The sequence below is a fragment of the Chlorocebus sabaeus genome, chromosome 20 (assembly GCF_047675955.1).
Source record: "Chlorocebus sabaeus isolate Y175 chromosome 20, mChlSab1.0.hap1, whole genome shotgun sequence".
Taxonomy (NCBI): Eukaryota; Metazoa; Chordata; class Mammalia; order Primates; family Cercopithecidae; genus Chlorocebus; species Chlorocebus sabaeus.
The window spans coordinates 78646425-78790603 of NC_132923.1; the positions used below are offsets into that span (position 1 = coordinate 78646425).

General features: G+C 41.9%; 1 protein-coding gene across 1 annotated transcript; it reads left to right on the plus strand.

Moving 5' to 3' along the window:
• Positions 1–40594: 40594 nt before the first annotated feature.
• On the plus strand, positions 40595–111311 carry LOC140709307 (heterogeneous nuclear ribonucleoprotein A1-like). Its single transcript, XM_073007913.1, is given in 5 exon segments — positions 40595–40668; positions 47742–47892; positions 71273–71328; positions 109187–109788; positions 109791–111311. Coding segments are annotated over 5 exon segments (1464 nt in total). The 3' UTR covers positions 110372–111311.
• Positions 111312–144179: the final 32868 nt, after the last annotated feature.

The following is a 144179-nucleotide window of genomic DNA, read 5'->3' on the forward strand; positions in this document are numbered from 1 at the left end:
TGATTTTGCTAATTTTGTTCCGCTTTATAGATGTTGTGGAGAGAGAGGATTTGTCCATCTCTTCACTTGGCTATTCTCAGAACTTGTAATAGACTTTGTTTCGCTTCACGCACTCCTGGCTACTGAGTCTTTCTCTCAAATGTCATTCCTATGTCTACGGTCATGTCATTGCTTGCTCTGAGAACCGGACCTGCAATGTTTGTGCCAGTTACTAAGTTATTGGCACTTAGCTACAACCCTATCCTTTTGTTCTTAACTTTGCGATGAAGCTTTTATTTCTGCTTTGTCCACTGACTCTTTCTTAGGCCCTGCCAATAGCGGGTGCTAGAGGGAGACTCCATGGCTGGATGGGGTCAGGCAGGACTTGCTCCTGGTTTGCTTCCTGTTTTTCACAGTGTTAACTTAGAATAGGTTTCTCAACTTTGACATTGTGGACTGAGTCATTCCTTGTTGGGAGATGGTGTCTCGTGTGTTGTAGGATGTTTAGCAGCACCCTGTCTCTACCTACTAAATTGTAGTACCAATCCCCTAGTTGTGACAATTAAGACTGTCTTCAGACAATGCCAAATGTTCCCTGGGGGGCAAAACCACCCTGGGTTTAGAATTACTGACCTAAAGTCTACGTATAGACATACTTCTTCACTTTGGCAGCTGCAGTTCCTTCCCTTGGCAGTAGCTGAATCCATTTTTGTAATAGACTATAATGTATACAGGCAATGTATACATATTCCTTACTATAATGTATACATACAATGTATACCATGTAGCCACTAAATAAGATGACTTAGATCCATATTCATTGACTTTAAAAGATTTCTGTAATAGAATAATTGAAAAATAAAACAGGTTTCCAAAATAAAAAAGTAGAGTTTCAGTGTGAGTGTTTGTGAGTATGTGTTCGTGTATGCTGTGCAATTATGAATGCCTGGAAAGACTTTCACTAAGGTGTCCACGGAGGTGGGATTTTAGGAAACTTCTATTCTCTTTGTGTTTTTCTGAATTACTTGAATTTTCTATATGTGCACAGGTTATTTTACAATGAAAAGCAATATAATTATATTTATTTAAAAGAAAAAGAAAGGCAGAAAGGAAGGTGGAAGGAAGAGAGTAACAGAAAGAAAAAAAATAATAAAGAAAAAAAACCCACGTTGCTGTGGGCTGACAGAGACTTAAGAATAGCTATTATTTGGATCAGCCTTCTGAATTCATACACCTGGGTGCAGAGGTTTGACAGGACCATTGTCAGTCTCGTACAGCACTGTCCTTTGGCATGGTAAGAATATCCTCTTTTCCCATTACTTTAAGGGCAAGATCTGCCTGTCAAGGCTGATTCTGCACTTTGAAGAATCATCCTTTATACCTCCCTCTCTCTCATGCCCTACATCCTATCTGTCAGCAAACATTGTTACCTCTTCCCCCTAAATAACCTGCCTCAGTCCCTCTGTACCTATTGTTACCTCCTCCCTTCTCTTCTCTGGACCATTGCAAAGCCTCCTAATTGGTTATCATGTTGTTGGTTTTGTACCCCTCAAATCCCATTCTTTATATTGCAGCCAGCCTAATCTTTCTGAAATGTAAATCTGACTATGTCATTCCCTAGCTTAAAAGCCTTAAATGGATCTCCATTGACAAGTAATAAAGTCAATAGTCTTGAACCAGGCTCTTGGTGACCATGCAGTAGTTAAGGAACAAATTCTGTAGTTCATAGCCAAGTTTTACTACTTGCTAACTGAATGACCTTGAACAAGTTAGTGAACCTCAGTTTTCTCTTCTGTGAAATGGGGATGATGTCAGTATTAACTTGTATGATTACTGAGAAATTATATATATGTATACATATATATCTTTAAAACATGTATCTATAATATATCTTTTAAGTGTATACATATACATGTATGTTTAATCACAGAACAGTGTTTGGCACTCAGTAAGCACTCAATAAATGTTACCTTGTATTATTGCCTGTCTTCCACTACTCTCAATTACTTACCCGGTGCTTCAGCTACAGTATAGTTTTGTAAAACACCTTGTTCTTCCAAACCTTTGTGATTCCAAATAATCCTGTTCCTGTTGCCTAAAATGCAAAGCCCGAGCTCTTTTCTTCTTCATCTTAAGGCATTCCCAAGTCCTAGAAATAAAAATCCTTTTATTCCACTTCCCAGGCTACTCTGTAGATGTGTTCATGAATATGCATTGGGAATGTCTGTTTATAAGGTTTTCCTCTCAATTGAACTTGAGCTCTCTAAGGCAAGGATCTTGGCTTGTTTATCACAGTGCCCATTAAATGCCAGGCATTCAGTAAATGTCATTAACTAAGTGAACAAAGGGGAAGACTCCATTCTTTGAGACTCCTTGTGTGTTATGGTTCTACCTTTGCTGGTGAGAGTTGTTTCTACTTGTGTCTCATCTTCCTCCCTAGGTTATAACATCTTTTGTAGATAGGCAACAGACCCTTATGTATTCCTTACATTGCATCAGCTCAGACCTGTAATACAGTACAACTACAGCACTTCCTACCTTCTACTGTGGTTTGTTGTCCATGTGACTAGACAACCTACTAGACTGCATTTTTTTCAAGGCAGGAGCTGCCTTGTTAATTTGCCTCCCAGTCTCCCAACATATACATTAGTGACATAACAGAAGAAGCATTGGATTGGCATTAGTAGGAGTCTTGGGGCCTGGTATTCCAAGCATATGCTTTATTGTAAAGAGGTTTTCTCCTTTAGTCTGGTAACTGTACCCAAAATTATTTAAAGCCTATAGGACCTATGCTATAACAAAGTGATATAACTTTTTTAATAGCCTATTGATTTCAATTTAGGAGCAAATACTGTGCTTGGATTGTAAGAGCATGATTTATTTTCAATGATCTAGTTTGAGGTTGTTGGAGGAAAACTTGTTCTGGGGAGGCCCAGCCCATGTATATCTGGTTGTTCCCCATAAGAATTGCAACTCAGCCCAAGTTCATGCTGTGAAAGGTTGCCTTTTGAATATCAGTTTCATGAAGAGGCTTTCCCTAATTGCCCTCTTACAGGATTTGCATTTTTGAGGGGTACTACTCTATCCTCAGCTCCTTTAACTGTGCCAGGTACATGGTAGGAGACCACCAAATATTTGTTTCCTTATCTACAGCAGCCTGCTGTAACAGGGAATTACTCTGCTCTGCTCTTAAACCTGCTGAAACTCTCTGATAGAACCGAGTCCGTTCCCTTCCAAGAGAAGCTCCCAGAGCCATTCAGAGACAGACTGGGTGACAGCTGTTACCACCCCTCCTCACCCCCTGGCCTTTACGTGCAACTGCACCTGCCTAGGGTAGTGGGAACAGTGACCCCGATTCTACCTCAAATCAGACCCTCTTGTTTCTACCTGCCATTGGGTCTCACAGAGGCTGCAGGTGGCAATATAGCTTACTTTTGTTCATTTGTATTTGAAATGCCTTTTTCTCTGTGGAAGAACTCTTTAAGAAAAAAAAGGTATCTCCTTTTATTTCCTCCTTCAGGACTAGGGAATTTGTCTCTAATAGATGGAAGGGAATTCTGTAAACAGATTGAAATATGGTGGAGCATGAAGACTTGCCTTCTGTCCTTAACTCTATCTTCACCAACTGTGTTCACGGACAAGTGACCCTGGTACCCTGAATCTTAGTGTCCTCAGGTGAGCAACGGGGATATGCTTGCCTTTTCTGCTAAACTCACAGTGAGTTAACCTGAGTCCTGCTGGAAAGAATCAGGGTTCTAATAATCAACCTTTACATATAATGTCTTGCAGAAAGCATCAGCTACCACATACCCCAGGTGCAACCCAGTTCTCACTTCCTGCAGCTGCTGTCACAGATGGTGATGACCAATGAGGAGACTGATGATCCATAGGCTCTGTTACATTGCAGTAATGTTTAGTGTACAGCATAGATAGATTTTACATATGCATGCACTCATATAACCACCATATCAGCATATAGAATAGCTCCAGCACCCAAGAAATTTCACTCATGCCCCTCTCAGTTTGTACTTCCAGAGACATCCACAATTCTGACCATTAGTTTGTTTTGCCTGTTCTTGGGCCTCATATATAAGAATAACATAGTATGTTCTTTTTGCCTCTGGCTTCTATCAGTCTGTGGAAATGGATAAACTCGATGGGATTCATTCTATGTTGAACCTGGATTGCAGTTCCTTCTTATCTGTTGACTTGAATGAGTCTTTAGAGGGAGCCAGACATTGTCCTACATCCTGTACATGTATTATCTCACTTAATTCTCAACACTAAGGTAGGGAACTTTTCCTTTCTTATATAAGGCTCAGAGAAGTTAAGTAATTTGCCTCAAGTCACAGAGCTATTAAATGTTGAAGACAGAATTCTTGTTCAGTTCGGGTACCAGAGCTTGAGCTCACTAGCAAGGGCAGGAACTTGACATGCTTTCAGAATTAGATTAAATCAGATTTGTCTCTAGTTCTATTTTGAAGGTCATATGATTATTGTGTGGTTATTCACAAAGGGGTCTCTATGGGAACTCGCCTTTCATTTGAATATTCTATTAAAATATTTTCTCTCCCCTGCTTAATCATTAGGGTTTCTCACCTGTGCGTGTTTGTGTGCACGTGTATGTGTGTAGATTCGACTCACCTTGCCTTGCCTGTGCCTGCATTTGCTTTGGGATCCAGACCTGCTTCTTTCTGGCCTCTGCAGGAGGCTGCTTTCTCCAGGCCTTGCCTGAAAGATTAAGCTGCTTAACGATGTCTTCCTCCTCCTTCCGGGGTGTGATCTTTGATGAAGGAATCAGATAGAGCTCTGTCTGACTGTGTGGCTACTTTCCCATTCTCAGCTTGTGGGAGTTTCTAAGGAAACGCCAGCTGCAGTAGATTTTTCTCTCCAGTGTGTGCAGTCTGACTTGCTGTCCTCCCACCTTCGAGTCTCACCTTTTTCCCCTGGTGATGGATGACCCCTTGTCTGGGGTGTGAGCTTGGAGGTAGAGCAGCCTTTGGTAGAGTGTGGGGGACCATCCTGGATGTAGACTGAGATTTTAGCTTTGAACAAGCCAGGACTGATACCTGAGCTGTTTCCCAAAAACTCACCCCGACTTTTCTCTTTTATAAAATCATCCTTTGAATTTATCTCTGTTCTGTATAGCTTTCCTTCTAAACACAGTATTCATGCCTTTCTCCCCTGGGCTCTGAACTAATCCATTACGTTTGGATAAGACATAGACAATAGGTAAATGCCCCCTTGCAGGCTGGAGAATTAAATAGATAATCTGAGCTCTGTTTGGGTCTGTGGCTCAGTGCATAAGGTAATTTGTAAGAGGCTTTGGTCTTCCTTTCTCCATGCAAATGAAGAGAATAAGTAAAGGAAAAAAGGGAAGGTGGGTGAACCTCTTTGAATACTGGCATTAGAGTCACTAGGACAGGCAGAATGTAGCTTTTCATTTAACCCCTTGTGGGCTATTTTCCCTAAGTAACTTTCCTTAATCAGGAACGACCAGCATTTGCAGTAATTGCACAATTGATTCCTACCCAGTGTGTTAAGTCCCATGTACTATAAATTTGTTCCTTGTTCATCACTGTATTCCCAGTGCCCATAAGTGTTAGCTCATAATAGGCATTTAATAAATATTCTCAAATGTTTGTAGAGTTGTTCATTAGCAGTATAAAAGTTATTTGAGTAGAGAATTGTTGCAATGTAGTAGAAAGATCATGGACTAAAAAGATGATACAGATCATCTCCCCTGGTGATTTCTAAGGCCCTGTCAGATTTGGTTCTGGATTCCAGCAACTCAGTGTTTAGCTGGTCCAGATAATTAAGCTCTGAGTCGATCACTGCCTTCCACCACAAGTCATTCTCTATGCCTAGAACACCCTCATTTTCAAGTTGTCTCCTTCTCTACAAAGCACTTAAACAAGGCATCATGGTGCCTGTGCCCATGCCTCTTGGGGCCAGCCACCCAAATCCAGTGACTGGAACTCAGTAAACTCACAGACGAGGAAGCCACAGATCTTCACAAAGAAGCCTGAGCCTGCTGTCAATTACCATTTCCTCACGCTGGCCTCAGCATGGCCTCTGAGAGCACAATGTACACAAAATTATAATGTTATCACACAGGCTGGTGCCCACAATGAGGGCAGCTGCTTAGGAAGGCGCACACCAGGGGCAGGAAGGCACAAAGGCCATTCTGAGGCTACAGTCACATGCATTCATATATTCAGCAGAGGGGGGCTAAAATACAATTTCAATGAAGATTGCATTATGGATTATTGCTTGAAAAAGCTTTGGCAAAGGACTAAGGAGAGTCTTTCTTTTCCAGAGGGGGCTTTTTCCTCCACAGGGGTTGAGGGAAATGGGAGGAAAGGGAAGGCTTTTGCTTCTATTTTCTGCAGATGACGTGGGATGCTTTAGTGATAATGTGTGACAACTTCCTAAGCAAATCACCATGTGACTCTGTGTGTGTGTATTTTATTTGAATAACTCAGACCCTGTTCGGTAGGCAGAGCAGATGCTGTTACTACCATTTTACACATGTGGAGGCTGAAACTCAAAGAAGATAAATGGTTGTGCTCTTGTAATTAGCTAGTACCATTATAAAGTTGAAATTCCCTCACTTAGTTTGCAACCCCTTGTTGTTCTGATTCCTACTTATCATTCAGTCTCCTCCTGTAGCATGATTTTCCTCTCAGTCTAAACTCCTTCCACAATCACCCTGTGGACCTTTGATGCATTGTGTTCTTCCTTTCCTCCACACTTTGCACATGGTTTTCCCCTTCTGTGCAGTCTGCCTCCTCCTTCACCTACTTCTTCCCTGTCTTTCAGATCTTGCCTTATACAAAAAAGCTTCCCTGACCTCTCAGGACTGGGTACCCAGCCCTGTCTATATGATACCATGCACCCAGAGTCCACTCTGTTCTTAGCACTTTGTATTGAAATTGTGCATTAACTCTTCTGTCTTTCTCACTGGACTATGGTTCTTTGGGGAACAAAAAACACCCTGAATTGCTCCGTTGATTCTACAAGTGAGTGGGAATAGAGGATGTAGGAGGAAAAAGTTAAGGGCTTAGCACACCATAAGAAACTAGCTACACTTGAAACATGCCCAGGTTGGAAAGGGCTAAGATACACAGCAACGTCAGCCACCTCAAAGCAACTGAGAAGCTACTTTTTTTGCTACCTCTGAGGGGTCTAGTTTCACTTCTTCACCTAAGGTGCTGCTTGGGACCCAATCACCTCATCTTATTTGAGCCTCCATTTTCTCATTCAAAAATGGAGAAGAAAGTGCTAGATAAAGTGAGATAAGAGTGGGAAAGTATATTGTAAGGCATAAATAGCACTAAATAAATCTTTGTTAGTATTTTGCAAAAATCTCCAAGACACTGTTGATGAGTGAAATAGTGATGTGATCTCATTTGCGTAAAGAATAATTATGAAACAAAAAAAGACTTGCATTTTTGACAAAGTCTGAAAACTGGAGTTCAGAAAGTACTCTCTTCCTCATAAGACAGCGGGCAGGCAGAAAGCAAAATGCCACATTCATGAACAGAAGAGATTTCACTATTGGGAGGCATTGTGTTCATTCTCAAATTGAAGAATTTTAAATACCACCAGGAGTGTTAGTTTGGAAGCAGTACTGCTTGGAAATCTTTCATCATGAAGTCATTTATTGAACACATGCCTGCCAAATTTCGCTTTCTGCTGATCACCTGCAACATGCCAGGCATTGCTTCATGCACTCCTGGCTACTGAATCTTTCTCTCAAATGTCATTCCTATATCTACGGTCATGTCATTGCTTGCTCTGAGAACCGGACCTGCAATGTTTGTGCCAGTTACTAAGTTATTGGCACTTAGCTACAACCCTATCCTTTTGTTCTTAACTTTGTGATGAAATTTTTATTTCTACTTTGTCCACTGGCTCTTTCTTAGGTTCTGCCAATAGGGGGTGCTAGAGGGAGATTCCATGGCTGGATGGGGGTCAGGCAGGGCTTGCTCCTGGTTTGCTTCCTGTTTTTCGCAGTGTTAACTTAGAAAGGGTTTCTCAACTTTGGCATTTTGGACTGAGTCATTCCTTGTTGGGAGATGGTGTCTTGTGTGTTGTAGGATGTTTAGCAGCACCCTGTCCTCTACCTGCTAAATTGTAGTACCAATCCCCTAGTTGTGACAATTAAGACTGTCTTCAGACAATGCCAAATGTTCCTTGGGGGGCAAAATCACCCTGGGTTTGGAACCACTGACCTAGAGTCTAGCTATAGACATACTTCTTCACTTTGGCAGCTGCAGTTCCTTCCCTTGGCAGCAGCTGAATCCTGGCTGAACTTTTCCAACACCTGCAGACAGCTTTGTCACACCTCAATTAGGTAACATTAGTACCTGCTGACCTCCTCAGAGGTCTGGGCCAGCTCTGAGGCCCTCTTCTGAGCTGAGACACCAGCCCTGGCTGAATAGTGCCCTTTTGTGGGGATCTAATTTTAACACCACCACCTGCCAATGGATTTTCTCCTCTAAGTCTCTAGGTTTTTTCCTTTGTCCGTTCCCCATAGGAGTAGTAGCTGTTTCTTGCAATTGCTACTTTCATGATGCCTTAGAGTTCCTTTAAATCTCTCAGTTACTTAGCTAATAATTTTATACCTTCTTACCACTTTTGTCCATTAAAGTCTGTATTCCAAAATAACTGGGATATTTTCTCTGACATCTGACTGATACAATGTTCTTTCTCCCCACCAATCCTTTCCTTCTCTCTCCTCTCCTTCCATTCCCTTTTCTTCTTCTCTACCTGGTAAACTCCTACTGTCTTTTAGAGCTCTGACAATTAATCCCCTTTTCTGGAGCATTCTGGACTCTACTAGGCAGAGCGGTCACTCTCCTTTAGTCTTCTGGTACTTGGTACAGGTGCTTCTTACCCGTGGCAGAGCCCTGTATATATATCTCTGTTTTTCCTGCCAGGTTATAAAGCCTTGAGAGCAGAAACCACATCACATTCTTTTCTGTATTCCTAGCACATTGTGAATGAATGAATGAATGAATGAATGAATGAATGAATGAATGAAGAACTGCATGACACAGAACTCCTGTCTGTTTGAAGCCTGGTGATCTGGTGGTGCATTTTTCTGCTCCTCACCTTCTGCCTAGATTGTAGTCTCAGTTGAGGGTTGGGATGGACTCTACTGTACTCCCTTCAGTGGCCAACCCAAAACCATGACAGCCATTGTGTTGGGTTTTTCTAACAGAGTCTCTTTTGCTCAATAGATATTAAGCTCCTCCAGATAGAGGTTTTGGGTACAAAGGAATTTCTTACTGAATATTTGTTGAATGACTTGCTGAAGGTAACCAAAGGAGGTTTCAAGGGAAAGCCCTTGAAGGATGGGGAGGGTTTTTAAAAATGAAGGCTTCATCCTTGGTGATGGATCAGGGATAACACGAGGAAACACAAATAAGTTGTTTAGGGAATCACTGACCATTTTAGTATGGTAGAAGGCAGGGCACATAGGAAATTTGAAAGATGAGATTTCCAAGGTAGATAGGATATAGATTTTGGACACCCTGAAGAAGAAGGATAAACACAAGGTACAGTAGTTTTGGGGGGAGTCCTGATGTAAGGGAGTGTTATTATCAGGCTTCACTTTTTGGAATAGGCCCTCAGCTAGATGAGAAACTGGGTGGAGGCCATTCAGGAGAAGCTGTGTGCTGTTAAACATGACAGGAAGGGTTAACACAGAGAACAAGGCTCCCACAATCCTGGCAGCTCTATTCTGTAGGAAGCAGATTCTTTTTGTGGAAGAAGATGAATACTCCATCCTATAGACAATGGAGACCAAAAGGAGGTGAGAAAAAGAAAGAATAGGAATGTAACAATCACCCCACATTACAGTTACAGGTTGAATGGTTCAGCTTCGGGTTTTCTTTGGTCTAATTATCACAGAGTTTTTCAGATTTTGATGTATTTCATAAGATATGAAAGATAATAATAAAACAGTGTCTGTATTGGCTTTCAAGCAGACTTGTGTGGCAGGGCCAACAGCAGTGTGTAGAATTCAGCTGGGATCTATTTCAGGAGGGAGTAAGAATCCATTATAATTCTTAAAAGAAAGAAAACAACAGCAGCCTGGGTATGACCTGCTCATCATCATCTGTGCAATGTGGATAATGATATCAGCTTTCCTTTATGTTCCAGGGCTTTTTGGAAAATCAAATAAGATGAAAGATATGGAAGTAAGTGCCTATAAAATCCATCCACTCATTCAGCAAACATGCTAAAGTTGTCCTGTATGATAGAAATATTGTCAGGCACTCGGAGGTACTGGCATGAATGAGACATGGTCTCTGTCTTTGGAATCTCTAGATGGACAGGTAGGTTTTGACAGATACTTGCCATGCCATAAAAGAAGGTTCACACATTTTATAAGAAATTGTCACTAATATTACACTTAGTAAGATGAGCTTGGTGGCTAGAGGCTGCCAATTTAATATTTTTGTTTTCTTTCTAGAAGAGTACTCAGAAGCAATGTCATATGGTCCAGATTTGGCACTTTGAAGCCAAAGGATAAAGTTTCAAGTTCATTTTCTGTCATTTAATGACTGTGTGAATTTGGACAGGCCACTTGTTTCCCCACCTGTACATAGCTCTTTCTATCTAACCAGAAGGTTACTGAGATAACTATATTGGCTAACAGATGTTGAAGTGCTTTCAAAACTGGAACTTACTACTCGTATGTTGTGAATGATTTGTTTTGTTTTGTTTATATATATATGTTTTTTTATTTTTTATTTTTTAAATATTTTTTATTTTTTATTATTATACTTTGAGTTCTAGGGTACATGTGCATAACGTGCAGGTTTGTTACATATGTATACTTGTGCCATGATGGTGTGCTGCAGCCATCAACTCGTCAGCACCCATCAACTCGTCATTTACATCAGGTATAACTCCCAGTGCAATCCCTCCCCCCTCCCCCCTCCCCATGATAGGCCCCGGTGTGTGATGTTCCCCTTCCCAAGTCCAAGTGATCTCACTGTTCAGTTCCCACCTATGAGTGAGAACATGCGGTGTTTGGTTTTCTGTTCTTGTGATAGTTTGCTAATGATGGTTTCCAGCTGCATCCATGTCCCTACAAAGGACACAAACTCATCCTTTTTTATGGCTGCATAGTATTCCATGGTGTATATGTGCCACATTTTCTTAATCCAGTCTGTCACTGATGGACATTTGGGTTGATTCCAAGTCTTTGCTATTGTGAATAGTGCCGCAATAAACATCCGTGTGCATGTGTCTTTATAGCAGCATGATTTATAATCCTTTGGGTATATCCCCAGTAATGGGATGGCTGGGTCATATGGTACATCTAGTTCTAGATCCTTGAGGAATCGCCATACTGTTTTCCATAATGGTTGAACTAGTTTACAATCCCACCAACAGTGTAAAAGTGTTCCTATTTCTCCACATCCTCTCCAGCACCTGTTGTTTCCTGACTTTTGAATGATCGCCATTCTAACTGGTGTGAGATGGTATCTCATTGTGGTTTTGATTTGCATTTCTCTGATGGCCAGTGATGATGAGCATTTTTTCATGTGTCTGTTGGCTGTATGAATGTTTTCTTTTGAGAAATGTCTGTTCATATCCTTTGCCCACTTTTTGATGGGGTTGTTTGTTTTTTTCTTGTAAATTTGTTTGAGTTCTTTGTAGGTTCTGGATATTAGCCCTTTGTCAGATGAGTAGATTGCAAAAATTTTCTCCCATTCTGTAGGTTGCCTGTTCACTCTGATGGTAGTTTCTTTTGCTGTGCAGAAGCTCTTTAGTTTAATTAGATCCCATTTGTCAATTTTGGCTTTTGCTACCGTTGCTTTTGGTGTTTTAGACATGAAGTCTTTGCCCATGCCTATGTCCTGAATGGTACTACCTAGGTTTTCCTCTAGGATTTTTATGGTATTAGGTCTAACATTTAAGTCTCTAATCCATCTTGAATTAATTTTCGTATAAGGAGTAAGGAAAGGATCCAGTTTCAGCTTTCTACTTATGGCTAGCCAATTTTCCTAGCACCATTTATTAAATAGGGAATCCTTTCCCCATTTCTTGTTTCTCTCAGGTTTGTCAAAGATCAGATGGCTGTAGATGTGTGGTATTATTTCTGAGGACTCTGTTCTGTTTCATGGGTCTATATCTCTGTTTTGGTACCAGTACCATGCTGTTTTGGTTACGGTAGCCTTGTAGTATAGTTTGAAGTCAGGTAGCGTGATGCCTCCAGCTTTGTTCTTTTGACTTAGGATTGTCTTGGAGATGCGGGGTCTTTTTTGGTTCCATATGAACTTTAAAGCAGTTTTTTCCAATTCTGTGAAGAAACTCATTGGTAGCTTGATGGGAATGGCATTGAATCTATAAATAACCTTGGGCAGTATGGCCATTTTCATGATATTGATTCTTCCTATCCATGAGCATGGTATGTTCTTCCATTTGTTTGTATCCTCTTTTATTTCACTGAGCAGTGGTTTGTAGTTCTCCTTGAAGAGGTCCTTTACATCCCTTGTAAGTGGGATTCCTAGGTATTTTATTCTCTTTGAAGCAATTGTGAATGGAAGTTCATTCCTGATTTGGCTCTCTGTTTGTCTGTTACTGGTGTATAAGAATGCTTGTGATTTTTGCACATTAATTTTGTATCCTGAGACTTTGCTGAAGTTGCTTATCAGCTCAAGGAGATTTTGGGCTGAGACAATGGGGTTTTCTAAATATACAATCATGTCATCTGCAAACAGGAACAATTTGACTTCTTCTTTTCCTAACTGAATCCCTTTGATTTCTTTCTCTTGCCTGATTGCCCTAGCCAGAACTTCCAACACTATGTTGAATAGGAGTGGTGAGAGAGGGCATCCCTGTCTTGTGCCAGTTTTCAAAGGGAATTTTTCCAGTTTTTGCCCATTCAGTATGATATTGGCTGTGGGTTTGTCATAAATAGCTCTTATTATTTTGAGGTACGTTACATCAATACCGAATTTATTGAGCGTTTTTAGCATGAAGGGCTGTTGAATTTTGTCAAAAGCCTTTTCTGCATCTATTGAGATAATCATGTGGTTCTTGTTTGGTTCTGTGTATATGCTGGATTATGTTTATTGATTTGCGAATGTTGAACCAGCCTTGCATCCCAGGGATGAAGCCCACTTGATCATGGTGGATAAGCTTTTTGATGTGTTGCTGAATCCGGTTTGCCAGTATTTTATTGAGGATTTTTGCATCGATGTTCATCAGGGATATTGGTCTAAAATTCTCTGTTTTTGTTGTGTCTCTGCCAGGCTTTGGTATCAGGATGATGTTGGCCTCATAAAATGAGTTAGGGAAGATTCCCTCTTTTTCTATTGTTTGGAATAGTTTCAGAAGGAATGGTACCAGCTCCTCCTTGTACCTCTGGTAGAATTCGGCTGTGAATCCATCTGGTCCTGGACTTTTTTTGGTTGGTAGGCTATTAATTATTGCCTCAATTTCAGAACCTGCTATTGGTCTATTCAGGGATTCAACTTCTTCCTGGTTTAGTCTTGGAAGAGTATAAGTGTCCAGGAAATTATCCATTTCTTCTAGATTTTCCAGTTTATTTGCATAGAGGTGTTTATAGTATTCTCTGATGGTAGTTTTTATTTCTGTGGGGTCGGTGGTGATATCCCCTTTATCATTTTTTATTGCGTCAATTTGATTCTTCTCTCTTTTCTTCTTTATTAGTCTTGCTAGCGGTCTATCAATTTTGTTGATCTTTTCAAAAAACCAACTCCTGGATTCATTGATTTTTTGGAGGGTTTTTTTGTGTTTCTATCTCCTTCAGTTCTGCTCTGATCCTAGTTATTTCTTGCCTTCTTCTAGCTTTCGAATGTGTTTGCTCTTGCTTCTCTAGTTCTTTTAACTGCGATGTTAGAGTGTCAATTTTAGATCTTTCCTGCTTTCTCTTGTGGGCAATTAGTGCTATAAATTTCCCTCTACACACTGCTTTAAATGTGTCCCAGAGATTCTGGTATGTTGTATCTTTGTTCTCATTGGTTTCAAAGAACATCTTTATTTCTGCCTTCATTTCGTTATGTACCCAGTAGTCATTCAGGAGCAGGTTGTTCCGTTTCCATGTAGTTGAGCGGTTTTGATTGAGTTTCTTAGTCCTGAGTTCTAGTTTGATTGCACTGTGGTCTGAGAGACAGTTTGTTATAATTTCTGTTCTTGTACATTTGCTGAGGAGTGCTTTACTTCCAATAATGTGGTCAATTTTGGAATAAGTGCGATGTGGTGCTGAGAAGAATGTATATTCTGTTGATTTGGGGTGGAGAGTTCTATAGATGTCTATTAGGTCTGCTTGGTGCAGAGCTGAGTTCATTCCTGGATATCCTTGTTAACTTTCTGTCTCGTTGATCTGTCTAATGTTGACAGTGGAGTGTTGAAGTCTCCCATTATTATTGTATGGGAGTCAAGTCTCTTTGTAAGTCTCTAAGGACTTGTTTTATGAATCTGGGTGCTCCTGTATTGGGTGCATATATATTTAGGATAGTTAGCTCTTCCTGTTGAATTGATCCCTTTACCATTATGTAATGGCCTTCTTTGTCTCTTTTGATCTTTGATGGTTTAAAGTCTGTTTTATCAGAGACTAGTATTGCTACCCCTGCTTTTTTTTGTTCTCCATTTGCTTGGTAAATCTTCCTCCATCCCTTTATTTTGAGCCTATATATGTCTCTGCATGTGAGATGGGTCTCCTGAATACAGCAGACTGATGGGTCTTCACTCTTTATCCAGTTTGCCAGTCTGTGTCTTTTAATTGGACCATTTAGTCCATTTACATTTAAGGTTACTATTGTTATGTGTGAACTTGATCCTGCCATTATGATATAACTGGTTATTTTGCTCGTTAGTTGATGCAGTTTTTTCCTAGCCTTAATGGTCTTTACATTTTGGCATGTTTTTGCAATGGCTGGTACCAGTTGTTCCTTTCCATGTTTAGTGCTTCCTTCAGGGTCTCTTGTAAGGCAGGCCTAGTGGTGACAAAATCTCTAAGCATTTGCTTATCTGTAAAGGATTTTATTTCTCCTTCACTTATGAAACTTAGTTTGGCTGGATATGAAATTCTGGGTTTAAAATTCTTTTCTTTAAGAATGTTGAATATTGGCCCCCACTCTCTTCTGGCTTGGAGAGTTTCTGCCAAGAGATCTGCTGTTAGTCTGATGGGCTTCCCTTTGTGGGTAACCCGACCTTTCTCTCTGGCTGCCCTTAAGATTTTTTCCTTCATTTCAACTTTGGTGAATCTGGCAATTATGTGTCTTGGAGTTGCTCTTCTCGAGGAGTATCTTTGTGGCGTTCTCTGTATTTCCTGGATTTGAATGTTGGCCTGCCCTACTAGGTTGGGGAAGTTCTCCTGGATGATATCCTGAAGAGTGTTTTCCAACTTGGTTCCATTTTCCCCCTCACTTTCAGGCACCCCAATCAGACGTAGATTTGGTCTTTTTACATAATCCCATACTTCTTGCAGGCTTTGTTCATTTCTTTTTCTTCTTTTTTCTTTTGGTTTCTCTTCTCGCTTCATTTCATTCATTTGATCCTCAATTGCTGATACTCTTTCTTCCAGTTGATCGAGTCGGTTACTGAAGCTTGTGCATTTGTCACGTATTTCTCGTGTCATGGTTTTCATCTCTTTCATTTCGTTTATGACCTTCTCTGCATTAATTACTCTAGCCATCAATTCTTCCACTTTTTTTTCAAGATTTTTAGTTTCTTTGCGCTGGGTACATAATTCCTCCTTTAGCTCTGAGAAGTTTGATGGACTGAAGCCTTCTTCTCTCATCTCGTCAAAGTCATTCTCCGTCCAGCTTTGATCCGTTGCTGGCGATGAGCTGCGCTCCTTTGCCGGGGGAGATGCGCTCTTATTTTTTGAATTTCCAGCTTTTCTGCCCTGCTTTTTCCCCATCTTTGTGGTTTTATCTGCCTCTGGTCTTTGATGATGGTGACGTACTGATGGGGTTTTGGTGCAGGTGTCCTTCCTGTTTGATAGTTTTCCTTCTAACAGTCAGGACCCTCAGCTGTAGGTCTGTTGGAGATTGCTTGAGGTCCACTCCAGACCCTGTTTGCCTGGGTATCAGCAGCAGAGGCTGCAGAAGATAGAATATTGCTGAACAGCAAGTGTACCTGTCTGATTCTTGCTTTGGAAGCTTCCTCTCAGTTTCTTTGGAAACTCCACCCTGTGAGGTGTGTGGTGTCAGACTGCCCCTAGTGGGAGATGTCTCCCAGTTAGGCTACTCAGGGGTCAGGGACCCACTTGAACAGGCAGTCTGTCCCTTCTCAGATCTCAACCTCTGTGTTGGGAGATCCACTGCTCTCTTCAAAGCTGTCAGACAGAGTCGTTTGCGTCTGCAGAGGTTTCTGCTGCTTTTTGTTGTTGTTTACTGTGCCCTGTCCCCAGAGGTGGAGTCTACAGAGACAGGCAGGTTTCCTTGAGCTGCTGTGAGCTCCACCCAGTTCGAGCTTCCCAGCGGCTTTGTTTACCTACTTAAGCCTCAGCAATGGCGGGCGCCCCTCCCCCAGCCTCACTGTTGCCTTGCTGGTAGATCACAGACTGCTGTGCTAGCAATGAGGGATGCTCTGTGGGCATGGGACCCTCCCGGCCAGGTGTGGGATATAATCTCCTGGTGTGCCCGATTCCTTAAAGCGCAGTATTGGGGTGGGAGTTACCTGATTTTCCAGGTGTTGTGTGTCTCAGTTCCCCTGGCTAGGAAAAGGGATTCCCTTCCCCCTTGCGCTTCCCAGGTGAAGCGATGCCTCGCCCTGCTTCAGCTCTTGCTGGTCGGGCTGCAGCAGCTGATTAGCACCAATTGTCCGGCACTCCCTAGTGAGATGAACCCAGTACCTCAGTTGAAAATGCAGAAATCACCGGTCTTCTGTGTAGCTTGCGCTGGGAGTTGGAGACTGGAGCTGTTCCTATTCGGCCATACCAATGGGTATGATTTGTTGAGAATAATAGAAAAACTGGTAATATTGTCTTTCATGGTCATTGCTATGAATGGCTCTTTAATTAAGGATAAGAGAATGGGCACTAAATGTGTAGTAAGAAAATCGTATATCTGTGATGTTGCGATATGGATTAACATGATAGAGCTCGTGTAATCCTAATGATAACCTTGTGTGACAGGCACCATTCTCCCCATTTTGCAGAGAAGACTGAGAGGCAGAGATTTGCATGCATATTGCTAAGGTGCACAATTTGAAGGGCGAGTAGCTGCCCAGGAGGAAGGCTTGTGCCTGATGTGCCAATGGGCAATGTCATTCTTCAAACTTCCCTTTACCCCTTCCTTTACTGCTTCTGATGGCTTTGTTTTGGGATACAGATTCACTGTGGCATTTCTCTTTACCTTCTCTCTGATGAGGCAGTGGTGGAGTGGAGTAGGGATCTTATTAGGCAGATACTTGCCCAAGAATCAGCCCTTCATATACATGGACAAGCATCCAGGGATAATGAAATTCCACCTTGTGGAATGGGGGGTATAGTATGTCTCTCTGTGGCTTATGAGTATTTCTCTTTCCGTGTGTATCCTCTTCAGGGCATCACTGAGTAACATGGAAATGAGTCGAAAAATACTGATTGTATCATATATTTGCCTGATGTATCTGATCTTCTTTCTCCACCCCAACTCAAGACCCTTTAATATTTTTACTCATTTTCACCCTGTAATCAACCTTGTTCCTGATTTTTGTGCTTTTTCATATCTTGTTCTCTCTGCCTGGGATATTCTTCTGTTACTTAAATCTCTGATAAAGACCTACTTGTTCTTCGGAACCTGGCTCAAGAAGCTTCTTCCCCACAGAGTTGGTTGTTTCCTTCTTTGCTTCAACTGTTCTTCCCATGGATAGACTTTATTTACTCGTCTCTCTTCCTGACTGGAACCAACTCTCCAGGGAAAGGGGCTACAAACTATTTCCTTCTTTATCTTCAGTATCTAGCAGGTACTTTGCATATAGTATGCATTCAGGAACCATTTGCTGAATGAATGCACAAAAGAATGAATGAGCCTGTAAGGCAGCATTCTGGCCAGGGTATGCAGAACACAGGACACCCACCATTAAGATAGCCTTCTATGCAATTTCATTTTCTGGCTTACAAGTTTTCAGGATAATTGGCACTTCTTGGTTGACTTAGAGAGGAATACTTAACAAAAACTGTGGTCTTATTAAAACTTGGTGGAACTTACCTTGAGTATGTTTGGTACAGCAAAGTGAGTCTCCCACCCTGCTCCCAATTTTTTTTTTTAACTTCCAAGTTTTCGTATTTTATCTAAACGCAAATTCACTGCCTTGGAGAGTGTGAGTCCAAGAGGAAATCCCTTGGGGCAAGTTGCCACATTTTATCTATGCTCCTTTTTTCATTTTAGCCTGTCTTCCAGTTATTTTTAGTAAAGTGCTTATCAGATGGGGATAAGCTTGACTGTGAAGAGGGGATAGAAAAGAGCTATGAAATGCCTAGCTCAGATAAAGGAGATGCTTATTTAAACTGCTGCGTTATTTAATTTGTCTGCTGCTTCTGGGTTTTGTAGGCACATAGAACCTGTGAGTCTAAGACTTTGACCCTTAGAGATTTGGGAGTAGAGGCATAGTAGAGACTATGTGAGTGCCTTGGGGCCAGGCATACCTGGGTTCAAATCTTGGCTCTGCAACTTCCTGGCTATTAAGTATTAGTAAGTTTATTAGCCTCTCTGAGGTTTTCTTCCTTTATCTGTACAATGAAAATGCTAACACTTACTTTGCAGTGATTTGTAAGTCTTAGAGATGATACATTTAAAACACTTGGTACATAGAAGGCTTTCAATGAATGGAAACTAATGTAGTCATTGGCTCTCTCCCTCCTACTTTTTGAGTAACGTAAAAATTTACCCTGAAGAGTATTTAAACCTTTCTTTGTGACTGAAAGCATCACCAGTAAGCAACTGACTTGTATCATTATAAAAGAAGGGTTTTTTTTTTTTCCTATTTCTGTTATCCTTTATGTTAGCTACCTTGATTTCAAGATGAAAATGTGGTGTTTTAAGATTGAACTCATATTTATCAGTAAAAGGCTGCAAAAAATAATAGTGTGATTGGGGTGGGTAGTGGATCAGAGAAGAAGGCTTTGTGAAAACTCCCCCTTTGGTAAAAATTATCTCCTACCTTGTAGCAAGGTGTGTGTGCATATGTGCAGCTGTTGGTTTCAACACTTGGTTGTCGATTTAAGGTTCCAAAGGTGCTGTTTTGCCCTGGGGAACTGTTTGAGTTGTGTCAGGTTGATGGTTCAGGGCCCAAGTATAACTCTTGTCAAATTTGGGATCCGAAGCCCTGTATGAACCCAGTTTAGTATTCAGAAAATGTATCCATAGCAGCTGCTGTCAGGGTAACTATCACCAAGGGTAGACAGTTGATGGCTTCCTTCCTGCTATATGCCTGCCCTAAAGTCTTAAAAATAGTGCCCCACATCACCACCCACTTGCAAGATAGAATAAAGTCTTTCCTTCTTTCCATAGATAGTAGCCCTCCTACCTCCCTTAGTTATAATTATGTGATAATAATCAACACTTATGTTCTTCCTCCTTCTTAGAGGCCATCCCTGTTAGAATCTCTTGTTCACTAGGACAAGAGAATCTTTTGTTCATGTCTATTCATAAAACTGACACCTCTTTGTTCTTACTATCTGCTGATCAGAGAGAGACAGAAAATTAATAAGTAGACAAGAAACTTTTAACAACAAGTACAAGGAAGAAAATAAAAGAGATAGTGGAATGCAGAGAAAGGGGTAGAAATTACCACTGTTGTAGGGTGACCAGGGCAGAACTGTTTGTGGATGTGATATTTAAGCTGAGGCCTTAAAAGCAAGAAGAATCACATGAATTCACATTAAGAACTTGGAGTAAAGACCATTCCAGGCAGTGGAACAACTCACACGACAGCCCTGAGACAGGGGAGATCATGGTCTATTTGATGATTGATATGGTGTGGCTGTATCCCCACCCAAATATCATCTTGAACTGTAGCTCCCATAATCCCCATCTGTCATTGGAGGGACCTGGTGGGAAGTAATTGAATCACGGAGGGGCGGGTTTTCCTGTGCTACTCTCATGATAGTGAAAAAGTCTCAAGAGTTCTGATGGTTTTATAAAGGGCAGCTCCCCTGCACATGCTGTCTTGCCTGCCACCATGTAAGACATGCCTTTGCTCCTCCTTTGCCTTCTGCCATGAATGTGAGGCCTCCCCAGCCATGTGGAACTGTGAGTCCATTAAACCTTTTTTTCTTTGTAAATTAGGTAGTTGGCAAAGTCAAGAGGCAGACAGAGGCCAAGCCATATAGCATCTTTCAGATCACAATAAAGAGTTCAGAATATATTCTAGGACAGTGGGTAGCTGTTGGCAGTTTCAAGCTGGGGAAATAGTATGATGTGGTGTGTGTTTTGAAAATATCAATCTGGCTGCCATGTAGAAAATACTCTGTAGGGGTGAGACAGTGGAAGACAGGCCAGTTAAGAGATAAGCACAATAGTCCTGGTGGTAGCTAATTGCCAGTTGGACTAAGGCATGTGTGGCTAGTGGTGGTGATGGGGTTGCAGATGGTAGGTCAGGCTACAGAGAAAGCTTGGCCTTAAAAACAGAAGTCTTACCATGTTGGCGAGAAGATTTTGTTGATTTGATGACTCCTCAGTCAGGCCATAAGGTAGTTCTATATATTTTTTTTTTACAAAGCCTCTATATTTTTTTACATAATGGCTGTACTATTTTTTTTTTTTTTTTTTTTTTTTTTTTGGAGATAGAGTCTTGCACTGTTGCCCAGGCTGGAGTGCAGTGGCACGATCTCAGCTCAGTGCAACCTCCGCCTCCCGGGCTCAAGTGATTCTCCTGCCTCAGCCTCCTGAGTAGTTGGGATTACAGGTGCCTGCCACCATGCCCAGCTAATTTTTGTATTTTTAGTAGAGATGGAGTTTCATCGTGTTGGCCAGGTTTGTCTTAAACTCCTGACCTCAAGTGATCTGCCTGCCTTAGCCTCCCAAAGTGCTGGGATTATAGATGTGAACCACTGCACCCAGGGAATGGCTATAGTATTTACATTCCCATCAACAGCATACAAGGGTTCCCTTTTCTCCACATCCTTGCCAACACTTATTATTCCTTGTCTTTTTGATAATAGCTATCCTAACAGGTTTGAGGTGATATCATATTCACTGCAGCATTATATAAGAGCCAAGATATGGAAACAACCTAAGTATCCATTGATGGATGGATGGGTGGATGGATAAAGGAATTATGGTATATGTTATATATTTCATATATATATTATATATAACATTTAATATATGGTATAGAACATTTAATATATGTTATGTGTTACATTTATAATAGAATATTCTGGTATATATTATAAATGGAATACTAGTCAGCCTTAAAAAAGGATATACTGCCATTTGTGCCAACACAGATGAACTTGGAAGACATTATGCTAAGTGCAATAGAGCCAGGCAGAGACAGACAAATATCACATGATCTCAATTATATGTGGAATGTAAACAACATAGATTACATAGAAACAGAGAATAGAACTGTGGTTACCATGAGTGGGAAGGGGAGGAAATGGAGAGATGTAGATCAAAGGGTATATATAAACTTGCAGTAATACAGGATGAATAACTAGAAATCTGATGTACAGCTTGAAGACTAGTTAATTATATTATATTATATATTAGAAATTTACTATGAGTACATTTTGGGTGCTCCTCACACACACATACACACACACAAGGTAACTATTTGAGGTGATGAATAGATGGATATGTTAATTTGCTACTTCACTATGTATATGTACAGTAGACCCTTAAACAACATGAGGGTTAGAAAAGCCAACCCCCTATGAAGTCAAAATCTGAGTTTAGTTTTGACTCCCCAAAAACATGATTACTAATAACCTACTGTTGACCAGAAGCCTTACCAGTAACCTAAACAATTAACACGTATTTAGTATGTTACATGGATTATGTACCATATTTTTACAATAAAGTAAGCTAGATAAAAGAAAATGTTATTAAGAAAATTACAAGGAAGAGAAAATATGTTTACTGTTCTTTAGGTAGAAGTGGATCATCATAAAGGTCTTCATGCTGTTTTGATGTTAAGTAGGCTGAGGCTGAGGAGGAGGAGGAGGGGTTAGTCTTGCTATCTCATGGGTGGCAGAGGTAGAAGAAAATCTATGTACATGTGGACCTATGCAGTTCAAACCCATATTGTGTGTCCTTTCCAGACTGAGAGCAGCAGTCAGATATTCCTGCTTAAATTCTTCCCTTTAAGTCAGTGAAGCGCATGTCCGTGGAAACAATCACTGGACCAGTAGACGGAGTAGCTAGAGTTGGCTTTGTATTTTTGTCCTTGATAAAAGCTGAGTAACTGCTCTTTTATCTCCCTGATAAAAGCTGAGTGACTGCTGAGATAAGCTCTTTCCCTCTATGGGCCTCAACTTCCCCATCTGTAAAATGAGGAATTTGGACTGGATGATTTCAATAATTGTGGGCCAGATGATGTGCTATAATATGCCTTATTTTCATCATTGTATTTAATATTTAGGACATCCACGTGAAGGGAGTACTAATATTGTTCCCATTTTACAGAAAAGAAACCGAGCCAGAGATGCATCATGTCTTGCGGATAATGGCCACCAGTTCAATTCAACAAAACTCTCTGGGAGTTCCAAATGTGCCAGGCACATTGCAGGGCACTGCACTTGCAGGTATAGGCGTTGCCCCCGAAAAGTCCCATCAGGGACCTGTGCTACCATCTCATCATTCCCGCATCCTCCTGCAGGGTGGCACCTCACTGTGAAAAGAATGTCTGCAGTGGAATTCCTTGGCTTGTGGTGCTGGTTTGGACTGGTTCTTTCATGAAGTACAATGTAGCCTTTCTGAATATTTAGCAAGTACGAAAGGTTTCCATCTCTTTTTTGTGTTCTCACACAGCCCCATTGGCAGCCCCATCCCCTGACTGCCTATGTTTTGCCTCATCTGATGTTCTTTTTCAGTAGCACTTATTTGTTATTCTTCTTTCTCTTCTCTGTTTTGCTGTTTGTTAGCTGTAGAAGGAAGATTAAACTAGGTACAAGGAGTTCTGTCTGCCTAGGAGACAGACTAGAATAGCAACAAGGGCCTTAGTCTTTTGTGGGCCTGTGTGTGGACATGGTATGCCCAGGCTGCATGGCACAACTCTGACCTGGGAATCAGGACATTTGTGTTCTCATTCAGGCTCTGCTGCCTGCTGCTGGGTGACCCCAGGTGTATCACCAAACCTGACTGAGCCTGAAATTCTTTCCTATAAAATGCTTCTACTCATTCTGGTAGAGTCAGAGCTTGGGTTTACATCTTAGATTGACAGCTTACCAACTGTGCGAGCTAGTGTAAGTCACTTAACTTCAGTTTTCATTTATGTAAAATGAGGACATACCCGAGGGTTGTTATGAAGATTAAGTTACATAATCCCTGTAAGGTGCTTGGCACAATGCCTGGTGAATTGTAAGCTCTATGTAAATCTTAGCTATTAGTAATGACCATACTGATTAATGGACTTGATGGATGTAAAAAGCATTTTCTAAACTGTAAAGCACTGTACAAATGTTAGTCATTATTTTGGTGATAATTGTTATTTTGAAGTAAGAAAGAAAGGACTGTTGATAATCTTGACTTGCCAAGTCACTTTTTAAAATAAAATTGGGTTTTATATTTATCTCCCTCAATAGCATGCTATTAATATTATATGAACTCCTCCTAAGGCATTATTGTTTCAGGATCTGGGCCATCAAAGGCCATCCCATGCCTTTATATACACAGAAATGGGAAATCAGCCAAAAAGCTGTGTAATTTCATTTTACCCTTTGCTTTTCTCATTGAACTGGGTAGTTCCATCTAAATGAACTGAGTGGTTGAGCTTTGAATTCTTCTATCAATAGCTCTAGCAAGCCAGTATACATTGTGATTAAAATGTACTGACCCTCCTTAAAGAAATAAAATGCAACTAAACGGAAGGAAGGAATTAAATGGAGGAAAAAGGCAGTAAGGATAAAATAAATGCTCTGACAAGACATCATCCTGTTTGTGCAGTCAGATACATGGTACTGTCAGGGGGAGAAAAACGCAGTAGAAAGGATCTGGATGAGGGGACTGTAATCTTTTGTTTTGAAACTAGGAGTCTTTCTTGAGTAAGGTAAGTAAAGTGATTATTATGCTGTTATTGGGGGAAAATAATAACAGCTTAGAGGACAGTTGTGTTATTTCAGGCTTTTATTCTAGGTAGTTTTTGTGTTCCAAGGTACAGGATTTTGACCTGCTTCATATTGAATCCATACAATAATAAGCACCATTATTGCCTGCCTCTACTGCCAGGGCTCCCAAACGTGGTAGCCTCCATACACAAAATCTGTGAAACAGCTTTGGATGCAAACAGAGATCTCAGAACTGTCCAACCACACCATTCTTAATAATGAAGAACTTCTGGTGGTATCTGAAGAATGTCTCAGAAACAAAGCAGTTATCAGCTGATTTGGACTGAATACCTGCTGTTATGTAGCATAATCTTTTGCAATTTTTTATATTGGTTTAAGACGCACTCCTGGGTGGCTAGCTGGCTGGTTGTGTATATATCCCTCATCTCCATTATTGAGTGGGTGCTTCTTTAGGCATCTTTTCCACTATAGATTATTATTACCAGCATGTTAGGGACTGTATGATGTAAACACTTCCATTCAATAAAGCATTTATTGAGGACTTACTATGTGTATACATTTGGTGAGGGGTATTTTCTCAGACTAATAGTTCTCAGATTGCTGGGTTTCACCACCAGAGTTTCTAATCAGTAGGTCTGGTTGAAGAGTGGCACTCCAGAAGGAACACTGAGAATTTCCATTTCCAATAAGTGCCCAGGTGAAGCTGATGCTATAGGTCTAGGGACAACTTTGAGAGCCATTGCCTTAGAGAACTCATGGCACAAATGGTGAGAAGTGCAGGCAACTGATTCTTATAAATATCAGATTGAGAGGCATTAAGATGGAGGCATAAAGAAAAGGCTCTGGCTGCAGAGAGAAGGGGCAATTAATGCACAGTGTGGTGACCAGGAAAGATGGAGAGAGGTAGGGGCATCTGAGCAAGGCCTTGAAGCATGAGAATGAATTAGGCAGGCGATAAAACCTGCAGAAAGGAGTTTCTGTGAAATATAGAAAGTTAGGGGAACAGAAAAAGATATTCAAAGGTTACCTTCTCTTCCTTTTCTTCCCTGGCCCAGGGCAGTGAAAGGGAGCAAAAGCTTAGATCCAAGGAAATCTCCTTTCCCTTTGTATTTAAAAGCTCTGATTTAGGCTCTTATGGGGGCCTGGAATGAGACTGCAATTTTAATGGCAGTGCCCATCTCCCCTAGATCAAGGATGAAGAGACTCCATTTCCTGCAGAAAGAAAAACACCATCACTTAGTCCCCCCAGGGAACCTAAAATAAATTAAAAATGGAATTAACAGTTCATCTGGAAACCCTCTTTTTAAAAAGCATATGCTTAGCTCATTGTTCCATGAAAACCGTTTTTGTAACACCAGCTTAATGCTGGTGGCATCATATTCCTGTTCCATCCTTGTCTGACTGAGAGACCAAGGCAGCCGAGTGGCAGGGGATAAATGAGGTGTGGCAGGAACTTGGCAGGAGAGACTGCGAAAGGGAGAGCGTGCCCTGCCCTCTGTGGAGGAGCCAGTAGTGTGAAGGAGTGTCCATGCCTCTTGGTCAGGGATGGAGCCCACAGAGAAGGCCCGTGAAGCAAGGGAAGCAGCACTGGCTCATGAAGGTTGTTTAAAATTTAGGCAGGCAGAGAGGGGCAGGAGAACCAACATGCACAAAGATATGGTGACTGACCAGGGCCTGCTGTTTTGAGAACTGAATAAAGTTGTGTCTAACTGGAGTTGTGTGGAATCAAGCAAGTAAGTTGGTCAGGGAAAGGCGGTGGAAGGTAGTTTGTCTAGGTCAAAAGAAGTACTTGTAATTCTCTGAATGTGCCATGTTGTATCACACATGCCCTTTGTACAAGCTGTTCCCTCTACCCAGAATGCCCTTCCATTACCACTTCCTTTGGGAAGTGACATAGTTTGGATACTTGTCCCCACGCAAATCTCATGTTGATATGTAATCCCCGATGTTGGAGGTGGGGCCTGGTGGGCGGTGATTGGATCATGGGTGCAGATCCCTCATGAATGGGTTGGGACATTCCCTTGGTGATAGTGAGCTCTGGCTCTGAGTTCACATGAGATCTGGCCATTTAAAAGTATGTGACACCTCTGATGTGATTTGGCTATGTCCCTACCCAAATCTCATCTTAAATTGTAGCCTCTATAATCTTCACATATCATGGGAGGGACCTGGTGGGAGGTAATTGAATCATGGGGGCAGGCTTTTCTCATGCTGTTCTTGTGATAGTGAATAAATCTCAGGAGATCTGATGGTTTTATAAAGGCCAGTTCCCCTATACACACTCTCTTCCCTGCCACCATGTAAGAGGTGACTTCATGCCTCTTTGCTTTCTCCCATGATTGTGAGGCCCCCCCAGCCATGTGGAACTGTGAGTCAACAAAACCTCTTTCCTTTATAAATTACCCAGTCTCGGGTATGTCTTTATTAGTAGTGTGAGAGCAGACTAATACAACTACCTCCCCAACTCTCTCTCGCTCTTGCTCTGGCCATGTGATATGCCTGCTCCTGCTTCACCTTCCTCTATGAGTAAAAGCTCCCTGAAGCCCCACTAGGAGCCAAGCAGATGCTAGCTCCATGCTTCCTGTACAGCCTGCAGAACTATGAGCCAATTAAACCTCTTTTCTTTATAAAACACCCATTCAGATATTTCTTTATAGCAATGGACTAGTACAGGAAGCTTTCCTGGTTCTTTTAGATTGAGTTTCCTCATCCTCTGCTGGTTCCTATTATACCTCATATTTCCTGCAAGAGTTGTACTTAATACCTTGTATTGGAACTATCTATTTACTTATTTACTCCTTCACTAATCACTTTTTCGTTTATTCCATCAGTGATTTATTCATTCATTTAACAAATACATCCTGAGGACTGTGTGCCAGAAATTGTGCTAGACCTTAGGGATACAGAACAAACAAAATGAACACAGTCTGTACTACCTTCATGGACTCGTAGAGCAGTGGGGGAGCTAGGCATTAAACAGGGAAGGGCAAAATGGGTATATAATTAGGGATTTTTTTTTTAGTTCTCCTGTGAACTCCTAAAGGGTGTCAGTGGAGACTCTGGAGAAGTGGCATCTGGTCAGAGGGAAGATTATGAGCAAAGGGAAGCAATTTCACTTGGTCTATGATGCCTTTATATTTCCATGCTTTAAAGGATTTTTTATCCTTTTCAGTATCATAATGTTGTTCAACACGATGGAGGGAGACAAAGGCTGAAAATGCCAGCCCTTGCCAAGCAGATGGGTACCTGATTATAGCACTGCCTCTTGCAAGTTCTGCTAAATGTAGCACTTTCCCTTTGATGTCAGTGCCAAGGAGAGAGTTGTGATGCCTGAACCATATTCCATGCCACGTGTTGAAGCTAGAAAGTATAATTCTTCTATTGAGCCTCAAGTAGCATCTTAACCAAACAATGAGAATTGCCTTGGTAGAGAAAGACCTGGAAGATAAGAGGGATGGAGCATTGTTAAATGTTGAAGAAAAAAGGACACTCAATTTGTGGATTTGTGATAAAGGGTAGTATGGTAGGGGTGGGAGGATGGCTAATCTTTCAGATGCACAAAGTATGCCATTGCAGGAGTCTCTGTTTAAAGAAAGCCAGATACCCAGTGATCCTTGAGAGAATGAAGATGTTAAAAAGAGTCCTTATATAAGGATTGGAAGATCTTATTTAATGATGTAGTTTTGACTTACTGAGCACCTCCTGTGGCCTGGGCACTTTATGTATTAACTAATTTAGTCCCCAAAGCATCCCTAAAAAAGAAAGTGTTACACCATTTTATAGGTAAGTTTGAATGCAATTAAGTCATTTTCCCAAGGCCACACATCTAGGAAATGGTCTGACCAGGTTCAAATCAAATTACATCTTTTAGCAAGGCTTAAGCTTTTCACAGACTTTGTGTCATACGTTTAGTACCATGTTCAGTAAATGATATGGTTTGGCTGTGTCCCCACCCAACCCAAATCTCATCTTAAATTGTAGTTCCCATAATCCTCTCTTGTCGTGGGAGGAAGCTGGTGGGAGGTAATTGAATCAGAGGGACAGTTACCCCTCATGTTGTTCTCGTAATAGTGATTTCTCACAAGATCTGATGGTTTTATAAGGGGCTTTTCCGCCTTTGCTCGGCACTTCTTCTTGCTAATGCCATGTGAAGAAGGACGTGTTTGCCCTCCTTTTATAATGATTGTAATTTTCCTGAGGCCTCCCCTGCCCCGCAGAACTGCGAGTCAGCTAAACCTCTTTCCTTTGTATATTACTCAGTCTCCGGTATTTCTTCATAGTAGCATGAGAATGGACTAATACAGTAAACATCATGGGTGGCAGAACCAATAATGTATTTTGATCACATTAACCATGGGGAGTCCCTGAAGTATCTTGGGGTAGGGGAAATGATGAAATGGTGGTTTTGACGGAAGAATCTGACGGTGTTGTGCAGGGTGGAACAGTGAGAGGTTTTAGTGCTCTGGTCTCTCTACCTAGAGATGAAATGAAGTAGCAACTGCCAGGTCTGTAATACTGGCTGAGATCTCATGAAGGAAAAAACCCCACATTACACACCCTGATGGTGGAGTTTCAGCTAAGGGAAATATATTTCTCTGGAGAAGGACCAGCCCAAGCACAAGTAACCATCCCTTCATCTATCAACCCACCCACCTATTCACTCATTCATTCATTTGTCCATCCATTCACCTAACCACGCACTCATGCACTGATCCAAAGTCTTCGACATCATTCACTTTCTTCTCTTCCTTTTTCTTTCTCCCCTTTACCACCCTGCCTAACTTCTCATTCCCTCTTTTCTACCCCTTAAACATTACCCTCTTAAATGGTCTTCTTCCTTAAAGTCTTCATATTTTTCACCCCCAGATTTCATATTTTGAAATTATAGACTTTATTGCATTGTTTTTCTACTTAGAAACCCATAGTGGCTCCTCATTGCTCGTAAGACTGAAGTCAGATGCCGTAACAATCCCCCAACCCACTTCTTTCAAGCCCAGCACACCATCATCAGAGCCCAGTGCACAAACATCAAACTCATTGTTTCCTGGGTCTGGCCCATGCTTCCCTGTTTGTGTGCTTTTTCTCAAGTTGTTTGTATTCCTGAGGATGTCCTTCTTGGCCCTCTCTACCTCTGGAACCCTACTTTCTCTGGTTGAAATTCTATTCTCTGAGAACTTCTGTAAGCCCCGTAACAAGGAGCTATTTCTTCCACTTTTGGAATGCCAACTGGTTAGGGAGTCAGCTTATTCTAGTGTTAATTTGAAGTCCAAGAGTCCTGGGTTAAAATCTTGGCTCTGCTACTTACTACCATATATGACTAAGGGCAAGTTATATACTTCTCTGAGCTTAGTTTCTGTGCCCATGAAGTGAGGTTATAGAAGATATTGATGTCTACCTTAAAAACTTACTGTGAGCATTAAATGAAAAACATGAAAATGCATAGCTGGTGCTCAACAAATACTTGTGAGTGGATAAATATAATCAGGTAAAATTTTTGCCAACATTCATCATTGTATTTTTAAATAATATCATAATATTATGTTTATGAGAAAAATATTTTTTCCAGCCAAAATCTAAGCTGTGAGTACAAGTCTTGACCAACCCTCAAATGTCAGACCTTCCCATAATCCCTGGTTCAAATGCAAGCATGTGCCATAAACTCAGCACCAGATGCCTTTAGAAGCACTTCCAGCTGAAACCTGTGACAACCTCAAGCCCTGGGGACTCTTCCTCTCACCTGTATATTATTCTCTATTTATGACACTTGAATATGTAGTCTGATACCATGGAGCAGAAGTCTGGCCCAGATTCACTATTACATTGTGTCTAGAGGTGAAAACATGCTGCTGTAACAGGCAGAAAGCTTAGAGTCTTCAGGATCTGGCTTGGGATTTGGTTTGGAGTAGGCACTTGGCTGGAGTTGACTATAAGGAAGGATGAATCAATGGTTGAATGAATGGGGGATGGATGGATGATTGGACAGATAGTTGGATGCATAGAGGGTGATAGAGGTAGATACATGGATACACCAATGGATGAATGGGGGTGGTTGGATGGAAGATGGATAGATGAGGGGTAGATAGATGGAGGGCAAATGGATAAATAGATGGATAGATGGATAGATGAATGGATGGATGGTGATGGATGGATATGAATGGGATACTCATTCTCTTGGATTCAGTTAAAAGGCTGAGAAGTGGTGTAATGGGATGTGCAGTAGACTAAGAAGCAGGGACACAGGTTCCAGGCCAACTTTTGTGATTACTTTACTGTGTGCCCTGGGACAAGTTATTTAAGTTGTCTGACGATCCCTTTTCGTATGTGTAAAACAACAGACTTAGATAAGATGATTTATATGATATCCTGTAAGATTTTAGTCTTGTAGTTCTATGAACCCATGGAGTAGAAAGTAGAGCAATATATGTATTTCTAACTTATCTTTACAAATAGATATAGGTATATGTACATTTAGTTTTTTTTTTTTCTAGAGACAAAAGCAGACAAACACACAGTTCCTGACTCAGTTCTGTCCCCTTCCTGCATTCAGCCCCATCTGCCCTATGTCACTTCTCCATACCCACATCAGTTCCTGGGGGCAACAATGATTCCTTATTTGTCTCTACACCTGGTAAGACAACTTGAAGACATTAAAATTAGACAGATCTAGTATAAAATTTTGGATTCTCCCACCTACTCGTGATATTCAGTAAGTTACATTTTAGGCCCCTTTACCCATCACGTGGTGTCACCGAATACCTCACAATGAGGATTAAAGAGAATATCTATGTCAGGAAGGAAATGATAGGTCTTATAACTTAGATAAATGAACATCCCCCCACCTTACCTTGGGCTCTGTGCAGAGATGCTATCAGTTCAGGAAACACCTGTTGAGTCAATTAGGTTTGAATGCCATCCAGCCTCTGGGTTTTACTTGCCTTGTAGCTAATGCTTTCAATCTATCACCAACAAAGTAGGAAATGCAAATGTGAAGCTTTGGAAACGACTTTTACATGTTATAAATTTGGCATTTCAAGAGGCTGGCTGTGAATAGTGAGCTCAGCTTTCTCACTGTGTGGTCCAAAATTAATGCAGCCTTTGGTATTTTGAGACCACTGGACACTGACCCCCTGGGTTCTGATAGGCTGTGGACATGGGGCTGGAGGACACAGGGGGTGGGGGATGTATGAAAATACTTAGGCAGCATAGGAAGAGGCTTCAGTCCTAGAATAAGTGGTGGCTAAGTTTCATGTCCCACTTGAAGCATTAGAAAATATGGGTGGTGGGTGGAGAGGGCCCCTCCACTACCAGCAATATTCTTGCATACAGCTAGCTGCTTATTTACCTCAGTTTCTACTGTCTGGAACACTATTACCAGAGGACCTTTAGTTTCAGATGACCTGCTCCTGAATTGATTATTGGAGACCTGGGCACTGCTATGTTTTACTGCAACATTAAATATGTATGCTGCCTTGTTCTTCCTTTTCTTTCCCCTCAGCAAACACTTTGTTGCAGTGATCCGAGTGAATGTGACTGGTCTCTGGTGGTCTTGATGTTCCTGCATCTAGCCCTGCATTTTACACATGAGTACACTGCACCTTGGAGAGGGTAACTGAATGGCCCAGGGCTACAGAAGGAGTTGGTGGCGACCTAGGATTGCAACCCAGGATTCCTGACTAAAAAGTCACAATCCCCTCAACATTCCACTGCTTATGACTGTATTCCCAAAGGGTCAGTAGGAACTGAAGCATGCTGAAAGCACCTCTTAACTCCCCCAAGATATCTTCCCAAAGTCCCTTAACAGTGTCCAAAATTTCTAGATTACATCTTTCCTTTGGTTGAAAGCAGCATTTCCTGAAGCATGCTTATTTGATGCTCTCTACAGCAAAATGCACCTATAGCAAAAGGGATTAAGAAACCTTAAATGTACCCCAGACCTCAGTACCACACAATATACCCAGGTAACAAACTTGCACATGTACCCCTACATCTAAAATAAAAGTTAAAATTATCTTTTAAAATAAAAGTAAAATAAAATGAGTCAGCAATGAAACGTAATTATAAATTTCAGAAAAATAAAATAAAATGTTCCTGTTTGTAGATTGTCAGTACATGGTAGCTAGTCAAGGCCTTCCTCAGTAAAGAAACCTCCCCATTTACCTTTGTTATTCCATGTTTCTCAAACTGATTGACTATAATAACCTCATTCTTCCTTCTCCATCATCCATTAATCTCTATGGACACCTCTCAGAAGGAGGTTCCTGGAATGCACCTTGATAAACGGTGGTTTAGGACATGGAGAGACCTTACTGGTATGTCTGGATTGCTTTAGAGAGATCATAATGACTGACAAGCTTCTAAGGTTTTAGAGCTGTCTCACATCCATGATCCCTTTTGATTTACAACAGCCCCTTCAGGAAGATAATGTATTTTCCTCAAATACATTAAAAACAAAAAATCAGAGACTTAGAGGCCAGTAGGATTGAAGAAAGGATATGAGATTGGAATAGGGTTTCTATCCCAATCTCCCAAACCCGCTCTTCCAGTGGGCATGTCCCACACCCACTCTTCCAGACCTCATCTCCACATGAAGCCAGCTTCTTAGTCTACCTCTACAGGCCAGATGCTGCCTCCTGGGCTTTGATTCAATGACAGACTGTCATTTTTTATCCTATCTGCTGTGGTTTGAATGTATGTGTCCCTCCTAGATTCATGATATGGTTTGGCTCTGTGTCCCCAACCAAATCTCATGTTGAATTGTAATCCCCAGTGTTGGAGGTGGGGCCTGGTGGGAGGTGGTTGGATCACGGGGGTGGTTTCTAAAGGTTTAGCACCATCCCACTAGTGCTTTCTCGTGGTAGAGTTCTCACAATATCTGGTTGTTTAAAAAGTGTATATCACCTTCCCCTTCACTGTCTGTCTCCTGCTGTGAAGGATGTGATCTCTGCATGTGAAGATGTGCCTGCTTCTCCTTCACCTTCTGCCATGATTGTAAGTTTCCTGAGGCCTCCCCAGAAGAAGACGCCTGTACAGCCTGCAGAACCATGAGCTGATTAAACTTCTTATTTTTTTTTAAATAAATTACCCAGTCTCAAGTATGTCTTTATAGCAGTGTGAGAATGGACTAATACAATTCGTATGTTGGAACTTAAACCCCAAGGTAATGGTAACAAGAGGGGGGGCCTTTGAAATGTGATTAGGTGACAAAGGATCTTTCCTCATGTATGGGATTGTTGCCTTATAAAAGAAGCTTCAAATAGCTACCTGGCCCTTTCATTTCTCCCAGCATGTGAAGATACAAGGCTTTTTTTTCTCCGTGTGAGGATGCAGCAAGAGGCACTATCTTGGAAGCAGAGAGCAAGCCTTCACCAGATGCCAAATCTGCTGGTGCTTTGATCTTGGACTTCCCAACATTCAGAACTGTGAGAAATACATGTCTATTATTTATAAATTACCCATCTAAAATATTATAACACTACAAATGGACTAAGAAAATACTTTATTTGATAACTAAAGAAAACGAGGCTCAAACAGGGAAAATGGTGTGCCGAGGGTCACACAGCTAATTAGTTAGTCATGGAGCTATAATCAGAGCTCCAAGGTTCTGAGAAGACCATTGAGGACATAGGTCCTGTGTGCCTTGGGGGTGGGAAAGTAAGCCTGAAAAGAAGAGCAGAGCATGAAGAAAGGAGGAATTGATAGGCCCTAAATATTAAATCGGCAATGTTGCTCATTACAAGCCCTGTGAAGGAAAATTGCATTCACTGATGCCACTAAGCTGGCCGTCCTTCTGCAATACCTGGCTGCCAAGTGCAAATGATCAAAGAACACTTGGAAACTTCACAGAGTGGACCTATGCTTACTTGGAGGTTTCTCATTTGTCTGGTGACTTCATCTATTCAAAAAACAAGTGAGAGCCTTAAAATAGGATAAAAGGTCTGAGCAACTAAAAGAGATCAATCAACTTATTGATCAATTACTAAATAAATGAATCAGTGAAAGAAACATTTAGTATACTCAGGCCCTGGAAATCTGTTGGCAGGTAGAGAGACAAGACAGGGTCCCCATCTTCAAGGAGCTTAGAGATGAAGATAGGATTCAGACAGTTAAGCAAATGGCTATGAGACCCTATGACAGAGGTTATGAAAGATAACCCAGAGAGCAGGATCTCCAAGGAGGGGCATCCAAACCAGACAGATCAGATCAGGCATTAGCTAGGGAGTCCCAGAGAGGGCGATTCCTGAGTGACGTTTTGAGGGATGAACAGGAGTTAGCCAGGTGAAGAAGATAGTAAGTAAAGGAAATGGAGCCTCTGCCATAAAATGGCACAGTGTTAACTAGACAGGGGTATAAGATGCATGGTGGGGAAAAAGCACGTGTTGAGACTAAAAATGTCATTGTGCAACCAGAACAGAAAGCCCTTGTGTGCCAAACTAGGCCACTTCCAGAACCATAGCAGCTTTGATGTTGGATCAGAAATGGAGGAAGGGGACAGAGAAACATTCAGTTTTTAAGAAATAACTGATAATGATCTGTCAACTTTTTCTATGTAAATACAGATATGCCCAAGAGAGTATAAACTCGTGGGAATGTACAAAAGAAATCTCAGAATTTTGAATTGAGGGTCACACAATTGAGCTAACACTATTAAAGAGTTATTAAAGTCAGAGCTGATATCTGGGTTATGTTAATTCACTTCAATTGTGCTGTTATCCAGGATGCAACCTGCTACTTCAGTCTCCTTTTAGGCTACAGACCAGCCAGGACAGTTTACCTAGAAGTCTACATGGGAGCCTCATCCAGACAGCATACTGGCGAGGCTGGATCTCTCCCACATGTAGAAGGGGGATTCTCAGAGGAGCACAGAATCCTGTATGTGTTACCCTGTCAACTAGGCCCTGCTAGGGAGAAAACAAGAAGCGAGATACTCCTTCAGGGGTGGCAGTTAATAGATCGAGATGTTTCATCTCACGCAGACTAAAGGCGGATCCTCAGAGATCCCTGGCTGTATGAGCAAGGCAATCTACTTTTAAGACCAACATTTTGAAAAAAACTGGCGCCTTCTGAATGAGGAGTCATGGAACTGCTATGTGTTTCTTTCTCAGTGTTCCGGAAGGCTCATGGGTTCAAGCTGAGCCTCAAAGGGTTTCCCCCTACCCCGGGCTGCTGAGAGCCCTGGGGGAACTGGCTTCCCGGGGAGGCTGAGAAGTATTGAGGGGCTGGTGTGTTCCCTTCTTCCTTTCCTGTTACCCCGACAGGAATCTTGGCTCTGGTTAAGCAAAGGGGTAGAGCAGGGCAACCATGCCAAATGGGTTCTTTGAGGCCTTTTCTTTTTGGATAGCACATTCTGTGAGAAAAGGTCAGACTGACTTTATTCTAGGACCAAATAAGTTTGATGCTTGAAAGCTCTTTTTCATAGAGACAGAATGTTAGAGGATGGAAGGGGTCTTAGATAATGGAGTCCAGTGTTTAGTGAAATCCCCTGCCTGCTCCCTTCCTCTGGTTCCTCCGTGGTAACAGCCTGTCCCCTTCTCCTTCCTCCTGGGGCCAGTCATAGAGCTTTTAGGTTGTTTATTGACCCCCTCCACCCCAAAGCATGAGTGGAGTGATATTGTCATAACCAGTCGTGCCTCTCTGTCTTTCTTTATCTTTCTGGTATTCCTATCCATAAAATGAGCTGATTGTACCTGATAGTGATCAGCAGAAGAGAATGCCTTTAAATGTCCCATAAAAAGGGTAACGTGAGGCTGGGCATGGTGGCTCATGCCTGTAATCCCAACACATTGGAAGGCTGAGACAGGAGGATTGTTTGAGCCTAGGAGTTCAAGACCAGCCTGGGCAACATAGTGGCACCTTGTCTCCACAAAACATTTTTAAAAAAAGTATCCAAGCATGGTGGCATGCTCCTGTAGTCCCAGCTACTTGGGAGGCTGAGGTGAGAAGATCACTTGAGACTGGGAGGTCGAGGCTGCAATGAGCTGTGTTTGCAACACTGCACTCCAGCATGAGTGACACAGTGAGATCCTGTCTCAAAAAAAAAAAAGTGTAAAGTGATATATAAATATTATGACTATTGTTATCAATAGTATTAGCACTATTATTGTACTGACGGATTTCTTAAATGAATGAAAGGAACTTATATTAACTAAAAATTGGACTAAACTAAGATAAAATTTGCTGAATTTTAAATGCAACTGAACCAAAATTTATGTTTTTTACATTGTACACATAAAGAAACAAATTAGTAAAGCCATCCCACACAATGAACTCATGCCTAATCCTACTGAACCTCTGTGCTATGTTTCAAGACCATTGAATTTTCTTTTAAATGCTTCTTCAGTGAATTAATATTTCACGCAACCCAAGCTCCTAGTAAAATGCTTCATTTTATTTTAATTTATAATTTCTATCTGTTGTCACCACATACATATCCCAGAAAAGTTAGAAAATCAGACCTTGAATGCCCCTTGGTCAAATATAATAATAACAATGACAACAACAATAATCATAATAGACAACGACAAACAGAGTCTAGAACCAGATCTCTTACCGCCATGTTGTTTGCTTCATACTATAGCAGTTACCATGCTCTTTCTAACTACTTAGCATGTACTGGGGACATTGCTAATTGTTTTATGTATGTGATCTCACTTAACCTTCAGAATGCTCTCCTATGAGGAATGTGACATTATAATTCTTGTTTTATATATAAGGAAAATAAGGCTCAGAAATGCAAAGACACTTGCCTAAGGACACACAGCTAACAGATGACAGCTCTCACTGACTCCACAGTCCGCATTCTTAAACTGCTATGCTAGACTCCTTTCCTTGTATAAAATATGAGGAGACTCTAAGAGAAATCATGCATCCTAGTATTTAATCATTTCTCTGGTGGCCTTCGTATCTAGCTCATTACCTATAATTCATCACAAATATGCAAATAAAAAAGCAGATATCAAAATATTATTATATATAAAATAATTTAGGTAGATCAGTGTCCTGGCAAAGCACAGTCATGCAGACACAGGCAGCTCATTTTTCCCCTGACACATACAGCCCATAAATCATTACTGAATACAGCCCAGGGTAGCCCCCAATATTGAAAATGATGACTTGACTTTGTACACCATATTTAAGGAAACAGGGCTGAAAATAACATATTGTAAAAGAGCATTATTTTCTAATAATAACTATTTAAAGTGCTAGTGCTTAAATCTGTAATTGACCATCTTTGTTTGAGTTCATGAGTCTGGGTAAATAAGGTCTTGGGAGATATATATATATAAAATCTAAGATGATATATATAATCTGATAGCAACTATTTTATTCCACGTGCATCCCAAACCTACTGCTATAGGATGATACCAGATAAACATACACACACGCATACTCAAACATTTATATACATGTGTATATTCACAGTAACTGAGATGCTGAGATGACAAGTTACTATGAAAACCTATATGTTTACACTACATGATTTTAAAATAGTCTATGTCATTTCTACAATTCATATGATTCTTATGACACTGACTGTTTTGCACCAAGTTGTATGTGTGTGTGTGTATTTGTACATGGCTTCATGCAGTACAGTGGGAAGAGAAAAGAGCTTGGCAGACATGAGTACTGACCCTGGCCCTGCCTCTTACTGACTGAGTCACCTTGGGTAGTTTGACCTCACTGAGCTGCTGTAAATGTGGTTAATCATAGTTTTGGAGGGCTGCTTATTTTGTATGAAGGGCCACATTCTCATAGAAGGAGAATCTTCCATTCCTTCCCCGGGAAAGGAAAAGTAGGAGCAAAAAACTCCTTCTCTCTCTCTTCACTTGCTCCTGCATACCTCTCAAAGGACTGGGGAGGGCCTTACCTGCTTACTGAGTTTGAGTGAAGGAACCATCCCAGTGTTCAGCCCTGGGAGATCTATCTTGCATCTGTTTGATTTCAGGACACATGCATTATTTACTTGCCTTTATGAAGATGGTCCCTTTTCAAGGTAGTAATAGGAGGGGAAAGCTTGATTCTGGTTGCAAGCTAGCATTTTCTCCAACTTAGGTTTTATTACTAATTAAGCTGAGAGTCTGATCTCTATCTGTCTGACTTTTGTATTCATCTTTCAACTGGTTCTGGACTTGGATGTATAAAAGCAGGTGGTTATCAACCCCACATACTCCCACACTTCACAGGGCCAATGTGATGTTTAAAATGAGACCACGGATGTTAAGAATCTAGCACATCTGTTATACATGTAGATATTTGGTGTCTGCCAAACCTCTGTCTTCCTCTCATATACATAACTGCAAAGCCTGGGTCTTATAAGTGATTCTTTCCCTTTGCCCAGTACTGGGCACAGAGTCTCAGACATGAATTGAATAAGACTTTATTTATGAACAGAGCCAGAAGAGACATAACAAATTGATCAGTCAAATTTCTTCATTTACCAGATGGGAAATTTGGGGATCAGACATGCTAAAGGCCTGGAGATTGGACAGCTAGTAAGGGCATACTGGGGCCCTAAGCAAGTCTTGTTACTCAGCACTGTGTGATTTCACAGAACAAAGGGGAACTGTATCTTCTATAGAAGGTAAATTACGAGGCTGCCTAAAATTTGGGAGCTTCATCAAGGTAAACTGTTTTCATTTTGATAAAAGAAGAAGAGAGCTCCCAAAATAGTTTTCTTTTGACCTACTTAGCTATTATTCATCTCCCTCCAACCCCTGTCCCCATCACCAATTGGAAAATTCTGCTATATAGTTTATCATTCTATCTGCAGCTCTGGATTTAAAGATGCTTTCAGATGGAACAAGGACTTAGGAAAATGTTCCCCAGGAAGACTCTGACAGACAGTGAGACCACAGGGCTTCTGTACCCTATCTTTCTCAATGTTTTGACACATCCTAATCCACTTTGGGAAACACAGCTGGGGACAGTGGCAAGAATGATAGGAACAGTCCCATCCTATGGAGTCTTTCCTCTCCCCATGGGCCTAAATGCTGTCATGGCGATTACTTGCCCTTGTAGTCACCAATCAGGGCCCAGCTCTAGGGAGGGGTGAATTGTGTAACAAAGACTGGATCTCATTCATTTTCAGAATATCTCAGAAAAATGGAAGAAAGGAAGACATTTCTATTCCTATTTTATTTATAGGGAAGCAGAATGAAGATAAATTAGATTTCAGGACTTTCTCACTTCTGCCACTTACTGTTCTTTTTTTCCTGATATATTCTTCTCCTGCCTTCTCTTCCTAGGAAGCTGGTACTCATTCTCTAAACCCAGCTCATGGATGAAACTTGTTTCTTCCTTAGTGCAATAACTGGTACAATATTTAAACGGTTGGGCTGTGATTTATCTTGTATATGTCTCTATCCTTCAGAAATGTGTTAATTTTTAATAATAATCACAAAAGCCCTGTCACCACCCTTTCCTACACAAAGACATGAAGCTCAGAGAGGTTATGTGACTTTTTCAAGATCACCTAGTGAGGAAGTGATGGGGCCAATTCTTGGACACAAGGTGGTCAGCCTCCAAAACCTATTCTCTTTACTGTGGTGTGAAAATTCCTTTTTTTTTTTTTTTTTTTTTTTTTTACAACAAAGAACCCAGTTGTGAGGATGCACTTTACCCTTGGCTAACTCCTAATACCAATAACTACTAACTCCCATTGCTATAAGGCTTTGTGATTTACAAAGCCCTTTTCCATATACATCATCTCATTTGATCCATGTAACAAAGCTGCAAGGTGGGAGTTGCTCTATGTTTTAAACTTTATTGCTTTAAAGTTGAGGAAAAGGAGGCTCAAAGAAAGGACTTACCCAAAGTCATTCTGCTATTTTGAGACAGCAAATTTGCAGGAAATTAGACCCACATCTACTAACTCCAAATCCCTTTGCCATGTTGCAACAATTGATTAGGGTCTACAGTCAGTTTAACATGCAATGTTAATGCAATGGTGGCAGTATCTCCAAATAAACAAACTGTGCATAGTGCTTAAGATACTAAGACATTCTCTTTGGTTCCAAATGTTGCCAGACCTTTTCTGTTTTGTCCATGGTATGGTACAATGAACAGTGCTGCACGTTAAAGTCAAGTGAAAGGATCCCAGGCTTCAGAGCATGATCAAGAACGGTCCCATTTGTCTTCCATGTATTTATCATATTGTTACATGACTTGACTTGGTGCTATAGAGAGGAACTTGTCAACCCTTTAATTTTTCTCTCTCTATATATATTTATTTCTATATATGTACATTTCAAAATATACATGTACATTCCATGCTTGGCATCTTAGAGGTAACAAGTGCTTCTGACACATCTTGGAACTGACTGGGACACCCCGGTGTAGTGTGTTGCACTAACAGAACAGAAAGTTAACAATGGTAGGGCTCACAGTTGGGTAGGTCAGGCAGACATGAAGTATCGGCCAGCATTCATGACAGGATATCCCAGTGCAGATGATCCTCATGCTGGCAGTACTAAGAATGAGTGAGGGGTGTGTTCTGATTGGGAAAATCAAGCAAATTTTGAGAGAGAACTGAATCTTTGACTTGAACCTACAGGGAGAAATGATATTTTCGTAGGTGATAGGGGAAATGGAGAAAGAAGATGGGAATATCATGAACATCGTAAGATTTTCTCTTGGGCCTGGGGGAAGAATGTTAAGCAGCCCTGTTACAGTCAGAATAGACATTTTGGAAGAAGGAGGTAGGAAATAAGGTCTGAAAAGTAGGTAGTACTTGCACACCATGCTACTGTATATGGACAGTGAGAAACCATTAAAGATTTGGCATAAGGCATGACATGATCCAGCTCATATTTTGGAAGGTTACTCTGGCAGCTCCGATCCTCTGGTATCTTGATGATCATAACCTGAAAAAGAATGTTGTGGCTTTAAGTGGAGAAATAGAAGTGCTAGTTGATGAGCTGGGGAAAAAAAATCAAAGATCCCATTTTCCTACTTGTGTCAAGTCAAATAAATGTAGCCAGATAAATGTGGGAAAAAATCAAGATAGTAGCAAAATTGCCTGGAAGCAGAATGTTTTTCAAAGTCCCTAATGAGGTGTCAGTGAACCTAACGAGATGAAACTCCCTATCCTACACCTAGTTTTTCATGCTGTCCTTTTCATCCAGTCATAATTAAGTTGTGAAATTGGAATTATATCCTATCATTAAAGACAGAGCCCAACTTTGCCTGACTCCTGCTTCTCCAAAGAAGGTAACTGCAAAGTACCCTCTTCCATTGCTGCTTCTCTCACTTATGCTTTGATGTGGCCGCAGGCAAGGGCTACCTCATTTTAGATTTTGATTAAAAAGGGACACATGGTTCTTCTTCATTGATTTTGGTATTGAATTCTGTCATTCTTAGTTAGGAATTATTAGGCAGCTAAGGTTGGAAGGAAAATGCCATAGTCTTTTAGTGCCATTGCCTCATTAGAAGAAGGGAAGGGTGGGCAAGGGAAGGAAGCATCTTCCGTGGGCCAGACATCGTGCAGGGTTCTCTAGGTATGTTGGTATCCCTTTGGTTTCTTAAGGGTTTTGGCATAAGAGGTAAGCATTATTCCCATGTACAGATGTGGAAACTGAGGTTCACAGGGGTAATAAGCTTGATATAAGGTCCTCTAACTGAGAATAGAATCCAGGCCAGGCTTACTCCAAACTCATGCTTTCTCTTCGTTGTTGTAATGAAAGATGATGACTCTACATTTGTACAGAAACAGGGAGCACTGCGAGGGGGCTTAGATCTATCAACTACCCCTCACTGGGTGTCTTCCAGTGTCCCGTGCTTTTCCAGGGCACTTTGAGGTCATTATTTATTCCTCCCAAAACCCTTTGAAGGGATATTGCTTGCTACTCTTTAGGAGTGAGCAAATCGTGACTCAGAGAGTCTAAGTGATTTACCCCAACCACACAGGAAGTCCAGATTCCACCTCACTGCATTACCTTTCAAGTTGATATCTCTACAGGACAAAATGCCTGATCACAAAAGACAAGGCCAGTAAAGGACATTTCAGGCCCTGGGACCATCAATCAGGATGGAGAGAACTATTTGGAAGGCAGATCCACTTTTCCAAATTTTGGAATGTGGGGGTAGGGTGAGAAGGAAGGTGAGAGGGAGCAGAGCCTGGATCTGCACAGGGGAGCAGCTAGTTGTGTGTAGCATCAGTCTAGAGTCCCACAAGTACATCTACGATAATGAACTTACTAAATAAATAGGAGCATCATGTCCCTTTCCCTGCAGGACTATTTAAATAAACTTATTGAATAGATTCATAAAGCAATGATTGGAAACGTGGCTGCCCCAGGAAGACAGCTATTGTGGATGCTCTGTTGTCCTATTGTCAGGCCTCTCTGCGCCCGACCTGGGGCAGCTCTGGCTATTTCTCCGCTCCAGCTTGCCTGGAGAAGGCCTGCTTTCCTCTCCAACAGCAATGAGTGGGGACTCAGGTTTCCAGGTCAGGCCCTGTTTTCTCTGCTCTGTCCATCATAGCTAGCCTGGTATAAAAATGTAAATGCAGGTCCATGATTCCCTATTTGAAACCTTAGGGGCTAGATGTGTTTCAGAAATGTAGAATGATTCAGCTCTGAGAAAGACAACAGGATACATATATTACTTATTACATAACACCCCCTGCTGGGCTTGGGGCAGCACCCACAATTAAATAAATTAATATCTCTGCTGTAAAACATCCAATAAATAATGTAGGATGCGTAACACTATAAGTAGCATTCTGTCAGTTCATGTCAGTGTGTGCCACCAAATTACTTCAGGCCAGCTTACATTTTGTTGCCAAATTGAGTTAAGCATACACACACACATACACACACACACACACACAATTTGATTTCCAGAGCTCTTTGGATTTTATATTCAGATACGAGATTGCAGATAAATATTTGTTCAATGCTTACTACTATTACAATAGTAGTTCACACAGATTGAGTGCCTATTAAATGCCAGGTACTGTGCTGAGCAGTTTGCAAACATCTACTGCACAAGCTTTCTTATAAAAGCTTATAAGAAATTTAGTTTTTTGATGGTACTATCAAGAGTTTGATAGCTGTGTATGGCTAATGGCTAGTATTGGACTAGTCACATGTGCCTAGTGGTTAGCTTATTGGATGGAACATTTCCATGAGAGCAGAAAGTTCGAATGGACAGCACTGGTGTACAGGCTATATCATGTAGTGGTTATGGGCATGGGTTCTGGAGCTGTACTGCCCAGCATGGCTATTTCCTAGGTATGTGGTCTTTGTCCATTTTTCTTTACCTCTCGGTGCCTCAGTTTTCTCGTCGGTAAAAAGAGGATAAAAATAGTTCCTACTTCATTTGTGGTTATGAGGATTAAATGAGGTTATAAGGAGATATATATATACACACACACACACACACTTATATATGTATTGCTACAGGAGCTTTAGGCATGGAGATATATATATAGAGAGAGAGCGCCTATATATGTGTGTATGTGTATACATATATATGTATAGGCTATATATATGTTTCTGTATGACCTAGACTAGCACCTGGCATCATGTAGTTATCACCTGTAAGTATTATCTAGTATGACTATTATTAAAGATGAGGAAGTCAAAGCATAGAGAGATGATTTTAACTCCACCTCCCAAGTCTTTGCTCTCAAGCTGAATGCACTATAGCCTATTCTGACAAATGTCTGGGTCATCTCTACTCCTGTGTTGCTGAATGAGTGAGTGAGTGAATGAGGAAGTCTGAGAACATTGACCTAGAAGATAAGAACAAGGCCTGACCGGGTACAGCGGCTCACTCCTGTAATTCCAGCACTTTGGAAGGCTAAGGCAAGAGGATTGCTTGAGTCCAGGAGTTCAAGACCAGCCTGGGCAATGTAAGGAGACATTGTCTCTACAAAACGTTAAAAAAATAGTAAGTTAGCCCAGCATGGTGGCACATGTGTGTGATCCCAGCTACTCAGGAGGCTGAGGTAGGAGATCACTTGAGCCTGGGAAGTCGAGGCTATAGTGAGCCATGATTGGACCACTGCAGCCCTCCAGCCTGGGTGACAGAGTGAGATCTTGCCCCCCACAGAAAGAACAATGCCTGTGGCCAGGCGCGGTGGCTCATGCCTGTAGTCCCAGCACTTTGGGAGGCCGAGACAGGCGGATCAGGAGGTCAGGAGATCAAGATCATGCTGGCTAACATGGTGAAACCCCGTCTCTACTAAATATACAAAAAAAAAAAAAAAAAAAAGAAGAAGAAGAAGGAGAAGGAGAAGAAGAAGAAGAACGCCTGTACTCCCACCCAGTCCAGAAAAAAAATAACAAGGCCTGGTATCTGGTCTTTAGGGTCAGCCTCAGATGTTGAAGCACACAGTGAAGCATGGCTATCCTTTATTGATTCCGCAAAACGAGACTCAATTCATATCTTTTACTTGTTTCATTTTCCTGTTTCTAATCTTAATTTTTAAAAATCAGCCATAACAAGGCTATTATAAGGCATCAAACTTGCCTTCAGGACTATATATTTGAGATAATATGTCGGTGCTTCATTGATTCTGTGTGTCAGCGGCAGAAACAGAAAGAAAGTGGAGTGGAGCGGCTGGTTTGAAGCCACGCAATGAATACGTCCCTGACAGAAGTGCCAGGATTTGGACATAAGCAATACCTGGTGTGGAAAGAGGTGGTAGTGTTTGCTGCAGGAGCTTCAGGCATGGAGCCAGATGGAATTAGGTCATCCCTGAACTTGATATGGGCCACCATATCTTATCACTTAAGCTTTTTGAGCCTGTTTATCATTTGCAACATGGAATAATTATTCTCATTCTGCCTCTCACATATTGTCCTGAAGACCAAATGCAAAGCAGAGTAAGACACTTTGTTAATTATAAAGTACTGGGCATATATAAGTAACTTACTAGTACAGGCAGCACGTTTCTTTTGGTAGGAAGGGAAGCCTCTGAGCTTTGGGAGAGGCAAATTGAAATATCTGGTGTGTATTAATTACTGAGATTGCTTAGTAAATGATACTCATCATATTTGTGTGAGTGGAAAAAACAACACTGTAACATATGAGCTATTAATATTCACCAATAGATGAACAGACCATTTTTGAGGAGCAAATGAGTATGCCGGCATTGACTCTGCTCTTTTTAAGCTTTCTGAAAAGAAGGCTTAGAAGTCCACTCGCAAAGACAATACCTGTTAGGTTGTCCTTTATCTTCTTTATAAAGTCATTTAGGATTTTGTGCCAATGAGAACTATCCCTTGTGTAACTTGTATTTTTTAATCAAAAAATGAGTTATGTCATCATTATTTTCTTCTTTGCCCTGGCAGCTAGCAAGCTCATAGTATATTTTAGTGCTCGCTTGCAGCTGTTATGTTATTCTTTCTGTATGCTGTTTCAGAATTAACCGAATTATAGAATGAAAAACTAGGAAGAAAGAATAGAGATTGAAGTCTAGCTTCTTTATTTTACAGAGGAAGAAATGGAAAATCTAGAGAGTGCAAGAGGGATGCTCAGGGACAAAGAGCCCGTCAGTGGCAGAACCAGGACTAGAATTTCTATCTCCGACCCACAGCACACTCATCAGGTGACTTCTATTTAAAAGATACATGGTAAACATTGAAGAAGATCAAGGAAGTATATTGGAAGCACTTGATGAGGCCATGCACTATATGGATGGATTTGCTAGTGGAGCCCAGAATACCTAAGGCCCTTGGCTACTGTATCAGTTAGGAATGTGTGTAGCAACAAATCATAAACTCCCAATTTATAGTGGCTTAAACAAATAGTGCTTTTCTTTTCCTCACCTAAGAAGAAGTCCAGATATAGGTAGTTGTTAGCATTGGTTTAATTGTTCAAAGATGCTTCCAGGAACATAGGCTCTTTCTATCATTATACTTCTTATTCCCAAAGTGGCTGCCTCAGTGCCAGGCATTGTATTACTTTCTAGGAAGGAAGAAGGAGAAAAAGCTAAAGCTAAAGCTTTCTTAGAATTTTTTCAGCAAACTTCTACTTCCATTTAAAACTGTGTCACCTGGTTACAGTTAACTTCAAGGCAGGTTAACAAACTGAGTAATTTAACTTTCTAGCTTCTATCATTGGGGTGATTTTTTTTTTAACAAATGGTGGGGGGGCACAGACATAATCCAATCACAAGGGATGCCAACCATGAGCAACTGGCACATTTGTAACAGTACACACTGATTAAATATCAGCCTTGCCTACTGTAGGGGATGACCAGGGAGAAGAGGATTAAGAACAGGTGTTGGCAAAGTCTTCGCCGTGGCTGCTGCTGTAAAATGTTCTACATCAGGGTCAGCAAAGGGTCAATAGTATATATTTTACACTTTGTGGCTTTATAGTGTCCGTTGCAATTACTCTACTCTGCCATTGTTTTGTATAAGCAGCCATAGACACTACATAAAAAAAATGGGCATAATTGTAGTCCAATAAAACTTTACAGGAAGCCAGATTTGGCCTGTGGGCCATAGTTTGATGACCCCTGTTGTACATAATCTCCACATTAGGGATGTCCTGGCAATGAGACTGGAATGCCAGGGTTGGTTATCTCTAGCTGTCTCTCTTGGTGTTATCCAAAGGATAATTGCCAACATTTTTTTGTTCTGGATTAGATAATCCTTCCTGCGTATGGATGGGAATGGATAGGAAGCCATTTCTTTCTCTTTCAGGAGGCTCTACATATGGTTACCTACCATTAATGATGAGGTGGAAATTAATTTTTTTTCTTTTTTTTTTTTTTTTTGAGATGGAGTCTCGCTCTGTCACCCAGGCTGGAGTGCAGTGGCTTGATCTCAGCTCCCTGCAGCCTCTATCGCCTCCTAGGTTCAACTGATTCTTCTGCCTCAGCCTCCTGAGTAGCTGGGATTACAGGTGTGTGCCACCACACCCAGCTAATTTTTTTTTTTTTTTTTGTACTTGAGTAGTTACAGGGTTTCACTATGTTGGCCAGGCTTGTCTCGAACTCCTGACCTCAAGTGATCCGCCCACCAGGACTTCCCAAAGTGCTGGGATTATAGGTGTGAGCCACTGCGCCTGGCCAGAAATTAACTTTTAAGAGAGCAATCTTATGTCTCTCAATTTGGCGGGTGGGGGGGGTCACCTTCTTATATTATTCAAATACTTTCATCAAGAACAGTTATAATGCTTAGGTGATTAAATAAAATCATGACTGTGAAAGTGCTTTGTGAGCTCCAAAGCTGTACACAAAACTCCTACTGAAAACAACCTTCCTCTCTGCAGATGCTCCCTGTACTTCAAGGACCTTCTATACTTTCCAAACACTGCACAAATTTCCTGGCATCAAATCTGCCCCTATCTGAGTTCAGCTTATCTTTCCTGCAGCAGCACAGTCCGCTTAGGGAGTGTGTTAATTACCACAATAGGGTCATTGAAGTTAGCTCTTCATTTACAAACACCCTCTAGGGATTCCAGTACACAAACACATGCCCACACTCATACACACACTCTCATTACATAGAAGTTTTTTTTTTGTTTTTTTTTGTTTTTTTTTTTTGTTTTTTTTTGGTTTTTTTGCCATTTGTGCCTCAACTTTTGACAACAGATACTTTTATGATGGAAGAGTGGAAGATGCAGCTGAAAAGCTGGAACTTGGAGGAATCCGAAGTTTGCTAATGGCAAATGATGCAGGCCTGTGTCAGCCAGTGGAGGAATTTGGGAATCACACCATTCACCTGGGCATCATGAGCCACCAGGTTGCCCAAACCAGAATCCTTGGTGCCATCTTTAACATGTCCCTCTCCCACGCACCCTCCAACCAATCAACAGCTTGGTCCTATCTGGCCAGAATCCTGCCAATCATCTCATCTCCTTGCAAAACCCTCCTCATTCTCCCCTCAGTGTGGGCGTCATGTCTTCCAGGAAGCATTTCCTGACTTCTTATGCCTGTTTCTGGCACCCTCCTCTGTGCCACCATCCCTTTGCAGGCCTCACCCTACTGCTCTAAATTGCTTGTTTGTCTGTTTCTCCCACTGTGCTGCAGGATCTGTAAGGACAGAAAACCTGTGTGTCTTACTCATCTTGTATGCCCAACATGGTGACTGCCACTTAGCAAGAATTCAATCAACGTTCCTTCCATTCATCTTCTCACAGGAAGCATTGTGTCTCAGGGCTGTGGCTTTTCTTTATCTTTAAAATCTTCAGGGAAGAGTGTCCCCACAACCTTCCAGAGGCTTCCATTTTCTGTTTGGGGCATCGTATTTACATCACACCACCCACTTGTCATGATCAAGGCAGACTTTGGGAGCATGTAGGTGATGCTTCATAAATATGCCCTGCTGAAGGATTTTTAGAAAATGATTCATAATATTTTCATTCATAATTCACTTAGGAAACAATTATTGAGTGCCTACTGTGTACTGAGCACTGAATTAGGAACTCTGGATTCCATGGAGAATGACACAGAAATCAAACTGTCATCCATGTGCTTTATATGCCAGGCATTTTTTGCTAGGAACGTATTGAAAGTTTCATTTAATCTTTGATATGCATCTGTGAGGTGCCTTTCATTATCTCCATTGTACAGGAGAGAAAATAGTCTCAGAAAGGTTTGGGATTACACAGCTGGGAGTTGAAAGAGTATAAAACATAGTCTGTGCTTTCAAAGAACTAATAGTTTAATTGGGGAAACATCTATTCATGCAGTTATTAATTTAAAAAGATATTTATTGAATGCCTATTTTATACTTGGCACTGTTATAGATTCTTTGGATATGGCCCTGAACAAGGCAGACAATGTCGTTGCTCTTAAGGAACTTTCATTCTTCAGGACAGGAGGGAGGCAATAAATAAGTTAACACATATGTGAGAAAATACTTTCCAACTGGAATGAGTGAAAGGGTGAGTGGGGGTTGGAGGGGCTCCTCTAGTTGGAGTGGTCAGGGACAGGCTTCTTAAGGTGATAATGCCTGAGCGGAGACCTGCATGGTGACAGTGACATGAGGGCCTGAGGATGGAGAATGCTGGACAGAGCAAATAGTAGGTGCCAAGGCATTGCCACTGGGGGATAGGGAGAAAGGGTGCAAGTGACATAACAGAGTCGGAGGGATAGTGTGGGTCAAGGTTTGTGTAAGGCCTTGCAGGTCATTATAAGGCTTTTGGATTCAATCTAAGTGCAGTAGATCATTACTGTAGCATCTTAAGCCATCAAGGAACTGGTACAACTTTCTAAAAACTAAACTTCTGGCTACTTTGTGGAGAAAGGATTGTAGTAAGAGCAAGAAGGGGACCATGCAGGGCAGTTCGCAGCTGAGAGAGAGAGAGAATGATGTTGATAGTTGTGGTTTGGATTAGGGTGGCCACAGAGGAAGTGGAGACAAGTGGATAGATCTAGGATGGAACAAAAGGGATAAAAGTCAGATAAGAGCAGCAGGCACAGTGATGTGAGAAGAGGACTTACTGTGGTACAAAGAAAAAGAACAAAGAAAGACATTTCATCATTCTCCGATTCAACATTTCCCAAAATGTGTTCCAAGTAAGCACCATGTGCTGTGGAATGCTAAAAGTTGCTCTTGGAAAAAAGCTCAAATCTCTTTATTAAAAAATAATAATCTGGACAATACTGCATTCTGTATTGCAGAGGGATCATGAGCAAATAGCATATTCAAGTCTCTAGAAAACTCAGTAATGAAATCAATTTAGCTTTAATGTGGCTTTTCTCAAGTTTACTTGAGTCCCAAAATCCTTTTTCACAGAACATCTTGTGCTGCTTTAGCATTTCATGGAGAAGATTCAATGGGACAGAATGATCTAGAACAACATTCTTATTTGATTTGTGGCCAGATGTGCCCCAGAGAGGAGAAGTAACTTGCCCAAGATTACACAGCTATGTGGAAGCAGAGTCTGGAAGAAATTCTAGCTTCTCTTGACTTCAGACACACTGTTTCTCCTATGCTAGGGTGCCATCTGAATTTGCAGAGAAGACTTGGGCTATTGTATTGATATCGTCTTGACTACAAATAACATGCACCCCCACCCACTGCACAAAGAAAGCATTCTGCCACACACACCACCCTCCCAGAAGGGCCCTAACTCAGAAATAGTGATGCACAGTTCCCTGGCCAAGGTGTCAGGCTTATAAATTCTTACCCTAATGAACAAAAGAGAGTTGTAAAAATTGCACACTGTGAGAAATGCAACAGTCTGGTGGCCTGAGGAGTTGAGGTACTATTGAAATATGTTTGCAAACTTAACTTCCCAGCAACTTCCTAAATAATAATGGGCTATAATGAAGTGATAACTAACATCAGGTCTAGATTCAGCAAAATCAAACCAGAAAGATTTTATATTCTAAGTTAGCAGGGATGCAACTTGATTGTAGTAATTGATAAGCCTATGGGGGAACTGTCCATTGTTGCAAAGGATAGAGTGCCTCTCTCCTTTTTGGCTGCAGGACAAATAATGTGTTCTAGGATCTGATTTGAATCTAGGTTTTGCCACCACCTAGCTGGGCAATAATGTGTGAGTGTTTTAACTTCTCTTGCCTCAATTTCTTCTTGTGAGATAGAGGTAAAGATGTCCTTGCAGGGCTGACACAAAAATTAAATCAAATAATGTATGTCAGATACCTAGCCTGGTTGACTCAAGCTAGGTGCTCAGTAAATAAAAGCTGTTAGAATTATCCAGGTAGTTTCTCCTGAACATCATATAATTCTGATAGCATTTGCTACACATGACCTTGATGTTCAGCTTAGTGTTCACTTATTATTGGTGAAGACACTTTCAGTTGAAAATGACAGAATCCCACTTTGAACTAAGGGTAAAAAAAAAAGTATTGTGTTTTGCTTGCTTGTCTTTTGAAAATATTAGATTGCCTTATGCCATAGTGACAAGGGCCACTGTGTGTAGTTTGGCTTCAGGGACAATTAGAATCAAGGGCTCAAATAAAGCCACAATTCTCCCTGTCTCCTGACTCTGTGTCTTAATTCTCCATCGTCAGCTTCCTGAATGTGGAGAAGAATGGCTACCAAGAATCCTTAAAGACACAGCTGTAAGTTTTAAAATTCCAGAGAGAGTCCCTGATTGGCCCAGAATGGGCCATCCCTGGACCAGGACCAATCAACCATGACCAGAATGGGTAAACCTACAAGAACGTATGAGCGTCTATCCATATCACAACATAGGAGAGAAGGATTACTAGGGAGAAGACTTCAGACACGGAGTGGGGGCACTGGTGGACAGATCAAAAAACATGTATCTCCAAAACCTCCCCTTCTCTGCAGGAGATGTAGTAGGCAGCTGTTCTTTTCGCTTATTCAGCTTCCATTCCACCTTATTTTGTTTACTATACCCCCTTTGCCATTGGAGAAGTACCCCACTTCTTGCCATGTGCTTTGGCTGGGAGTGTAACTCATCCTTCCTTGCCGTCAGCCCATCTATAGCCTTACGCCCTTGGCCCAGGTAAGCATGATGCAAGCTGGGCAAATCAGACTCTAGCTTTTTTAGGCTACTAAAAATACAAAGAGTGTTTGGTTTTTGAGAAGAATGACGCCTGGGCTAGAGCAAAGTCATTCTGCTGACAGGCATATGGAGTTGATCCATGAGTTCTCCTCACCAAGATCCCTAGAGCCTCATGGCTCTTTCCTGCCGGAAGTCTGATTATTCAATTCTCTGATCCATCCTAGAGCTACCCTGAGTGATCTAGCAAATCCTGCTACTTGTTTAAGTCTGTTGGTGCTGGTTTCTGCTACTTGCACCCAAAGATTCTTAACAGATGCAGGCAGAGGCCCAACCCTATTCACGTTAGTTCTTCCATTGCCTCACGCTGAGCCCACCTGGTATACACATGCTCACAAAACGTGTGTTAGACCTGGTGACTGCCTATGTTCCTTTCATTTATTTCTCTCCAAATCTCCTGTCCCCTTTCTTCAAAGAGAATTCTAGATCAAACCCCATATGTAAAACTGTTAAAAGGTTGAATTACTTGGTGAGGAAAGCCCCAACACTAAAAGTTTAGGTTCCACCTTGTTTTTAAATAACATTTAAGGAAGCTTGGTGGTCTCTGGAACACAGTTTGAAAATCTTCAGACTTGAAGGTATTTCAGGTACCTCCCAATGCCTGGGTTGTCTTTGAATCTTGAGTGTGTCGTCTTCCTTCAACCAGACTGTTCTCTGCATCTCAAGACTATTCCATTTGAGGCCCCAAAAGACACCTTTCTCTAAAGTAGTATCTCTACTTAAGAGGCCTGTCAGTCTCACTCTCAGCTAAGTGTTTTATATGTACTTGTCACTGGGGTATTCCTTACTATTTGGGGCATCTATATGTCATTAAGCATAAGGCAGCACAGGTTAATTGAAATTGTTATTTTTGGAATTAAATTTTTTTTAATTAATTGAAGCCATTCCCCAGCATAAAAATGTCACTTGCTTTGGAGTTCATACCAGTGGCGATAAAAACTTAGTGCACATTGAGAGCACTGCATCTCGAATGCATATTCCCGGGCATCATCTCTGAAGATATGGGTTTAGTAAGGTTCCAATGGGTCTTAGGAATCTGCATTTGTGAAATAAAAAAAAAAAAAACTGTGCCACCATCATCAAATTGTTTTCCTTTTTAAATATGACAGTATATTTAAGTTCTTAGTCGAGTACCTGGCTTCATCAGAAGGACTTGCTAAGTAATATTGTTAGTTTTGTTCATGATATGGTTTCCAGTAGGCTCATTCAGTACTGATCCAAGCACTCACTGAAAGTAACAACCAGCCCTAAGAGTGGTATCTCTCAATTCTGTCTATCCCCACCTCTACTACATTAGTTCAAGTTCACCCTCATCTCACACCTGTGACATTACCACAGCCCTCCCTACAACTCCAGTCTTCTTTGTTTGGGCTCACTCTCAAAAGAGTAGTGAGAATTATTTTACTAAAGCTCAAATCTGAGAGTTTTACCTTCTGCTGAAAATCCCTCCAGGACTCCCCCTTGCTCTCAGAATGAAGTCTCAATTTCTCACCAGTGCTCTGTGCAGCTGGACTCATGAGTTCCTCTCTCACAGCAACTTTCTCTCTACTTCTCTAGCTGTCCATTGTCCAGTCCCCTGGACAAACTGTGGGTCCTTCAGATTTTCCCATTCACTTTCCTCCCAGGCTTTGCCCATTTTCTTCCCCGTACTTAAAACATGCTAGCTTGGCCAGGTGCGGTGGCTCATGCCTGTAATTTCAGCACTTTGGGAGGCCAAGGTGGGTGGATCACCTGAGGTCAGGAGTTCGAGATCAGCCTAACCAACATGGAGAAACTCCGGCTGTACTAAAAATATAAAAATTAGCTGGGCATGGTGGCAGGCACCTGTTATCCCAGCTACTCGGGAGGCTGAGGCAGGAGAATCACTTGAACCCGGGAGGCAGAGGTTGCAGTGAGCTGAGATTTCACCACTGCACTCTAGCCTCAGTGACAAGAGCAAAACTCCATCTGGGAAAAAACAAAACAAACAAACAAACAAACAAAAAAACAACAAAAAATAAACATGCTAGCTTCCTTTTGGCCTGGTCAAAGGCTCTTCAGGTTTCTTTCTGGCTGTTCTGTGAAACCTTCCTTGGCTCCCTGAATGCTAGATTAGATTACTTTTTACAGATTTTTTTTTTTTTTTTTTTGAGATGGAGTCTTGCTCTGTCACCCAGGCTGGAGTGCAGTGGCATGACTAATTTTTGTTTTGTATTTTTGGTCTCGAGCTCCTGACCTCGTGATCCACCCGCCTTAGCCTCCCAAAGTGCTGGGATAACAGACGTGAGCCACCGCACCTGGCCCTTTTTATAGACTTTTACTGCATCCTATATCTCTATGTCCTAGCACTTATCACACTATATTGAAATTATCTGGGTACTTTTCTGGGCCTTTTACTAGCTATTAAGATCCAGGAGGCTGGGACTATGTCATTAACACCCTTTAATCTTCAGGGCCCAGCATAATGCCCAGCACATAGTAGATGCAGATGCTCAATAAATGCTTTAGAAGGAGAGAAAGAACGAAAAAATAAAGGAAACAAGGAAGGAAGGAAGGAAGGAAGGAAGGAAGGAAGGAAGGAAGGAAGGAAGGAAGGAAGGAAGGGAGGGAAGGCAGGGAGGGAGGGAGGGAGGGAGGGAGGAAGGAAGGAAAGAAAGGGAGGGAGGAAGGAAAGAAAGGGAGGGAGGAAGGAAGGAGGGAGAGAGGAAGGAAGGTGGGAGAGAGGAAGGGAAGGAGAAAGGGAAGGAGGAAGGAGGGAGGGAGTGAGGAAGGAGGGAGGGAAGGAAGGCAATTTATTTCAGCTGTGCCCTAAACAGTGCTGTAAGGTACAGAGTATAGATCCAGCTCTATAGAGAAAAGAATTCATAAGAGTTAGGTGGAGTTGTGGTCTCATTAAGACGGCTTACTTCAAGGCTGGCCTGTCTCCTGGAAGACATCTACAACATATGAGAAGGAGCACAGGATTTGAGTCATAAAGCCACAGTTTCAGTGTTGCAACCCTGTCACTAAAAGCTCCCTGGGGTTGGCAAGTCACTGCATTTTTCTGGGTCTTCAGTGTCTGATTTTAAAAATGGAGCTAATCATATCTACTCTAAATACATGTGCTGGGATTAAAGAGGAAACCATTGGCCAGGCACAATGGCTCATGCCTGTAATTCCAACACTTTGGAAGGCTGAGGCAGGAGGATCCCTTGAGCCCAAGGGTTCAAGACCAGCCTAGACAACATAATGAGACCCTGTCTCTACCAAAATTTTGTTTTAAATTAGCTGGATGTGGTGGTGTATGTGCACGTAGTCTTAGATACTTTGGAGACTGAGGCAGAAGACTACCTGAACCCAGGAACTTGTGTCTGCAGTGAGCTGTGATCCCGCCACTGCACTCCAGCCTGGGCAACAGAGCAAGACTCAGTTTCTAAAAAAAAAAAGGAAGAAGAAAGAAAAGAAACTATATTTTTTAAAATGTTGGAAAATTCTTTGCAAAGATATGTTCTTTGCCAGAACATCAGTTCCTTGAGGGATTTAATGTGAGTCATCTCTGTATTCCCAGTGCCAGGCCCATCATAAATGCTAAATGAAGTTTTGTTGAATAAATGAATGAATAAATAAGAGGATGACTGAATGGAGAGGAAAAGTGCTGGTTAGGTGGCCTAAGCAAATGCCAGAGAGGCTCAGACTTTCCTTTTTGGAGTGAATTGCTTATACATGTTTCTCTTTCCTCCTGCATGGATAGTTTCTTGACGTGGGGGGACTTTTTCTTACTTTCCTCATCATTCCTAAGTGCCTTGGACAGTCTTAGTCAGCATTTGATGAAACATTTAGGAATTTGAAGTGAATTTGTGCAACACTTTATAGTTCTCCAATGGGTTGAAGTAGGTATATATAATCATCCCCATTTTATAAATGAGGAACCTGAAGTGCAGAGATGTTTTGATGAACTCCTCATGTTTGCATTGATACTAAGGGGCCAGTTCAAGACTAGAATCCAAGTCTTCTCAGTCTTAATCCAGTGCTTTTTCCCACCAGCCTCTTTGTTTGCTGGCTTCTCTTGTCAGCAGTGTTTCTGATATGAAATGATGCATGCACGCACCCAGCACATGGGGGCCCTAAAGCAATGGCAGCCCTTGTATTTATGGGCAGTAAAGAGCTCCAGCCAGGAAGGTCCTTCTAATGGGTGCTGATGAATGTTTACAGATGAGGTCTTGCTTTTAACTGAACAAGACCTAATTTTAAAATGCATTCAATTATTCTTAAGCCCAGAAGGCATTTAGAAATGACTGTTGTTAACCACCAAAATGAGGAAATGTTCTGTGACCTTTAGACTCTGCCTTCTTCAGCAGCCATCTTTTGCAGGGCTTGATCTCACACGGGAGTGCCAAAGCACAAAATTTATGGAGTCCTCAGAGTTTTTGTGGTCGCAAATCACAAGACTTTATCAAACAGAAAGGGAAGTTTGCCTTAGAGGGTGAGAACATACTTTTCAGACATAGCGATGGGAATACAAACAGGCCAATTCAATTTCTTGTGGGGTCATGGTTTGTAGCTTTATTGAATGTGCGGCATTCCCTTTTGAAGGTCCATAGGATGTTTTCACTTCAGAGAATAATTTCCACATCCCATTCGACACCAAGAAATGGGTAATTATTATATCACTTGGTGATTATTTATCACAGTTTGAATGGAAATAAATTGCTTCAAAGTGAAATCACGTTACATGGTTAGCTGTCTGCCCTATTAATTTTTCATTTAATTTTCTTTATTTTAATGTGCATACAAATGTTTGTGAGCTGTCTCATCTGTCTCCCTCATAATTCCCTCCAATGGATTTAAATATGTTAAGAGAAATTGAATAAATAGGTCAAAGGAAGGCTCGGGATTTGGGAAATGGGGGTTTAGCTGAGAGTGGTCATTTGTTTCTGAATTGGCTCTTTCACTTCCTATGGAACAGAAGCATACTGGAAAATTTAAAAAAATTGGGGAAAACACATGTATATTCCTACCATAGACCAGTTAGTTAGAGTACAAGTGTTGACTACTCTATTTTCTGGATCCAGCACTATCCACAGTGCCCACACTGGCAGTTTTCCCCAGTGATTTCATTTCCACTAACAAAATCCACAAAACAGCACTGCTTTTCTCTCACCCTAAGAGTATGAAATCAGTCTTCCCTGAGCCTCCCCATTTCCACCTTAATCCTCCAAACTCTGAAAATCTAGTTGAAAGGACTTGTCCAATTCAGTTTGATAAATAAATACTAATTGAGGGTCCACTGTGTGCTAGAGGGTGGGATTTGGAAGTCCTTTCCCCCAGGGCTTCATCACCTGGTGGGGAGGCTTCTCTGGTGCATTTCCTTCTCTGTGCCTGGCACACTGCTATATGTATGTGATGAAACAGGGACAGTTTTCTTAGCAGCTGTTGGAGAATCCTTCTTAGAAAGAGGTCCTCTTTATTGGGAATATCTTCTAGAAAAAGACTTCTTGGAGCAGAAGCTGATCCTTCAAAGGATCTGAAGGTGAGAACTGCTGACATGGGGTGTGAGGAGGGGTTTGTTGTTGCTCTTGAGTAGGAGGAAAAGTGAAAGGGCGAAGGAGTCAAGACATGACCTCCACTAAGAAAATGTACAACTAAGTTACTAGGACTCAATTTGACGAGGAATGGAGCCATTGGGAGAATGGACAAAAAGACTGGCCTAAGGAAGAACAGAGACAGGGTGGAGGTTTGGGAGCATAAGGCAGGGCCCAAACTTGCAATGCAAGTGAGGCACTAACTCCAGGGCAAAACTTAAGGGGATACTAACACTCAGTCATTAAGGTAAGTTAATACTCAATGCAATATTGTAAAAAATCAAAATTAAAGTCAGCAGTTTCAGAATGAACACATTATCAAAAATGGAAATGGTGACAAGATCAGTAACAGTGTTGTATGGAGCCACATTGGAGCCTGAAGAAAAGAAAATAAATCAGTCATACTGGTTCCTGTCTTTATTTAAACATTTAAACATTTAAATTTTGTTGTCAGTAGACTTCACTGAACCACAGCCATGCCCATCCATTTTATTAATATGGGTATGGGTAGCCTTTGTGCTACAAAGGCAAAGGTTGAGTAGTTGCAACAGAGAGTATATGGCCCACAAAACCTAGAATGTTTACACCCAGGCCCTTTACAGAGAAAGTTTTCCACCCTCTGGACTCGATAATCACTGGTGTCCTCTCTGGTTTTGATACTTGCAAATTGTGTTTTCAGTTCTTTTATAGTGAGTTACTTTTGATGCAAGATGGGCTCTAGCCTTTGAGGGTATTTTATTTTATGCTTTGTAAACATTTCGTTTTACATTAAAGTACATAAACTCTAATAAAGTTGCATTACCATGTATCAGGTGCCACAGGAAGTCTTGGATGATAGCTTGGTACGTGCATCCCTGTCTCTCCTCTCCCCTCCTGGACTGTGAGTTGGCATATAGTAGACAGGGGTCCGGAATGGTGGACACCCCATAACATGCAAACAGTGAACTACCCACCCCCAAATGGCAGTAGAGTCTCTTGGCAAAACACAGACAGACCCTCTGTTCCTGAAGGTAAGCCCTGTCCTTTGCCTTCATCTACTGCCAATTTTTGCATTTTTCTGAGGTTACTATAAAATTCTACTCTGCATAATGTTGTACCACTTTAATGGAAATACTGGCTTCAGATAATATAAAAATGACTGATTGAGAGGCTTTGAATGATACCAAGCTTTTCAGTACATTTTTTAAAATCAAATAGCATACATTCTAATTCATTGAATTCATTAAAAGAAAAAGGTGGGTGAGAATATGGGCCGCTTTCTATTCCTATTGTTATTTACAGAGCAGGTTTTTATTGTTCCAGTAAGAAAAAATATTTTGGCAAGTTGACATCTCTCCTTTCTCTGGAAAAGTCCTCTTAAGGAATGCTGTCATCTAAGATCTTGATATAAGAATAGCATTTGACCATCTCTGGATTAGAAAATGTGGATTCAGGAGAATCCACCTCAGAGTTGGTTCCAGGACCATGGGGTAAGCAGCAGGTTGGCTCTTGGTGTCTCCATTCCAGCAACCAGGTTCACTCTGCAGCTGCTTCCCCTCTAGAGAACTAAGTGCTCTCCGGGGTACAGTTTGATCACACTCCCTTTCTCCCACTTTATCTTCTCATTTCTCTTTTTTCCTCTCCCCATCAGACTAGCATTTCCTGGGTCCTATTGAACAGGACAGGAATGCATACTGTGCACCCATTGAGGGAGGTGGGACAGAGTTGTGGGTCAAAAGCGAGGGCCTTGGAGTCCAATAACTAGGTTTGATTCCAGGCTCTAAACCTGACTATCTGTGTAGCCTTGGAGAAGTGTCTTAACCTTTCTGTGCCCCAATATTCTCATCTCTGAATTGGGCATTGAATAAGTTAATACGTGAAAAGCACTCAGAATAGCATCTGTCAAATGGTAAGCACCGAGTTAATACCTGCTACTGCTGTGTCGAAGGGCCTGTAGCAAGCATGATGGGGATGCATGATGTCAGAGCTAGAATGAACCTCAGGAATCCGATGGCCCAGGACCTGCAAACCTAGATCCTGGAATCAACTGTCAGTCACTGTGGTGTGAAGAGGGAGGACTGCTGGTGGGGACTTAGGTCTTCAACTCCCCTTTCAGATGCACTTTGTGTTTCCTCTTCTGTTTGGGATCTGTTAGGGAGAAAAGCTTTTACAGTTTAAACCAAAGTTTAGTTAATTGACCTATCTATATCCACTATATTTACAGATAAAGAAAGTTGCATAGAAGAAAAGTGATTTGCCTTAAGTCATATGTCAAATTAGTGATAGATTGGAATTAGAAATCAATCAATTAAAAATATTTGTTAATGCTTAATATGTGCCAGGCACTGTCTTGGGCCATAAGTTCAAAGCATTGTTTAGGGACTTCCATGGTTTCTTACATTGTGCCGGCTCCCTCATCCACTATTCAGGTAGCTCCGTTTTAATGTCCCCTTACCCACCAGGTACTCCTAGGTTGTTCTCACTCTCTGGCCTGAACTGTTCACCTCATTTGTTCCTGAGTGCCTTGTCCCATACAATTACTGATCCCCCTAGCAACTGACCCCCGTGACTGGCTTTTTTTTTTTTTTTTTTTTTGAGACGGAGTCTCACTCTGTTGCCCAGGCCGGAGTGCAGGAGTACAGTGGCATGATCTTGGCTCACTGCAAGCTCCACCTCCCAGGTTCACACCATTCTCCTGCCTCAGCCTCCCGAGTAGCTGGGACTACAGGTGCCCGCCACCATGCCTGGCTAATTTTTTGTATTTTTTAGTAGAGACAGGGTTTCACTGTGTTAGCCAGGATGGTCTCGATCTCCTGACCTCATGATCTACCCGCCTCGGCCTCCCAGAGTGCTGGGATTACAGGCGTGAGCCACTGTGCCCGGCCATGACTGGCTTTTCTATTTGCAGCCTTACTGTGTTGGGTCTGCATTAGGCTGCAAAGAGGAAAGCATCCCTTCCTCTAATCTCTCATTTCCCTCCTTGACTTCAGTTTTCCCTCTGTAGTTGATGTTTTGGACCTTACCCGACTCTTTTGGACCCTAGTACCCTTGACCTCAAGAACAGGATCCACATCAAATACATTCATTCATTCAACAAATGTTTATTGTGTACCTACTTTGTCCCAGACACGTTCTAGGTATGGAAACTGCAATGAATCAGAGAAAAATCCCTGTCTCCATTGGGGCTTACAGCCCAGTGGGTGGTGATATTCACTAATCAAAATAAATGAATAAAACATGTAGTATGATATGTGCTTATTAGTGATACAGAGATAGAAAACAGTTTTGTGGGATCTCAAAAAGTTAAACATATAATTACCATAATCCAGCAATTTGACTTCTGGGTGTATACCCAAAAGAATTGAAAGCAAGGACTTGAAGAAATGTGTGTACACACATGTTCACAGAAGCATTATGCGCAATAGTCTAAAAGCTGAAATATCCCAAATAACCATCAATGAGATGAATGAATAAACAAAATGTTGTACAGGTATATATATGTGTGTGTGTGTGTGTGTGTGTGTGTGTGTGTGTATAGTGAAATATTAATCACCCCTTAAAGAGGAATAAAGTTCTGACACAGACTGCAATATGCATGAATCTTGAAGACGTTAGGTAAGTGAAATGTTAGACACAAAGGAACAAGTATTATATAATTCTACTTATGTGGGATATTTGAAATAGGCCAATTCATAGACATAGAAAGTAGAATTGTGGTTTCCAGGGGTGATGAGGCAGGAACAGAAAGTTGTTTTCTAATAAGTACAGAGTTTCTGTTTGGGATGATGGAAAAGTTCTGGATATGAATGGTGGTGACAGGTTTTCAACATTCTGAATATACTTAATGCCACTGAATTTTATACTTAAAATTTGTTAAAATGGTGAATTTTATGTTGTGTGTCTTTTACCATGATAAAAAAAAATGCTATAAGCAAAAATAAAGCTTGACAGAAAGAAATGTCAGGGTGGTGATGCGCAGGTTATGTTTAAATGGAAGGAATTGCTGAGCAGATGACACTTGAGCAAAGACCAGAAGAAGCAAGCCATATAGCTGTCTGGAAGAAAAGTGTACAAGGAAAGGGACATCACATGCAAGGGCAGCATGATAAGACAACAGCGTGGTGTTCAAAACTGAGCCCATCCTGGACGTGAGTCTCAGTTCCACACTTATTTTCTGTGTGACCTTGCACAATGAACTTTTTTACTGTGCAAGTTGTTTATTTGTATATAAGAGGGATATTAATACCTACCTCAATTGGCATTATTAGGAGTCAGTGAAATAATGCATGAGAGATCCTTCAGCACAGAGCATGGCACCAGACTGACTTTTAGCCAGTGGTGCCAGCCTAGCCATCCCTGGGTCTATGGCTGGTGTCTGCTCTGATATGTCCTTCTTGGTGTCTGTACCATGCTGTTTAAGTATTTTGCCCCACACCTGCCTAGCACATAGTAAATGGTGAATAAATGGCCAATAATTATTCTTTCCCGACTCCTTGATTTTGATTCAGGCAGTGTTAAAGTACATGAAAGCACTGAACTCAGTACATAGATGGTCATCAATAAATGTTACTTTTCTTCATCCATTCTCTCACTCATTCTTTCATTTGTCAGAAATAAAGGAGAGGCAGTCCCTGTTGTCAAGATGCTTGTTATCTTATAGCCAGGCAGTCTAGTAAAATGTGCAGGATAAGCTCCTAACCATCTCTGGGCACTCAGGGAGAGAGATGTGGCCAGAAGTACACAGAAAGGTCTGTCAGAACTGGGGCTCCCAACCTGGGTGAGACTGGGGTTTGTGGCCAGGGAAAAGAGTCAGCATGGGAACTATGGTGGGGACATGGGTCATGGCTGGAAAGGGAGAGCACAGCTGTGGACAAGAATCATTCAACTGAAATATTTCCAGTCTTATTGATACTGCTCTAGGACATCTTGAAACATCCATTTCTGAGGCGCCTGGGTAGAGTTGCTCTGGATCTTTTCTATTTGCCTCTCCACGGCCTCTATCTCTTCTTCTCCACCTGGCTCTGTGCCACTGGAGGTTTCCTGGACTTCTGCATTATTTTGCTTGGCTGCCATAACAAAACACCACCAACTGGGTGGCTTAAACAACAGATATTTATTTTCTCACAGTTTTGAGGACTAGAAGTCTGAAATGAAAATGTTGGTGTAGCTGGCTTCTTCTGAGGCCTCTCCTTCCTTGACTTATAGATTGCCGCTTTCTCCGGGGCTTCACGTTGCCTTCCTTCTGTACATGTCTGCGTCTGAATTACCTCTTTTTTGAGGACACTAGTCAAATCAGATGAGGGCCTACCCTATTTACTGCATTTTAACATAATTACCTCTTTCCAGACCCTATTGTTGTATACAGACACATTCTAGCGTACTGGAGGTTAGGACTTCAACATATGAATTTTGGGGAACACAATTTATCCTGTAATAGTTCATGACTCCTGGTTCAGTGTGGCCAACAGGGAGCATCAGCAGAGGGTTGGAGGGTGGGAGAGAGTGAGTTGGGGTATTGATCCCCTCATTACTGGCCTATGGTGTCACTGAGGATTAAACATCACGGCTTCTGTCAGGCAGCCCTCTCTATGTCAGGCAATATGACCTCCTGTCAGGCAATCCACACCACCCTTCTCTAGGATCCAGAACCACTGTCTCCCCTTCCTCTTTCAGAGCTACGATGATGATGGAGCTCAGTATTACTATTCCTGTTTCCCCTTTACTTGCCCTATACCTTTGTAAATAGGCCCTCTGTTAAACTCCCTTCGTGTTACCCAATTTGAGTGTGCCATCCGTTTCCTGCTGAGATCCTGAATGCTGGGGGAGGGGTGGAAGATGCAAGGAGAAATTATTTCACTTTAATGCTTATGTGAACTTTGCAGGCAAAAGACATGGCCTGTATGTACTTTCTTAAACATGTTTTCTTGGGGCTTGTTGTGGCATCCTCTACTGTCTGCTTTGTTCACTAACACTGGAGTAAATGGTCAATAAATGTTTCACTTTCTTTCCTAAATACAAAAGAGTCCCTGATATAACTATTTTGGAACTGCCTGTGGGAATCCTGAGAGGAAACAGCAAGGAAAGACAGCCAGGGTCTTGTGCCAGGGACCTGGGTGGGTCACAAACAGGCCCTGGGCTTGGTGGCTTTCAAGCCGCTTTTCTATTTTCCACTCTGTGTGCCAATCAGCAAAATAGAGACAGTGGCAGCAGCTTGTCCCCCTCCCACCACAGCAGTTGAGCTGAGACAGTGGAGGTGCAGACCTGGTCACTTCTTTAACTCCATCAGGTACCAACACCCCCCACCTTGGAACTCTACCATACTGGCTTCTTATGGTTCCCTGAACACTTCCTGCTGTTATTTGCCTTAAGGTCTCATCATCTTTTTTTCCATCTGGGAGACTCATCTCTCAATTTACCTGATGAACTCCTGCTCATCCTTTGGAGTTCCATGCCAACTTTCTTTCCCCCTCAAGGTAAAAAAAGCCTTCCTGAACATCCCTCCTGTTCCCAGTGAGGATCAAGTAACCCAGCACCTGTTTTCAACCTGCCTGGAACTTCTCCTTCACATCATTAAAACTGTGATTAAACCATCATCTTAAAATGAATGGTTTACCTTTTGTATTTCCCATTAGATGGAAGCTCCATGAGGGCAGGGATTGTGTCTTTCTTGTAACAGTCAGTACAGTAAGAGCAGATGGCCGGGGTGTGAATTCTGCTCCATCACTTGCCAGCTGTGTGACCTTGGGCGTATGACTCAGTCTCTGTGCCTCAGTTTCCACATTTGTGAAGTGGAGGTAAAAATAGGACCTATTTTCTAGGACCATTGTGAAGATTCAGTATGTTGATAAGTGTAAAGCATGTATGACAGGGCCAAGCACACAAATGTTGGCAATTACTAATGAATTCTCATTTGGCCCTCAACAAATAACTGTGGAATGAAAAAGGGTTAAGGGTAATTTGCTGGACAGAGCTAAGAAAAGGCCTGCCCACTTCAGTGTGGTCTCTCTGTGGTTTGACAGATTCACATGAGAGGGGAGGCTCCATGGCAACACTTACTATACCAGGGAACATGCCCTTGAAAGTTGTACAAACACAATGCAGTCTTCACAGTGAGAAGGCTGGCCAGTCAGCCAGTGCTGGGATCGCTGGGTCTGTGGAGAGGGGTGCAGTTAACACATGTCAGTCCAGCCTCAGAGCCCTCCAGGTATGGTCCATGGCAGCCTTGAAGAGAAAGTAGCAGAGATGTATTGGCTGTTTGCCCTCAAGGCATTGGTAACTTGGGGAATGTTTGGAAACCACACTTTCTTAGTTTCCTTATCTGCCTTCACATTATAACTAGAAATAAGACTTTTCTGGGCATATGTTCTGGGGCAAGTGTTGAACCATCTCAATTTGTGGTTTCCTCATTCGTTAAATAGAGACAATAGCAAAGTATCATTGTCTTAATGACTGCTTTTATCCAATATCTAATGACCTCATTAACAGATATGTAAATAAGCATGCACACACATACACACATACAAGTGATCTCACACCATGGCTGAAACAGCTATCACAAAGCATATGCATTGAATAGCATCCTCATTAGCTAGGTAAGTCTGTAAGGCCATCACTTATGATCAATTTATACCTACTTTACAGTGATTATAATCCTGATTGTCTGGTTTCTTGGTTTGAAACACATTAGAAATTATTATAGTAGGATAGTGAACCAAAAAGAGGCCATGGAAAAGGGATAATACTGCCAGAGGCAGAGACACCAACCACACAAAGTGACATTTATTTTTAAATCTTAGTAGTTTGGGGTCATTCCTTTAAGGACAAAGCTCTTCAAAATCTCTTTAATAATATCATTTCTTTTTAAAGTCATAATATTTTGACACTAGAAGAACCCAAGCAATGCTCTTGTCCAAGGCCCTTGTTTTCTGATGAGAGAAGGGTTAAGGTCGCAGATACACCCAATCACCCCACAGCTGAATCTGGGTAGAGCCCTCACCACCTGGAAGTCCATGTATGTTCTTCTAACTTTCTCGCTTTGCCTCCTCCTTTTATTGGTCAACACATACTTGGTAAACATCATTCAATCCCCAGGCCTTCACTGGGCACATACTTTCTACCAGCAGGGACTTACATGGTGTCAGGAATCTTTCCCTTCATAAATTTAACTGCTGAATCATTAATACATTTTTAGGCATTTTTAGATATGATAATTGGTAGCTTCAGGTTCAACTTCTGTGTAAAAGCTGAGGACACAGAGATCTTCATTCAGCACATTTTCCTTGTGACCCAGACCCACAGCAACACATGTCCAGGGTAGGATACTTAACAATATCCGTCAGGAAGAATTCCTTGGTAAGTGCTTGCCATGTGCTCAACATATTGTTATGGGGTCCGAGAGTGATAGGGAAAGAACAGACCAATGTAACTCTAGCCCTCTAGGAAATTATAATCTGAGAGATTAACAGAAACAAATGGTGAGAAGGAGCCTCCAAGGCAAGTGGGTTGCTGAGTGGGAGACAAGGACAGTGAAGCCTGCTCTGTCCTCTACTGTGGCTCTTCTGTAACCTATGGGTATTCAGCTAACCTCTGTGTGCCTTATCTGTAGAATGGGGATAGTACTCATACCGATCCCTTGCAGTGGTTGTGAGCATTGAAGAAAATAACACCCAGTACATAGGATATTTCCTGGAACATTGTCAACACTCAAAAAACACTAAAATTGGAGTTTCCAATTCTACGGTAGAGACTAAGTACATGCGAAGAGTTAGTTTAGTCATATATCAAACATTTATTGATCTTCTGTGAGCCAGGCCCTGTGCTGGGGGATGAGAACAAGGAGGTTAATAAAACAGACCATGTCCTGAGACAACTTACAGTCTAGAGCAGGGGTCAGTGAACTCTAGCCCTGGGCCCAAATTCCACCCAGTGTCTGTTTTTCCAAATCAAGTGTCATTGGCAGAGTTGAGTGGTTGCAATAAAGACTGTAAGGTCCCCCAAACCTAAAATGCTTCTCTAAGACCCTTTACAGAAAAAGTTTGCCAACCTTAGTTTAAGGATTTGCAACTTTAAGTGTGGCCTTTGGATCACAGTGTCAGCATCAGCTGAGAGGAGTAATAGAAATACAACATCTCAGGCCTACACCCCAGACTGACTGAATCCGAGTCTGCATTTTAATGCTGCCATAGAGTCCTTTAGATGCACCTTAAAGTTTAATAAGCACTGCTCTAGCAGATGCCAAAGACTTAAATAAATCTCTCACTGAGATACAATGAAGAGGTGCTATGATAGAGAGTTGGGTAAAGGACCATTTCTTGAACATTTACTTTGTGCCAGAGGCTGGCTTAAATGTTTTATATACAGTACTTTATTCAGTCTTAACAGTGGTTAAGAAGAGGGCACTACTTTTAACTTCACTTGAAGAAACCAGAACTTAAAGGGGCTGGGTGATTTTGACCAAGGCTGTCAGTAAATGAATGGCAGAGCTGGAGTTTGAATCCCGGTGAGCAACTGCAAACCATTTTCTCTTCATCATCATGTTTTTCTGCTTCCTAAAAGCAAAGCAAACAAGGGAGTAAGGAAGGATTTCACAGAGAAATCTTACAAACTTGGCTCAGTGCCTACCTGTATCAGGGTCCAATCAGGAAAACAGAAACCATTCAAAGAATGTAGAACAAAGGAAATTTAATTTGGAGAGTTGATTACACAGTGATGACAGAGCTGCAAAGCTACAAAGCCATCAGGAGATTGTGAGGCACCCAGGGATTAATGACAGCAGGAAGGTGCTGCCGCCCTTAGGTGGAGGGACAAAGCGGTGAGGTGGTGTCACTGGAGCCCAGCAGCCAGAGTGACCTTGGGGAGCTGCACCCCAGTGGGCCTACCCAGTAGAGGGTCTAGTCACGGAACACAGAGCTGCTGGTGGTGCTGTCCAATGTAGAGACTGGGGAGTAATGAGATTCTGCCAATCAGGACCGTCTTTCACTGGTGTTTCCCCACTAGCTAGAAACCAGCTAATAATGCAGGAGCTTGGAACACATAGCCTGCAGGGATCAGGCTTCTGCAGTACAGAGCAGAGCAAGCAAAGGGCAAGCAATGAAGCAAAGAGCAAGCAGGCCAGGGGAGGGCTCCCCAGTGCTCTGTAGTCTTCTCCCTGTGCCAGGAGCTCATCCTAGGCTTCTGTTTCCAGTCTCAAGCAGTATTTCAAAACTGTTTTCATGCCCCATATTGGTGTCCTTAGGTTGCTGTTCTTAGACTTTGTCTCTAGTTTTCTTTTTTTTCTTTCCGTTTGAACCCTTGGTTGCACCTTTTACACTGGTGGTCCCCAAACTTTTTGGCACCAGGGACCAGTTTAATGGAAGACAATTTTTCCATGGACCAGGCAGGGTGGGCAGGGATGGTGTCATGATGCAACTGTTCCACCTCAAACCATCAGGCATTAGATTCTCATAAGGAGCATGCCAACTAGATCCCTCACATGCGAAGTTCACAATAGGGTTCATGAGCCTCTGAGAATCTAACACCACAGATCTGACAGAAGGCACAGATCAAGCGGTAAGGCTCACTTGTCCTCTGCTTACCTCCTGGTTGTGTGGCCCAGTTCCTAACAGACCACAGACCAATACTAATCCGTGGCCCTGGGATTAGGGACCCCTGCTTTAAACTGTCAGGTTCCTGAATTACCTTCTGCCCCGAGTCACTGTCTATCAGCTTTCCTGATTGCATACTCAGCTGCCTCTGGATCAAATTCACTATACCCCCATTGCCAGCTCTCAGATTCAGTGTTTTGGGCCTCCACTGGTACAGGAGATTGAACAGATATTGCTGAGTGGGGTTTTGAGTAACGAGTATAGTTCATCAGTTGAAAAAGGGTAGTCTAGCGCTCCCAGCAAGATGGGATAGCATAAAATGGGAGGCAGCTAAAGCTCAGGGCTAGGGGAAGTTTGTGTGGCACTCTAAAAGTGTTTGGGCTTTATTCCAATACAGAGTCATTACAATATTTATATAGAGACAATATATAATTGTATTTGTATTATGTAAACATTACTCTGGCTACAGAGTGATTGTTAGAAGAAACCAAATTGGGAATAGAGTGCAGTTAGAAACTTCATCTAGGTGAGGGTAACAGTTGACTTGACTGAGGAATGGCAGTGTGGATGGCCATGAGAGATGGTAGCAGACACTGTTGGCCACTATCCAAACCATTACCCTCCCCACCTTTTTTTGCTGACAGAGACCTGATTTTATTTGAGTGCCTACTCTCTACTTAGACATACATTCAAGCAAGGGGCCCTCCCCAGATCATGGAGTGATTTGTTTATTTTAGTTATGGCCACTCTCTTTCCTTTGCCAGTGTTTTGATTAAGAAAGCCATGTGATACAATGCTGGCCCATGAAAGGACCTGGAAGTCTGATGGGGAGTAGGGGGTGAACTTTAGGGAAGGTGTTTTCTGACTCTTAAAAAGAGATGGGCAAGGAGAAACTCACGTTTTTAGCCTCCAGTTGTCCTTGAGGGAAGAAACCAGCCCAGGAATGTGGTGGTCATCTCAGATTTATGAGGGGATCCGCTGAAGAGGAGAAGCAAAGCCCTTGGGCATGGAAAGAACTTACCTTGAAAGTGGCATTGAATTTTTTTTTTTTTTTTTTTTTTTGAGACGGAGTCTTGCTCTGTCACCCAGTGATGTGATCTCTACTCACTACAACCCCCGCCTCCTGGGTTCAAGCAATTCTCTGCCTCAGTCTCCCAAGTAGCTGGGATTACAGGCACCCACCACCATGTCTGGCTACCTTTTTGTATTTTTAGTAGAGATGGCATTTCATCATCTTGGCCAGGCTGGTCTTGAACTCCTGACCTTGTGATCCACCCGCCCTCGGCCTCCCACAGTGCTGGGATTACAGGCATGAGCCACCACTCCCGGCAGAAAGTGGCATTGAATTTTTAATTACCCAAACTTGGAAACTTGAGATGTGAGACAATAAACTACTTAAAGCTACTTAAGCTACTTTAGTTTTTGTTGTCGTTGTCATTGTTGTTGTTGTTTTTAAAATAACTTGCAGCCCAAAGCATCCTAACTGATAAGGAAAAAAAAAATCAAGAGTTCATAGGACTTGATGGCTTGACTGCTTGTCAGTGGTGAGGAGAGGGATGACTGTAAGAGAAGTCATTGGTTTTGAGCTCGGGTCAATAGGTAGAAAATTGTGCTAGTTACTAAGGTGAAAATCCCAGACAGAGATATTGGTTTTAGTAGAATGGTGTAAGTAAGAACAGACATATTTGGAAGTAGCTAAAATGCAGCTGGTGTGCAGGATGTGAGAGAAGGATTATGGGCAGCTGAGGCTGGAAGGGAGGGTTGGCATGTAATGCCTGGTAATGATGTCACATTGATGGATCTCAGGTCTGTTATTTGCCATCTCTGTGATCTTGTGGATATTGCTTAACTTTTCTGAGCTTCAGTTTCTTAATCAACAAAATGAGGCTAATACTGCCTAGTTCACAGGGTTATCATTGTAAAGACAAAATGCAATCAGTGAATAAGTTAAACATGTTATTAATTATTTAATGGGACACGTGGGGAGCTCTGGCTGGTGATGTGCTGAGCGCTGCACTAGGTTTCAGCTGGGAGGGCTGTGCCATGGGTTAGACAGAGGAGCAAAGGCTCTGCTAAGTCCTGCTAAGATCTAAACCTGTAATTAACAAACATTTTATAGGCTCTGAATCTTTTGTTGTAAAGAAAGTGTATCCAAAATGTTAAAAAATCAAACTAGCAAAACAGAGTGCTTTATTGGAAGAGGAAGGAAAGTGGAGCTAACAACAACCTCCTCTCCCACTCCTAATTTAGAAACTCCTGCGGGGGAGTGGGAGGGGGATAAGGAGTCTGTAGATCTCTGTTGGAAACAGTTTGGAAATTGCTAATGCAAACAGGAGGTACTGAGGACCATGGCTGTGGAGAGGGTGTAACAGAGTGTGAGATGTGGAGGAGGAGCACTTTTGGGAGAAGCAGGGTGTTAATTAATGTGTGTAACACTGAACCAACTTATTCAACTAAACTGTATAAGTCTCCTTCATAGAGAAGTCATACTCATCCTTCAGAATGTAGCTCAAGTGTCACCTCTGCCAGGAAGGCTTCCTTGACATGTACCAAATTATCCTTTCCCTGTGCTTGCTCTGACAGAGAAATTGCTTCCTTGTTAGTCTGCCTGCCCATCTGACTCTGTTCTGGGCTATGTCTGATTGGTTGGTGTGCCCAGCCAGGGACTTTGCACTTGTCTGAATTGTCCCTCCCTAAATGAGTAGTGGGTGGCCTAATGGAAGTATAGTCTGAGGGTTCAGATTTAGGAAATGAGGCCTAACAGATGAAGGCAGGACTGGATGTCCACCCCAAGAAAGTCACAGAGTTGTGATGAACGGCAAGAGAGAAGGAGATAGGGAAAAGTTAGAACCCAAATCTCAAAGACTAAATGTAAACCACAGCAGATGGGAGCCAATCAGTAAGCAAAAGGGAATAGGCCTGATAGGCCTGGAGGTGAAAAATAAGACGCAAAAAGTTTAAACAGTAGTACCAAAAGTGGTCTTGCAGCCAAGACTCTGACTCTGTCACACACAGACCTTCTCACCCACACTCCTCCCTTTTCCCTCCAATGACCAGCACAGCAAGGGCGTGCCACTGCCTCCCCAAAGACTTGTTGATAGAGTGATTAAATGAAACCATGCTGTCTTAATTCTTTTCCCAGTTTTCAGCTGTTTGTTTAAATGGAGTTTTCCTGACCCTACTTGGCATTTCAACCACGCAAACTCAGTGGTCTGTATGTTGTTACACATCAATACAAGCACCTCCTCTCCTCCCCTGGCTCTCCCACACTGGTTCTTGGTGTCCCAGATCAAAGAGAAATATTGTTCAAACTGCAGATGAAGAAACAAGGCTAGCTGCCTTTGATGTCAGGCAGCAGCAGTGTAATCTGTGCCCCCGACTTGCTTTTACTGCCGATGCAATTTGCAGCTGCGATGTTGAGTCTAGGTAATTGTTTCTCCAGCCCAAACGCCACTAGTATTTTTTATTTAAGTGCAAATTTTCATTTGGCTAAATAAACGGTTCTTGTCTGCCCCCAGCGGACGGTGGCCCTGAAACACTGGGTGCTGGCGGTTTACACGAAAACAGTGCCCAGGTAATCAGAAAGGCCTAACAAGAGGCCATTATGTAGAGTGCACCCTTCTTTAACTTTCCCTTTTATTGGAATGGTGTAATTTCAGTTTCATAAATACTAAGAGGTTTACCGCTGGGCACCGGAGCTATCCATCTCATTCACCTCGGAAATTAAGGCTGCCGCCTTTCCCTGCAATGTTTCTCTTTGTCTCTAATTTCACTTTAGCTGCCTTTAGGAACCAAGCCAGGATGTAAAGAATTCAGATCATTTTATTTTTTACAAGGTCAGATTGCTCATGATTTCTAATAGAGAACATTGAAAACCTTTTTATTGAGGGGCAATCCTTCTTCTAATATATCTCTCCTTCTAGACACAGTTGCAATCAAAGACATTAACATAAAACCTTAATCTTTGTTCAAGATTATAACAGTAGTAGTAATAATAACAACAGTGACAGAAAATGCCACATACTCATGAGCGCATAGCAGATACAGTTCTAGGCGCTGCATGCGCGTTATCTCATTTAACCCTTGCAACAATGCTGCAGGGCAACTGTGATAGCTCTATGTAGCAGAAGAAGATGCTAAGACTCAGAGAAATTAACATCTTCCCCCCAAAATTACACAGTAAGAGAGAGGCAAAGCCAAAACTGGAACTCCAGATTCTCTATTAAACTTTGAGACAGTGTTTTTCCTTAGATATGGTGGGAAAGATGGGGTGGATTTTCACAAATCCGTGAGTTATGTTCAAGTCAAAAATGACATTGGTGCTAAGTAGTGAGGCAGAGGGCCCATGCCCCATTTTGCTGAGTTGTGGCTTATAAAACACCAGAATGCCGAGGTATCACAATGCCTTTTCTCTCTGTCCAAACGTCTTCCCCACTGTGCTGCCTTCCCTCTCTTGCCCCGTGTTCCTTCACAGGGAAGTCCTCCCTGATCTCATCAGCAGCCCCTCCCATGTGCTGCTGTGGCTTCTTTCCCTGACTTTTTTCATGGTGTTATCACATGGTGTTGTAGCCTTGATGTCTGACTGTCACCTGCACCAGGCTCCAAGCTCCTTGAGGACGAGATTGTGTCTTATTTGACACCCTTTCCTAATGCCTGGCAATGTGCTTGGATGGTATGCAGGAAACATTTGTTGATTGAATAGAGTGAATATACAGATAGGTAAACATCCTACTGCCTTCCCACTGAGAAAGTTAGTTAACATGATTTCCCTTCATTCCTAGTATAATTCTAGAATCATACTTATTTTTTTCTGAATGGGTTCCTGGCTTTCCTATTTTCCAAACCAAGATGGGGTCAAGCATGTGCTAAACATTTCTTCCTGGTGGCTATTTCCCAAAAATTAAAGAATATATGAGTAGTGCTCCCAAAAGATTTCATATATTAGAGTTCATTAGAAGATAAATTTTAAATGGATGGGCAAATTGCCACAACACCTAACACATAGCAGATGCCAAGTAAATGTGGATCTTCCTCTACCACTTGAGATTCCTTTCAGTAAAATGTCCCTAACCCATGTTTCATTTTTTCAATGTCTTTCAAAATATACTCTATAAAAGTCTTAAGGCAAAGCTCTTGTTCAAGCAATACCCTAACCTTCGGAGGTGAGAGAAGAGCTCTAAACTAAGAACCTCCACTTGGGGAGAAACTGGAATCCTCAATTTTGACTTCTGTTATGTTCCCTATTTTAAACTCTGGTTTAAGTATAGGCAGAACCCAGCCTTCTCTCTGGATCTCCTTAGCATAGTAGTGCCAGGCTGACATTTATGGAAAGAACTTTACTACACATGCTGGGAGAACCATAGAGGAAATGGTTGAGAGAAACAAAACAAACAGTAAAAATAGCCGTAAGTTGCCTTCCCCAGCAGAGTGTGAACACCAGGAAGTCAGGAACTAAACTTAATTCATATTTATGTTCTATCCCCTCATCTGGAATATGTTCAATAAAGACTTGAATGAATGATGAATGTGGAAAGGAATGAATAAACCAAATATCAAAGAGCTTGGGAAGACCCTAAATGTCTGTAGATGTCATTATGTAGGCCTTGATGATTTTGCACAAATTTCTCTTTCTTCTTTGCTTGATATTTCATTCTTTTCCCATCTAACTTTTTATTTTCAGGTAAATGCTGTTCTGCTTCCTAAGAGAGCAAATTTCCCATTCTGCCATGGATAGAAATACTAGTCTCAGATCCACTGGTCCTCAAGCTCCTCCCACTCAGTTCCAGTTTTCTATGGGATGGGGGTTTGGGGTCATGCATAATTCACTGCTGATTGATTCAGCAGATGTGAGTGGCACTCAGTGAGTCCCTGTATCAGATCAAGCTCCTCCAATACTAGGTCTTCCCACCTTTGGAGCCTTATTTAAAAGGCCCGTGTTTGGCTGACTGACCTAGTAGGCATATAATGAGAATTAATATGGAGGCATTAATAAAATGGCAATAATCCTTTATTTTTAGCTTCTGATGGATTCATGGTAAGTTTTTCTTCTTAAAATGCTTCTCCTTTAAAAGTTAATTGACTTTCAGAGGGCACACCTAGAGAGGAATAAACCTCAGAGCATAGTTATTGAGTTCTCATTACAGAGCTCAGGATGCAATAATAGCTGCTATCTACTGATACCTGCTCTCTCCTAAGCACCTTACATATGCTATAACTTTTAGTTCTCACTCCAGACATGCTATACAGGGGTTATTATTGTCTCCAGGCAATTGTTTTCATTATATATTAGAGGAAATGTAGACTAAGGAAACTTACACATTTTGCCTAATACCACGTGGCTGGGAGGTGAGTGAGCCAGAATTTGAACCAATAATTGTCATATTCCACAGCTCATGCTCTTTGCACTCTAGCTTGCAGTTATTCCATAAGGACCTCACAACATATGATGGAGGTATCTGCTGGAAAGTGCTATGGGAGAGCTAATGCCATGTGTTGTTGGAACATCAGGAGGAAGGAGAAGAAGAACAAGTAGTTTTGAAAGGAGAGGACATCTTATTGGGCTTTGAAGAGTGAATATGGGTTTGCTGACCAGAGAACAAAAGGGAAGAAATTCCAAGCAGAAGGACAACAGGGGCAGAAGTACAGAGGCATGAGAATTTATGCTTGCCATGTTCAGGAGTGGTGAATGATTCCCTGGTGTGGGAAAACATGGTAGTATAGGATGGCTGAGACAGTAGGGTAGAGATGGGGCATGATGGCCAGAGGGAGGACTGGAGAGGTGAGTTAAAACCTTAAAAGCTGAAAACTTTGTGCTGTGGTTAATGAGGTACCATCAAAGACTTCCAAACATCAAATCAAGTGACTGCATGATGTCCATCTCCCCAGGACCTTACACTAACACTGGGACAGCACACTCAGTAATAGACAGGAGTCAGGATATGAGCTGGGAAAATCTCAGTAGGGTGCTTTAAATCACTTCAGCTATGTCTACAGGGAGGAGACTTTAAGAAATATTCTTTAAACAACAATGTGTGTATATCATGACAAACTGCCTTTAAATGTGTTAGGTGTTGAGCTGGGAATTTGATTCTGGGTGGTGGTGTTATCAAGAGAGATCAGCCCACAGCATTCAGGCTCTGCTAATGAATTCCTTTCCCAGACCCCCTGTTTGAAGTGGAGCATAATGAGAGTGATGATTCTACCCCATGCAGGGCAGACTTGGAAACTGTCTAATTAAATACACTACATTGAAATACTTTATTGGAAATATATAACAACACCCCAATAGGAAAAGTGGGTGAGGGTTGGAGCCTGTAGGGGGAAATTATTTCATTTCACTGAGAGGTTTTAATACTTTTTTTTTTTTTTAAAGAGACTGGTTGTATTTAAAAAATAAGGTGGTTGGGAGCAGTGGCTCATACCTGTAACCCTAACACTTTGGGAGGCTGAGGTGGGGGGATTGCCTGAGTCCAGGAGTTGAAGACCAGCCTGTTCAACATAGTGAGGCTATGTCTCTACGCAAAAATTTTTGAAATTAGCCAGGCATGGTGGTACACACCTGTGGTCCCAGCTACTCAGGAGGCTGAGTCAGGATGATTGCTTGAGCCCAGAAGGTTGAGGCTGCAATGAGCTATGATCATGCCACTGCACACCAGCCTGAGTGACAGAGGGAGACCTCATCTCAAAAAATAAATAAATAAATAAATAAATAAATAAATAAATAAATAAATAAAGTTATACATAATGTTTTAAATTAAGAGAAATAAAAATATCAAGATTATCTGGAGCCACTGGTTTACTCACCTATACTAAGGACAGCAGCGTCAGAGTATTTGCCTTACTTTATAAAGAGCTTCTAAACTAAAGGATCCTAGGACAAGATCCCGCAAGGGCATTGGGTATGTATCCCATTGCTCCATCTGTCCTGTCTGCATTAGGTCCCACCACTCCTGAGTAAGAGACAATGTCACAAGCCAGCATCACCTATAAAAAAGGGATTCATTTTTTACTCCTGATAAAATAACCATTCTTTCATTTCACTGGCCCTCATTAAATGCCTAACATAAAATCCCAAAGGTATCCTACCCATCTGCTTTCAAAGGCAATTTCACAGTCATGTAACAAAATGCACCTATGCTATTAACCCGTTTGTGTGATGCTAGCCTTTAAATGTATGTGATTTTCCAAACATGTTTCTCCAGAAGTAACCATTATCACTTCTTCCACATTTCTTGTAACAAGCACATGTTTATCCAATTTGTGTGTGTGTGTATATATACATCTATATATAAAATTATAATTATATATATATTTTATATATATAATTTTCCCCCTCTGAAATAGGTATTTCTCCATCTTATAGAGGGAGGAACTGAGGCTCAGAGAGACAGGAGAGACTGACCCAGGGATCTGCTGACCAGTCACTGGTGAACCTCAGTCTTTGTCTCAGGTCTCTGGCAACCCAAGCCTGGGGTTTTCCACTGTCCCTTACCACCACACATACTCAGTGAGAGAATGGTTCCAGTTCCCAGCTTCTGCTTAGAGATTGGGACTACACAGCTCCTGCTGCAGAGTAATGTGCAGCATTTCTTTGTGCATGGGCATGACTTATCAGAACTTTGAAAACAGGATTATTTCTGAACAATCCTAGGGAAGTCCCCTTTCCTCCCTGTAGCAAAAGGAAGACAGAGCCACAGAAAGGAGATGACAGTGCCCCGTTACACCCACAGGCCTAGCAGAAGAGAAAGGCAGAGGAAGGAAACCCCGAGCATCATTTAAGCCTCTCAACCCAAATGCTAAAGCAAACAGACGGTAACAACAATAATAATACTGCCATTTACTGATGTTTTCCTTGTATCAGAAGCATCTCATTTGATCCTCACAGCAATGCTATGAGGGACAAGCAATTATTCTCATTTTAATGATGAGGAAATCAAGGTTTAAAAAGCTCAAGATTTTAAAAAACTATGTAAGGCTTTACATGTATACATTCTTTAAAGAGACAGTTTGAAAGTGCCACTCCTGGTCCCTGGATATCTCTGACCTCATTTTCTTCTCTGCTTCCCTTCTCTGGCACAGTGAACATTTTGCTGTTGTAACAACACAGCAAGCAAGTAACCTTCTCCATGGCTTTCACTTGCTGTTCACTCTCCCTAGAATGTTCTTCTTAAACATTTTTTCATGGCTTGCTTCCTGACTTCATGCTGGTCTCTGCTCAAATGCCACCTCCTCAAATAGAGTTTCTCCAGACACCATTGACTACTCTCTAATCCTTTGATGTTGCTTAATGTTTTCATCAGCGTAATTTTCCTACCTATCATTGTATTTTGTACTTGTGTGTCTGTTTGCTTATTGTTTGGCTTCCTCTCTAGAGCATAAATGTCATAATCAGGGACTTTGTCTATTTTATTCACTGATGCCTAGAGCAGTGCCTAGCACAGAATAAGCAACCCCATATTGTTGAATGTATGATTTGTTAAGTGCACAATTAAATGTTATCATAGGTTCATCTCACTGTAAGAATGTTCACACAACTAAATTCATATATAGTTAAACAGACTCTGTCCTGGGTTTGCAGCATTCATTCATTCATTCGTCCTTTGTCCTTTCCATTATTCAGCACTTACTAAGCTCCCCCGCATACTGGGCATTGTGAGGCATAGATGATGAAACCAGCTTTGGCCTTCATACTACTAGAGTGCCTTGGAGAAGAAGAGTAAGTAGAGAGACTGAAATGCTGTGGTATGCAGGAGCACATGGTAATGGGGGACTCCCAAGGAAAAAAATTTGCTTCTGTCCTCAGGGTCTCATATTGAGTAAATGAAATCTGCTGTTTGTCCCTTAGGGTGAGCTTGCTTTTTCCATAATTGGGGTTGTGGGGAGGGTGGAAGAAATGAAAAAATAAGAAAGGATCAGCCGTAGTGCCTTTATTTCTTCACCATAAATACCTCTCACACCCAGCCTGGAAGGGAAAAGATGTAAAGAAATGTTTGCGCCTTCACTCAGAGCTGAGGAGAAAGAGGCAGGGTTTTATGCTATTTTATTGACATTCAAGAATACCGCTTATCAAAAATCACAAGTTAGAGCTTTCTTGAAGTGGATTCATTTTCTCCTCCAAGCCACTTGACTGGATTTTGCCAGAGAAGAGTAAATTTCAAACCCCTTGAAAGTCGGTCTCCCCACAGTCTACAGACTTGCCACAACAATAGCAATAATCCCACTCCTCCCAGCTTTCAGACGATGGATCTCCGAACTCCTGGTAGCCACCCTCCCCGCCACCTCTCTGCTGTGTCCTGTCCCCTCTGCACAGATGCCGGCTATAGCAACCCTCTGCATGAGATGCACTGTTTTCTGTCTCCAGTTATTTACCTTCTCCTGCCTGAAATGCCTTTCTCCTCTTCTTCCCTTGATTATCTCCCCACTCCACCCTATCGTCCTCCAAGGGGAAACTTCCTCCAGAAATCTTCCTGTGATGCTGCTCTCCACCACCTTTTCTTCTACCCCCATCCTCACATTGGCTCCCATTGCACCCTTGGAGTCCCTCTCACTTAGCTACCTTTATGCTACAATTTCTACTCATGTCTTCTCCTTCACTAGACAGGAAGCTCTTTGAGGACAAAAGTTTTGTTTACTTTTGCCTTTTCTTTCCTTAAGTTTTGGCTTTCCTAGAATCTTTCTCCAACACTCTGTAATAAGTCATTTAATGCTTATTGAATTAGGCCTTTGCAGACTCGTTAAAGACTAGGTATAGATGATCTTTCATTTTTCCTTGCTTGATTACTGAGGAATGTTTTATGTGTCCAGTGAGATCACTGACTCAAAGAACTTAAAGGAAAAGCAGATGAGCCACTCTGGGTTCACTATAAATGTTCCACATCAGAATGCAAAATCATAATAAAGGAATCTATAGTTTCATGTTACTGGGAGTCAGGAGGCCTGGACTCTGGTTGCAGCCCTGACACCTTCTTGCTGTCTGGCTGTGGGCAAGTCATGGCCCTTTTCTGGGCTTCTCTTCCTTTCTCTGAAAAAATAAGCACATGGACTGAGGACTGCCAAGATCTCTTGTAGATCTAAAATCCCAGAATTCTATAATCTTTTTCACATATTAAACACTTTTTTCATGGGCTCAGAGTTGGCTTTACCATTTCAATGTCTTGTGATAGTATTAGCTAGGAAATGCAAGTATCTGACCTCAGCAGAAACACTACAGGTCCCCTCCAATCAAATTTCTCAGAAGAAAGTACATTCAAGGGGGGGGGAGGGAAGAGATAGGGAGTTATTCATTTACTACTCTCTAAGGCACAAAAATGTAGAGATTACTATACTGCATCTTCCTACTTTTTTTTTTTTTTTTTTTTTTTACTTAATCTTACTGGCAGCCCTTTGAAGTAGCCCAGGTGAGCAACTGGATAGCCATTAAATATGCCATTCACCAAATGGTTCAACTCTTCATTCTTCTAAGAGAATAGTAGGAGCATGATTTCCGGCCTACAGTGGTTGGGGATACTATGTAACCGTTCTTTCTAAGAAGTTGTGAAATAATTGTCAACTTCAAGCTGAGCATTTAAGTGCAGGCATGAGGCCATCTCATTTTCTCAGTTTCTCTGTTTCCTCCACAAGGGTGGCCCAGAAGTGTTTCAATCAATAGCTGCTCCATTGGCATAGGTTCTGGAGTGAGGCTAGTGTGGAGAAGAAGCCCCAGATGACAGATGACCTGAGAGGTGCACATAGCATCAGCAAAAAACAAAACAAAGAAAATCTTCATTGTTTTAAATCACTGGCATTCTGGTGCTATTTGTTGCTGCATCACAATTTAGCCTACCTTGAGTGACATAGGCATTATTCCTAGTTTTCATATGAGGAAAACTGAAGCTCAGTAAAGTAAAATAAACAGACTTTTTTAGGGTCATACAAACCTTGTAAGTGTCCAAGCCTGATATTTAAATAGCATATCAGTGCTGTTTTCTCTGCTCCATACTGTTCTCTTAATTAGCATTAGGTATTAAACTTGATTTAATTTGAGCCCAGCCTGTGGGTACCAGCTTTCTTGGTCACCTTTTGGAAGATAAGAAAGGATAATGATAAGAGCACAGGCTTCGGAGCTAAGCAGGTATGAGCTTGAGTCCAGGCTCTGCCACTCATTAGCTCAATATCCTTGCCATGTTGCTGGTGTTTGGTCTCCTAGTTCTTCTGAATTAGCCAGGACTGCAGATAGTGGGAATTCTTAATAGCAGGGGAGACTTACTGCTAATTGTATGATAGCAAACATCATTTGCAGAATGGATAGATATTTAGGGGTTATGTCTGCCTTCCAAACATTCCTCAAATCAGAGAAGCTAACTGACTTATCTGTATTCATGCAATAAATGGCAGAGCCTTGATTCCAACACAGGCCTCTCTTATTCCTTCCAGTGTGTCTCAGCCTGCAAGACAAAACTAGCTCTGCTAAAATTCTACAACAGTGAGGAATGAGAGACACAACCCCAATTTAACGATTAACTTCGACCTGGAGACCTTTCTATTTTTGTTCTTGTTTGATTTGGAGCTTCAAGTTGATTTACTCCTTGCATATACTTTTTTCTCTTACTGTGGCTTAGCATTGAGAATGGCAGACATTGCCTTGGCAAGGTTACAGGATAAACCTGCTGTTTTTAGGACATCTGTATCCAGCAAAATCTTTATTTTCTGTCCCTTGGGCATAATCTTAGAAAAACACATCTGTTATCCCGGGTGCTTACCTGGCTGGGCTTATTTTTCCTCCCTTGGATGGAGAAAAATGTGCTATCAACAGATGAGGAAGAGTTTTCACACCCTCTGAAGTCACGGACCCTTTGTGTATTAAAAAAACAAACTCTTAGAATCTTGATTAAGTCATAAAGTTTTATTGAAAAAATGAGACAACAGTCTTTCAGCTCCAAGATATCAAAGTCACTGAACATGAATTTGGGGTCTCTACTGACTAAATCACTGAAGTGTGGACAATGGTTGGGGGTTGAGCACACCTTAACAGATGGACTCTACATTTCCCAAATACCTGTCCCAGGACACATATCCCCTTCCTTTCCCGTCGGCTAAGCCACATTTACATGCAACTGCCTCCAAACTCATCCTCTGTGGTGAACTTTCTAGGACCTAAAAAAGAGAAACAAAGGCTGAGATAAGACTTAAATGCTTTAATCTACCTTATTCATTCATTTTAAAACACTTATGAAGCATCTATGTGCCAAGTTCTGTAGCAGACACTTAAAATTCAATTCCTGATCTTATAGGGGTTTTAGATAGTGGAAAATGTGAAAATCAAGGCAATTAAAAGATAATATGCTCAGCCGGGTGCGGTGGCTCATGCCTGTTATCCCAGCACTTTGGGAGGCTGAGGTGGGTGGATCATGAGAGCAGGAGTTCAAGACCAACCTGGCCAAGATAGTGAAACCCTGTCTCTACTAAAAATACAAAAATTAACCAGGCGTGGTGGTGGGTGCCTGTAATCCCAGCTACTCGGGAGGCTGAGACAGAGAATTGCTTGAACCCAGGAGGTGGAGGTTGCAGTGAGCCGAGATCTCCACCATTGCACTCCAGCTTGGGCGACAGAGTGAGATTCTGTCTCAAAAAAAAATAAAAGGATGATATGCTCATTCATTTAACAATATTGAGTGCTAATCCTATGCCAACCACTGTTTTAAGTCCTGGAAATATTATAGTGAACAAACTGCCCTGCCCCACGAAGCTTAGCTGTTCATGATGGGCAGATAATAGATAAGTACATGATGCAGTGGTAAGTGGTAATAATGAGCACTCCAAATGAAGATGGGCACAGTAAGTGGAGAGGGTGCAGTGGAGGATGTTGTTTCTGCCAGGATGGTCTGCGAAGGGTTCCCTGATGACGTGATGTCCGAGGGAAGCCCTAGGTGATAGTGGGCCATGAGACCCGCAGTGTCCTGTGGGGGCACTTCAGTGGGTCATCTAACCCACGTCTACTTTATGACTTTGGTCAAGCCACCTGACTTCTCTAAGCCTTTGTTCCCTTTTTGGACCTTGAGGAGATTTGATGCCCTACCTGCCCACATCGTCTGATGATGAAAATAAAGAAAATCCATCCCTGAATGAGGTGCCTGCTCTTCCGTCTTGATCTTGTGAGTTATTCACATTAGCCTGCTCTTCAGATGGCCTTGGCCAGTAACAATCTCATACTTTCTATGGTGCTGATGTAAAGTCAATGTCTCACTTTGAATCTAGGCACCAAAAACCAAGTCTCCCAAATTCCCTGAGCTCAACTCCACAACAGATATGATGAAAAGAATCTGTTTTTTCATATTATTGTCAGGGATAGTAATCTCATGTATTTAATGCCCTCTAAGCCTCAAGCATGTGTCTGGCATACAAGTAATACTCAGCAAATATTATTTATCTTTTTTTTTTTTTTTTTCGTTTTCTTTCTCATCCTATTTCTAGAGATTCTTACCCTCTGGTTTTGTTTTGTTTTGCTTTGTTTTTTTTTTTTTGAGCAGAGGCTGCAAGGAGCTAACATCATAGGACTTTAGGCTCAAGGGAGAGAACAAGATAAAGAAACTCTTTAACTTCCTTCTTGGAAACTTACATCGCACATTTACTGAATGCCAAGCTATGTTCTAATCAATTTACAAATATGTTAACCTATTTGATCCTCACTTTGACACTATGAGGACCATACATCAACTATCCCCATTTTCTCGATACAGAAACTCAGGTATAGTGATATCAAGGAACTTCTTCAAGGTCACTGGGCTAATTAATCAAAGATTTCTCTAGGCCAAACCCCCAGAACAAGAAAGAATTTAGGGGGTCAGGGCAGAAGTTCTTTAAGGGCAAAAGTTCTTTAAGGAGTTAAGATAAAAAATGGCGGAAGACTTTTTACAGTATCTCTCCAAATCCTGAAAGAAGCAGATGAGATGCAGGGAATGCTTGGGCCCCAATGGGGAGGCACCCTCTGCTGGAAGGCAGCGGGTGGAGTGGTGTTTCCTGTTGTCTGAGTTCTGCTTACCTTCTTGGATTCTCCTCTCTTCTTCCCTGGGGCTGGCAGGCATGCCCAAGGGTAGTTGTAAATTGCTAATCTCAGCTGCAGAAAGACAAAGTGAATTATTAAAGAGAAAAAATGAATCCACATGCGTTTGAACTCAGACTCGAGCACAGCTTGGCTCAGAGCCCGGCACTGCTTGTCTCAGAACTTCAGGGTCAGTAATTGCCAACTCCTTGCACCCTGCCCTCTGAGACTTGAGGTCGTCCTTGGGCACTGAAAGACCAAGTGTGGATTCCCAGGTACAGATGCAGCACAAGGGAAACGTGCTCCCCAGCCTTTGGAAGCTGTCTATCTGTCCTTTCTCCTGTCTCCTGGAAAAGCATTTGGGTTTGAGGAGTAGTGGGGTACTTTGCCAGTTAGGCTGCTGGGACATCCATTGATCTTTGGAGAGGTAAGGTCAGAACAAGTACCCAGCCTGTAATCCTTCTCCACATTTTTCTTCTCCAGACCTGTTGGAATTACATAAGATTGTCAATGCAAGCTTTGTTCTGCTGGTGTTTCTCTCCCTTCTGTTATTTTTCTCTTCTTATCCATCATTGTCTCCACCTTCTTCTTCATTCTCGTTATTTTCCAGACTCTACCTCTTTCCTCTTTCCTCTTCATCTAGGGGGTGATGAGCCCCTTTGGTCAATTTCAAGGTCGTTTCTCAGTTTGCTATGGATCATCTGTCCACTGATGTGAAACTGCCATGCAGGGGAAAGCTTTAGGCATCAGATAAATGTGAATTGAAATTTTGGTGTTTTACCTATTTGCTATGCGACCTTGGACAAATCACATAGCCTTTCCTCTTCTTTAAATAAGGATTGGATTAGCATATGAGTATACTTGTGACTGGTCAGTGGCAAGTGACCCGCTGATGGTATTATCATTATCGTTGTTACTTTTTATTATAATCATTCCCTATAGAGAAGGGGTGTGGGTAAAGTCAGCCCCTGCCTGCCTCAACCCCACCAGAGCTCAGCAACAATAACAAGCATTGCTCCTGAAAGCTTTGCTTGCACAGGGCCTGAGCCAATAAGACACAGTCTGATGTTAGGAGCACCATCCTTAGAAAAATGGTCTAGAAAAGTCAGATGTGCAGTTACCTAGATGAAGATGACCCAGGAAGACTCCCTCCCAGCTTCATCCCATTAACATCACTAGGCTGCAGCTTGGCCATCTGACCTCTCCCTGAAGCTTCTTAGCTTCATCAGTGCAGCTACGAGAAAGGAGCTTCTGTCACTGCCTTCAGAGCCCTTGGTGTCACTGCCTTTTGAGGGCAGTGAGGAGGCGGGGAAATAGATTTGTTCGAGTTTGTTTATGATTCTTGACATCAGGACAAAAACCCTGGTGCAGTAGAACTGGAAAGACTGCTAGGTTTAGAATGAGAAGACTTGGATCTGAGCCATGGCTCTATCGTTTACTAATCATGAAACCTTGGGCAAGTCGTTTAACTCTGAGGACATCTCCTGCCATTAAGTGACAATGATCCTTTAGTGGATTCATCTAGAACGGCACTCAGTACATGCTGGTTCCTTCCTTTTAACACTCTAATAGGAAGGATATTAGACATGGATTTCCACTCTGCAGGAACCTAGAGTTGACCGGGAAAAACAAAGTGCTTATAGTAGATGCTGATGATTATATAAGAGGCAGCATGGCCTTGGGTGAAGTGCAAGAACTCTTGTATGAGACTTCCCGGGTGCACATCTCTGATCTCCTGCTTATCACCTGTGACTTTGGGCAAATTAAATAATCTCTACATGTCTCCATTTTCTCATCTATAAAATGGAGCTTGTGATATTAGTATATATATATATAGTTGTTCTGAAGATTAAGAGAGTGAACAGACAGAAACCATCACCATCACAGAAGAATCTTTATCTCAGTGCTCGTTACTATTATTATATATCAAGTTACAATAACCTTCCTTAAATGCCCACCTCACTATTTCCTTTTCTTTCATCCCTTGGCCACATTTGATTGGACTAAGGGTGGGGACCTCAACTGAATTTAAGTTGGGCTGATCAGAGTCCCTTCTCTAGAGATTTGGAAATGAAACCGAGTATTGTGTTTGTGTGTGTGTGCCTGAGAGAGAGAGAGAGAGAGAGAGAGAGAGAAAGACTTGTAACAGATATTCTCAAGGGCTTTGGTGTAAACATCTTCCCTCTACTTCCCACCTGGGTGGACTGGAGGAGCAGGAAGAAAAACAGAGAAATTCACAAAGAGGGACAGAGATAGAGCCAGAGAAAGGCAGCAGAGATGGAGGGAGGACACACAGAGGGGAGTACAGGAGAGAGAGAGAGAGAGAGAGAGAGAGAGAGAGAGAGAGAGAGAGAGAGAGAGGGTCAGACAGCTCTCTAGACCTTGGTTCTAGTACATTCTTGAAGCCCAGCTGCATTTGTGACCTTGAATTCTGAGGACACTTCTATGTCATTTTTGACAAATCCTTTTGAATCAATCAGGGCAGCCTAGTTTATACTGCAGTAACAAACATTCCATACACAAATCAAGATGGTTTAATACTACACAGGTTTTGCTCATTCTATGGGCTAACATATACAATCACCAGGGAGCTCTGCCTTATCATCCTCACTCAAGGATAGAGGCTTTATCTTGACACAGGCCTCCACAGTAACTTTAGTAAGGAAGGGAATGTAGCAAACTGTGCACTGGCTCTAAACCTTCCACTTGGAAGTGACGCAGATTGCTTCTGCTCACAACTTCATTAGCCAAAAAAGTCACATGACCACACTTATCTTTCAGGGGGAAGAGAAGTACAATCTCACCATGTGTAAATAAGGAATCCCAGAGTATTTTTGAACAGCCTTTACTAACTACTAACTAACTACCTTTACTAACTTTTCTCCTCAATCCACCTTTAAATGCTTTCTATTAAAAAAAAGATTAAACAATAATTCCTAAAGAACAGAGATGAACAGAAAAGAAATCCTCAGTTTCCTAGGTGGTTGCAGTTTAATTGGCTGGGACAAGCTTTTAGAATCCAGAGACAAGCTTTTAGAATTCAGAGAAGGAACAGACCAAAGAGCAGATAAAGTTGTGCAAGCTGGGTGGAAGAGGTAGTATTTGAGCTGGGCTCTGTTGGTGGAAGTATTTGCCTGGCACCTTCGCAATTCAGCTTTAGAAACTTTGTTTGCTCATAACATGGGTGTACTTTGAAGCCATGAAGGCTGGAGTCTGCATCCCTGCTCCTTGGGGACAGACTGAGCTGATAGATGACAGGCACGTAGCATATTACATGATACTGACTAGAGGTTCAGGAAATGTTCACTGCCTTTCCTTATCTCCCTACACCACAGTCTTCTCTTTCTAGTTACTGCTGTGGCAAAGTTTCTTATTTTCGCCTGGGGAATCTAAACACTTTATACTGGCAGTATCACTGGAGGCCACGTGATTGAGGGGTTTGCCATTTTCCTGGGAAGACGAGTTTACTTGTTGGCATAAAGTTCATTGCCTTGCTGTTACAAGCCAACAGACTTGAGGCTCTGAGATACCATCTGTTTCTCAGATATATATATATATATATATTAGAATATTCCCTGAGAATGTCATTTTCCACTTCAGAGATCCTTGTTTTTTTTTTTTTTTTTTTTACCAACTAGTAGAAATCCTGGATACTTACAATTATTATTTTTGTGTGATTATTAACCTGTAAAATGAAAGAGAAAAAATATGTAGATACAGAATAGCAGTTGAAGCCCAGTGCAACAGAATTATATTTCTAAGCCATAGCTCCAAGAGTAGCTCTCCTCTGCCAGTAGGTACCCAATGACCATGGAACAAATTTTAAGTACAATTCTAGTAACATCTCTCATGATATTAATATTCCTTCATGTGGTACCCTTCCTCCTATCGGCAACCTTTGAAGTCAGCTAAACAGCAACATATTTATAATGTGTTTGGTTGCAAGTAATAGAAAACCCAACTCAAAGAGACTTAAATAGTAGTGGAATTTACCAGCTCATGTATTTGAGAAGTCCAGAATAACAGAAGAACTCAAGGTTGGTTTGAGCCTATGTTTCATCAATATCACATGGATAGGTTCTTTCTGTCTTTTTTATCTACTTTTCATGGAGTCATTTTTATCTCTTTGAGGCCTTAAGATAGCTGAGGATGTCCCCAGGGGTTCTGGGCCTTCTTCTTCCCTTAGAGTGTGATCAGTGTTTCCATTCATTCACCTTCTGAACTGATTTCCCACCTTCCTCTGATTATACCTTTGTAAGTCAGTTGCCCACACTGGATTACTCTGAAGCCATGCAGGCTTGGATAGTGGAATGGATTGTGCTGAAGGCTTAACAAATCACAGAGACACATTGACTTAGGCCAGTCAGCTGCCCCATCCCCATTCCAAATTCTACCTGAATTTCCCACTTTAAAATTCCCTTGTTAGAATTTCAAAATCTGTAAGAAAAGACCCAGAAAGTATACATGGTAGGGCTGCAGCCATTAATGCATCCAATACGGTCAACACTCAATCTGTCTATATCTCAGCAAATATTTGTGAAGGACTTACTATGTTTCAGAAAACTGTATTCTACCAGATCCAGTCTTAGGCTTAAAGGAAGTCACAGTCTAGTGTAGGGGCACTGGGGAGAACAAGTACAGAATGTTTTGATTATCTACTCAGGTGCTATGATAAAAGTTGGCACAGGGTGCTCTGTGAGCCCAGAGAAGAGGAAAGGGCATCCACAGTGGAAATTGAGGTTGAGTAGAGTCAGAGAGGACTTTCCAGGGGAGATAATGCTGAGGAGAAAATGAGATTTAATCAATTGGGAAGGTAGAAAGAGGAGAGAGGAAAGAACAGTATTCCAGACAGACAGCACAGTATGTGTGAAGCAGAGCCATGGACAAAGCATGGTTATTTGGTTAATGCAGCTAGTTCAGTATAGCATAGGTGTCAAGAATGTGAACGCTTGACATCGGAATGCCCGGAATCATGTGCCAGTTCTATCACTTAGAACTGTGTGATGGGTAAGTTGCTTGACTTCTCTGAGTTTCTGTTTCCCCATTATAAAATGGCTATAATAATACAAATAATAGTAACTACCTCATTAAGGTTGATGAGGATTAAATGAGTTATGTATAACTACTTACATTATGCTGCACTATAGAAGCACTATAAAAGTATTAGCAATTATTATCATGGCCAGCGTTGTGTGTATATATGGACACACACACTTATCTATTTGGAAGCACCAAATCTGGAAAGTGAATAGGAAACCTGGAAAAATTTGATCTTGTATATGATACAGCCTTGCTTTCCCCTTGGTTACAGCTATATCATGAATTCAAGGCTTGCGAACTGTAAAGTATTTTATTGTTCTTGTCTAAATTGATTGCTTAAGCTGCTGAGTTTGAGAGATTCTGCATGATCATATCAATGTTGTAATCTTATCATTACTGTAATCACTGCTGCTCAACAATTTCCTCATCTCAAAAAATGACTCAGGATAGTTTGTGCTTGAAGGATTGTTCTTTGGAATCAGACAGATCTATCTGACTTGACTCCTACTCTGTCATACATATAATTCTCACAGTAACTCCGTGAGTGAGGTCTTGTTACTCCCATCTTACATATTAGGAAACTGAGGATTGGAAAAGTTAAGCAATCCACCTACTGTCATAGAGATGGTAGGTGGCAAGACTGCACTTTGAGTCCAGGATGAAAACTAGGTTTTTTGGCTTCTGCTTTGTTGTTTTAATTTTGTAAAATGGGATAATGACAGTAACTACTTCCATATTGGTGTGAAGATAATGTGAGATAGTGGTTGTGAACCAGTCAACATTATGAATGGCCCAAAATAAATATTTAATAACTTTGCTCTGGTGATGACAATATTCGTCTTTCTCAAGTTTTTAACAAGCATCAAATTAACTAATGGGTGTGAAAAAAATGTAAGGAGGGAAGATCATTCATTGAGATATCATAAAAAGAGTTCATGATGATTAATTTATTTAAAATTGCAAAACCTTCCCTACTACCCCCCCACTCCACCCCACCAACAACGTTTGCTATCCCCTATCCTGCTTTATTTTTCTCTGGAGGACTCCTCACCATCTAACATGGCATATTTTAAGTATTTACATTTTAAGTTTTGCATGTTCCTTACTAGAATGTAAGCTTCATGAGGGTGGGAATTCTAGTTGGTTTTGTTCTTTGTTGAATCCCCCAGGCCCAGAATAGTGCTTGGAAATAATAAATGCTCTATAAATATTTGTAGAGTGAATGATGAATTCACAAGTTAATTAATCAACTATCCATTAGAAAAATGAGAATTCAGGTCCCTTCCATCCCTGAGATCCTGTGATTCTGTGTGTTTATATGCATTTTTTGACCATTCCTACTTTTGAAGGATACAGGAGAGTGGAGAGTCATCTGTCTCAGTTATCGTGATGGCAAAATCATAGCTTCGGCATGAACCTCAAGCCTTGTGTAAAACTTACCTCGTCATGAGCATAATTTCCGCGTGTTCATTCTTCAGACTTGGGTTAGTGCTTTAAGGCAACCTCCATGTTTGGTTTGGCATCCCCTGGTGAACCAAACATCAGTGCCATATCAAAAAGCAATGACACCATGCCTTTCTCACCACAGACCCCTGGAGGAGCCACGGCACAGTCCTTGCTCACCCTTCTCTTCGCAGCCCAGCAGCGGGAACTCCAGTCTTCCCCCACCTATACACACACACACACATACACACACACCATTCTCCTTTGATGGAGATAGAATTCCTATTTCTTCTTCACATGGATTCTGGATCTTCCCCATCCATACTGTGTGTTCTCCCAGGATAGTACAGATCACATCAGAGAATTCTTCCTCAGCTGGATTACCAACACCTTTCATTTCTTCAAGAATACAACACATGAAAGCACTTCATTCTTTAAAAGCAAATGTAGATTTTCCTCATTTCCTCCTGCCCATCTGGCCATTCTTGCTAAGCCCCTGAAAAGGCCCTTCTTGGTGTCCCCAGAGCTCTGTTCTACTCCCCACTACCACATCACACTACACATCCTCTTATAGCTGTTCCCTCCACATCCCTGGCTGCAACAACCAAGGCCATGCTGGCAGCTTCCCTGTGGTCCAGGCTCTCTCCTGAGCTCCAGACCCTGACTTCTACTTGTGAACTGGGTGTCTCCACCTAGATTGCTATCAGGCACCTGACACTCAACATTTCCACATTTAATTCAACATCTGTGCCCTTGAGCCTTCCTTCCTACACCAGCAAACGGCCACTCCATTCATCTGGTCACACAGGCCAGGGACCCGTGTTCCAGTCTGACTGTGACCTTCCATCCTCCTCACTCGTGTCCCACTTCTGGGCCTCCATTGGCCTTCTAGAGATGTGAATTTAGCATCCTGATGAGTCCCGAGTCTAGCCACTCATCGCATGCCTATCCTAGCCACAGGCCTGCATCCCATCTCACACAATATACTTCATCCTCCTGTCTGCCTTCATCCTTCAGTCTGCCTTCTCAAATGAATTCACTTCATTGCTGCAGAGAACTATTTCTAGAACACAGTTCCAACTAAATCATGCTCCTGGTTAAAGCCATTCTGTGACTTCTGCAGAAGTAAGACTGAGATTCTTGCCCCACTCCTGCCCCAGGTGTCTGGCTCATCCACTACTACTATCCTTAGCTTCCTCACCTACAAATTGCAAATATATATCCCTCTTTCATGAAGGTGTTGTGATGACCAAACCAGCAAATCTGTGTACTGTGTGACATCTTTGCCAGCATGATGTCTGGCACACAGTAGGTGTTCCACAACTGCCCAATTCCCTTCCATCCGTCTTTCTGAACCAACATTTGGGATTGATCATAGACTTTGGTGGAGATTTATCTTCTGTAAACTGAAACTGAAGCATTTTTAGCTGCCTTTCCTTTGCCCAGGCAAAAGCAGAATGCCATTCCCGCATCCCAATTCTATCTCTGTGATGACAGATCATCAAGTAATTAGGGCAGCAAGCATCTGAAATTGTGTCAGCTCCCTGATGGTTGGGTCCCCAAGTGCCTGGCCTAGTACTGAGCAAGGCATGAGCTTCTTTCCATGCTGCTTCTCCAAAATCTCTGGGCTGGGATGGCTGGAAGGAAGAGAAAGAGAATGCCTGGGGCACTGACTGTGTAGGCAAGGGCAGCAGCTTTCCATGTCTCTGCAAGAGGCATTATAGGTGGATATTTGGCAGGGAGGGTTAATGAAAAAAGCATGAGTGTTGGAATAAGAAAATGTGGGTTTGAAGCCTGACTCGAGCCCTCCACGTATCTAGTACATGTTGACAACTTTTTGAGCCTCAGTTTCCTCAGCTCTGAAATGGGGATAATGCCTTTGATCTCACTGGGTTTGTGGCGAGATCAAATTAAATAATGGATGTGTTACATAAGATATCATTTCAATATGGAGACACTAATTATTGATATTAGGTGTGTTGTGCTGAACCTGCATTGAGGGACAGACAGTGACAGTCTCAGAGCAAGCTCCCCTGTCCACTCGCTGTTTGGGTGAACTGGGGCTTGTTAATTAACCTCTCTGGGCCTTAGCATGTTTATTTTTAAAATAGGGACAATTGCCCACCACACTGCATAGGATGGATTATGTATGTATTCTTGGTAAGCCGTAAAGTACTAATGATAGTTATAATTCTTGTTATTTATGCTAATCATGGTAGACAAAATTAATTATTCATCTTTGTTATTAAATCAGGACAGTAAGTACTATTGTTTTGGAGGACAGTGCCTCGGTTGGAAGCCTTGGACAAACTTAATCTCTGTGTCTGTTTCTTCAAGTATGAGGTTAAGAGTGCAAGTTTGGGGAGCACCTAAAACAGCGCCTGGTATACAGTAAGCAGTCAATAGATGTAAATGCTCAACAAACACATGTTGGATAATTTAATGAGTGAATGAAAAGTTATGTCATGGAATTATTTTGAAGTCTACATGGAATGAGACTCTGTATTATGTACTGTGGAGTGATGCACATAAGAGCATATTACTCTTTGACAAAGCCATCATATAGCATGTCCAAGCCTACCAGAATAACCTTCAACATGTCTTTGTGTGCTCTTCTAATGCAACAAGAATGGACTCTGCACACCCAGCCCTCCAGGGTCAGGGCCCGAAAGCCTTGTGAAGCCCAAGGAGACTGTGGTGTTGTGTGTCACACCAAGCATAAGTGACAGTAGTGAACACATTAGAGGTGCAGTTTGCCTTTCTTCATTCCCACTCATTCTCATACTGTCTAATTTGGAAGAGCATTGGACCCAAGAGTCAGAGATAATGGTGCTTTTCTTCTTTTTGTTTGTTTGTTTGTTTGTTTGTTTGTTTATTACGGAGTCTTGCTCTGTCGCCCAGGCTGGAGTGCAGTGGCACAATCTCAGCTCACTGCAAGCTCCTCCTCCCTGGTTCACACCATTATCCTACCTCAGTCTCCCGAGTAGCTGGGACTACAGGCACTTGCCACCGTGCCCAGCTAATTTTTTTTGTATTTTTAGTGGAGACAGGGTTTCATCGTGTTAGGCAGGATGGTCTCGATCTCCTGACCTTGTGATCCGCCTGCGTTGGCCTCCCAAAGTGCTGGGATTACAGGCATGAGCCACCGTGCCTGGCCAATCATGGTGCTTTTAACCTATAATCTTTCTTTTGAGGTTCTGAAGTGTTCCAGAAATCCAAACAGACATCTTTTTGAGTTTTGCTATGTTCCTGACAAATAGTGAATGAATGCATCCTTTTCCCCGCTGTATGTAGGTGAATTAAAGAAAGAAAACACTACTGCATGGAATTGGAAAGCATTATAGAAGCCTCCTACCTCAGAACCGTAGAGATGCAAGGACCCTTAAAGGTTTCTCCTGCAACCTTCCACCGAGTTTCCTCCACTTCACCCCTGGCTGGCAGCCTCTATGTGCCAGGATACTTCCTGTTTTGTCTGGTGTCTCATCTGCACTAGTGCTCTTCATGGACCCAATGTGAGCCTTCCCTAAATTTTACCTTCCTTGGAGTCTCACAGTAGAAAACTTGTCCCTCTGCTCAGCATCTCCACTTCAAATGTTTGAGAACTGTATTCCCGTCTTCTCATCTTCTTCCCTTCTGGCTAAGACTGTCTTTAAATTCTCCATACTATCTTATTGTTTGTGATAATAGTATATAAAATTTGTTGAGATAAAGATTATTGTGTGCCAGGCACTGTCCTCAATGCTTTATTTATTTATTTTAATACAGCAGCTTATGTGTATGGAACACTCATTATCCCCAATACAACAGCTGTGTGTGTATGGAACACTCATTACCCCCCACTCGTTGTACATATGAACTGGTTGAGGCCTAAAAGGAGATGGCAATAAACCCAGCTAGTATACGTATGGCTAGGATTTGATTCTAGAGTGTTGGCTACAGAGATTTCACTCTTAACTCATAGACTGTATCTCCCTTACTTTTTAAAAAATGCTCCTACCAAAATAATATAGATAGATTGATTATAGATGGACAGGTGGAAAGGTGGAAAATGGACAGGTGAAAAATAAGTGATTCCAGTGTCTCATGGTATCTGAGGAGCAAGACTCCTGCCCCTTGAGCTGGACTCTGCCTCTATTAATATAGCCAGGGATTTGCACCCGGGGCAACAGCACAGTGCAATAGTCAAAGGTGCCACCCAAGAGCCCAGATGCCTGAATTTGAGGCCTGGCTCTACTTCTTACTCATTATGTAACCTTGGCCTTTTTCATCACTTGGTCTTCTCCATCTTATTTAGGATTCAGCTCAGTTGTCACTGCCTCAGAGATTCCTCTACCATCACCCTTGTGGTGGACACTGTGAGGTGTCATCCAGAAATTCCTTAAAGATGGGACTTGTTGGTCCAGCTTCTGAGAGTGCAGTGGGCAGACAGCTTGCACTTGCTAGCCTTCTCTGGGATTGCCTCGGCTACAGGGAGCTGCCTTGCCCAAGGTCATATCTTTCCTCTGATAGACCTCATCCAATAACTTGTTGATGTGGAGGTATCAGGTCAGGACAAGTCTGCATGACTGTTCAACCTCCAGGACTCCCTCAGGGTTGGCCAAGACTGTCCCTGGCCTGCAGTGCAGCTCGACATCGCCCTCTGCTGACCCCTGCCTCCTGTTCCCTCTCCACAGATTCCAAGAGCACTGCACATCCTAATACACATCCTGCATACTACTCTGTCTTGGTGTCTGCTTCAGGGGAGCCCTCCAACTTGACCATGGCCACTGCGCCTTCTCCGCTGGGAGGGACCATCTTGTTCCATTCTCACCCTTTGTATCGACTCACGAAGTACATTTTCTTTTCAGTACAAATCAGAGTCGTTATGAACTGAATTTGTTTATTGCTTGTTTCCCCTCACACCCAGTTCCCTTTACTAAAATATAAGAGTCTTTTATTTTAGACTCTTTTAAAAAAAAATCCAGTTTTATTAAGGTATACTTGTATGGCATGGTGACTGTAGTCAATAATACTGTATTGTATACTTGAAATTTGCTAAAATATAAGATTCTTATCTTCCTCAAAGGCATTCAATAAGTATCAGCTGAATTAATACACTATAATATAATGGTTAAATTCACCCTGCATTTGAAGCTAAACATCCTGGGTTCAAATCCTGATTGTGACACTTCCTAACCAGTGATCTTGCCCAAGCTTTTAAATCCTGGGAACTACCAGTACTTGGCCTAGGGCATGCATAGCACAGGGTAAGTGCTCAATAAATTTTAGCAATTAATAGTCAATTCATTCATGGGGTTGTTGTGAGGATAAAACGAGATAATATATGCAATTGGCATAGGTACCATAGTACCTAACTCAGAATAAGCCCTCAGCAAATTTATCGATTGTCATTACCACCTGTCCAAGTTAAATGCCTGGAAAGCAAGTCGGTGGCCTCAGCTTTGGAGTCCCCTGCAGTGCCAGGCACTGCACTGAGTAGACTGGAGGCACAAATCAAGGCTGGTGGGTTGACGAACAATCCTTCCTCCTTCATCCTCTAGGGCAAGGAGTGGGCTGCCTTTATTCTGAGCACTCCACAGTGCCTAACCCACTGCCAGCCACACAGCAAGCACTTCACATGGGCACTTTGAAAAGCTGGTTTGAACTGAATTTCAGTGTCATTAGGATGCTAAAATGTGGTCTCCATGGTGACTCCCAGCCCAGCAGTCTGGGAAGGTGCTTCCAGATCTGGTGGCTGGCACACTGCGGCCTCTAAACACATGCCATATTTTTTTGCATTTCTCAGACAGATTGTGGGTTGTGTGTTCATTAATTAAGATGAGAGTAATTGGTCCCAGCAAATAGTTTGTACATCAGCTTGCAAATTGTGTGCACTACGAGGCCCTGTGGTTCTTTCTTCCCTATCTCATATCTCTATAGCTGGTTCCTTGGCTCCTGAGTGTTTCCCAAAATCCCTAGCCCCTCATTTTACTATAACAGTTGAGGAATAAAGGGAGAGTAGGATTTAACATGAAATTTCTTTGGCTTATTGTAAGTCTATTCATGCCCACGGAGGGAAGAAATAATAAACCCCCTCATCTGTATGCAATACTTTGTGATTTTTAACAAATGCTTTTACACATGACATTTCATATATTCCTCACTTTCTCACTGGGAATCAGTTATTATTATTGTTAAAGCTGTTAAGGGTTCAGTGCTATAGAGCACCAGTTTTATCTTCTCCACTTAGCCGCTGTAGAAATGGCAGCTTGCGTGGGCTGTCCACCTGCGGCTTTCCCATTGTGAAATATGGTGATAACCTAGGACCTACTTCACGGGGTTGAACTGGGGACTCGGCGAGATAATGCAGAGAAAGGACAGACACCACATAGAGGGCTCTCTGTGTATTTTGTTGTGAATATGCCCATTTTACAGATAAAAACTCAGGGCTCTGAGATACCCAGTTGCTTGGCCAAGATCTCTAGCTTGCAAGGGGCTTGATAGATGCCAGACTTCAAGCTCTCTGATTTCTAAATAGACACTCTTTCTACTCCATGACCTTAATTCTGGCTACCACAGGCTGAGTCTGTGCCTAGTGTGGGGTCCGGGCTATACACTGGACTTTAGGTTCTAGTGCTTCTGGTCTACAGAGTCCTCTCTGAAAGGTTGTTATGTGCAAGGATCCTTGCTCCTATGAAACATTTCCTCGATTTTTTCCTATAGCAAGGCTAATTTGCAGCTGTTGTAAAGATGTCATTTTTTTTTCTTGCATCACGAAATGACTCACACCCCTCTTCAGTTATTGTACCCCAAGGCCATTATAACATTCTGTTATTTACAGCACTGTGACCCCGAAGCAGCCAAAAGGCTCTGCTGCTTGCCTTGTTTTCTGTAATTATTTTGTTCTTTTCTATCCCTAAAACAAGCCTTTTGGTGCCAATGGAATGGGCCTTTTCGGACAGTCTGTGGTGAAGGACCAGAGAGCCCCAGGTAGTGAGGACCGTGTTGTCTTCTTTATTCCTGGGCAGTACCTAGTAGAGTGCTTTGCACATGGTAATCCCTCAATCAGTATTTGTTGCATGAATGAATGAATAAATCAGTTGGTTGATAAATCAGAGTTATGAGTTCATATGCTGAGTTTGGCCCTGGCCTTCTCTGACTTTTCAGCTCTATCAGTCAACCCCGTGTTCACATGCAGTTGTCTCATTGTGTGCTTTCCTGACATTTCTTGCAAATGACTCACCCAGATCCCGGTGCATGTTTCTTCAGACACACCTGTGTGAGGGAGAGCATGGTGTGTAGTATCTACTCATCTCAGGGCTGAGAAACTTTCTCAAAGCAGAAAGTCATCTGGGTGACCAGGTAGGCCCTCCATCAAATGCCTCACCTGATGGAGCATCAGGGCTGGAATTCCTGGCACCATAGTGAGTGTTCTCACCCTGCACCAGGAAAAGAACCTGGGGAGCTTGCCATGTCTCCCTATGCCTTGCTCTGTGACTGTGGATTCTGTGGAGCAGCAGAGCAGCAAGACGAAAGATGGATGTTTCAAAGAGGAAGCAAGGATAGTTGTATGGAAGGTCTTGGAAGCCGGAACAGCGGAGGCAGGTGGCCAGGGCCTTCCCAAGAAGCCCTCCTTGCATGGGATTCTACCATTTGAAGGTAACTAAGACACACATATAAAACCATGCAATAGAGGAGAAAGCCCTGGCAAAGCTATAGTGAGACTTGCACTCTAATTCTTGTCTTGCTACTTATGAGGTCTGTGACCTCTACCAAGCCCTGTAGCTTTCTGAGCCTCCGTTTTCTCATCTGTCTAGTGCCATAAGTTATCCCTGCCTGTTGCTATTGTGTAGAACAACCTGAACAAGGTGATGGCTATGGGGAGGGTTTGAGAAAGACCGCTTATGCTACATAAGACAAACTGCAAGTGTTATTGTAGGGCAGTGAGGAGCTATATATAGGATATTTTAATACAGAGAATGTTCCCCGGATTAAATGGCTTCTTATTCCAAGGAGAAAAATTAGTTCTAGCCCAAGGCTAGTCATTAAATCAGCAAAATGATTTTTGGGGGCCTCAGTTTCCTTACTATTTGAGATGGAGGTTAGGTTAAATGACCTTTAAATTCCTACTAGGGGCACATTAGGGTAGATACTAAGCTCAGTTAATTTGTGGATAGCAGATTAACTACATGGAAAAGAAGTCTCTCTCCATCTTGGGGAAAGGAAATCACATTTACTGATACCTGCTCTTTGTCAGGTAGTTACATTCCCTACCTCATTTAACTGTCACACAGCCCTACGAGGTGCAATAAGCCCTGTGGGGATACTAAAGCTTTATCAGCCTTTATTACCCTCACTCTAGTGAGAAGAGAACAGCCTTAGAGAATGTTATGGGTAGAGCTGTACCCCTCCTCTCACCCCAAATGTATATGTTGAAGTCCTAACATTCGGTACCTTAGAATGTGACTTTGTTTGGGAATAGGGTCATTGCAGATAGAGTTAGTTAGGAGATGCCATTATGAGGGACCGGGGAGGGGTTGTAATCCAGTATAACTGATTTCCCTATAAAAAGCAAAAATTTGGACAGACGGATAGACGCAGTGCCATGTGAAGACGAAGGCAGAGATCAGTATGACTCTTCCAAAAGCCAAGCAATGCCAAAGGTCACCAGAAAACTTCCAGAAGCTAGAGGAGAAGCCTGGAATGGATTCATCTCACAGCCATCAGAAGGAAATAGCCTTGCCAACACCTGGATCTGGGACTCCTAGCTCCTCAACTGTGAGACAGTAAATGCTGTTGTTGACGTCACCTGGTTTGTGGCACTTTGTTTCAGCGACCCTAGAATACTAAAACAGAGAGGTTAAGTGACTTGCTCAGGGTTGCAAAGCTAGAACTCACTCCTGGGTCTTTTTCATTCAAAAGCCTATGGATTTGTCACTGCCTATTGTCTGATACCCTGAGGTGTTGAGCCCATGTGTGTGAAAGAATGGGGTCAGTGAGGATGTTTCTGAGCCCATGTCAGATCTGAGCATCCTCTGCCCTGGCCACGACTGTTCCTCTCCCCTGCCAAAGGGAGGGATGGAGGCCCTGAGGACCCGGGGCTCTTCCTTCTTCATCCTTCTTGCTGTCAGCACTGGAGGAAGCAGCAGGGAGGCAGGCAGCCTCTGGCTTGGCTGGCTTCCCCAAACAGTGTCCTCCCACAGTTAGATGTGGCATTATCCTGCCAAGGAACCAGATGTTCCACGTTGTAATGTGATGTCACAGCAGGAAAAGGTGTGTGAGCAAAGGTAATCATGGAAGACACTGCTCGGGCTAATGTTGCCTCTTGCTTAACAGCCCATGGCTGCTGGCCCAGGCAGCTGAGAATTGGCAGTACCCTGGGACTTCTGCACACTCACTTATAACACTTGAGACATGCTTGTCTGTTCGCAGGCCAGGACTTTATGGGACCTTGGGCAGGAGACCCCAAAAACCCCACAGAAGGTGCAGAAAGGGCAGCAACAGAGGAACTGTCAAAATAAATAAATAAATAAAGATCTCCTGGGCACCCGCATTTTCTCAATTTACTCTTCCACTTACCTACCCTGTGAGGCGGCTTTCACCAGTTGCTCTTTACTCTGGGGAGCAAATGAGCTCAGAAATGTGAGGCAAGTTTTCCAAAGTCATACAGTAAGAAGAAGGAAATCGAGGGTGAAAAACTGGTCTATCTACAAGAATCTCTATGCTCTTTTATCCACAGCACAGACCATAATACACATAACTGTGGGCGTGATTCTGGCTGTCTTCTGTACCTCCTCCTTACCTTAGAGAACCAGCAGAGAAGTCTGTTGGAGAGAGTTGGCTTTTGATTTTCTTCTTAAATTGCAGATCCAACCACATCATTCAGCAGGTGAGCCCCTACTGCCTATGAGAGATGTGTGGACTCCTTGGCCTGGACTCGCCTGACCTTTGGCTCCTTTGCCGCCCTTCCCCCTCACCCTGCTGCTCTCCCCACACAGAGGCCAGCCTCTGGAATCCCCAGACTGCCCCTTTCCCGAATGTGTGCTCTCCCCACTTTGCTCAGCCTGCTCCTCCAGGCTTGGTGTGCCTTCCTCTGCACTACATGAAAAGTCCTGCTCATTAGTCAGAAATCAGTCCTCTTTGTGGTGCCTTTCCGGGAGCTCCCAGGAAGTTCCAGCACAGTTGTCAGTGCCGTGATCGTTGCCTAGCATAGGGACCCTGAGTGTCGCCTCTGGAGTCAGACTGCCTGTTGTTACATCCTTTCTCTGACATTTCCTAGCTGTGTAAGCCTGGAGAAATTGCTTAGCCTCTCTGTGACTTCTTGTGAAATGAAGATGACGATAATGAGTGCTTACTCCATGAGATTATTGGGCAGACTGAAAATGGCAAGCATATAAAGCACCCCATGTAGTGCATTGGGCTATTTTTAATAGTCTTGCTTGTTTATGCCATTAGACTGTGTGCTCCTTGAAGTTGAGGACTGCATCTTATTTCTCCTTTGTAGCCCCCATAGTTCCTAAATGGAGCTTTGTGGCCAGTTGATAAACCTTTGCTAAACAAAAGAAAAATATGTGTGTAAATAAAAAGAGATGACAAGATTTATAGTAGCATGTGTGTATCCAGTATCAACCAGGTGATAATAATACTAACAACAGAATTACCCAGTATGTTTATTGAGTGATTACTGTGTGTCAGACACCATCTTAAACACTTTGCCTGTTACCTCATTCAATTGTCTCAACAACCTTCTTAAATAGTGACTGTCATTTGTGTTGCCATTTTATGGATGAAGAAACTGGGGTACGTGGGTTGCAGTGACTTCCCTATGGTTAAACAGCTAGAGTATAGCAGAGATGGATTCAACTCAGGCTGCCTGGCTGAGAGCCCATGCTCATGGCCACCCCATTTTGCTGCTTCCAAGGAAGGTGTAATGGCAGTGATCAGCCCAGGGAGGCAAAAGGAGGATCTTAAAATAGCAACCCATGCTAAGAGGCAGGACACAGTGAGGGAGACAGGCAGGGGCCGGCTATGTGCAGAGCAAGAAGGTGGGGCTGAGACCTTCACTGCAAATGGCCCTGGTACAGTCCTCACTTTTCTCTGTGAGTCAGTCCAGTTGTCTTAAAGGAACTGAGATAGAGCAGATGGCCACAGATGTACAGGTGTGTTCCTACCTGAAGGCAGGAAGATGGGTACCATGGAGCCTTCCTTTTATTTTGTGTTGTGTTCCTGGCAACTAGCAGAAAGTCTGGCACTTAGTACATATTTAATATACAAGATAGTTCAATGAATGTGTGAGGATTCAGGAACTCCAGGATTTCATAGCATGAACAGATATGCAATTTCCATTTATTTTACTTTAAACCTCTTCTCATCTGTCTGTCAGAAAGCCCAAGTTAGGGGAGAGGATGCACATCTTTCCGTGATGAGATTTTGCTTATCCAAGAAGCCTGCATCTCTCATCATCAGCTCATGCATAGCCTTCGAGAGCCCTGCACTTCTGTAGCTCCAGCGGGTGGCATTGCTATGAGTGATGAAGCCCCCGGATGGTCTCAGTGGTGAGCAAATATTAACACTTTGAATCAATTGCACCTTCTTGATGACTGGGAAAACTGTTCGGAGGCTGGCAGAGAGTTATTGCACGATGCAACAGTCGAGCGTGGCTGATATAGTGGGAGCGAATGGCATAAATGAGTTTAAGGCTAAGATGGATTTGCACTTGGAAACTGAAATCATGCAATGGGGTTTGCTGGTGGAATTGCAAAGTGCACCTGGAAGAATGCCAAGAATAATGCAGATGTCTCAGCCCGTGCTTTTCATTGTAGCCAACTACAGAATGGGAAAATTAATTGTACCTGCCTCATAAGGTAGCAAGTTGATGTACATGAGTTAATGTAAATAACTTAGAATGGTACTGAGTATGTAGTAAGCAATTAATGAGTGCCACTCAGCATTAACACATACTAGGCACTCATAATACAACTAAGAATAGACGGATTGGATTGTAAGATGGAGAGGGTTGTCCTCACAAATCCTACAGTGCAATAAATGGTGTTACAACCAGTCACGTAACAGTGTTGCAACTGTTGTGCAATGTGATAGGTGTTGTGATGGCAAAAAGACAGAGTGTAGTGCAACTCAGAAGAGAGGCTACCCTAAGTTAGACCTGGATGGTCAGGGAAGGTCTCAGGATAAGGCACAATGTGAGGAATAGCAAGCAGGAGGTGGTCAGGTGGAAAACAGGTGAGAGGATGCTCCTAGGCAGCTTATGCAAGGACCTGAAGGTGAGAAAGACCGTGTTCATTGTGGGCACTCAATGTGGAGTTGGTGGGTATATGTATTCCCTAAAGCTGCCATGACAAAATACCACAAACTGGGGTAGCTTAAGACAACAGAAATTTATTCTCTTGCAGTTTCTAGAGGCTAGAAGTCCAAAACCAAGGTGTCGGCAAAGCTATACTCTCTCTGAAGATTCTGGGGAAGAATCCTTCCTTGCCTCTCTCTATCTTCTAGCAGTTGCTAGCAGTCCTCAGCATTCCTTGGCTTGCAGCTGTAGTGCTCCAGTTTCTGCCCCTGTCTTTACGTGGCTGTTCTACTTATGTGCGTGTCTTGGTTTTCTCTTCTTATAAAGACAACAGTTATTGGATTAGGGTGGTTTCTAATTTGTCCTATTGGACTTGATCCTATTGGTCTAATTCAATAGGATTAGACTCACCCTAATCCAGTTTGACCTCATTTTAACTAAATACATTTGCAAGAATCCTACTTCCAAATAAGGTTATATTTTGAGTTTCTGGGTAGACATGAATTTTGAGGGGATGCTATTCAACCCAGTACAATGGGGGTGGCCAAGGGGAGTAGAAATGATTAAAGGTGGAAAGAAGACAGGAATCAGATTATGAAGGGATTCATAATAAAAAAAAAAAAATAAACATTCATGGCACTTACAATATATTAAGCACTGTGGTAGGCACTTTACACATGTAATATGCACACTCCCATTGAAAGAGGGAGAATCAGGTTGACTGAGGCCAGAGGGGAAAATCAGAGTTTACAAAGTGTGTCATCAGTTAGGGTCCTAGTAGAAAATAGAAGGTACACTGGATTAGAGTAATTCAAAGAGGGTTTAATAAAGGGATTGTTTAAGTGAGCAGAGTATAGGGAAAACATAGGAGATAGAGCAATGTGCAGGGCTGCTACCACTCCTGGAAATGGATGGTGTGGGTGAGGGAGCAGGTACTGGAACTAAGACCAGGAAGTCCTGCGAAGAAGCCATCTTGAGCAGAGCAGTGACTTTTGGTTGAGAAAGGAAGCCATCCCAAGGTGAGGACACAGGGAGGAAGCCAACGGAGTGAATACACTAACTTGGTCTCTTGTCAAGACCCTGTTGGCCTACCTCAACCAGAGGACAAAAGAGAACAAGAGAGCCCATGGTGTAGTTCACACAGATAGCATCCTGGGGCTCTGGGCTGAGTGGAGAAGCCTGGAGCATGGATCTGGAGGATCAGACAGAAGACATCTTGCACTGGGGCATTGTTGAGAAGGCAGAGCCTGAGAGCCAGAAAATGGGGAAGTTAGGTTGTGATGAGCAAGGTGACATAACCCAACATTAAGAATGCACATGAGGTCAGGCACGGCAGCTCACACATGGAATTTTAGCACTGTGTGAGGCCAAGGGAGGCAGATTGCTTGAGCTGAGGAGTTTGAGACCAGCCTGAGCAACATAGGGAGACCCTGTCTATACAAAAAAATACAAATAGTAATAATAATTACTGGGTATGATGGCACATGCCTGTGTTTCCAATTACTTGAGAGGCTGAGGCAGGAGGATCACTTGAGCCCAGAAGACAGAGGTTGCAGTGAGCCAAGATGATGCCACTGCTCTTCAGCCTGGGTGACAGAGTGAGACCCTTTCTTGAAGCCCTGTGATCACTCACCCTCATTCCCTATAGTACTAATATAGATTTATGCATACATTAATCTATTCAACATGTATTTGCTGAGCATCTAGCATATGTCCATCACTGGTCAAACATATAGTGGTAAACAAAGCAGACAAAATTCTCTGCCCTCAAGGAGCTTACATTCTGATGGGAAAAGTAGATAGTAAACAAATAAAGACAATATACTGACTGTCAGAAGATGATTAAGTGCTATGGATAAAAACAAAGCAGAAAAGGGAAAGAGGGAGTATCGGGGTGGGGTTGCAAATGGAAATAGAGTAGAATGAAGGTGATATGTGAGCACAGATCTAAATGGAGTTGAGGGAGGACACCATTCTGATACCTGGGGGATGAGGATTCCAGGTAGAAGGAAGGTCATGTACGAAGGCTATAAACCAGAGCATGCCTGGAGCATCTGAGAAGAAGCAAGGATGTGCATGCTGGGAACTGACTGGGATGAGATCAGAGAGGTAACAGGAGCCAGATCTGCATATCCTGTGGTCTTTGAAGGTCTGCGTTCTGCATGATACAACAGCATATTCTGAAATCCTGGCTGTCCTATGTGAACATTGCTCTCCCATCTGTAAAATGGGGATACGAGTCCTCATTTTGCTTATCTCCAGTGGTGTTTGTAAGGGTCCAGTGAAAAGATGGGTTATGGTATAGTTTTGAAAATCATTAAGTATGAGGCAAGATAATGTTTGTATTGCTTAGTAATTTTGCCTCAGGCCACCTGCTGCTGAGTAGAAAGGCTGCCCATGCCTTCATGAATGTGGCTGTGCTGGACCATTGCTTGACAGCGGGTTGTCATCTTTTCACACAGAAACTCATCTTCCTCCTCTCCTGGGCCTCCAACTCCCAGGCCTCATTTTTAAAACAGCAATTTCTCCCCACTGTGTTTCATGCCCCAAACCTCCTAAGTGGAATTACAGACCAGTAACTCACAGTAGCCTGTTATTTATCCTATATGCAATAAAGACTTTCTGTAGGTTATAGAAAATAAATGTGCTTTTTACTATCATCTGTAGTTCTTATTAAACTTATCCCCATGGTGAGGAAATATCTTTGTGAGACCAAGCAGTTTTATGTCCAAACAGCCAATGAGCTGATAATGGGTTTTATGTCTAGCTGTAACCAGCAGCATTGCAGGCAGCCCTTCTTTCATTGCAGTTAGGAGATGCAGGTTTCTCAACCCATAGCATGTAAATACTTCTTGTTAATGTAGTGGTCCATGCTTTTAAATAGAGTATCTGGTGTCCCCATGCATGCCTGTTGGCTGAAACACAAAATCTGAGATGCCTTATGGAGCTAAAGAAAGAAACCTGGACCAAAAATGAATGGTATGAGGTTATGAAATAAAGATGGAGGAGTGGAAAGAACTCTTTGCACTGGTAGAGTCTTTAAGCCATGAGAATTTTAAAATTGTAGATATAGGAGTTACTCTGTTATCTCCTCTTGGCAGAGAAATGGAAGGAGAAAGGCAGCTAAAATTGCTTGCTAATTATTCAGACAGAAGCAACTTCTCATCCCAGGAAACTAAGACTTAGCATCTTTATCTGTGAAACAGGGATGATAATGCCATACTCCTAGAATTGTGATGCAAAGAAGTCAGCACAGTGCTGATGCCCAGTATGTGTTCAACAAAAAGAAAGCCCTAACTTTTAGTTCTAGTGTTATTCTTCCTTGCTAACTTCTTCCCTCTTGTTGTTCCCTTCAGTATAGCATACAAGTGAAAATAACTAGCAGGCAATAATGTGGGGCCATGGTTTAGGTGAGAAGACAGGAAGTGAGATCCAAACAGAGATCAACAGCGAGTATGGTTGACACCATGGGAATCTCAAACTTTTATCTGGTAGTACGGCATTGGTTTAGCTTGCAGACTAATTTCACAGAGTTATTTAAATGTAAATATACAAATTGGGTTTCTCTGCCATAGCTAGGAAAGGGAAGAAGGAAATGAATCTATGTTTTTTGGTTACTACCATGTGGCACCTACTTTCATACATTATCTTTACTATATTTCCAAAAGAATATAATTTCCATGAGAGCTGAAATTTTGGTCTGTTTTCATTTACCATCTGCTATGGTTTAGTTATTTGTCCCCTCCAAACTTCATGTTGAAATTTGATGCCCAGTGTTGGAGGTGGGGCCTAATGGAAGGTGTTTGAGTGATGGGGGCAGATCCCTCATAAATAGAGTAATGCCCTCCCTCGGGGGTGAGTGAGTTTTTGCTCTAAAGTTCCTTCAAGAGCTGGTTGTTGAAAAAGAGCCTGGCACTCCCCAGCCCCTTGCTTCCTCTTTCACCACGCCATCTCTGCACACATGGGCTCTCCCTCACCTACTGCCTGCCATGAGTGGAAGCAGCCTGAGACCACTAGGTGCCCAATATTGAACCTTTCCACACATCAGAATTGTAAGCCAAATGAACCTTTTCTCTTTACAAATTATCCAGCCTCAGGCATTCCTTCATAGCAAAACAAAATAGAAAAAGAAAACTGGTACCAAGAGTGGGGTCTTGCTATAAAGATAGCTGAATATGTGAAAGTGGCTTTAGAATTGGGTAATGGGAGATGTTTGGGTCATGGGGGTGGACCCTTCATGAATAGATTAAGCCTTTTTTGGGAAGTAAGTTCTTACTCTATTAGGTCCCATGAACGCTGGTTGTTTAAAAAACCCTGGCAGCTCCCCACTTTCACTCTTGCTTTTTCTTTCACCATGAGACCTCTACAAGCTGGCACTTCTTTGCCTTCCGTAATGAGTGGAAGCAGCCTAAGGCCATCACCAAAAGCAGATGTTGGCACTATGTTTCTTGTGCAGACTGCAGAATTGTAAGCCTAATAAATCTCTTCTCTTCGACAAACAGAGAGCCAAATCATGAGTGAACTCCCATTCACAATCGCTACAAAGAGAATAAAATACCTAGGAATCCAACTTACAAGGGATGTGAAGGAACTCTTCAAGGAGAACTACAAACCACTGCTCAATGAAATAAAAGAGGACACGAACAAATGGAAGAACATTCCATGGGCTCATGGACAGGAAGAATCAATATCATGAAAATGGCCATGCTTCCCAAGGTAATTTATAGATTCAATGCCATCCCTATCAAGCTACCAATGACTTTCTTCACAGAACTGGAAAAAAACTACTTTAAACTTCATATGGAACCAAAAGAGAGCCCACATGGCCAAGTCAATCCTAAGCCAAAAGAACAAAGCTGGAGGCATCACGTTACCTGACTTCAAACTATACCACAAGGCTACAGTAACCAAAACAGATACATAGACCAGTGGAACAGAACAGAGGCCTCAGAAATAATGCCACACATCTACAACCCTCTGATCTTTAATAAACCTGACAAAAACAGGAAGTGGGGAAAGGATTCCCTATTTAATAAATGGTGCTGGGAAAACTGGCTAGCCATATGTAGAAAGCTGAAACTGGATCCCTTCCTTACACCTTATACAAAAATTAATTCAAGATGGATTAAAGACTTAAATCTTAGACTTAAACCATTAAAACCCTGGAAGAAAACCTAGGCAATACTATTCAGGACATAGGCATGGGCAAGGACTCCATGACTAAAACGCCAAAAGCAATGGCAACAAAACCCAAAATAGACAAATGGGATCTAATTAAACTAAAGAGCTTCGGCACGGCAGAAGAAACTACCATCAGAGTGAAAGGCAACCCACAGAATGGGAGAAAATTTTTGCAATCTACCCATCTGATACAAAGCTAATATCCAGAATCTACAAAAACTTAAACAAATTTACAAGAAAAAAACAACCCCATCAAAAAGTGGACAAAGGATGTGAACAGACACTTCTCGAAAGAATACATCTATGCAGCCAACAGACACATTAAAAAATGCTCATCATCACTGGCCATCAGAGAAATGCAAATCAAAACCACAATGAGATACCATCTCACGCCAGTTAGAATGGCAATCATTAAAAAGTCAGGAAACAACAGACACTGGAGAGGATGGGGAGAAATAGGAACACTTTTACACTGTTGGTGGGAGTGTAAATTGGTTCAACCATTGTGGAAGACAGTGTGGCAATTCCTCAAGGATCTAGAACTAGAATTACCATTTGACCCAGCAATCCCATTACTGGGTATATATCCAAAGGGTTATAAATCATGCTACTATAAAGACACATGCACACATATGCTTATTGCGGCACTATTCACAATAGCAAAGACTTGGAACCAACCCAAATGTCCATCAGTGATAGACTGGATTAAGAAAATGTGGCACATATACACTATGGAATACTATGCAGCCATAAAAAAGGATAAGTTATATCCTTTACAGGGACATCGATGAAGCTAGAAGCCATCATTCTGAGCAAATTATCACAAGGACAGAAAACCAAACACCGCATGTTCTCACTCATAGGTGGGAATTGAACAATGAGATCACTTGGACACAGGGCAGGGAGCATCACACATCAGGGCCTGTTGGGGGATGAGGGAGAGGAGGAGAGATAGCATTAGGAGAAATACCTAATGTAAATGATGAGTTAATGGGTGCAGCACACCAACATGGCACATGTATACATATGTATCAAACCTGCATGTTGTGCACATGTACCCTAGAACTTAAAGTACATATGAAAAAAAATCTCTTCTAATTTTTTTTGATAAATTACCCAGACTCAAGTAGTCCTTTATAGCAACACAAAATGGAGTAAGACATCACAGTATTTCCCACACCTAGAACAACATGTAGCATGTAGTAGAGCATCAGTAATATTTGCTGAATGAACTATAGATACTTAGGAAAAGCTCAGCAAGGCAAAGTCTATCAGCCATGTGCCACTGTTCAACTCATAAAAATAAAGCAATGCGATTAATTCTCTTATTCTACATAAATATTCATTAGATTAATGATTAATTCCTTCTCTTCATCACACTACCACATGTCTAGTCCAAAATCCCATCATATTTCACCTTTATTTCTGCTGTAACCTACACTTTGTTCTCCTCACCATAACTGAATACCTGTCTTACTGCAGAGCCAGAAAGAATTCAAAAAGAAATATAATAATATTACCCTCCTGTTTAATATCTTCCAATAGCTCCATGCTCTTTGAATATAGTACCAAACTCTTATAGGCTCACAAGAGCCTGCTGTATCTGGCCCGATAAATTTCAGCCTCATTGCTTTTTCTTTCTGTTCTGGACTGAGTTGCTTTCAGATGCTCAACTGATCTATGTTCTCTTTTAACTCAGGGCCTTTGCACATGCTGTTCTGTTTGCCTAGAATACTGCCTTATACACCCTCTACCCTTCTCCATACAACTCTCTATCTAGATGATCTCTACTCATTGTTATGGTCTCCATTTAATATCACTTCTTTAGGGTACCCTGCCTGAGACTCCATAAGGTTCCCAACTTCATGCCTTCATGGTGTCCTGTATGCCCCCTTTTCAAACACTTTTCTTTCCCTACCAGGCTAAAAGCCCCATGAAAGGAGAGGTGGATTCTATTTTATTCACTGCTCTGTGTGTGTGTGTGTGTGTGTGTGTGTGTGTGTGTGTGTGTGTGTGCATGAGTATGGCAGGCATATAATATGTGCTCAATAAGTATCTATTGAATAAATGGTGATCATGTAATACTAAGAATACCCTGCAATGTGAGGTATCATTTCTATTTTTCAGATAAGAAAACTAAAATCTAAAAAGACTAAATTTCAAACTCAAAGTCATATAGCAAATAGCATAGTTAAGAGTCAAATCTAAGTCTGGATCCAAAATCTCTTTCTTCTTTTCCAAAATAATTTTTCTCCAGCTCATCAAATACTCTACTTACTAGAAGGTCACAACCTATGTCATATAGTTGGTTCTAATTTGGAAAGAATTATAATTTACCAGACACAATCAATTCCTTCTCCAGTGATGCAGAAGGCCCCACAGAAGCTTTCAATGTGGTTGCTGGATGACTCTGAGCATAATTATTATAGGAAAGAAGTGCAAAAATAGTTCAGGTTAAGATACGTTTGTCAGCTTGCTCCTTTCCGCCCGTGGATGCCACCGATGCAGCATCGTTAAAGTCTCTCTTCTTCCTGCCATCATATATAAGTCAGAGTCTCCTAAAGAGCCGGAACAGCGGAGGAAGCTCTTCATTGGAGAATTGAGCTTTGAAACAACTGATGAGAGCCTGAGGAGCCATTTTGAGCAATGGGGAACGCTCACGGACTGTGTGGTAATGAGAGATCCAAACACCAAGCACTCCAGGGGCTTTGGGTTTGTCACATATGCCACTGTGCAGGAGGTGGATGCAGTCATGAATGCTAGGCCACACAAGGTGGATGGAAGAGCTGTGGAAACAAAGAGAGCTGTCTCAGGAGAAGATTCTCAAAGACCAGGTGGCCATTTAACTGTGAAAGAGGTATTTGTTGGTGGCATTAAAGAAGACACTGAAGAACATCACCTAATAGATTATTTTGAACAGTTTGGAAAAATGGAAGTGATTGAAATCATGGCTGACCGAGGCAGTGGCAAGAAAAGGGGCTTTGCCTTTGTAACCTTTGACAACCATGACTCCATGGATAAGATTGCCATTCAGAAATACCATACTGTGAATGGCCACAACTGTGAAGTTAGGAAACTCTGTCAAAGCAAGAGATGGTTAGTGCTTCCTCCAGCCAAAGAGGCCAAAGAAGTTCTGGAAACTTTGGTGGTGGTCATGGAGGTGGTTTTGGTGGGAATGACAATTCTGGTCATGGAGGAAACTTTAGTGGTCATGGTGGCTTTGGTGGCAGCCATGGTGGTGGTGGATATGGTGGCAATGGGGATGGTTATAATGGGTTTGGTAATGATGGTGGTTATAGAGGAGGCAGCACTGGTTACTCTGGAGGAAGCAGAGGCTATGGATGTGGTGGACAGGGTTATGGAAACCAGGGCAGTGGCTATGGCGGGAGTGGCAGCTATGACAGCTTTAACAACGGAGGCAGAGGTGGCTTTGGCGGTGGTAGTGGAAGCAATTTTGGAGGTGGCAGAAGCTACTGTGATTTGGGTAATTGCAATAGTCAGTTTTCAAATTTTGGACCCATGAAGGGAGGAAATTTTGGAGGCAGAAGCTCTGGCCCCTATGGCGGTGGAGGCCAATACTTTGCCAAACCACAAAACCAAGGTGGCTATGGCGGTTCCAGTAGCAGCAGTAGCTATGGCAGTGGCAGAAGATTTTAATTAGGAAACAAAGCTTAGCAGGAGAGTAGAGCCAGAGAAGTGACATGGAAGCTACAGGTTACAACTTGTGATTTGTGAACTCAGCCAAGCACAACGGTGGCAGGGCCTAGCTGCTACAAAGAAGACATGTTTTAGGCAAATAATCATGTGTATGGGCAAAAAAAACTCGAGGACTATATTTGTGACTAATTGTATAACAAGTTATTTTAGTTTCTGTTCTGTGGAAAGTGTAAAGCATTCCAACAAAGGGTTTTAATGTAGATTGTTTTTTGCACCCATGCTGCTGATTGCTAAATGTAATAGTCTGATCGTGATGCTGAACAAATGCCTTTAAAAAAATAGTTCAGGTTATTTATGTTTCCTTTTTCCTTGGATGACAGATAAACAGTTGTTGACTGGAATTTCAACTGAGGCAGAGAGATGACCTAGTTAAGTTCCTGGCCTAAGAGAGTGTCAGTAGAAGAGCCCATATTTCTCACATGTATGGAGTTGCATGAAGATCTTTCATTTATTCTGCTCTGCTGTGATTCAATGTGATTACTTTGACTAGTGAATCGAAGGTGGCTCTTTAACTATAAACAAGCGAATGGGTTAAAAAAATCAAAATTAGTATCTATGCTTTAAATGAGAGGAGTGAAGGGGCTATGATAAAGGTTAGTAGGACACACGGGCTGGTGACTTCATTGTACCCACACGCCTCATTTGTGGGAGGCCGCTCACCTGTACATCCACCAGAGGGCAGCAGCAGCAGCGAAGCCCACCTCCCCTGTGCCACACTTCACGCCACGCTGTCCAACCACACGTGGCTATTGGGCACCTGAAATGTGGCCAGTGCCACTTGTTGAAATGATAACAGTTTGGATATATTGGATTAAAGAAAATATATTATTGAAATTCATTTCACCTGTTTATTTTTACTTAAACGTGGCTAAGTAGCAAATTTAAGGTGACATATGTGGCTTGCATTCATAGCCCATGCTATATTTCTTTTGGGTGAAACTGCTTGACACAATCCATGGCATAATAAACAGAATTTCCAAAATAACTAAAGTTTGAATCTCATTTTCAGGCTATGTATATGTTACACAAATATCATGTCATGATAAGAATTTGGAAGGATCTTGGAGCTTGTCTTTATTTTACAGCTAAAGAAACTGAGGCTCAAAGAGATGAAGCAACTTTGCCCAAGATCAGACCACCAGTAAGTGGCAGAGCTGGACTTTGGACTTCAGTTTCAAACAAAATCAGTTCTTCTCCACTCAGCGAGTGGCCCAGAAATTATAGGTGTCCGTGGACTTAGAGTGTACCTCTGAGAGCTCCCATCCCTCTATCCCCAGCACCAGTGGCTGGCACATGGCAGGAACTCTGTTCTACAGCAACCAGTCTGTGTGAGATGCTTTGTTTACTGCACCACACAAAGAATACAAAGACAAGTGCTGCTCAGGCTCTGTTCTCTGGAAGCTCATGGCGTAGTAGAGAAGATACCAGATGGACAGTAACCAATTAAAATCATAAAACAAGTTCTAGCAAAGTACCTTGAAACTAATATGGAAATGTGTTCAACCTCATTAGGAATTTTAAAAATGCAAATAAAAATAAGGATGTGACGTACTTTACTCACATCCTTCCTAGTTTCAGAGGGCCTTAAAGTAGTTCATAATCCTACCTTCGAAAAAAAAATCAACAGAAAATAAAACCAACAAAAGAAAAGAAGGTCTTCTTTCTGTAAACGTGTTCTGTGGGAGGGACAAGATATTACCCAAGAAAATGATTTAGATGATATGAACATTTTAATTGCCATGATGTCCTTTGCATCAGTTTGCTTAGCTTTGAGAAAAGAAGTTAGTTACATCCAATTGGATATTTGATGTACACTAGGAAGAATATTTATCTTTATTTAGTTTAAGAAAATTCAAAATTCCCAGGCTTTTCTTGAGTGTCAAAATGGAAAACTCATTTAACAGAAGAAACCAAAACTTATTCTGTCTCCTGGTATCTACCACAGGACTTGACATATAACATGGACTCAACTCAATAAAGCCTTGCTGAATACAGGAAGGTACCTGCATTTATTCTGTGCCGATTATGTGCCCATGTACCTTAACAGGCCTCTTTCTATAAATAAGGTCATTTAATAACCTTAATACCCTGAAAATTTTAGTCTCCATTTTCAGATAAATAACAGAAGCTCCAAAAAAAAATTGATAATCTTGCCCAAATCCCTAATTACCAGGGAGCAGAGCTGCAATTTGGACCCATAATGTATTTTGTTCCAAAGTTTGCATCTTTATGCTGTGTGAAGGGATAGGAGAATAAAGGGAAAAAAGAGAAGGAACAAAGGGGAAAAAGAAAAAAGAGAGAAAAAGGGAGAGAGAGGAGGCAAGAGAAGGATGGAGATAAAAACAAAGATGCAAGGGAAGAAAGGGGTGAGTGAGTATGGAATTCTACCTCTTTCAGCACATAGTCTAAAAATAAAGATAAAGAGAAGGGTCAAAGCTTTCCTGGAAAAAAATATTCCTGGCAATTTGGAGAGACAGTTTTTAAAACGACAGGTTAGGAATTCATCTACTGTCGAAGGCTTGGCTCTCAGAAGTTCCCCCAGGATGGTTTCTTCTCTTGCCACCTCATTATCGCCGGGAACAATCTGCATGGCCAGTAATGAGAGGATCTTAATGCCGGCAGTCTCAGGGGTGGGTAATGGCTCTGCTCGCGGAGTTGGGGTCACAGGTTCAGGCCTGGATGCTGTGGAGAGAGCTGCGCGGAGCTACAGACCGTCCCCCTGGACTGGCAGTCCATTAGCCCTTACCCCCTCAGCATGGCAGTAATGAGTAGGTGAGGCCCACTCCACAGCCCCTGCCAGCAGGCCCGTCGGAGTGTGGGTGTGGCCTCCCAGTGCCAAGTGCTTCCCGCTGCCAGCCCTGACCACCCTGCTGTCCTTGCAGTGCTGTAGGCCAGCCTGCAGGATAGGATTTGTCAGGATTCGGGATACTCTCAAATTCTGCTCCTAATAACAATGCAATTAACTAGGGAGCCAGATAATTTAAGCTTTATATTCATAAACTATAATATTTATATAGATTCCAATTGTATGTTTTCATCTGTAAGCCCATTCTGTATAGTAGAAAAAAACAGATTTTCTAGTCAGAGTTCTAATCCTAGCATCCCTCTATTAGCTATGTGACCTTGGGCATATTAGCTCATTTCTATGAATCTTGATTTTCTCACATGTCATGAGGAATATTAATAATACCAGCCTTACTGGTGTGTTCAGATTATTATGATAAATTTGTTATTAATAACTAACATTAACTAACATTGAGTACCGTGTGTTGGATTCTGTGATAAGTGCTTTTATATGTAGGATTCTGAATCCTCTGAACTCTACATGTAAATACTACTCTTATCTCTAATTGGCAGATGTAGAAACAGGGTAAGACTAAGTTTGTACGTGTCAGAACTGGGATCTGAAGTCTGGTCTCTCTGACAAACTTTGTAACCTTAACCACTGTGCTATAGTGAAATTATGAATCTAACGTCCAGAGTAAAAGCCTGATATGTAGTACATTGTCAGTAATTATATTAGTTGTTTCTCCTCTCCTTTTCTCTTTGTCTAATATAACAGGAGACACTCAGAAAACAGAAATCTGTCTAGGTATTTGAAACAGGGAAGATTCAATACAGGAGATGGTTGCATACAAGATGGAAGAGCTAAGAAGTGAAAAGAGGATATTGAGACAAGGTAGAGAGCAGCAATAGGAGGAAGCCACTGTAACCCCCAGGCTAGAGGAATAGGGGAAAAAAGTGGTACCACCAAATCCCAGAGACATAGTCACCTTCAGAAGCTAGAAGCACAGAGGAGCCCTGGAGTAGATGCTACCATTTCTGGAGATGCAATCCCAAACCAGGAAAGCCAAGGGTAAAAATACCCCATCCCTCTTCCCTCCTCCTGGTCTCCAACTTCCCACAGCCTCAAATGAGTACTACATACTCAGAAACTCAAAAAGAAGGAAGCTAAGGAAATGTTGTTTCCTGCAAATTTTTCAAAGACAGACAGAAGGGATCTAAGATTAAATATACAGGTAATTGACACATCTACAATGTTATAAAGTAGGTAAGTTGTGGTGAGCACAGTGGCTCATGCCTGTAATCCCAGCACTTTGGGAGGCTGAGACGGGCGGATCACGAGGTCAAGAGTTCAAGGCCAGCCTGGCCAACATGGTGAAACCCCATCTCTACTAAGCATACAAAAATTAGCCAGGTGTAGTGGCGTGTGCCTATAATCCCAGCTACTCGGGAGGCTGAGGCAGGAGAATCGCTTGAACTTGGGAGGCGGAGGATGCAGTAAGCCAAGATCGTGCCACTGCACTTGAGCCCGGGCGACAGAGCAAGACTCTGTCTTTAAAAAAAAAAGGTGGGTTGTGATTGTCTTCTCTGTTTGACTCTGTCAAGTATTCATTTCATGGCACAATAGTGATCTCATTTTATAGATGAGAAAAGACCAGACATTAACTACTACTCCCAGAGCCCCAAAGAGGAAGTGAGTATTACTTTTGTGAGATTCACAGAAGGCTTTAGAGTAGGAGTGACTGTGAGGACATCATGGGTCATGGGTGAAGAGAGTTTTGTCAGATGGATCAGATTGAAAAAGCACTGCAAGCAGTGGAAATAGAAGAGGTAAAGGTATCAATCCATATATTGAAGGGTTTGGGCTATACTGTCTTTGAAGTTTCTCCAACTCCAACTTTTTTTAAACTTGAAATTCTGCTAGAAGTGAAAGAAATATATTATCCAAATTGTTTTTTAATGGTCCCTAAAGGCATTCGTTTTCTAATATGAAATTATATCACTTGACCCGTTTACATAGGTTCTGTGATGTACCTTTCATGTTGATAAAGAAATTAGTACATAGATAGAGCTAATGTCACTAACAAGATCGGCTCAAAAGGGACAGAGAATTTTGGTCTCTTATCTGCCTTCTTACTACCTTGTGTTACCAGTTTGGAAAGAGCAGCACAACGGCTATACATTAATATTTTGGTGATTCATTCCTTCTGGAATATATTGTCAGGACATTTGATCTTCATGTATTTCCTTTATATACTCCTTTGTACTAAACTTGCTGGATAAACTTTTCTACTGATGTACACACCACATTTCAGCTGTTAGCATGCAACACGTTTGCTCTTAGAATCTTTACCTCTAGCTTCTCCTGGTTCCAATCCATCACTGCACAGTGTAGTAAGTAGACTGCTCATTTTGAAATGCAAATCTGATTGTTATAATGCCTCCCCCAAGCCTCACTTAAAATCTGTCTGTGGTGTCCCTTGCCTTCAAGATAAATCTAAGCTCCTCTAATACCTTTGCTCCTTCCTGAGTCTCTCAGTACTCCCTGCCTTAAACTCTGAGTTTCAGATTTGTTGAATTACTGACGATGCTATCTTATGCTTCCATGTGAATAGTCTTTGCACATGCTGTTCCTCCTAGAGTATCCTTTCCCAACTTCTGTCCCAAGCAATATCTATTTCTTCCCAAGGGGATTTCACCCTGCCCCCACCTCCCTCCTTTTCCTTTGTGTTTTCAATGCGCCATGAACATATTGCCAGTATGGAACTATCGCTCAGTATGTGTAGTTTTGGGTGTGTACAACCTGCTTGAAAGGCTGGCATGTAGTAGAAACTTAATAACTGTCAGCTCTGGGGGTTTGTTGTTGTTACTTTTATTCATTGCTATGTTCCTAGTGTCTAACAGCATCTGATACACAGTAGATATCAAATAAAGGTTTGTTGAATATCCTAAGAGTTGGAAGTTCAAAAAGAGAAGTAAAACTAAACAGTTTTAAAGCCTCTATTTATTAAATGTGGTACCATTAAAAGATTGTCTTTAAATCATACCTGCTTCAGAAGGTCCAGTAGGAACTTGCTTCCACAGATATGAAATCCAGTTGTGGTTTTGTCAGAAGTATACATTAAATAAGCCAGATCCTCTTTGTGCGTGGCTATGTGCTTTTATTCATTTCCTTTGCTCTTTAACCCAACAGCCAGCCACCTGAGACAGGGCTCTAGCTTATTAACCAAAATTATTCCCAGAATGGAGCTGACCCGGCCAGAGACGTTTGATAAGGAAGAGACTTGGCAGATAAGGATGGATATTTGTGGCTTCTACTATTTATGAATCATCCAAAGTCCAAACCATGCAGACACTTAAACTGGGAGGTTAGTGTGGGGGACAAGCCCTTTCTTAGCAGATATGCATGGCCTATCACCCAGCAATCAGAGATTGGCACTATTTTGTGGCTCTGACTCTGGGAGTGGCTAATTGATCAAAGCATTCTTTCTCAGCCAGCCCTGATGCAGCCTCCTAATCCTTCCTAGTTTAGAGCGCACAGGAAGCCAATGCCAATTCTAGCTTGCTAGAGGAATATGAGCTGCCAAGCCCAAGGCATTGTCAAGGAGGCCCTTCCTTGAGGGTGGTGTGGGGTAGTGTTTAAGGACCTGCACTCTGCAGCCAGACTGACGTGGAATCTCCACCATATACTCTTGACACTTGTTAGCTGTATGAGCTTAGGCAGGTTACTCTACCCCACAATGTTCTAGGTTCTGCAACTGTAACACAGGGATGGTAATAAGAGGATCCTGGGTGCCAGGGTCTTTAAATGAGAGTATATAGGCATTAATGCTCAGAGTTGTGACTGAAACACAATACACACTGTGTAAGTCTGGCTCTTATGAGACAGCCCACAATCATATGCTGAAGGCCTAGTATATTCCAAGTGTTTTTCTAGATGCTATGTACAGAAACATAGAGATGAAAAGATGCGGCTCCAGCATTCATAATCTCAGCCTAGAAGAGATTAGAGACAAGTAAGCCAATCATTGCGATATAGCGCAATAATCTGACAAGTATAATTTGCAGGCTTGCATAAGATTATGTGAGAGCTCAGAGGGCCTGGGTTCCTGGGTCTGCTCAATAGGAAGACATTAAAGGCTTCACAAATGAGGAGACACTGGAACTAACTCTTAAGGAGAAGCGGGGTTTGGAAAAAAGATTAGTAGGAGAGTATATTTCAGATAGGCAGCAATGCACTTGCCAAGATGCAGAGCTAGAGACCAGTGTGGTGTTTAGGGAATTGTAATGTATCCAGGGGGTGATGCATAGGTCTGATGACGCAGGAACAGGTGAGGTTGAGGAATTCGGCCAAGAGCCAATCCCCAGGGGTCCCAGATGCAACTTTTAGGAGGTTGGACATAATTCTGTAGTTAATTAGGACTCTCTGACAGTTGTGAGATTCAGGAAAAGAAGAGAGAATTGAGGTGGATGCCTTTTGTTGCACGTTGTGCCGTTATGTTTATTTTGAAGAGAAAAAATATGAATACATCAGAAACTAAGCTTTCTTGAGATCAACATTAGACTTCAGTTTCTGGACATTCAAATAGGATAGTATGAGCTAATTCTATTTAGACATGTGGTATATTTTTAACTCTATGATTCCTCTGTCCAATGTTCTCAATCCACAGGAAACTCATTTAGCCTGAAGATTCTGAACCAATTACACAGTTTTATAAGGTCAAAATAAAAGTTGGGAGTCATTTTATTTTTATCTGTACTGGTAGAAATTACAGAATCAAACTGCTTTAATGAGAAAAAACACTAGGATGAGAAAAGTGAAAATAGAAGTGTCAGCACCATCAGAGATTTCTGCTGCGTCTTGGATGCCGGCAGATGAGACCAGGGTTGGGCTGTGAAGTCCTTTGACAACCCCGTCTATATCCCTGAACAAGTTGCCAGGGCTTCAAGAGGGATAGACATGAAACACAACATCCTTCCACTCTTATTAAGATTTAATCATGCTTTCAACAGGATTGCAATGTTATTAAATTAGATTTTTTTTTTCTTCCTTAAAAAGGGATTTAACTTTTGCTTTCCTGACATCATAATCAACATGGAACAGATGCAAAGGGGAATTAGGTGACCACTGGTAATATGGACCTATACTTAACATGTAGCATGTGAAGTTATTAAAATGGAAATTAATTCCCTTTATTACTATCGTGCTCTATCAATTAATTTGGTTGGAGATGCTTATGAATATGCAATCATTCCTCCCTGCTGCCCACCCCTAATTCTATGTGTGTGGAAAGCACTGGTGAAGCAATAGGTAAAATTTTATATATTTTTTGCTAGTTTTGCTAGCACTGTTCCTCTTGCTTCCTAACAATAATGGATTAATATTGATAACTAATAGTCATTGAAATTTTCCCATGTGCCAAGCACTTTTGTAAGCACTTCATATTTATTGTTTTATTCAATCTCGACAATAAATTATTAAGATGGGTACTTTTATTATCCCTGTAGAAAGAAGAGAAATATGGGACAGAAAAAGGTGAGGAAATCTTTTCTAGGTGGCCCAGGCATTCTGACCGCTGTACTCTTCACTACTGGGCCACACTGTCTCTTACTGGCTCCAGGTGCAAGGACTTGGGGAGAGGCCAAAGTCTCAGATGTCAAACTCCTATAGGCTGAAAAGGAGTGTGGCAGACCTGGGATGGAACAGAAGGCTCTGAGAGGGGGGCAAGTATTTTAAAATATAGGTTTTGTTATTATTTTGGCGTGGCAAGGCCAACAGATCAGGAGATGACTCCCATTGAAAAGATAGCTTGTTACACTCACAGACCCCAAGACAAGGTGCCATACCTTGTGGGGGCTGCACACTCAAGGCACCAGGATTGCTCAGGAAGTAGAGGGAAGGCGGGACTCTGAGCAAGATACTTCATTGTGGTTTCTGTGGGAAGGAACAGGTGAGGCAGTTTGGCTGGTTTAGATCGTTTAGCAGGCTCTGGGGAATACAGCCTGTCCCCATTGTCTGGTTCCTGGCTCAGGTGATAGGAGCAGGTGGATAAATGGGCTAGAGTAGATAAAGGAGGTGGTTGGGGATATAGATTCTAGAGAGATTGGTTAGCGTTTGAAAGGTGAGCTCCTGAGAGAGTTTGTTACTATCTCTAGGAATTAGCTAAGCCTGGGAACTGAGTAGCAGTCTGCAGTATCGGCAAAGCCCCAGATGTCAAAGCATCAGAAATACAGAAACTGAAGAGACATAGTTAACAGAGTCGGGGCTTAGTTGGGTTGGTGTGGGGGGGCAGTGTGGGCTGTGGAGGCTCCCTAGGGAAGGCAAGGAGGATGGGATGGCCAGTAAGAAATTAAGACCCGAATGTACATATGATGGTCTCCATTGCAGGGTGGGGAATTGGAGACACTGAAATTAAGCTTTGAAGTAAGTATCTTTGGTTTTTTGATATTATTCATAGCATATATTTAACTTTCTACATGTATTAAGCTTTGCGGGGAAGGGTGTTATGACTTATCATTGCAGCTGGCATTGCTTCCTTGGGAGCAGGGACCTTCCTTTGTGTTAATCAACCTTGCACTACCCTGAAGATCCAGTGTGAGGCTTGCTCTCCCAGAATGGAAGGGCTGTGTTTCACGTGCAGTTTTTAAATCCTGGCCCCAATAACACCCCATCAGGACAGTTCTCTCTTTAAGTGGCAGTTGCATGATGTAGATTTGGTAAAAAAAAAAAAAAAAAAAAAAAAAGGAGCTTATTAAACCCAGGTGACAGAAAGCCCTGGTGAAGAACCACGGTCATGGCTGAGTGCTCAGTTGGTAACCGCTGATTCACAAGTGGTTCCTTTTCTCTTTCCTTTAAAAAAGGCAAGAGAAATTATGAGACTTGAACCAAGATAGTACTACAGGTTTGTTTTCTAATCAAGTCCCTAGATAACAAGGTGATCTGTATGTTGTGTGGAGGCTGTTTAGTCTCCAATCCAGAACCAAAGAGTCAAGCTGAATACCTTCCACTCTTCCATCCCCACATCCAATCCATTATCAAGTTTTCTCCTTTCCAACCAAAATGTGTCCTGGAATGCCCATACTCAACTCCCTCCACCTAAGTCTGGGAAGCCACATCAATTGTCTCCTATACTTTTACAGGAATCTTTTCATGGGTCTCCTCATTTTGGTGTTTGCCCCCTCTAATTCATTTTCCATAAGAGGGCCATATATTCATTTTAAAATGTAAAAGATATCAAGTCAGTCTTCTGCTTAATGGTTTTTTATAGTGTATTAGTTAGGGTAGGCTAACTACTGTAGCAAAGGGACCCCAAAATTTATAATGGCTCATACACAATGGTTATGACTTGAATTAGTGAGTAGATCAACAGGGCTGCTTCTCACTAAGGAGTCATTCAGGGCCATTAACACCTAGTTTAAAAACCATCCCAAGTCAGATTTCCCAGAAGCCGACCTTGAAACTGAGACTAATACAAACATGATCTATTAGGAAGCTTTCCCAGGAAAAACTGCACAGAAGTACAGAGTGGGGTGAGGAAAGGAAGGAAGGTAAGCAAGGGTATGGTACTAACCAAAGCCCCACAGAGGTAACTTTAGCCTAATCCCATAAGGCAGCACTCCCCAACGTTTTTTGACACCAGGGGCTGGTTTTGTGGAAGACAGTATTTCCATGGAGCAGGGTGGGGATGAAAGTGTTCCACCTCACATCAATCTCAATCAGGCATCAGATTCTTGTAAGGAGCATGTAACCTAGATTCCTCACATGCACAGTTCACAATGGAGTTCCCACTCCTGTAAGAATCGATTTCCACTGCTGATCTAACAGGAGGCAGAGCTCAGATGGTAATGCTCAGCTGCCACTCATCACCTGCTGTGCAGCCCAGTTCCTAACTGGCCACAGACTAGTATCCATCCACAGTCCGGGAGTTGGGGACCCCAGCCATAAGGGAAGATCTGGAGACAGCATAGACCCCAACTCAGAGCTATCCTCATCAGAAAAAGGGAGTAAGAGCATTTAAGCTCACGCCTGCCATGCATCGGTTAAGGTCTGCTTCTAAGGAGAAATACCTTCCTAGGTGCCTCTAGCAATCTGTGTGCGCAGGCAAAGGGGGTTCTGACACCCTGAGGGCATTCCGATGATAAGGGGATGCAGGTGCTAGCCTTTAGGGGAGAGAGAACACCTGGAGTCAGTGTGCAGGAAAATGGTAGAGGTCTAAGGGAAGATGGGAGGAGTACTGACAGCAACAGCTACACAAAGGCATCCTAGGGTCTTCATTCTAGTGGGAAGGAGCAGGCAAGGGAAGCTTAAATGGGCCATGCTCAGAATCATATTCCATTGACTAGAAGTCAACTAATAATTGATCCCTTAACCAATGCAAGGCAGTCACATGGCCATATACAACTGCAAGAGAAGTTGGGAAATGTAGTCCATCTGTGTATCTAGGGAGATGAAGAGAATCTAGACTTCTTGCCACAAATAGCCTCTTTCAATACTTGAATAAAAATCTAACCTCCCTATAGGGACCTCCATGTCTCCGCATGTCTGGCCTCTACCTACCTCTCCATCTCTGTCGCCTGCTGCTCCCTCTCTACCTCTGCCTCCACTGTCACCATATTTTAGCTGTACTCATATACTGTTTTATCATATGTCAGGCTTTATAACCACGACACTTGAAAAAAATTAATAGAAGCCTGAAGGCCTAGAATTGCAATACTACTGTTATGATGATAAAAGTATGAATTTGACTTTTGAATAAAGGCCTTTGGTGGATTGTGATAAAGTAGATAATGAAACAACTGGTCCCATTTAGTGGAGACTATAAGAACCAGAACTTAGCCTCCAATAAGCTCACAGAAAGAGGAGAGCTAGACCTCCCTGTGGGCAGCCCAAAGTGGCAGGGCACGCTCAACCAGCTGTATCATTGCTGCTCCAAGTGCAGAACCCACGGGCCCTGGGCTCTCCATTATTACCAGCTACCAGCATGACCCTGGGCAAGTTGTTAACCTAGATGTGCCTCAGTTTCATCATCTATAAAGGAGGGCTAATAATTGTTCCAAGAAAGAGCTTAGAACAGTCCCTGGCACAGGCTAAGTACTTTAGAAAATGCTATTATTACTGTTAGGGGAACTGCAGGCTACACAGACAACTTCCTAGCCCGATTTCCTGACAATCTCACTTACCATGCTGTCCTTGTTAGCAACTTTTTTTTCCCTCATTGCTACAGCCCCACCCCAGGCTAAGGGGGGTTTGGAGAATACCAATTAAATCAAGCTCCTATTTAACATCAACCGTATACGGATGTGCATCTTCCTGATCATGAGACACAATTTGAAGTCAAAGATCCAAAGGTCTATCTGTAAGGAGCCCTTCAAACTGAGATAGTGAAAGTACCTTATCTCAGGTTTTTCCCAAAGCTGCAGTTTTCCTTAGGCTCCTGGAGAATAGACCTCAAGTCTCCCCATAGGCCAGGGGCTGTTTACAACTTGCTTTGCTTTTATCCCACCAGTCCTGAGCTGATGCTGCCTTTGATTATACATCTCACAACTCCAAGGGGCGCCATTCTCTTAGACTACATAGGCTCCAATGATGGCCCTGAACCATACACTATCTTGCTATCTCAGTGTTTCACGTGAAGTACGCATGTTTTAGGTTAATAAACAATTTGGATATGAATTCTGACTCATTTGCATTTGTGTGACGTTGTGTAAATTACCTATCCTCTTTGGGCCTCAGTTTCCTCATCTGAAATGGGATGGTAATATCCATTCCACGTACTCGGTGTTGTAAGGACTGTAATGAAGTACAGGTGAAAAGCCTAGCTAACTGCCTGACGACATCTTAGTCCCCTGGAGTTTGGTTGTCCATTGCTGTGTAACAAATTGCCCTAACAGTTAGTGGTTTTACAGCAAGAAACTGTTTATCTTCCTGTGATTCTTCAATTAAGGGAGGGCCCACTGAGCATAGCTCTTATTGTTCCAGGTGGTGGTGTTTGGGGTAGCTCACCTGGGGTTGGAGGATCTAAAATAGCTTCTTTTGCTTAGTTGGCGCTGCAGCTAGGGTGGCAGGAACTACTAGGTGTTGGCTGGGCTTGCTGTCTCTGCTTCTCTGTCACTCACTGTAGTATTTCACCTCCAGCAGCTCGTTTCTCTCCACATGGACTTTCTCTTCAGCAGGGTGATCAGAATTCTTAACATGGTGTCTCAGAGCTCCCAAGAGTACAAAACTAAATTCCAGCGAGGTCTTAAGACCTAGACCGGGCCTTCACAGGGTGTTACTTCTGCTACATTCCGTTGGTCAGAACAAGACACAGGTTCGAGGGGAAGAGAAGTAGACTTTCCCACTTGAGAGGAGAAGCAGCATGCATGTACATGGATGGAAGGAATCGTTGGTGGCCGTTTGGCAGATAATCCACCATACTCAGTAAGTGAAAGCCTTGGTTTTCATTCTTTTTGGATTTTAGAAGGGGGAAGAGGGTAGGTGGCTGCAAACCCAAATTGACTTTTAACTAAAAAGCCCTAAGGATCAGGAAGACTCAGATCAGTGAGACAGATTAATGCCTATTGCATTTCTCCTTTGGTATGGAAGAAATCATTTCTGGCTAACTGCTACTAGAACTATAACCTGGAAATATTTGATCCTTTTTTGTTTGTTTTCTTTCTGATTTTCCAATTCGAACTCACCTGCTATAAGATCTGGCAGACTGGAACCAGAAAGTCACTGATACTCAGAGAAACATCCATATTAGTTATCTATTGTTGCATAGCAAGTTACTCCAAAACTTTATGGCTTAAAGTGATAACATTTCGTATCTCACAATTTCTGTAAGTCAGGAATCTGGAGTGAACTTACCTGGATCCTCTGCCTCAGGCTGCAATATTGGTCGGGGCTGCAGTTATCCCACAGTTTGACTGGGGCAGAATCCCCTTTCAAGATTCCTCAGTTGTTTTTGGGAGAGTTCCACTCCTGGCAGGCATTTGGACTGAGGGCTCGGTTCCTTTAGCTGTTGACTAGAGGTTGCCCTCAGTTCTTTAGCAGAAAGACCTCTTCGTAGGGGCAGTTCAAATATGGTAACTAGCTTTATCAGAGCAAGGAAGCAAGAGAGCCAGAGAGTGAGAGAGTGACTGCTAGCGAAACAGAAGTCATACACTCCTTTGCAACTAACAAAATAATAATTGCTGAAGCAACATCCTATCATTTTTGCTGTATTCTATTTGTTAGAAGCAAGTCACTACAATCAAGGGTAGGCAGATTATATCAGAACACAAATACCAGGTGGCAAGATCACTGGTGGCCATTCTGGAATTACAACTCTCACCACTCCTTTCAGCAAATTTAGAGTCCTCAAATTTCACTTCATCCCTGGATATCATAGCACTACGCATGGGTTATAATCAGGGTGACTATGTGTCCTAGTGTAACTGGAATAGGTGCAATTTAGATAACCTAAAAAAAGATTATTCTAAGTGTAGAGGAACCATGCCTTGTATATAAAAAAAATATCAGCAGAGGCCAGGCGCGGTGGCTCACGCCTGTAATCCCAGCACTTTGGGAGGTCGAGGCGGGTGGATTATGAGGTCAAGAGATAGAGACCATCCTGGCCAACATGGTGAAACTCTGTCTCTACTAAATACACAAAAAATTAGCCGGGCGAGGTAGTGGGCGCCTGTAGTCCCAGCTACTTGGGAGGCTGAGGCAGGAGAATGGTGTGAACCTGGGAGGTGGAGCTTGCAGTGAGCCCAGATCACACTACTGCACTCCAGCCTGGGGGACAGAGTGAAATTCTGTCTCACGAAAAAAAAAAAAAAAAATCAGCAGAAATTTTGTTCATCTTCATAAGGTAGAATAGTTTGCTTAGGAAAATTTAATGTCACTCTTAATTAATCTACTCAACAAATATTTATACAGTACTTTCTAAATGCTGGAGCTGTCAAGTACAGTAAAAATAGTATCACTGCCCTTGAAGAAGTCAGATGAGAACTTGAACACTAGCAGTATTGTGTCAGAAATGTTCTGAGAGGGAAACACAAAATATCATGAAATCTGAGATGGTGGCCCTTTGATTGGGTTTTGAAGGATGCATAGGAATTTGCTGGATGAAGAATATTTTAGTCAGTTTCCCAACAGGAAACAGCACATTCAAAACAGGATAAATGATGGAAGATTTATTTCCAAAGATGAGGGCATAAGGAAACCGTAAGGAACTGTGAAGTTATATGGTGCTTATCTGATAGCAGCCAGGCTGGTATCAGATAAGTGGTATGAAAGTAGACTGAATTGATTACAATCTGGACAGTGAGAGTCCTGTAGTGAGGGGCTCCATGAGACAGAAGGACCTTCTGTAGAGGAGTACAGCCAGCTTGTGCAAACTTTGTAGGAAGGACTTGAACAAATACTCTGACTTCACTGTCCACTTTCTCTTTAATCCCCTGACAAATCCATTTGGAAAGAAGAGGACCTGGGAACCCACATTATATCCCGTTCAGAACAACCTCCAGGAGCACAGGGCAGAATGGAGAAGGGTGAAGTTGGTTCTGGAGGGACAAATAAAGCTATACAACCCAAAGGCACCAGGCACACCCATTCCAGAGAAAGGGACCAGAGTGAATTCAGGGATATGTGAAATGTCCTGATGACTTTGGACTGACGAATGTGACGTGAAACAGGAGAAAGATCAGATCAGGAAGAGGGAGCTGAGGGCAGAGAAGTGGGCAGGGGCCAGGCTATGAGAGGCTCCCTGGGTCTTTGGTAAAATTGTTCTATCGACCCTGCCAGTTTATGCCCCCCATGCCAGGTTGTGCTAAAGAGCTTGGATTCCACCCTGAAGGTGGTGTGGACACAAAGATAACTTTTTAGTAGGCCTGTGCATTGTGGGCCAAGTGGCTACACAGTGAAGGGTGGATTGGGAGGGGCATGGTTTAGAGTCCAGCTCTGCCTATTGCCTTAGGACTTTGCACCTTAACCTCTCTGGATCCTAATTTCCTGGTTGGTGAAACACAGATGGCAACTCCTGCTGGCTGGCATGGGGATTAGATGGGATAGACATTTATAAAATGCCAAACACTCGACATACATGTGGGGTTATTTGTACACAGATCAACAATTGCTTTTGATGGGGAATTACAAAACTTTGGGCACTTCCCACCCAAATGCCAGGCATTGTGCTTGAATGCTTCACATTTGATATTTCATTCAATCCATGCAACAGCTTTTGAGATAGCTGTTATCTCCATTTACACAACAGGAAACAAAGGCTTATTTTTATTACCTATTAGGTGCCATACACTGTGCCTGAGGAATATGAAGGTGAGTAAGATGTGGGGTCCTGGCCCTTAAGAAATCCTAATTATGGATGCTAAGATCATTTAGATTGGTGCTCCTCAAAGTATAATGTGCATATGCATCGCTCACCTGGCATCTTGTTAAAAAGCAGATTCCGACTCACTAGCACTAGGGTCTGGCTGGAGGTTCTGCATTCCTAGCCCTCTCCCAGATGATGCTGATACTGCTTGTGCATAGACCACACTTTGAGAAGCAGAGTTTAGAAGATCAGATTAAACACATACACGCACGTACGCACACGTGCGCGCGCGCACACACACACGCACACACACGTTTCTATCAGTAGTTGCAGCTGTGATAAAATGAAGCAAAGGGAAGGTTTTTTTTACAACAATTTCAACTTTAAGAAATGGGGGTGTAGAAGGGAAACACCGTGCACCTGAGTAGTTGGCTGAATAGCAGTTACTAAGGCAGGGCTTTCTGCTCCAGAGTCTAAACCTTCCTCAGCTCAGTTTGGGCTGAGCAGGATATCGTTTTTCTGCCCCTTGGATATATCCCATTATGAGCTTTGATCAAAGCAAACCTTTCCCTTTGAGGCTTAGGGCACATGTTAATGGCTTTGTTATTCGCATGTATCTGCATATATTTGCAAAGCAATTCAGCTTCCTCTGAGAGGGAGGAGGCATACAGGGGCTGGGGGCTGAGCCCAGGGTTTAAGCATTTGTGTAATAGTTGGTCCTCAGCATCTCAAAGGAAATCTGGCAGCTGAGAGATGAAGCCATCCTGATAATGGAAGAAACTAAGAGCTGAGTTTCCAGCGCTTCTCTGGTTGAGCGTTCATGCCTGTTCACTGAAGATTCTTATCATTTCAGGTCCTGCCTCTCTTTTTTCCCATCCATTTTACCTATTGCTGCCCAAGCATCTTCTTAAAGATTTCTCTGAACAGATCACTATCCCACTCAAAGCCTTTCCACAGTTCTCCATTATCTACTGAAGAAAGCAAATGTTAACGTTCAGAACTCTCTCCACATAACCCGATCCCAATGCATTACTTCAGCCTTGCCTCTGTGCTTCCATTCAGCCTCCCTGCTTCCCTTCCATCCCCGTGCTCGCATTTTTTTTTTTTCTTTTGTTCTGTAAGCCATATACATTTTCACATTCAGGACTTAACTCATGTCATTAGCACATGTGTCAGTTTGTGATACCCTCTCTCCACTTTGTTCACTCATGCCCAAATTCTGCTCAACCTTCAAAACCCAGCTCAAAATCCCCCTCCATCCAGGAAGACATCTTTGAACTTCCTACCTGGAGAAGTTCTTCCTGCTTAGGAACTCCCTTAGCATTTTATCCACACCTTTCTTATTTCATGAAGTCCTTCATTTGTTTACGTATTAGGACCATCACCGGTTATTGCATGTCTTGAAGGCCGTCCATACCTAGTCATACGTATATAGAGTAAGTGGTTCATACCTTTTTGAATGATTGTATGTGTGAATGAAAGACTGATGTCTGCTGACCTGTGACTGTGGGGCAGCCTATTTCCCTACGTGTTCACTCTTTCAGTACATTTTTATTGAGCTCCTGATCTCTTGCAGGCACAAGGTTCTGGCAGTACAAAGGTGAATAGAGGAAAACCCTGGCCCGCCCCAGGGGCTTTTCTGAGGATGGGGCCATCTCATGTTCTTTGTGTAGTTAAGTTGGCTGCAGTCCAACTAGTTGCTTAATAATAAATGATTTGAAAAATCTGAAAACATCTGATATTTTTACAGATCAGTGACCTGTTAGATGAACAGGCAAAATCTTGTTTAATCTGTGGCTCTGTTCATCAAAGCATTCTTTTGAGTGTGGAGCTTGATAGCAGATTGGATTGTACTTTCATTGTACTGTTTGCCTCCACACCTTAAAAATAATTGTATATGCTTATTGTGGAAATCTTGGACATAAAAAATAAATACAAATTAACTCAAAATTTCCCCAATCAATCAATCATTGTTAATATTTAACATGTTCCTTTTCAGTATTTCTGTTTCTTTGCTTGTTTTTAGTAATACACACACAGTTTGATTCATACTTTTATTTTTACTTTTTTTTCAGAGACAGAGTCTCACTCTGTCACCCAGGCTGGAGTGCAGTGGTGTGATCTCAGCTCACTGCAACCTCTGCCTCCCAGGTTCAAGCAATTCTCCCTGCCTCAGCCACCTGAGTAGCTGGAATTACAGGCACCTGCCACCACGCCTGGCTAATTTTTGTATTTTTAGTAGAGACAGCGTTTCGCCTTGTTGGCCAGGTTGGTCTCAAACTCCTGAACTCAAGTGATCTGCCCATCTCAGCCTCCCAAAGTGCCAGGATTACAGGCATGAGTCACTGCACCTGGACGATTCATACTTTTTGTATCCTGTCTTTATTTATTTATTTTTTTACTAAGATTACACTTTGACTATTTCCCAGTATTATTAAAAATTATTTAAAATACTTTTTATTTACACTTACTTTTTTATTGTATGGATATAGCATAATATTTAAACCAAATACTCATTATTTATTAAAGCTATTTGGAAATAGCTACACTATGAACAACTTTATGCATCAAGATTTTTCCTCATCTGATCATTTTGTTAATATTCTTGAAGTATCATTAGTGAGTTCAAGTCTATGAATATTTTTAAGTCCTTTCTGTCTTTACTGATTCTTTTTCTCAGAGATGGTTAATTCTTCAAATTCTATGTTGGATGAGTCTGGCCTCAATTATTAAATACCCTTTTGTAATTAACATGGCGCCTGTGGGCTCCCAGCCCCCTCCCCTTTTGAGGTATAGCTATAACTTCAGGATTGTTTTTGAGACAACACCCCTGTTCGTCAATATTCGCACTGCTGGCTGATGCTGCTGTGTTGATTTTTTGTGGCCCTGGGTGGCAGATTTTTGTAACAGCAATTGTAAGTGAACTTGACATCAGAAGCATTTTTTTAAGTGCGTCCAACCTGCATTTTGATCCTTTAACTAAAATATACTGTAAGTACTTCTTTTGCTCTCAGAACTCTAGAAGAGCAATCCCACTGAGGCTGCATTGAATTAGCTTGAATCACTGGCTTGTTGTTGCTTGCTGGGATAAGGGCTACCCAGACACAAACCTCTCAAGGTCTGATATTTAACTTGGTCTCTTTCTACTGTGGAAGAATCAGGGAGTTCATTATAGTTGGCCTTAGTGTTAGATAGTATAACCTCACTGTAATTGAACCCTCTTATAACAATCCTTTATGTTTGTATGATGCTCTGTGGTTTAAAAAGCACCTTCAAGGTGCTTAATTTGATCCTTACCGTGTTTCTGTGAGGTAGCCATTCATACCACTTCCGTTTCCTAGGATAACCAGGACATGGGGGGTACTGTGTTAATAATAGAAATAACATGGGTCTTTGGAGACATAGATACCCAGTTTCCACTCAACCACTATGCAGTTGTATGACATAAATTCTTTCAGCCTTAGATTTCTCGACTATGAAGAGAATAGTACAGTTGATTCTTATCATTTGCAGATTCCACATTTGCAAATTTGACTACTCACTAAAATTTATTTGTAACCCCAAAATCAGTACTCATAGTGCTTTTGTGGTCATCAACAGACATACACAAAATGGCAAAAAATTTGAGTCACCTGACATGCGTGTTCTCAGCTGAGGTTGTACAAGGTGATCTTCTCTGCCTTCTTGTTCCAGCCCTCTTACTATGAACAAGCATCCTTTTCGTGGTGACATGTTTAGCATTTTTTGTGTGTGATTTTTGTTGGTAATTTCACGGTTTAATATGGCCCCTAGACATAGTACTGAAGCTGCCTGGTGTTCCTAAGACAGGACACTCCCATATTTCATAAAGCTCATGGGATTTGCTTTACGGAGAAAATACATGAGTTAGATAAGCTTCATTCAGGCATGAGTTATAGTGCTGCTGGCTATGATTTCAATGTTAATGAATCAACATAATATATGAAGTAAGATGTCTTTAAACAGAAACATGTAAAACAAGGTTACATATTGATCAGTTGATGAAAATATTTTGACCAGAGCCTTGCAGGAACATGACCCTGTGTTTCCCCTAGGAGCAATGGTTCAGTATTTGTGAAACTTTATAGAACATCGCTACTGCAGATAATAATCAACTGTGCCTATCTTGTAGGATAGCTGCATATATTAAGTGAGGATGTGTATAAAATACCTAGTGTGCTGATGTTCTGTGATGGCAGTTATATTCTACAGATAAGGAAACAGAAGCTCAGAGAAATGAGCTACCTTATTTAAATTTATTAGATCAGAAAATGGCCTGAGTTAGTAGCGTATAAACTTAGACTTGTCTGAATCTAAACCCAGCAGTCCTCAAAGCATGCAGACTATATCTAGGAGAAATTTCACATAGGGAAATTAAATGCTTAATTCTTTCTGCATTTGCTTTTTATCTCTATGTTTCATCTATATGGTTGAATTCTAGAAAACCTATTTAACCACCCATTATTATGATTTTTGTGTCAGGCCCAGTGCTAACCTCATGCCATCTGGTAACTTTTTTTCATCATGCGATGATCCTGTAAGGTAGAAAATTATTATTGTTGTTGCCATTTTAGAGACTCTGAGAAGTTAAATAAGTAGCTCAAAGTCACACAAATTGGAAGAAGAACAAAGCAGATAGCCCAGGTCTTTCTGACTCTAGAGCCTCTTTTCTCAACCCTAATATCAAAGGGCCCCAAACTTTTGAGAATTTCATAGACTAGTAAAATAACCAACACCCCAAAATTGTGCAGAAGGACAGAAAGTTGCCAACTTTTATTTATCTAGCTGTAAGGACACTGAAGAAACAAGTCAGCCACTGACTATCGTTATTTTGTTATAAAGAAAATTAACTTTAATATTATAAAAGTATGAAGAACTTAACCTCAGATTTTAAAAAAATCCAATCAAGGCTGGCCATGCTCATGGCTGTAATCCCAGCACTTTGGGAGGCTGAGGCAAGAGATCCCTTGAAGCCAGGAGTTTGAGACCAGCCTGGTCAATATAGTGAGACCCTGTCTCTATATACATTTTAAAATCCAATCCATTTGCTTTTATAAAAACCTCACAACATTGTCTTTCTTTTTTCACATTTCTCCCGGAACAGGACTGTCTTTGTCATAGACGTCATGGTCTTTGTCAACCCCAACTCTGTACTTTATTATAAGTTATTTCCACTGATCTGGGCCTCAGCCTTGTCACAGGGCAGTGGTCTCTATCTAATGGCATTTAAGGTCACTTTTCAAAATTCAAAGGGTGGGTGGTTTTAGAGTTTCCAGGCCTGGGCCAAGATTTGGTCCATTTGTTCTTCTACCATGAGTCAAAGAGAAGATTAGTCTCATGTGCAGTAGCTGTCAGGTCAACTGCCCCTAGTCTGTCAGGCTTGCCCTGGACAGGTGCAGGCACCTGGTGAATTGACCTCCAGAAAAAGGATGAATGCTTAGTGGTGACAAATGAGTTGCTTTAACTATTGGGAAACAGAGCACATACACAAATCTCCCACGGATCTATGTTCCTGGAGGGACTGCATCAGGGAAAGGAGCAGCCCATGAAAGACAAAGGCATAACTCTGTGGCTTTTTCTTCCTCTGAGGTGGATGCCCTTCAGAAAAGGAAATGGCCCACAAGATAAGTTCACTTGAGGATTCTTCCACTTTCCTTTGCACCCATAAATCAGGAGTCTTCTATTTCTAGGACTATACTCACTTGCTTAAACATCAATAAAATAATAAGGGAGCACCAATAACAAGTATAACTTATTCAGTGGTTTATATGATGCATCCTGATGATGTACGAAGTTCTTAGCATAGTTAATCCCCATAACAGCCTTGTGAGGTTGACACCATCATCATTCTTACTCAGGGATGAAAAAACAGGGATATTGAAGTCTTAATAATGTGACCCTCATATCATTAATGAGTAAGAGAGATGGAAATGGAGCCTAGATTGGAACCTCTTGCTTCTAAACAGTGCACTGTGCTGCTCAGCCTACACTCTATGCCTTCTTGCCATATTCTTTCCATGTTTGCAACAAAATGTCCAACTTTTAAATTTTTTCCTTTTGGTAACTATGTAGGAAATATAAGCCTGCATCAATTCATTGAATCCATATGAACCTTACATGTGCCAGATTCAGAGCTCTGGGTGCACGCACTTGCAGCTTGTAGCTTGATTTTTTGAGAAGTCCCTATTCTTGAGGGAGACACACACACAAATGGCTATGATATAAAGCAATATATTAGAGAGCTATTAGAGAAGTTGCATGAGTAAAATGTCATTTTAGTTAAAACTTGAAGGATAAGTGTGTGGGGTGACAGGGCCCTCCAGCTGGAGGTGAGAACAAGAACAATGCACAGGGTCAGAAACTGGAACAAGCGCTCATTGGAAAGTTGGACTTAGGATGTATGTAAATGACTGTGATGAGAGATGAGGCTGGAGACTTATCCAGGGGTCCTATTTTAGAGGGACTTGGATGCTATCTTAAGGAAATTGGATTTTATTGATAGTCAACAGGGGACCCCAAAGACATAGGAGGAATATGATCAGGGTTGAATTCAAAATAACTATACTCTAAATTTATGGTTAAAGGCTATATATATATAGTTCATCTACATTTAATAGGAGACAAGAGAAACGAAATCTATGAAGCTGAAGTAATGAAAGTTTAGACATCAGACAGATCTTTGGTTTCTAGTTTTCTCAACCAAACCACTTAGTTGGGTGGTTCCTAAACATGGCTAGTGAGTTGAATTACTAGGAAACCTGTTAAAATCCAGATTCCCATGTTCTGCCATCTTGAGGTGCTGATTCAGATGATCTAATCTCTCAGGGCTGGGAATTGATGTTTTTAAAGCTGGCCAGCTGATTCTAATGACTACGAAAACACTTCCAGCAATGTAAGATATTATATTTACAGAGTTATTTCTGAAGCCTCCCCAAAGACTGTTTATATTGCTAGAGATGTGTAAGGGGTTCTCCAGAGAAACAGAACCAGTAAGGGGTGTGTGTGTGTGTGTGTGTGTGTGTGTGAAAGAGAGGAAAAGGGAGTGAAGGAAGGAAGGAGGAAGGAAGTGGGGGAGAGAGAGAAAGAAGGACACATAGATAGAGAGATAGGTGGAGAGATAGATGGTAGATAGATATGTTATGAAGAATTGACTCATGCAATTATGGAGGCTGACAAGTCCCAAGATCTGCAGACAGCAGGTTGGGTACCCAAGATAGCTGCTGGTTTAGTTCCAGTTTGAGTCCAAAGACGGAAATGAAAAATGATGCCTCAGGTGAAGGCAGGCAGAAAGAAATTCCTTCTTACTCAGTCTTTTTGTTCTGTTCAGGTCTTCAACTGATTGGATGAGGCCCACACACATTAGAAAAGGCAATTTACTTTACTGTCTACCAAATATTAATATCATCCAGAAACATCCTCACAGACACACCCAGAATAATGTTTGACCAAATGTTTGGGCACCTTGTGGCCAAGTTGACACATGAAATTAACCACCACAAGATACCAGGACTTCATTATAACAGCATAATCCTTATGATAACAATGGTGATAAGAATCATCATTGTTTATATCACTGTAGCCCATGACACAGTGGGTATACAGAATGTTTGCATCTGAATGAGAGAAGCATGTTAGCATAGTTGTTTGTATTTTACTAAGTATTTTTCTTATCTGTTGTCTTATTTTATGCACATAATAACTCTGCTAAGCATTTGAAATAGATTTCATTATCTTTCATTTTTGAGATGGGTTGTTCAAGCTGCAAAGAGGTGAGCTAATTGTCCAAAGACACAGTGCAAATGACTCGGGCCAACTCAAACCCCAAGCTTCTTTTGTGATCTTTCCACCTTACGGCATTCGTTCATTGCATATTAATTACTGGCAAAGATACACAGGCCTTTATGTTGCCCTCTCCTGACCATCAGCAATTTTCTGATCTTATGACTATATCTATTGCTATATCTAAATGTAGGAGAGGGACAAATTAACAAGTGAAAATCAAGAGCTATGTTTGTACTTAATGCTACTAACAGGCAACGTAATTACAAGAGAGCTGAGAGTGTTGCTTGACAAACAAATTAATAAAAAAACTCTCATGCCACTCTCAGGGATAAATTACACAGCAGAAAGCAACAAGAGGCTGGGTTTGACAGTTGTGAGATAACAACCTTGAAATATATCTACATTACATGATGGGGCTTTGGAGGTCCAGCTTTTGGACTTAGAGGCTATGCTAATGAACTGCCTTAATGTTCATATTTTTGCAGGATCCATCTAGATTTCTTTTAGGACCATGTTTACCACCACTGGGAAAACTGCTTAGTTAGATGTTGGGTCCTAGGCAATTTAAGTGTTTGATATGATTAAACAAAGTTGTCCAATAAGTCAGAAGTCATTAGACTAATATATAGTTATTTCACAACATTTTAAGATAAACTTGTAGGAAGAGACTTATATAAGTTATTCTTATACTTCTATTATGCTTCCTACCTCATTCATTTGACAATTCTTTATTGGGTAGTAATCTTTGCTAAGAACTAGACTTGCAGAGACAAACCGTAGTTCTTGCCTTCTAGTACCTCATCATTTTATACAGTGGTTCGCAACTCTGTCTGCGTATTAGATTATTGGAGAGAATAAAAATACCAATATCCAGACCCCACCCCAGAGAACCTGATTCTTCTGATCTGGAATGGAGCCAGTCACTAGTAGTTTTGTAAAAGCTTCCCAGATGATTTTAACACAGAGTCCCTGATCTGGTTGAAGAGACAATTATACAATCAGACATAATGCATTATTTTAAGTACAAGGAGAGGGATGTGTGTTTCTGGCTGTGGGCTGGGGGTGATAAAGATTTCCAGAGAGGCTCTGGGAAGGCCTTACTAGAGCTGTTATTTTATATTTGGGGGTATTGGAGAGGTTTATTTTAAACTTTTCATAAAATTTTATCGTTGTATTATTTGAGCTGCATCTTAGAGCATGGTAGATGACTAGAGAAGGGCAAAGAATGCCATGCAAAAGGTACAACATACGTAAGGACACTTGGGGAAAGGATCTCAGTGTCTTCAGAGAATTTTCAAGTTGTTTAGTTGGACTGAAATGTTGAGTGTGTGAATTATCATTAATCCTTCACACTATGTTTATGGAGGATCTATGTCATGTGAGGTATTGTGTTCAGTGCTCTTAGGGATTAAAAAATCAGACAAAAAGGATTTTACTCCCAACAAACTCATAGGCTATTTAGAAAAATAAATAATGAATGATGATTGCATTGGTGGTAGTGATGATAATGAAGGTAATACAGTAACCGGAACTTAAAATTAAAACTTGGACTAGATACTAAGATGTAATAGAAATGAAATTCCAAAGTGCAGTGCCAAGTTATATTATGTGGTTTAGAGGAAATACTCATAAATATGAAAACATATAAAGGATAAGGATTTTGCTTTTACCGTAATTGATTTTATTTTAAGGAGACAGCAGGAAATTAAGAAGTAAATGTTTTTTAACATACCATGAGTCATGCCTTTCAGTCTACTGGTATCAATAGTAATAATAATAATAGGCAAACTCCAGAGAATTTAGAGGTCATTTAGTCCCATCCTCTGCTGAAGTGCATAGTGGGAAAGGGAGTTGCCTGAAGTCCCTGGAGGCAAATCTGTACTCAAACTCAGGTCCATCCTGCCAAAGCAAGATGCAGCCTTCTCGCTTGAGTTTCCATAGGGGCCGATGATCAGATTTGAACTGGCCTTCCTGAGAGCGTCACTTGAATCTCTCTAGCACCCCCACAGCATTGCCTTTGCATTTCTGTCTTGCATACTGAGAGGTAACTAGGAGCTTCTGATACCTCTCAGTTGCCATTTCACCAGCCCATGAAGCTTGGAGGTCAGCTTGGTGTAATGGTTTGGCACTCAGTGTCTTGGAAAGCCCCAGAATGCTGCTTTGGGGAAAAGTTAAGAGCAGGCAGATTCTTGAGGTATCTGGTGCTTCGAGTTAGAGGCTTGGCTTCTGAGGAAGGGTTTATTAAGGGGTCTGCCTTAATAATCCGCCCTTAATGTGTCTAGGTTTCTCAGAGAGGGCAGCTCCTAGCCTAACTTCTCTATCGAGGCCTTCTGCCAACCCCTTAGAAGCCATCCTTCCCAGATGGTCAGGAATAGCTTTATAAGAGGAAAAAGATAGTTTTAAACCACCTACTCTGTCTCTGGTTTCCAGCCTCCTGCTGCTTCTGAACACAATGGCAGCTTCACATCACATTTGTACTACCTCAACTTCATTGGATGCTTCCTATTACTTGGGATTGATCCAGATCATTCCCTGTTGCCCTTTCAGACCCACTCTTTCACCCTTTCATTTTACCTGATTTTCTAATCTTTCCCAGTACCACTTCTACATTTACCTCCAGACTTCCATTCTCTTGGGCCAGTTCTGCTCTGACAATACAAGCTGCCCTCTTTTCACCATCATCTGCTTTGGTCTTTGGAGGCCATATTCCATACTTGCCTCATTTTTCCAGCTGTAGGTACTCATATGCTCACGGTCCTCTTATTTTTCCACATAAGCAATTGGTTCACCATCTATCCTTATTAGTAGGAATTCCCTTATTTTCTTTTGGAAACATCCCTTTCTGGAGTTTTATTTGGAATATCTGGAGCTCTATCCAGGCTTTACCATTTGCTAGCCATGTGAATTTGGGAAAATTATTTCATCTTTAATCTTCAGCTTCCTCATCCATAAAATAGTGGTAATGAAGTAAATACCTTATGCAGTTATTATTAAGAATTAAATGAGTCAATCCATAATAAGCATTTAAAATAGTGACGGCACATAGTAAATGGTGATTTAGATCATACACACATGCTCAGCATTTGTGCCCAGTGTGTGACACCCACTCTAGGAAGACAAGGCCTGGAGGGACTTCCAGTGTCCACCCCATGCTGGATTCAAACCTGTCTTTTCTCTAAGCCCCTGAGCTATGGATCTGCACTCAGGTCAGGTCACTAGTTCAAATTTTCCTTTTTTCCATGGTGACTTCACTTCTGTAACACTTGCTTTCATTGGTTGACATAATTTGAAAACTAGCAGGGTCCAGGTCTTTTCTTTTATTTTCTTTTTGGGTGGGGGGCAAAGGATCTCACTCCAATGCCCAGGCTCGAGTGCAGGAATGCAGTGGCGTGATCTTGGCTCACTGCAACCAACCCTCACCTCCTGGGTTCAAGTGATTCTCCTGCCTCAGTCTCCCAAGTAGCTGGGATTACAGGTGTGTGCCACCACCCCTGGCTAATTTTTGTATTGTTTAGTAGAGACGGGGTTTCACTATATTGGCCAGGCTGGTCTCAAACTCCTGACCTCAAGTAATCCGCCCACTTTAGCCTCCCAAAATGTTGGGATTATAGGCGTGAGCCACCACACCTGGCTGGTCTTTTCTTCCTAAGAGGCTACTTGATCCTAGGCAGTTTTACACAACTTCTCACTCGGCATCAGCTCTGCATATTAGGCCACCTTGGGAGAGGAACACTTTTTTTTTTTTTTTTACAGAGACTGCTATACCTCTTTTTCTGAGAGAAACCATTCATAGAAGTCCTGATCTAAGTTGAAGTTGTCCATTTGTTGGAGAAATAGCTGGAATTTACCTTGATTAAATATGAATAATGATGAATTCATTCCATGAAGCATTCCACTACACAAAGTTTCTTGTGACATGTCTCTGTCCTCAGCTTATTGTTTAGTGAGGAAGCTCAAAAAGAGATTCTGAGCTCCTTACAGGAATTCCAGAGATAATGGCTGTTAAAAAGGAAGAAGAAAAAGTTATTTTAGGGTATTGGTGGCCATAACTTTATATATTTAAGCACTTAGGTATTTAAGCACTTCCTTGAACACATGAAGTAAAAAGAAGAGAGTTCATTATTAAGCAAAGTAACCTAGCTTAATGTTGCCTGGGATTACGGGTGGACATTTCCTATGCTATTGAATTAAATTTCATATTCCTCATTCTAATTCATAGGTAGAATTATACAGAAGTCTTAATGTAGAATAATAATTCTGTAGTTCTAGTGGGTCGTCAAAAGGTTGAAACACTGGTAGTAGTTGAGGGAAATAGGTTGTGGACTCCTAAATTACAGAGAGATGTTATTCTTCTTGAAAGAAAAACAGTTGTAGGAAACATTAAAAAGAAATAAAAAGAACATATTTTGCAGCTTCTCTGGGAGGATTAGTGATTTTGCTTCTTATTACTCTACTCACAGTGACTTAAGGTAATAGAATTACTAGATTCTCAGAATAGAAGGGATTACAAAGGTTACCCAGTCCAACCACTTAGACTCTATTCCCAGCATGATGATCCCTCTTAAAGCATTCTTACCTAATTACTTCTTGCTTAGTCCCACTGAGAGGGAGCTCTCTGCTTAGAATATTTCAAAAGTGATACGGTAAGAAAAATGTTGGTCTGAGTATCAGACAGACCTGGGTTCAAATTGACCTCACTAGTTTCATGATACTGAGCAAGTCACATCCTGTTGGGTCTCAGATTTCTCATCTATAAAATGAGGAAAGCAATGCCTTTGTCATGGTGCAGTTAGAAATGTGAAATAGGATAACATAAGGAACATCTCTAGGATAGTGTCTAGCTTATTATAGGTACTCAATAAATAGTAATTCATAGTACGTAAGCAATAATTGTTAGTTTATTCTCTTCTTTGCTAAATATTTCCTGCCTGCTGAGGTTGAAAAATGGATCACATTATTAATGAGGTAAAAGTTATTAATAAAGCTATAAACGGGAAAGCACAATTTTATTCCCTTTATATTTTCTAAATTTAATACCTAATGTTATAGCTTTGAAGTCAGAGCATTTGTTTCAGCAGTGAATTGGGCCTCTATAGCTGGCCAAAGGAACTTTTCCATAATTTAAAAATAAATAAAATATGAATTGCTCTGGTAGTCTGAATCACCCTTCATTTATTGGCCATCAGAATGAACTGAACCATTTTAGCATTTCAGAATTTTAGAGCTGGGAGTCATCTTAGAGATCATCATATCTGGGCCATTCATTTTATAGATGAGGAAACTGAGGCCCAGAGAGATTAAGTGATTATTTCAAGGTCGTGCAGCCAGCCTGTGGTGGAGCTGAGATTTAAATATAGGTCTCCTAACTCTAAGTCCCATGGTGTATCCTTTGTATCACATTGCCTCTCCTGAGAATGGTGATACTTTCAAATGTCGCCTTAATGCTCCTGCCAGATTTCCAAGTCACTAGTCATACATCTGGAATTCTTTTTCCTTTTTTAGGCACATCTCTTATCTCGAGTCTTACCCATAGGAGCTTTATTACACCGTACTTCTTTCAGTTTTTCAGGGAAGACTTGGAAGGGCCTGGAGGAAAGAGAAATATCAGCGTGGATTAGGAAACATGAAGTGATTATGAAAACAATGAACACCTTTTAATTCCAGAAAAGTGGTTAATAAGAATTTATGTAAACATTTGTTAAATAAATCCCTGGTTCTGGAAATTTCAGTTTAGCTTGTCCCCAACCGTTTTCTTGCCAGATATATCTCTAAGGTTCCAGCCTCTGGACCAATGCTCATTCTGAGTCCCTGACTCCAGAGGCCAGTGGTTTTATACTAAAGCCATTGGTTGAAATAGACATCCTTGAAGGGTAAGAAAAGTGGCCCGAAGCCTGCTACATACAGCATGGGGAGGGAGCTGAGGGCTGTGGGAGGGCCTAGGGAGTTAGGGTTTGTTATTAGGCAACCAGGCCCAAGGTTTGAAACTCAGAGCTCTCTAAGACCTGGGGACATTAGGACAGGTTAAATCCAGAGATACTGGCAGCTGGGGAGTACCCTGGCTACTGAGGAGAGACAAAATGAGAGAAGGTAGGAGGGAGGAAGAAGAAGGAGATAGCAGGGAAGCGAGGGGAGAAGTAAGGGCAGGGTGCAGACAGGGAGAGACACAGGGAGACAGAGAGAGAAGCAGAGAGAGTGAAGGAACATGAGTGTTGCCTTGGTGTATAAAAGCACTTAGAATGCAGTAAAAAAACACAAGCATCATGATCAGAAAGTCTTACCTTTGAATTCTATCTATTTACTTTATAGCTGTCAATTGGTGAACCATGGTTTTATTGTCTGAGAATGGCTTAATAATGTGTGTTATTAAGATAAAAAGTTAAAGAGAAGTTAAATAAATTACATTAAAGTGCCAAGCACAGTGTTAGACTGCAGCCTCAAGGAGAGCTGGGACTCCTGAGTGACTAAGAGCTCAACAAACCTTTGTCTTCCAGCCCCACCTAGAGGGGCTACCATGAGCTCATGCGCCTCCAGTTGAGAGCTTGTCATTACAGCAACCACAGCAGGGAAGAGGGCTGCTACTCACCGAGCACTGCTCAGGTCTCCAAAATTCTCTCGCTTCTCCAAAAACCTCATTGTCTTCTACCCCCAGGGTAGCCCTAGGAAGTAGGTAGGTAGCATATTTGCAGCTTGAAGGTGAGGCAGCAGGGCCAAAGGGAGTTTGGGTGACTTGCCCAAGGTGGCAGCAGAATTTGAACCCAGATCTTCCCAGCTCTAGGGTTGTGTTCTTTCAACCATCCTCTCACTTCCAAATTAGCAATGTGAGGGGAAGATGACAGGGAAGAAGCAGCTGGAGGATTTCAGCTCTGCTTGGGCCATATTTATCTGAAAAATAAAAAATTCTTTTTATTTTTATTTATTTTTTTGAGACAGAGTCTCTCTCGTCTCCCAGACTGGAGTGCAGTGGCACGATGTCAGCTCATTGCAGCTCAATGCATGATTTTGGAAAGAGTATCTTGCTGAGGACCCCCACTGCCTACCTCCTAGCACTTGGATTTTTGTTGTTCTCTGTGAGAAAGCCCTGCCTGGCCACAGGTGGTGGTCCTAATTGGCAGAGAACAGAGAGTGACTGATTTCGAACATGAGATGTTTTAATAGCCTGTGCCTAATTGCACAGCCCTTGTGCTGATGAGAAGTTTGTCATGGGCTTTTTGCCAAAGTGAGATCCAGGTGACATCCTGCGAACTGATTGATCTAGTGTTCCCAAAGTGACAACTGGTTCAGAAAGCCAACCCCTTGCAAGGATGAACAATCAGTGGACTAGAGGTAGTGAGGAGAACCTGGGCTTTCATGTGAGGACAGATATGCCTCCCATTATGGTGCTGCCCCCACTGTGCCTCCATGACCAAGGGTAAGAGATTCAACTTTTCTTCACCTCAGTTTCTTTATCTATGAATAACAGAGAATGATATGTGCACTGAGGTTTGTCCTGAAGATCACAGCCATCGCTGTAAAGTGCCTAGGGTGGAGGCTGGCATGTAGGAATTTTAATAATGTTATCTATTGTACATCAAGGATCCTATCTTAAGCTTGGAGAGGGTGGTAGCTGCATCTGCATTGTTCTTTGTTATAAACTATTTTGAGCTGTACGTGGTACTTAGTACGTAGCTTATTATAGATGGAGAATGCAAAAATATTTTATAGCTGGATTGACAGAACATAGTGGCTGGCTGACTAATGACAATAGAGGCAATTAAGGTCATTCAGGGCTTTTTAATTTGAGCAGCTCAAGGTGATGGTGGCATTTGCTAAGTGGGAAGTTCAAGGGGAGGGGCAGACCTAGGGATGGGTATGGGGAAGATGAGATCAGTTTTGAATATGTTGAGTTTGAAGTACCTGTAGGACATCAAGGAGGATTTGACTAGCAGACACAAAATATGTGTATCTGTGGTTCAGCAGGGAGAAAAGTTGTTCATGCAGACTCAGTTTTGGGAATCATCCTTGTATCACTTAACATGCCTTGGGCTGCAAGTAACGAGACACACTGACTCAGGATTACCTAAATGGGGAATTGCCAAACACTCCATAGGTGACATCCAACCCACTGTCTATTTTTGTAAATCACATTTTATTGGACTATGTCATGCCCATTCATTATTTAATGTATATAGCTGTTTTCATGTCCAAGGGCAGAATGGTTTGTTCAGAGACTGTGTGACTAGCAAAGTCTAAAATATTTACTTTTTGGCCCTTTGCAGAAAAAAAAAAAATGTACTGACCCCCAATTTACACAGTAAATGACTACATTATCTCATTAAATAAGATCAGAGGGCAAGTTGGTTATTTGGTTTAGTAATGTGATGGGGATCCAGCTCTTTCCAGTTCACTGGACTCTACCATCTTCAGCATGTCAGGTACCCCACTAGGCTGTTTGTGTCCCTTCGTCATTGCAAAATGACAGCAGAAGTTCTTTGCAGTTCATCTGAAATGACATTGTTATGCCCAGACCGTTTATTCCCTGAAGAAGACCACCAGAGTCCAGAGTCAAAGCTAAGCAGCAAGGATCTTTATTACAGGTTCAAACATGGAACTCTCACTCGCTCGTGAAACGAGACGGGCAGGAGAGCTCCCCCACTGAGCTCCGAACAGTGTTATATAGTCTAAGAAAAGTGGGCATAGAATTATTATACAAATCAGATGTATGATTGGCTAGTGTTTGAACAAGGCGATTTGGCTAACTATGATTGGTTCCCGCCATTTCTGATATTTCGGTTCAACCCTTGAGGCGGGAGAGCAGTTTTACACAAAGGCAGTTAATTATATTGTGTCAGGTTGCACAACCAGTTTATGGCAGCATGGGTGTATCTTACTTAAACACGTCTTGTGACCCGGCCTCAGAAAGAAAAACAGGTACTTACAGAACTTACGAAATCTCTGGTACGTGCAGAGATTAGATAGCAGAACAAAAGGGTTTAGCAATAGGGTGTAGCGGGGGAGCGGGTACGCATTTTTGTGTCTTTGTGTCCTTTCAACATACCCTGATGCAGAGAAAGGGCAATGTCTCTTTCTTGTGTCCTCCTTGCAGAACCTCCCAGCTTCCCTTTGTATCTCTTGCTTCATGATTAAATGTCAGGCCCATGCATGCCCTTGCAAAGGAAACAGGATTAACAGATTGGCTTAGACCTGTGATTCTCAATCCTGACCACACATTAGAATGATCTCTGAAATGTTTTAAGATAAAATCTTCAATAGGTGTGGATATTGGATTTTAAATAAGCATCCCAGGTGATTTTAAGGTGCCGTCAAGAAGGAGCAACCACTGACATAGTTAAATCATTTTGGGAGGCATAGATGTTGGGAACACGAACATGACCAACACATTCTCCATGGAAAAAATAATGGAAGCCATGGATGCTGGGCCCCTGCTCAGGACAAGCTTGTCGTGGGTAGTCTTGGCAGCTGGGCTGGACTAGACAATATGTTTATCTCGTTAAGGTCAAAGGTAGCATAATCAGAAGTACAGCTTGTGGCCACGGAGAAAAGCCAGACTTCAGAGTCAAGAAACAGAATTAAGTATCATGTTTACGGGGAGGCAGACAACATGGAAAGAGGAGATGGGAAAATGAGCCAAGAATGAGAAGAAGTGAAGGAAGAGGAATTAAAGAGTTGGAGGTGAGAGGCCCAGGAGATGTAAACAATAAGGGATGCCCAAGGCCAGATGGGATGCAGAGTTGGCTCTGAAGAGGAAAGTCGGTTGTTCTGCAGGGCCAAAGGCATAATGCTGGGCCAAAATGGCAAAGACACTGCCTCCATCTCAGGCCCATGGGCTCCATTTGGCATAGGTCAGGATGGCATAGCTAAGGCCAAGT